Below are 129418 nucleotides of genomic sequence, written 5' to 3' on the forward strand. Positions count from 1 at the left end.
CCATCGGATTGCAAGGAAGTTATTTAAAACACTCACTGTCTGAAAGTGAGTTTTGAGCTAATTTTTTTTTTAAATGTCTCAAATTTTAAAGTAGCCTGATATAATAATATAAGAATTGAGCAGGGGTGTGGTCCCTCTGCCGACTCAGATAAACGCCACCTTTGTTCATGATTCAACATGACTCAAGCCCCAGTTGGCCCGCTTTGGACCAAGGTATTCGGCGGGCTGAAAACCACTGGCCGTTGACCCAAAGGAAGGCCCCATTAAGCCCCGGAAGTGACAGTGGAAAAGCGGCTGGCCCTGTCACGCACTAGCACACTCGCTTTTTGCCCAACAGTGGAAACATGACTATTGAGAGGTCAATGTGATCTTCCATGAGACAAGCATGTTGGGAGATTTCTCCCGTTTGTTTTCTGAAGAGTTTGTTAAATATAGAAACTAATGGTTATTTGAGTGTTATGTGGAGAACAGAACATATTTTTAGATAAAGATTATTTATGGTGATAGTAAAGCTGTACCGATGTTTAGAGTGCTATGGCAATAATTAAAATTAATATAACAGTAATGATAATATGTAGTAATCTGCATGTGTATTAGTTCAGAATGGCAGTATTCTACCCAAGATTATGCACTGTACTGACGAGCAGCAGATGTATGCATATTTACATAACATATTTACATATTGTACTGTATGCATAACCCTTTTTACCTACTTTGTTAAGTTGAATATCTTTTTAAACTTTAGTAGCCTAGATATGTTTGGTAATTTTTTTGTTGCATAATTTTATTTGTAACTGTTATTGTGAATATATATTTTTCAATTTAGCAAAAGAAAAGACCTTCACAATGCTTATTATGGTGTAAACAGAGCCTGTTTATGATTTTATATTAAAATGGTTTGGCAAGCATTTCATAGCAGTGTCTTATCCCATCAAACTTAGCATAGTGTATAATATACCTAAAACTTTTAAATAATATTACTCACATTAATGAAATAATGATGTGACATTTAAATATACATCATGGATTATTTTGGGGGTTTACATTTCTGGTACATTTGTAGATCTCAAACGAATGTTATTTGCAAATTCTGTATAATGAAAAACAGATCTTCATCAAACTGAGTTTAGATAATTTAAGCTTCAAAATGCTTAGCATGATCTCAGAACGGGGCTGTGCACAGCCGCTGGAGGCCCTATAACCAACAGATAAATATAAAGAAATGCACATTTTAAAAGCAATCCTTCTCTATTATTCATACCGTCATTAAGACTGCTAATAGATTCCCTGTGGATCTCAGATTTGATCTTGCTATATCACCCTGCAGGAGTTCTGTGCGGTTATTAGCGCATTTTTGCTACATGGTTGTTAGTTTTATCCTGGACCAAGTCAAAACAGATGACACCCAGATCTCTGTGATCGTCTCGTCTCTAGATATGACTATAGGGTCTTTCCTTCAATGTTGGTCTATGCTGTTTTTTTCACCTGTTTTATCATCTTCCAAGTGAAAATCTTAAAGGGATAGTTCACCCAAAAATTAAAATGTTGTTCCAACCCCGTAAGACCTTCGTTCATCTTCGGAACACAAATTAAGATATTTTTGATTAATTCTGAGAGCTGGATCACTCCTCCATAGGCTTCTTCAGGGATTGAACTTGTCAGCCCCGAAAATTTATTAAAGACATTGTTAAAATAGTCCAAGTGACTACAGTGGCTCAATCTTAAGTTTAGCAAATGACGAGAAAACTTTTTGCGCGCAAAAAAAACAAAAATAACGACTTAAATATTTTCATTATTCAACCATTCATTTCCTTCTCTGTGGGCCTCGACTCGACTAGTGTAATAGCGTAAAAGCTTCTGTTGTTGTACATCATACGCATCACACACATCGTCGGCCAATAGGGAGCCTACGTGTGACGTAGCTCTACGCTATCACACTAGTTAACTGACTCGAGGCCCACAGAGAAGGAAATGAATAGTTGAAATAAAGTGGTTATTTTTGTTTGTTTTTGCAAACAAAAAGTATTCTCGTTGCTTGATAAACTTAAGATTGAGCCACTGTAGTCACTTGGACTATTTTAACGATGTCTTTAATAACTTTTCGGGGCTTGCAAGTTTAGATCCCTTAGAAGCCTATGGAGGAGTGATCCAGCTCTCAGATTTCATCAAAAATATCTTAATTCGTGTTCCGAAGATGAACGAAGGTCTTACGGGGTTGAAACAAAACGGGGGGGATTAAACAGAATTTTGATAGAAAAGCCACATCTTCTGAAGTATAACTCATGTAAAAATGGTGTGAGTTATGCCCTGAAGTTTCATAATTAATATATAACCCTAAGTATGAGAAATAGTAATGGTTAAGTGCTCTTTTTAAGAGGTACAGTAAAATGGCAATTAGATTTGTAATGGGTTAAAGCAGTTACTGTATGTTGTCACTAAGGTCTTATGAGTGATTTTGGTCACACTTTAGATTAGGGTCCAATTCTCACTATGAACTATGAATTTTGCCTCGATAAACTCCTATTTATTGCTTATTAATAGTAAGTTAGGTAGTTGTTTAGGTAGGGTATGGGTTAAGGGATGTGGAATATGGTCATGCAGAATAAGGAATTAATATGTGCTTTATAAGTACTAATAAACAGCAAATATCCTAATATGCATGCTAATAAGCAATTAGTTAATAGTGAGAATTTGACCCTAAACTAAAGTGTTACTGTGAATTTTTTTTTTTAATAATAATTTGTCTTGTGAATGAGTGAATGCTTATATTTATTTGATATGCATACCAAAAATATGTGTATGGAATCATTAATTTACCTTGGTCATAAACTGGCAGTGATGCCATTGATAGAAGAACCATTTTTGGTTTCCCAAAGAACCTTTCAGTGAACAGTTTTTTTTTTCTTATATAAAGTATAAAGATAAAAAAATATATAAAGAACCTTTTCCACTATAAAGAACCTTTTGTGGAATGGAAAGATTCCATGGATGTTAAAGATTCTTAATGGAACCATCTATGCCAATAAAGAGTGTAGTTTTAAGTGTCCACGGCATCAACATAGTTTTAGGTCAGACAATTACAATTGAATCCTTAATCATAAAAGGAACGAAATTCCATGTCCAGGTACTCGCATAGTAATAATGTAACCAAACGCAATGCTTCAGTTACTGCAGGGAATTCTGCAGTTCTTAACTGCAAACCCAGCAAGTTATCATGCATTTTTACAGTACATTTCGTAGTCTATTCCCCTGCATCACTGTATGAAGCTCTCTATGGGGCCAGAAGCATCAGGAGATTACATCAGAACTTCTCCTCGGTTGTCTGATCAGTTTTGCATCAGCTGTCGTCTCCATCACACTTCCCTTTTGTTTACTTGCTGCTGCTGCATTAAATAATTGGAAGAGCTCCAGCGCTTCCTCTCATGGCGCCGCTCCCTGTGGAATATTTGCCCTACATATGTTTATACGACACACACACACACACACACACACACACACACACACACACACACACACACACACACACACACACACACACACACACACACACACACACACACACACACACACACACACACACACACACACACACACACACACACACACACACACACACACACACACACACACACACACACACACACACACACACCTTGATTTACTCTCTCTGTCCTTCTAATGTACCTCTCTCACGTTTTGTCTTTGTACATGGCACGTTACACCTTTATGTCCCCTAAAAAGCATTAAGAGACACAAATTGGCTACCGTGTTTTATTGTACTGATATCTATTAGATAAACTATTATCTAGTTAATTATTTAATTAACCATGGAAAATGGATAAATATGTAAATGTCTGAATCCCTTTGAGCTTATTTTCATTAAAAAAATAACAGTATTGAGCATTCTGTAAGCGTTATTATTTATAATGCCTTATAAATTAAGGGTGTAAAAATAAATATATAATTTTTTCCCCTTTATATTGTGGTGTTAAAAAGTCTAAGACTTAAAAAAACCGAGTGCATGGATGATTTCAAAAGTGATCCAAAAAAAAAAATAGATCCATTAAATGTCTGCGATTTGACTTTCAATTTCAATTTCACTGAACTTTATAGCATTCTTAATTAACTCTTAACATCCAATGATTCTGCTTATTATGTCTAATCTACAAGATTAAAAATCGTCTGCATTGAAAATATTATTAAAATATTGAAGGCTGGATAAAGACATTGCACTCTTTATACAAGATACATGGGCATTCTGGTTATGCGGTGACAGCACTGTCACTTCCTATTAGCCACAATTTGTGAGCGGTGCTTGAGAATATTCAGTCTCTTCATAGGCTCTTATTAAATGTTAAATGAAAAAAAAATCTGCAAATAGCTGCAGGGTGACAGACCATCATCCTCTCCGTGCACCTGATCTCACACTGAGACGCCGCCTGCCCTTCACTCTCCTCCTCGTCTTAATTAAATCCTGACAATATGGCGCTCTTCACTCACAGCTGACCGTGACAGTCCAAATAAGGTGTCAGTAACTGTACATTGTACCCCACACATGACTCTATGGCAGGTGATATTGATATAATATTACATGAGATCTTGAAAAAACCTTTTGTCCCCATGTGCCTTGATTGTCTGTATATGGACAAAAAAGCAGCCTCTCTCTAAAGAGAAAAAGGTTCTATAGAAACTTAGGCTACGTCTATACATTTGAAGACATGTTTCCGTTTCAAAGCGCTCTCCATCAACACCAGTTTCTCCTCCACACTGAAACCTCGAAAAACACTACATTCACCTTTACTGCACATGTGAAAAAAGCTCACTGAGATGATACAGATGGAACAGACATAATAAAGTTCTTATGCTATTGTTCTGACAGGATTTTATTTAGCAAAATATCTCACTATTTACTGATGCGTTGCACTCACTCACCATTATTGGTCTAAAAACACAACTGCTCTCATGTTTTGGCTGCAGGGCAGCAAATGCGAGTACATTTTCTTTCATCTTTGCAGAACTGCGATATGAAGAGTGTACAAAGTAAAATATTTTAGCAACAGTGAGAAAGTGAATAGCACATAACATGCACAATATGTTATAAACAAGAATATTTATCTATCGGTACAATATGCATCACATGACTAAACATGCGTCATCGCTTTCAAATACCTCAGTTTTCACAGTCCACACTTCGACGTGAAAACGCCGTTTTCAAATTGATCTACTTGGGAAAGTGCTTTTAAAACGCTCAGTTTTCACAGGACAAAAACACAGTCTCAGTGTGGACAGAAGGCCAAAACGGAGAGAAAAAGATGCGTTTTCAAACAAAAACGTATTAGTGTGGACAAGGCCTTAAAGGGTTCTTTCAGGCGTTTCATATAGAACCTTATAGGGGTTTCCATCATGGCATCATATGGATTTAGTTTTAGGGGCCGTTTACACAACACCGTTCCAAATAAAAACGCATAAAAATGTTATGCTTTATGCGACAATGATGCTTTGGGGGCCTGAAAAAGCAAACTTTTAAAAACGGGTTTCAAAGTGCATGTTTTTGTAAAGGATACCATTGTTTTCTCTGTGTAAACTACAAAAACATGAATTTGTGAAAACAGTGACATAATGCACATGTGTATTACTTGTTCAAACTATAGGTACGTAGTTTTTCTTTACAAAGTGACATCGCCCTACCGGCCTGGTAGCAGAATACAGCATTTTTAATCATTTTTGCGGATCCGTGTGAACGGGTATCGTTTTGATAACATTGTCATCTGTACACAAAAAACCACAAAGGAAACACTTTTCTGCTTTTAGTACATCGTTGTCGTGTAAACATACCCTTAATTCATTTTGTTTTCATTGTATTTGAATTACATTTTATGAATTAAGCAGCTCATCAACATACTTTATCACTAGAAAACTAGTATCATGCAATCATTTAAGACGTTTCTCCTTATATAGAACCTTTTTTGGTATAAGGAGTTCTTAAAAACTTAAAAACTAAGTCAAGAACCCTAGGATTCTTTATAGAACCTTTTTCTTTTCTAAGAGTGGTATAGATGCATTTAAAATGATAACCTTATTTACATGAGTAAAACTCAAAATGAATAACAAAGTAAACTCAGAATGTACTGAAAAGTATCTATCAAAATTGTTCTTGAGAGATAAAACCTCTCCTATGACATGAAAGTGACATTGTAATCCTATTGATAGCAGGTAATTCCTGGTAATTCCAAGTGAGCAACACACAGTTTCTCATTATCTTTATGAGATAATGAAGTGCCGCTCGGTGCAGAACTATATATGCAAACTTATTTTCTCTCCAGAATACCAGGAAGAACCTCAATGACACTCTTTAAAGAGCAAGCCAGATAGTGACACTGCTTTCCAAAGGCTCCTTCAGAACAAACCTCTGGTGGAGCGACTGAGCATATATGGGCCACTTCAATGAAAGCAGCTCTTTAAAAATATCCTCTTTTATTCTACCAGTTCAATGCCGGAGCAAACAGGCCTTGACAGTATGTGTGGCACAGCAAGCAGTACTTTCTCTTCACTGTTGATTTTTTCTTCCTAAATACAAAGTATTCAGTCAATTGCCGGCCCTTAGGGTGTTTATTTTTAGACACAACAGATCCAGGTATTTGTATGAACTAAGAAGTATTGTGTCCAGACATGCAGGAATGTCTTAAAGGGATAATTTTAGCCAAAAAATAAAAATGTCTTTTCTTGCAATGACAGACATCGGCGTCCAATACAACAGTGAACGCAATGAATTTCCCATTAAATGACTAAAAAGCAAAGAGAGTACCATACCCATAAGATACTTTTTGCATCGCAAATGATGAATGCAGAGCAATATCATATAGGCTAGGCCTATAGGTATTTATTTGGTACATACACACACATTATCATTTCTTTTCAAATTCAGTAACCAGCCTCAGTTCCACGAGGCTGAATCCATGAAATAGCTTCACCTGCGGGGTGCTGCTGAGGAAATGCAATCAATCTGTTTACACAGGCGATGTCAAATTCTATTCCTCGCTCTGTCTCTGTCCGCAGAGGACGAGATCGATACGGGATGTGGGAGTCAGGAGCTGACGGCTTCCTCAGGGGAATTTTCCAGTGGGAATTACCCCAGCAGTTACGACAATAGCATGAGCTGCAGTTGGCACATCACTGTAGAAGCCAATAAGGTACCGGGTGACACTTAGCTCAGCTTATTAGCCGTTAGCTGCTCATTAGGACACTGCCAGGCTTTCTGTACGATGACATACATGCTCTTTGATTTTTCTGAAAGCACTTTGCACATGTACAGTATAAGGCTTCAAATAGGGACTAACAATGTTTAAAAAAACAATGTATTTTTCTGTTTTTTAAGTGACAGTGAATGTCACGAACTGATCACTGAAAGGTTCTTTGGGCAACCAAATACAGCATTGATGGCATAGCTGTGAAAACACCCTTTTGGAACCTTTATTTTTAAGTGTAGCAATTACGGAGTTGTTTCTACACCAAATTATTTTCAGTGTAATATGGGACATAAATGTGTACCATATTCATGGAAAATGAGTTCTCATGGATTGTTTTCTTCCAGGTGATCCATCTGTGGTTTGAAAACTTCTCTATAGAAGACTCCAATATATGAGGCCGACTTCGTCACTCTCAAGGATGAACTCGGCACCATTGGTGAGTCTTCCCCTGAGGTTGGTCAAAACCATTTTCTCTTCCCTTCAGAGAGTAAAAAAAAAAAAAAAATTCACCATGAGCGCCTGCATTTAGAGGGCATGAGGCAATTAACTTCTTACAGATTGACTGAATGTTATCGGTCACCATTTTTTGACTGTTGAGTTATTATGCTGAGGATGTCCTGCCAAATTTTCAGTTTGAATGAGAGGACACTCACCAAGACAAAAACTGGCCACTCTACCTAAAGCAAAAGCGCTGTATTTTCCAGTTTTTTTTGTTGATGTCAAAGGCTGTGTAGTGTGTTCAATAAAAACTCTACGATTTCTTTTTCTTGCAGGGAAGTACTGTGGCTATTCAACGCCGAAACCAATAGTTTCCTTAGGAAACAGCATTTTTGTGTACTTTGACACCAACGACAGATACACAGAGAAGGGATTCAAAGCCCTGTACCGCGCTGTGGCCCCTGAGACAGCATCAGGTAATGACAATGAGAGATACATAATGACTTAATTACATAACAGTATTATTAACAAGATGGAAGAACAATTAGAGATTTAAAAATGCCCATCTGCTGCACTTTTCATAACATCATTTAGTGACTATATCTTACTCTGCTAGATACTGAGAGGCAGTTATAAGTGTCTCGCTGCAGCTGACCTAGAAAGAGACGCAGCGCGTTAATGTGTGTGTGTGTGTGTGTGTGTGCGCGCTTAACTGGGGTGTATTGGGAGGGGAGGGGAGGGGGGCTGTCAGAATACCCTTTTGGTGTTTCTATGCAGCTAAATCTCTCTCGTTCCCATGCTTCTAGAAATAGTTGGGGCTGGTGGTGTTCTTCAAGGTGACCGTGGGGAGCTGTTGACCCCTGGCTTTCCTGAACAAAACTATGAGAATGGCGCGCTCTACCAGGTGCTTCCAATGATCGATATGACCTCTACACCTGCTCTTGATTTATCACAAACTGTCTTTTTCCTGTTTGTTCACTGGAGTCTATATCTTTGTCCTTTTCCACCCACTATTCTATTGCTGTTCAATATCTGCTGCCTTAAAGGGATAGTTCACCCCAAAACATAAAATTCTGTCATTATTTACTCACCCTCATGTCGTTCCAAACCTGTAAGACTCTCGTTCAGTTTTGGAACACAAATGAAGGTGTTTTTTTATAAAAGAACAGAGCTTTCTGTTCATAACTTCCATAAACAGCTATGTAACTACCACATTGCCACTTCAAAAAGTTCATAAAGAGATCGTAAAACTAATCCAAATTTTCTAAAGAGACTAGATCGCTTTATATGATGAACGGATTGAATTAAGGCTTTTATTCACATATAAACATTCATCTACTCACACATCAGTTGTGGCAAGCATCGTTGCTTGACGTGCGAGAACCAATGAGGTTCATTCTCGTGTCACGCATCATGTTTGAGCCTCTTTAAGAGCCATTGAGGTTCATTCTCATGTCACGCATCATGTTAGAGCCTCTTTAAGAACCATTGAGGTTCATTCTCATGTCACGCATCATGTTTGAGCCTCTTTAAGAACCAATGAGGTTCCTTCTCGTGTCGCACTGCACTTTTGAGCCTCTGCAAGAACCAATGAGGTTCATTCTCGTGTCGCACAGCACGTTTGAGCTTCCGCAAGAACCAATGAGGTTTGTTCTCTCTCGTCAAGCAGGTTTGGTTGAGCTTCTGTTTATGTTCGCTGATCAATGTTTAAATGCGAATAAATTAGATCTGTTCATCATTTAAAGTGATCGTGTCTCTTTCAGAAAATGTAGACTAAGCTGTTCAATTTATTTGGATAAGTTTTACGAATATCTTTATGAATTTTTTGAAGCGTCAAAATGGTTTTTGCGTCAACTGTCAATGGATGGACAGAAACCTCTCAGATTTCATCAAACAGATCTTTATTTGTGTTCCAAAGATGAACGTAAGTCCTACGGGTTTGGAACGACATGAGGGTGAGTAAATAATGACAGAATTTTAATTTATGGGTGAACTATCCCATTAAGGAGTGGGGACAGTTTTGTGGGCAAAAAAGGTCTCTTATCTTTTGTCTATGGTCAATACTGTAGAAATCTATGAACAGCTTAAACAAAAGTCACTTTCAAACCAAGCAGCCTTCTTTTGGTCAACACAGTGAATTCGAGTGACCAAAATCAAGTAACCCGATGCTAAATCTCTTTGGGGAAATTTTTCGTACTCAAGCGATATTCTCGATTGTGTGAATTCCTATTGAAATTACTAAATTTTCGCACGCATAAATTCGCTTTCCCAATTGATATGTAATGATTTCTCTTTGGACTCCTTGAGTGAATCTCATTAATAAAATTTATTTTTTAAACATAATGAATCCAGATTTTATTTTTTACTTTGAGGTTGTTAAACGGTCAATCAATCACTGGCCAATAACCTAGCAACCATTCAGAACCACTTAGCAACTCCATAGCAATGTCCATATCCACGACACGGCGGAGTGTTTTACAAACACATTTTTTCATAACTTCTAAAAAATATAGTTCCATCATGTTTTTTTGACAAAATTTTGTGAATAATGAATCCAGTGACAATCAGATTGCACATACAGGGGGAATTGTGGAGTTTGTGAGGAGTATTTGAAGATTGGTTATGACATGAGGGGCTTTGATTGTGGAAGTCAGATTGCTGGAAGCTTCCTCACAGTGCGGCTCCATCTGGCAGGATATTTACCCACATTAGCTAATCTACCGCCAGCCTTCAAGCCTTGACTCGAAACTAACTCAAGATGCATGAGAAAGCACAATTTCAATCACCATTCCTGTCAGGATACCCAAATTGCTTTTGGATCAGTCTATGTATTGTGCATTTGCTAAAGTCTGCAAATGCAAAAACAAAATGCCAGATCAGTTTAAATGCACCTTAATCTAGTTATTCTTAGGTTAAGATTAATGTTAAATTAACTATTTTTGTCATTATGTTGCCCAGTGGATGATACGCGTGCCTGATTGGGAAAAGGTCCGGCTAACATTCAGAGCATTTGACCTTGTCCCAGAATCATGTGGTGATTTTGTGGATGTTTATGATGACGCTTCAGATGGTGCCGCTCAACTGGGTGAGAACTGACATTTACTGAATTGGAAAAGCTTGCATTTGCTCCACGGTGAACATCTGTGCTTTCCTTTTTATCTGCCCAAAAACATAAATCTCAATTACTGTAGGTCGTTTCTGTGTAAACAAGGTCCCGGCTCCAGTGTTGTCTAGTGGCAGTAGTATGGTGATTCGTTTCAAGTCTGATTCGAGCGGGACTGCTAAAGGCTTCAGTGCAACCTACACCATAGCAAGTGCCCCACTAATTACAACCACACCAACAACCATCACCAAAACCTCAACCACTGGACCAACAACCACCACACCTGTTCCCACACCCACACCTGCCCCAGAAGGTATAAGTAAAGTCACGGTATTTTCAAAGATACTACATCAATGCATCACTTACCTGATCATATTACATATTACAGGGCGGATGATCATTGAACCTCCTGCAGTGTAATGACTTTACTTTCAAATGACTTTACTGTTTTATGACAGATAAAAATGCTTTTCCTCACCTAAAGATGCATCTTACATCACACAAAAAAACTTAATTTAACGAAGCACCCATAATCAGGGAACTATGTTAAATGGGTAAATTAATAAGGCTTGTTGTGACATTGAAGGAGATTAAACTAAACAAATAATAGATGTATTTAAATATGGCATTAAAGGTTGACCCAGTTTATAAGTTGCTTTAAATGTGTTGTATGTAACTTTGTCTTAGATAATATTATTATAATATCATATTTTTATATTTAGTAATATTTATATCGTGTATATATATATATATATATATATATATATATATATTTTACATTTGAACATGAAATATATGCAATTGTCTAGATTTTTCTTGCTTTAATTAAAATGTTTTTATTATTTCTTTATATATAATTATTTATATATATATATATATATATATATATAATCTTTAATTACTAATATTAAGTTCTTCAAAATCATTAAAATCTCTGACTTTAGATTGAAGACTTATATAGATATAAGATATATTGGAAAATCTGAGCACAGTTTGAGACATTGTTGAGGATCTTTTCTAAGAAGCAAAAGCCTTTATAACAAAATGAGCTTGTTATAAAGATATAACAAGCACATTTTGCAGTGCCATCATCAAGCATGACATGCTTTCTACCCTACATGAAGCCAGATGATATTTAAAGATTGCAGGTCCTGATGAATTTCTTTTGAGCATTATTGTTCAGACAATAACACTCGCTCTCTGTTCAGACTCTGGCTGTGGGTCCCTTGGGAAGCTGTTCGGACGTAAAGGTCAGATATACTCCAAGAACTATCCTCAAGCTTATCCTGCAAACTTGAGCTGCTCTTGGGACATCACAGTGGACGAGGGCTTTCTTGTCAAACTACACATCACTGATCTGGCCACCGTGGGTGAAGCAGGCCAATGCGGCAAAGATAAACTCACCGTCATTGATAGTCAGCAATCACTGGGTAAGACACGACTCTAAAAAAACATACAAAGGACACTTTAGATCTTTGTTTAATTAATGATGCTTGCAAACTCGGGAACACCTTAGCAACACCCTGGAAACCACCCACAAGTCCCAAGCATCATGACGGCGAGTTTTGCAAGGGCATTTCTTACAGAAAACTTAAAAATCTAGTCTGTAATCTATAGTGCGCTCAAAACAATGTTTTGTTTAAAACCAAAAATCTTGTAGTTTTCCAATTGCCCGAATATGCATTATTAAAACTGAGCTTAAAGAGGACCTATTATGCTTCTTTCTTTTTTTTTAAATATATTTTCAACTTTGTTTAGTGTATAATGTTTGAGCATGAAAGAGGTCTGCAAAGTTACAAAGCACAAAGTCACTCCAAAAGGAGTTATTCCCTATATCGTTGTGCACTGTTTCTGAACTCCATGAAGTCCCTCCATTGTAGTCTTGAATTTTCTTCCGGGAACAAACAAGTCACAGTATTCCTCATTTAAATGATGATTCCCTTTTATGATTGTATGAGTTGTATGAGGTTGTGTACCTGTATGAGGCCTGGTTGAGTTAGTTAGTAGTGTTAGTGGCGTGAAATCTCCCAAACATGCTCAAAGTGGTTGACTAATTACAACACACTGATCTAGTCGACCAATCAGAGCACATTGTGTTTTTCAGAAGGAGGTGCTTCATAGAGACAGGAACTAAACAGAGCGTTACTGACACACTGGGAAGAGAGGTGCTGCAACAATGCTAAATATATGAAAAATAATGTGTTTTTTAAACATTTAAGCTTAAAAACCTATTCTAGTAGAACCCCAAAACAAAATCATGACTATGTAAAAGGGCATAATAGGTCCTCTTAAATATGTGAACAGACTTGTCCTATTCATGTGACACATCCTCCAGTAATTTAAAGGTGCAGTGTGTGATTTTTAGCGACATCTAGCGGTTCGGCTGCAAGTTGCACTGAGGGCTCAGCCCACTGCTCACCCCTCCCTTTCGAAGAACCTACGGTGTCTAACATGGGACAAACATATCGTCGTCTGAGACAGGAGAGAATAGCCTAGCCAGAGTAAGCCAAGAGTGTGTAACATTGTCACTGTTTCTGTACCACAGTCCATTATAAACCACACCATGGATAAAGTTTACAAAGCCATAGTCAGGTGAGGATCAAGGGTCTTAATATATAATATAATAATAGTAATCAGCTGATTGTCTCACAAACGTAACCAGCACATTTCCCCCCACATAGCAAACCCATAATACAGCGAGGGAGAAGAACCACATGAAACTATGCAACTATATATTTTTTCTAACAGGAAAGTAAAAGTTTAGCTGTCTAAATATGAGCTGTTACTGTGGCTGAGCTGGTTAAAGTGTAAAGCCTTGTTTAAACTCGGAGCGTCCGCATGAGCCTAAAGGTGCGCGCGGCAAAAATGGCATGATTGTAACAGTGCGCGCGCCTCCGCATCCCCTAGACACCATTTACTACACACAATAGGATTTTTTTCTCTGATTTTGAAAACTCTTTGCGATCGACTTAAAATGCTTCCAAGATCGACTTGTCGACCGCGATCGACGGGTTGGTGTTTCCTGTAACGTTGTTTTACGGTCAATGACAAGAGTACTAATCAGCTGTCTCACGAATGTTACAAGCACATTTATCCCCACATAGCAAAGCCATAACACAGCGAGGGAGAAGAACTAAGTTACATGAAACAATACAACTACATATTTTACACCACTGACAAGGGAAAGTCACTACTCACAGTGTTTATGGCTAGCTTCTAGCTTTCTGCTGCTTCTCTTTCAAGGTAGTGATGAAACGCGCTCTGTAGCGCTGTTTGTTCGCGTTCGGCTACGGTAGAAACATGACGTCACAATATGTCGACCTTCATAGAAGGGGGTGCCCGCGGTTATGTAGATATAAATGTCTCATTCTATGGTAATAAAAACATTACGGTTTATTAAGTAAGTTCTTTATACACCACTGAAAACATAGTTATGGATGTCATATTGCATTTCTGTAAATAGATACTCAACATTTTTACACATTGCACCTTTAATTAGATAAAACGTGTCAAGCCAACATAGCACTGTGCCAAAACGTGGCCTATCAGGGATGAGCTTCGTCTCTGTTTTGGGGCTCATATCTAACACTAAATGGCACTGCTGGCGCAAGAGGAGCTGGCGTTCTCATCGCTCTCTCTTATCCCTTGCACAAAGGGACTGTAAAAACTGATTATCATCAGTCTCAGCGAGGCATGAGCCAGCAGGCGAGTGCACTATAAATTACGGCTCCTTATTACTGAACATCAAACAGAGCTGTGAGCAGCTGATACGCTTATCTGCAGCAGCTTTTCAAGGACCGCACGCCAGATACTGTCAATAAGTCCTGGTGCAGGTTGAGAAAGAATGGAAGAGAAAGTGTGAGGGGAAAAGACCAAAAGTTTGGGATGTTTGAACTACAGTACAAGAAAGTGTTTTACTGGCTATTTGCAGAGAAGTGAAAGTGTAGAGGAACAGTACATCCCCTAAAATGTCACTTCATGTCTGTCCAAACCTGTATGACTTACTTTCTTCCGTGGGACAAAAAAACTTAATTGCTCTTGTTCCTGCAAATAATTTTTTTGTCTTAAAACAAGCAAAATTATCTGCCAATCGCGTAAGGAAAAATGATCTTGTTTCCGTTTGAATTAAGATTAATTCTCTTACCAAATTGGCAGATAATTTTGCTTGTTTTAAGTAAAAACTCAACAAATTATTATTATAATTTTTTTCTTTTCTAAGAAAACAACATAATATTTTATGCCATTTTACTTATCAAGTAAAATAAATCTTGATTTAAGAATTTTTTGATATTTGGACTTGAAACAAGACAAAGTACTAAGTAAGAAAAGAAGTTTTTTTTGGTGTGTGTATATATATATATATATATATACACACACACAACATATATATGGTTCATTAAACTATATTCCAAGAGATGAGGTCATAAACAGACTTGTTTAAAAAAAGATGGAGAGTTAAGTTCCAATCACTTTTTATTGTAAATGCATGGAAAAGAGTGACCAATGCATTTTAAAAAAAAAAAACCATCCATGCAAAGAACATTAATGGAACAAAAGTCAAAAGCAGAAATAATTGCTTATTGTTTTAGGTCAACTATCAAACATCTGAAACATCACAAGGGCTTTGAAATTCATTAAATGAATGAAATAAAGTACAGCTTTGGTCGACCAGCAGTCATGGACTGCATGGCTCATTTGTCTTGACATTGTGTCCTTACTTGCCTGTTGCAATTGTGTATACTGTATGTGTGTTTTCTTCACATCACTTCTTCATCCTGGCTGTCAGAACGAATCGGTGTGTGAGTGTTAGTTCTGCTGACAGTCTGTATTACCCTGAAGATAGGAGTAGTACAAACAGTTTTAGTAGAAATGCAAAACAAACCATGTTAACCTGAACTACACAGTATATTAAATTCTTAATATTAATAATGAATTTGACTTGTATTGCAGGAATACTGATTAGCACACATGGCATGAGTTAATTTCTCTCACATAATTAGATGCCATTCAACAAATGAAATAATCATTAACTTCGAATGAAATAATCATTATCTTCAAATGAAATGGAGATGATGACTTCCTAAAATGCCTTTTTGTACTATTAAAGCTGAAGTGAGTATTTTTTAAATGCATAACAACTTGTAAACACAAAAAATTGCCATTGTTTATTACTGACGAATCAAATCTACATTAACAACAAAGCTTTCACAGGCCCATCGTTGAGTAAAAAAAGTATAGCTACCATTATTTTCTATGTACCAATCATAAACTGAACACAACTTCCCTTAAGTATGTATGTACAGTCACAGAAACTTGTATTTCTTGCCGAGTATTTCGTTTTAAGGTTTAAGGAAAATTTAAATATCAAACGGAAAACACGTTAAAAACAGACCGTTCTATTCATACATATATGGTCTGAAAAGTCAATTCAAGGCAAATGGGAATCAGAATAGTACAGTCAGGAATGAGCTGTTATTTAAACAATATTATTATTATTATAAAGGTCCAGTACCCAAAAATAGCCTGTTTATTTCTAAGAGCCAGGAGGGGGTGAGTCGTCTTGTGAAACGAAATGACAACTGTTGATGTCTTGTTGATACAAGAAATTTTGACTAACATTGTAAGCAGACTTAAGAGCAATTGATGCAAAACCAGTAATTTCAATGTTCTGACTTTGGGCAATAAGATGCATAGTGATGCAGAAACTCTCTCTCTCTCTCTCTCTCTCTCTCTCTCTCTCTCTCTCTCTCTCAGGCACACACTGCGGGTTTGTTCTTCCCCCAGTTCTAATGAGTGTCAGTAACAACATGTCGCTGAGTTTCCAGTCAGATGCTCGGCTAGCCGACCGTGGCTTCTCTGCCACATGGGAAGCTGTGTATCCAGAGGACCTTTCTGGTAAAACCCCTTAAACTCATAAAGACATCTATCTCCTCACACCTACGCTCACACACCTCGGATGAATCCTGCTGATGCTGCTGCGAGCGTTAAGAGCCATCAGCAACCCTGTGTGTCTTGTGAGATTTTGTATGTGTGTGTGTGTGTGTGTGTGTCCCGTGGAGATTTTGAAATCCAGGTAATGAGGGTAGAATAACAATGCAGAATAACCATGGGAAAAGAGTGTGGTAGACACAGTCACGTTCATTTAAACATCCAATTTTAGCAGTAACTTAATAATATTTTAGAAATCTAATTATATGTTGGAAATCTAATTTTAGAGATCTGTTGCACATCTCCAAACTGGAATAGTGCCAAATCGCTCAAATAAATACTCTGGCTGACACATTGGCAATTGAAAGAGCTATATTTCACAGTAAATATACACATTCGTGGATTTATGAAAAACATTTCCCCCTTCACCAGATGCTACACCCCTAAAAAAGGAGAGGAAACCATCTGTAGTCATGCAGATTGACGCCTGCATTAACATGCATTGCAAGTGTTCACAGTTAAAGCTCGTCTCTATGACATATTCTACTTAGACTCACAGTAAATTCTGCCTGTAGTTTCCCTCTGCCTGTGCAGCAAACCAGAAATGTTCAGAACAAAAAGATGGCCTTATATACAGTATACATTTTATACATGATTATGTATACTTATATTTTCTAAAATACAAAAATTGCTGTTCAAGGGGATCTTTTATGAAAGTCTTGATTTTCAAAGTCTTGATTTTGTTTTTGGGCTCTACTAGAATAGGTTTTCATACTTAAATGTTCATAAACACATTATTTTTCACATATTTCACATTGTTGCAGCACCTCTCTTCCCAGTCTGTCGGTTTTCTGCATGCAGATATCGCATCGGGTTCAAGTTTTTCATGCGAAATCACTGATTGATTAACCGAAATCTGATTGGTGCCAAAGCGACTTCTGTACAAAAAAATTCACGCATCACTATTGACAGTGTGCGATGGACCTTTTCTACTGGCAACATTTTGCTTATGCGGCTTCACCTTAATACGGTTTACAAAGAGTTTAAAAAAATGCAGCCCTGTATTGAGGAAAAACAGCTAAATTTCCCCATTGTCATTGGGACAAAATATATGTTTGTATAAAGTTAAATAATAATAAAATGTTCTCAATTCACCTGCCACTGGCAGGTCTGGCAAAAAGTTAATTTTGGACTATGGTGATATGGACCTGGGGCTAAATCTTGAGATTCCATGTACAAGCTGACTTCTGCTATAACAAGACACAATTTCGTGACATTTTGCTTGGTGGGAACAATTCTACCTTTAACTGTCACATTTTATAGCCGTGAGTCTGTCCGAAGGAACAAAACCACACTTATGATGTCCTGCAGATATCCAGGGATGTGGCGGTTTCTCACAGGAGGAGACAGGCATCATCAAATCTCAAAACTGGCCCATGAACTATCCGGCTAACAGCATGTGTCTATGGACCGTACGCCACCCCAAGGGGAAGACCATTAAATTGACGTTCACTGATTTTGACGTGGAAGAGGCTGGCATCCTTTTCGGCCAGTGCAATGACAACGTGGTTGTCTACGACGGAACACGACCCGGAGCAAGAAAATACGGTGAGCAAGGACAAGGAATGCTTTGCAAGGACGCCTGTTTATGAGACCCTTTAAATCCGTTAAAACTGTGACATATTTATAACCTCCATTCATTCAAACCAGACATATGTTTATAATTTACCGTCCACTAAAAGGATAGGACTTGCATGCTTTTAAGGGCTATAGAAGGCAATACATTCAAATAAATTGACTTTCTTACAGGCCCCTTCTGTGGCTACAAAACGCCTGCCGTCATCGAAAGCACAACAAATGAACTTGTGATACGTTTCCATGCCGACCTTTTCATTGAGGGAAAAGGTTTCCGTGCTCACTGGACTACCGATTCTACCTTACCTACCCCTACCGAACCTCCGGTGCCACCCAACCGATGGGATGACATCACGATAGGTATGAGCAAAATCATTTCAGAATGAGATTTATTGGCAAGTGAACATCATTTCCAGCTAATATAAATCATTACATAATATAAATCAAGATCTGATCTTTCTAACCAGATATTGCATGTCTGTATTGTGACATTGTAGTTGAACATTCTACCTGGGCTAGCAATAACCAAGAACAGCTTAGCAAACACCTACCAATGCCTTTGCAACCACCAAAACTGCATAGAAAATGAAGGTCATTCCTACAGATTGGAAGATTTTATGTTTCCATGAGACAATACTGCATATTTTATATAAAATGTTAATCAATTTGCATGCCACATGCATGATGGGGCTAAAAGATCCCATGTACAAGCTAACTCCTACTGTAACATCAAGACACAATTTTGTGACATTTTGCTTGGCTGGAACAAATCCACCTTCAACGGTCACATTTTATAGCTGTTACTCTGTCCGAAGGCACCAAACCGCTGTTTTGATGTCCTGCAGATATCCAGGGACGTGGGTATAAATGTTTTTTTTAATGAGTAAAACCATTTATTTTATGTCCCAATTCCAGTTCACCTTGTTACATTGGTGCTACTTGCCCTTTAAAATCGTAAGCATATGCCCAAAATCACATGACTTGCTAGAAGTGACAATTTTTTTGGAGGGAAATTTCTAAGGTTGTGTCAAAAATCACCCCCTATACCCTTAAAGGAACTGGAAGCCTCAATGCCAAAACAAATCCCTTGTGTGTGCAAGCACACTTGGCAATAAAGCTCTTTCTGATTCTGATTCTGATTCTGAAGTTGTTCCAAATCTGTATGAGTTTCTTTCTTCTGCTGAACACAAAATAAGATATTTTGAAGAATATTGGTAACCAGACAGTTGATGGGCCCCATTGACTTCGATAGTATTTTTTTTCCTACTTTGAAAGTCAATGGGGTCAATCAACTGTCTGGTTTCCCTGGAAACATGGTCAAAATTTTACAAGCACCACTCACATTTTCAATATATTCCTGTGCACTACCAAAATATCCTTTGAAAACTCTGGTCTATTTTTCTGGGTAACTTAGAGCGAAGGTAATTGACAGCCGAAATCATTCAGCATGATAGAAATCTCCTCAGATAAAGCCTTCATCTGAATGCAGAGACTGGCCTGAGAGCTGTGGGAAGCCCGCGATCCCCCCAGCTGTCAACACTCGCATAGTCAACGGAGAACCTGCCAACCCTCACTCCTGGCCATGGCAAGTGTCCATGCAGGTACGGTTAAGCCTTCGTCCAATCTCACATCCGTCCCAGAAGAGATTTCAGATGTCTTATAGGACAGGAAAGTTAATGTTTCTCGATTTATCTCATTAAAGATAAAATGATGTTTATTCAGAGCTAATGATATGTAAAATGAAATAAGATATTACCAGGGTTAGTGTGCTTGAGGTCAGTTATTAGTTCAGCTTGTTACTGTTATCATCATGATTGTTAGTTATGTTTGCTAAAGGAAGCATCAATATTAATAATGGTCTTACTAAGGGCAAGGGATTTGAACAAACCTCTAACCCTATTAAACATACTGCATAACTCATCCTGCAGTGTTTGTATAAAAGAAAGAACAAATATAATTTTTATTCCCATGCATGTTTATTGAAGGTTTGGCGTGACTCAGAGCCTTCACCTAAGTTTGGTCATACATGTGGTGGAACGCTCATCCATAAGAACTGGGTCCTGATGGCTGCTCACTGCTTCATCAGGTTACAAAAAAGATTTCCATTCTCTGATATCTATCTATCTATCTATCTATCCATCTATCTATCTTTCTTTCTTTCTTTGAAAGACACTCTTCTGCTCACCAAGGCTGCATTTATTTGATCAAAAATACAGTAAAAACAGTAAGATTGTGAAATATTATTAAAATTTTAAATAACTGTTTTTTATTTGTATATATATGAAAATGTGATTAATTCATGTGATGGCAAAGCTGAATTGAGCATCATTACAGCATCCAGTCTTCAGTATCACATGATCTTTCAGAAATCATTCTGACAGGCCGATTTGATGCTTGAAGGGATAACTGATTTGATGTGTGTGTGTGTCGATTTTTATCAGGTATGCCGATGAGCTGCAGCGCTGGAAAATGTGTTTAGGGAAACACAACCTGACCTTCTCTGAGCCAACCGAGCAGTGCTTTAACGTGCTTGGCATCTATCGCCACGAGGGCTTCCAGTACCCAACTGTACCAACAGTGGAGTTTGATATTGCCCTGGTGCGACTGGATGGAGAGGTCACACCCACCGACAACATTCATTTCGCCTGTCTGCCTTCAGTTGAGGAGGTCCTGCCCGGGGGCAAAAGATGCTACGCCACCGGCTGGGGAGATGAAACGGGTTTGTTTGCTCAGTTTAATCGCATGACATTGTTCTGTGTTGTCCAGTGAATTATAGTAATTCCACTGAATTATAAAGTTTTGTGGTGGTTTTGCTCATTTAAAGCTGCTGTAAGTGGTTTTATTTACAGCACATAAAATGTATCCTACTTGGCAGCACTTGTTAGTCAATCAAAAAACTTGGAGGGGCTTGGAGTTGTTTTGAGTATTGCGTTTTGGGGAGGACTTCCTGTTTGTGTGTAGTTCACGTCAGGAGGTAAAAGGTTGTTAGTTTCAGCAGCTCAGCAGCTGGTTGATGTTTTCAATTTAGTTAACATTATTTAGGGGAAACAATCTTTATCCTCTGATAGTCATTAAAAGCAGCTGTGTTTTAAAGTCGTTATAATAAATAAAATAAATACAATTTTATTGTATTTAAAATTGAAATTAATTAATTAATTTAAAATTAATTGCCATTGTTAAATAAAGCTAAAACTATAGATAAAAAAGAGATTATTCATATTTTTAATACAGTTTATTTTATATTTTCTGTTTTTATTTTAATTGTAAAGTTTTAGTAATTTTTCTTATGTGCTTTTTATGTAATTTTTATTCGTTTTTTTTTATTTCATTGATTTCATTTTATCATAGTTTCATTTGGATTAAAGAATTTTATTTTTAACAGTTTTAGTTTTAGTTAACAATGACAACACTGGCTGAAATAAAATAAAATATAAATATTAGATTAACTTAAAAAAAATTAAATGAAAAATAGAAATGGTGCCTTGGACAACTGGTTCCATTTTATTATATTATAGTAGATGTTTTGTAAGTGATGGATGTTTGGTGAGGTCTTATTTTTCTGTCTGCTACAAGAAGCTACTATTATAGAGTGATCTGTCTCAAGGTGTTTTACGCTCAGGCGATTGGATACTTTTTCAACATCCCCATCTGAATTTAATTTATAAACATATTTGCCCTGATGTATAAAAACAGGCACTAAAAATATACAGATCCTACATATCTAATATACTGTATAGCCTACTCACTTGCCCACATATCTGACAGTCCCGACTCCTGATAGTCCCCAAAGACTCTGGGGTGATTGCTCCCTCTGCTGTGCAGTTTTGATAATGCATCCTAGAATGCACAATCATATTTAGGTTAGATTAGAATCCTTATTTATCTTCCAGTCACCAGCTACCTCTGCAGTGTGATACAATAGGTAAAATAACTACTAATACATAATGCCATCTTGCCCACAGGTAACTCCACTGCTCCTAAAGTCGCTGAGGCATTGAACCAGGTGGCCCTGCCAGTAGTGCCGTACGACACCTGTAAACGCATGGACTACTGGTGGTTCCAGGTCAAGACCTCCATGATCTGCTGCGGCTACACTTTACCTGATGAGCTCAAGTCTGTATGCCAGGTATGGAACGTTTCTGAGATGAAGTACAGTTAACATCTGTTGTATTTTTATTCACTGGCCATTTCCAACTCTAATTTGTCTTACATTTCCAATATATACTAAACACTCCAAATATACTCCAAATGAAAGAGCAGAACAAACAACAAACCAACCAAAAACAATCTACAAAAATGTTTGTTGCTTATGTAACCGGTCCTGAGAGAGGCTGGTGCGCTAACAAATATGCTAAAGACCGCAGTCTCTTGCGTCAGTTGCTAGTGCGCCTCTTGAGGCCAGGGGAGTGAGGTTTACACTCACAGTTCTTACTAGCTTGCCTCTATTACACTCATAACATTCATTTAATTGTTATAGGGTGACTCGGGTGGACCCCTGGTATGCCAAGACAGCCCCTTGGCCCCTTGGGAGGTGCATGGCATCACTAGTTTTGGTCCAATCGGCTGTGTCTTTGATAAGAAGCCCAGCATCTTCACTCGTTCCTCTGCCTACCTCCCCTGGATTGAGAACATTATTCGCAAAGACATCTATGAGCACATCGGTATGTACGTTAGCATCGCTGGTCGGGAGAATCTTGATTCTTTTGGAATCAGTTGAAGATTTTAGAGTGGAATTTAAAAAGCATTCTCTTTTTCTTAAGGTTCTGGTTGTGGCGGACTGAAGGATCTGATTGGCTCGGAAGGCATGCTCGCATCAATGGATCATCCATATAGTTACAGTAACAGAGCTTCCTGCCAATGGATTATCCGTGTGCCCACAGGGAAAAACGTCTACCTTCACTTTAGCAACTTCTCCCTAGAGGAGACCACACTTTGCCTCAATGACAAAGTCACTCTCAGTGATAACATCAGCACTCTAGGTAGCCATATCCCATGTGGCATATTCAAATATACCAGTTTGCTCTTAGGTGGGCCGCTGCAGTGTTTAGGGAATGTGGATGAGATATACCATAATATACTGTGTATCCTGCCTTTTTTTCTCAGGTACCCACTGCAGCACATCTCCTCCGAGAGATCTAGTGACGGCTGGTGACACACTGACTATCAGTTTCTCCTCCAATGACAAAATTGTGGACTCAGGGTTCAGTGCCGCATGGAAAGCAATGGATCCTACTGACATAGAGAGTGAGTGAAAAAACAAAACACTTCTTTACTCTCTGAGAGAATATCGTCATTCCATTGAATAGATTTGGGTTATGGTCAGTGGTGTTTACTAAGACAAGCGTCATTATTATACTTGAGCAAATTTCATTTGAGCAAACATGCACTAACAACATAGCAACTGTATTGCAACCACTCAGAACACCCATGTAAAAGAATATATTCAAAATAACATCACTTCTCATTTCCAAACTTTGGACCAACTTTTTCTGTACATCTCCAGCTGCTGTTGGTTGCGGTGGGCTCTTCACCAGTCAAAACGGGGAGCTCCAATCACCCAACTGGCCCAATGAGTACCCAAGCCAAGCAGTGTGCACCTGGACTATCCACATCCCCTCGGCCACTGGAATCCATATTGTCTTCAATCACTTTGAACTGCAGGCTGTTAGTTTGTTGGGGCAGTGTGTGGATTATGTGGAGGTCTTTGATGCTGCTGGGTCATCACAAGGTTTGATTATTACCATAGCATAGTTAATACATATGTTGTTGATTTTATAATCAGCTTCATTTTCCCACTGTCATATTGCATCTTGATTTTCTCGTTCAGGCAAATTTTGTGGCTCTATCCCACCATCTTTAATTGTCAATGGGGCCAAGGCCACCATCCGCTTCCTCAGTAATGATGCTAACCAGAAAAAGGGTTTCCAAGGACACTGGACCACCAATCCTGCTGTTTTTTTTTCTAAAAAAACACATCTAAAGTGGGAAAGAGCTGTTGTGCGATTGACTGTACAAAAAGATTCAACAAGAAATCTGAGCTGTTTCTTTACAGACTACCGAAAGCTACAGAAAATAGAAGTAAGAAACAACTAGAGACCAGGCACCAAAATGTGGATTTTCAGTTGCCATTTTTGTCAGATATGTTGTAGTTTTGGGTAAAATCATACCCTAGGCTATCTTTGACAAGTCTTGAATTAAATATTTACCATATTATATTCTGTGTAACTGTTTTATTTTGTGTCAGTGTTTATTAAAAACTTCCATTATGATAAGCCTTATTATGTTCAAGAGGGTGGTTAGATAATGTTGGCCCTCCAATCATTTTTACTTCTGGAACCCGACTGTTGGACTCTATGAAGACCTCACCAATGACATCGCCCTGATGTAGAGCCCGAAGCCATTTGTTTTGAGAATAATGGCTGGCTGATGAAGTTATTGGCTGGCTAGCCGGCTCAGCCAAAACCTAAATGGCTGCTGCAGCCGCCAAACTTTTCATAGCTGCAAATGGCTGAAGCTGCCACTTCATGTCTACAGATGTCTATGTTATACTGATTTACTAGATCTCAATATTTCCAAGCAATGCATGGCTTACACTATATTTCTACAAAATGCAATACAATGTAATAAAGAAAACACCAGATTTTACTTTCACAACGTATGTACATATTTATTTTGTAGTCTGATCGCGGAGAAGTAACGTTATGTTGATTAAGAACGCAAACTTTTGTTGAATTTATGAGAAATCTACAGACGCAAACAGACGAAGTGTAGTAAAATAAAGACCTAAATGTGTATTTCGGACTTTTTTTCACCACAAGTCTGTAAGAAGACATGGAAGACAAATATCCAAAAATCTCAAAATTGACCAGTAAAAAAAAAACGATGTTTTTGCCTGCCGTGTCTCGCCTTAATATAAACACACACTGTTATCAGTATTATTTTGGACAAAGTTTTGCACATTTCACTTCAATGTACACTGAAGCATGCGTCGTGAATTAGCAATGTGGAAACGGTGGTTTGTTACTGCAGTAATATCACGTTCAGTGCTATAAATCTCTCCGTTCCAGAATATTTGGTTCATAACATCATATCTTTGATTCAGGTGTTTGTGCAACCGTGCCCTGAATATTTAACAAAAGTCTGGCTAGGCCTAAGTTAAAAAAAAAGTAAGTAGGAATTAGCAAAGTATGTGAGAAGTGAGATCAAAATTACCTTGCTTGCTTCTTTCCGCCATTTCACCTCAGTGCGAGAAAAAAATGCATCGCTTCTTCTGTACGGAAAACGAGCAATTTTAATTGGTCGTCAATTCACTGTGAGTCTGTGTATCGTAGCAACGAGCACAAGACTGTGCCGTTATGAATCCAGTGGGAAAATAGATCTCGTGTATTGTTTATATATTCGTGTCGTGTGTGTATGTCTCTATGTGATAGAATTATTATTTGATGCAAATAATTCTAGCCAGCTCAGCCAAACTTTATCAGATGGCGGCTCAATTTGGCTTACGAAATTATTGGCTGGCGGCGGCTGAAATTCTAAATGGCGCAAATGGCGGCGCCTGGCGGCGGCTTCGGGGTCTACCCTGATGCGATTGGGCAAAATGGTTACCCAAGATCAGACCCAAACCCGAGCCTGCCAGAGATGTTGGTTACGTGACAGGCATGGGGAATGAGAGAGGTCAGAGGAACAATGCCCTGTTCATCTGAGTTGATTGATTTAGTTGAGCATCTGTTGTCATTTGTTAGTTGCTATTCAGTGATTAGTGAGCATCAGAGAATATTAATGATGCATTTGTTGTGAAGGTGATTAAGATGCAAATGCTGGGTTATACGGTGCCCTTTGACCTTGTAGAAAACCCTTCTGAAATTTTAAGCAGTACTTGGACTAATAACTATTAATCATGTGTATTTATTTCACTTATGTATTTGAATTGAATATAACATTTCCATCCATTTGTATTACACAGTTTTAACAAAAGCAATTAAGCTTTATGTGATGCATAATTGTCAGTCACACATAAATAAAACAAGCAAGATTTCTGCACTATAAAAAAAATCATGGTATAGTTTATTACCATCTATTTGGTTTAATTTAAATAATCATATTTTCAAAATGCATTTATTCAGATTTCTGAGAATCGGCATAAATCTGTTAAAAAGTATGAACATGGTTAAAATATGGTTAGCATATTTAAGTTCATTGATTGTAAGAATTTGGATTTATTGATGATAATCCTGGTTATTGAGTATTTCAAACACATTCAGTTTATTAGTGCTATTACAGAAATCTTAACTGTTTGATTCATGTAAAAATATTACATCATATATTTTATTATCTAGTTTATTAGTTGGTTTATGTTAGTATAATCCAAATGGATGGACATTTTTTTATGCAATTCAATTACATAAATCTTAAATTTAGGTCTAAATATTTTCCGAGTGTAGTAATGTATATTATTTTCTGTCAGGACCTCCTCGAATCAACCTGCAGGGAATGACGCTTGAGCACAAGCATGAAAAGCTATTGTACGAACAAACTTTGTAATGTCCTTCAGGTGTGCTAATGCTTAACTGGACATGTACTTCCTTCTAGTGGTTCCTGCTCCTGATTTCACACTCTAAACAATCTCTTCTTTTACCTATGGGGCAGTCGTGGCCTAATGGTTGAGTCAGGCTTGTAACATGAAATTAACAGGTTCGATACTCAATATCGGCAGGAAATGACTGATGTGTCAGAATTCACAGTACTCTAAAAAGAGTAAGCAAAAAGACCAACTACTTCCGGTGAGATTCTGAAGTGTGCATGTGATGCACTCTTTACTATCCCATGATGCCACGGGAGAGGATTTGTGAATGGCAGTGAACCTGAAAATGACAACATGGTGAATTACGTTCATACTACACACACTCATAATATATAACAAACTTTTTTTTATCAGTCACAAAGTAATTATTTATTCAAAATAAGTACTCAAGAGTAAGCTATGCGATTCCAGACGCAGACTATGGTGTAGACAAGGACAAAAAGTAAACTCAGAAACTCACCTGTAGTTCATTGTCAAGATTTATTCTTTAGACATTATATACTCGAGTAACTATTGTAACAAGTATCCAGCATGTGAATGATTAAAACATCCCAGGATGCACCTCATGAAGTTGGTTGAGAGAAAAAACAAGGTTCTAAACTGGAATCTAGATAAAGGGTAGTGACCTTGAAGAAGCACAAATATTAGATTTGTTTTAATGCATCCCAAAAATATACATTTAACATGTTTTGGCCTCTTAATAATTCCCACACATCCATTAGTGAAGCTTTTGAAGACTAGCACTCTTTGTACTTGTTCCATACAAACTCTTTTTTTTTTATTCAGCCCAAAACCCTGTGCATACAAATGTACTTGCCAAATGTACTTGCCACTTGTACATCTTGAATTTCTCAATTAAATGAATGACAAAATTCTAAAATATCAAAACATAAACATGCAAAGAAAGACCAGTTTAAGTTAAATTAAGTTATTCTTTAAAATGTGTATAACAGACAACAAAGACCCCCTCATACCAACACAGAAAAGTTGTGAATTGGTCTTTGATGCAGCTTCCCTTCCTTTGCCCCATGTGGAGAGAATTTCAAAGGTTTGGGCCAACTGGTCATGTGACTCACAACACCAGCCAATTGGAGCGCAAGGCTCAGATTTCATCTGGTGTGGAGAGGAGTCACTAAACTCCACAGAGCTTTTAGGAAAGGGAGGCTGACTCCTCTGCTTAGCCTTTGAAGTTTTCCGATACATTTAGTCTGTCCAAAGATGGACTAAACAACACATTATGAGCTGTGGACTTTGTTATGGGATGTTAAGGAGGCCACTGTAAGAAAGCAGAAGGATTTTGGGGAATTAATACTGTTTCACCACAGGTTCTTCCTGGAAGAAGAGGGAGATGGGGGCTGGAGCAATAACCATCTGTGTAAGTACAAAAAAAAAACATGCTGGTCAACTCCATATAAGGCAGCCAGTTTGAAAGAGTGTGTTTGTGTTTACACGTTGAGGAGTTGCTGCATACATACTGGCTGTGATTCTGGACTTAAACTGGGTGAAAGCCGCTAGACTGATGTCATTTCTTCCCATCTGCCATCAATGTCTCCTGGAAATGAAAACATCTTCTGTCAGCTTCAGTGAAACTTTATATATAAATCAACATTACTTTGGTGCATTGAGAACAACATCCAACATTTATACATTTCGGGGTACAACAGCTTGTTACTGGGAACTGGGTACAACTTTTTACCTTGTTTACAACTAAAAGCTCCACAGTTGTGACTATAAAGGGTACATATTACTTCTCTGAAGTACTCATATGTACCTTGGGGTAGATAAGGCACAAAGTTGTCATTTTAAAGGTACTGCCTCGTTGGCAAGCTGTTGAACTTCTGAAGGAACAGTTTTGCACATTTGTTCTGGCGGTGTTGTAAACTATATGCTACAGCTGTTGTTAGCGTTCATTGCTACATCCAGTTGCTCTCAGGACCACACACAGCATATGTGCACGCATGCGTGTGAGATATGAATGAACATGCTGAGACTCGCTTCTCACCTAACAGAGTTTGTGATATTGAACCAGTTTAGTTTTTGAGCTAGCTTAACTATTCAGTTAGACGTAGACAAGGTTAGACATGTTATGTTGAAGTAACTCATGTGATATGAGGAGCTTACTGAGGTGTATTTGTCAGACTGTGGGGGAGGGTTTGAAGAGCCATTGGCCCCCCCAAAGAGTCAAAGCAGGGGGCGTCATTAAGTAATAAGGACATTGTCTAAACCTATAATGGAAACTTGCAGCACAGACTTCTTTATTTCTCTCATTGACTGTGAATAGCATGACTGTATGTTAACACATGTGTGGCCCTTTCACATACAGTATGAAGTGTTGTGAGGGTTAGGTGTGACTTCATGGACATCTGTTCCTATAGGTCTCTCATGAGTAGCTCAGACGAGCTTATGTTCTTAACGCCAAAATCAGGAACTTTAGGAAGCATACTGAGATATAGGGCTTCCATGCTAACTAGATTAAATAGCCTATGTACTGTTCAATATATATATATATATATATATATATATATTTATATATTTATATATATATATATATATATATATATATTCACATAAATAATATCATGCATATACACACACAAGTTGTTTTCATATTTTATGGCGATTTTCCATAGACACAATGATTTTTATACTGTACTGTATATTTTACTATATATCTATTTTGCAGTTTTATACTATATTATAGTCCCCCCTGATTCTGCTCCTGAAAGATAAATGCACTTATACTCTATATGGTCCTTCTACTGTTGAAACAGAAATATTATTAGTATTTGAGCATAAGATAAACACACGTGTTCACAATTGAGCCTGCCGCTTTGCTGAAAAAGCCATTTGGTACAGAACACCCAATTAGAAGATGCTCACGATATCTGAAGAGCACAGAATGAACAGCAATCTTCTCCTTTATTGAAGGACTGCTAATAACCTCTGAATACAATCAATTATGTTGCTCTTTTATTCATCAAGAAGGGTGCATTGTATGTTTGTGACACAAATAATGAATTTTGATGAATGTTACTTTAAGATCTTTGACGAAAAAAAAGTTTTTGGTTAAGTCAGTGTCCGTAAACTCTCTTCCATGATGAACTGGATACTTCATAATTGCATTTTAAAAGTTGCTGCAGAAGGATTATATTTACATAATAGCCCTGCTGAAAAATATCTTAGCTTAAAATGGTTTGCTGGTTTTAAGATTATCTAGCTGGTCTCCTGTCTTAGGCGTAAGAGTGCTTTTTTCACAGCAATATAAGCAACCCTTGAAGAATTTACCATGGTAACAATACTTTCTGCTTCATAACTTGCTATTAGCTACCATATCACTTCTCAATAGATGTGGTAACCATCAAAATATGTGAATGTCTTTTAAATGATTAAGAAATTAGATATTAAGTTGATTATATATTATATATGAATTATAATATTATAGATATTTATTATATATCAAAAAACACACACACACGTAATATAAATATATGAATCTAAATTATATAGATGCATATAAATAAATAAATGATATAGTATAGAAATAAACAAGTAACAAGTCTCTCTCTCTCTCTCTCTCTCTCTCTCTATATATATATATATATACATATACTTATAATTATTAATTAACTTATATTTATTTATACAATTTTTATTAATGTACTTTGTTATACATAATATATCTGTATAATTTAAATGTTTATATAAATATTGTATATATAATTTATCGATCATATAAATAAGTTAAAACTCTCTCTCTATATATATAACATTTTAAAATAAACATCTATAATATAAATACATTTAAATTTATTATATATATATATGTGTGTGTTTTATATTTATTTATACAATTTTGATTAATAGTATTATTTTAAATATGTATGTGTATGTATATATATATTTATATATATATATATATATATATAGTGTGTGTGTGTGTCATTTAAATATATATATATATATATAATATATATATATATATATATAAACAAGTTAAAATTTTAATTGAATATAAATATTTAGAATTTACATAAATTAAATTAAAATGATTTATTTGTTTTCTATATGCATACTATATATACACAGGTTTATTACTGTACCTAATAAACACGTTTACAGTTACTTTTTATAGACTCACCAAACTTTTCATTGAAAGAAAATAATTACTTTTTTTTATTATTGTAAACATTTGTTCACCATTTTAGTGTAACTTCCTGAATGCATAACATTCAAAGTGTTCCTCCTCTATAGACCATAACAACCCCTGTTCTCTGGCCACAGCTGAGTTTGATATATTGTCAGCCGTCAACTTGAGTCTGTGTATTTCCTCTCACCTGGTAACAGGTGCATGGCAACCCCTGCTGACGTAGACACACACACACACACACACACTAACCTCCCTCCCTCCTGTTTCCTGCCAGTGACAGATCCAGTACACTGGCAGTGGGAAAGTCTTGGGTATAAAGGCTGATATATGGGCTATAGGGGTCTTAATGATGCAGACAGTCAGAACGGTGGATGTGGTTGACTGCTCCTCTCTCTTCTGCTTTTCAAAGCACAACAAGGCAGCGGTTCAGATTAAGGAGGATGTAAAGAGGATGGTGCAGTTGCCCACGCTTAAACCCTCTCCAGCCACCGGCGCTGGGGGAAAGAAGATCTTCGGCGTATCCCTGGTGAAGTTGAGCGACCTGGGACTTGTCAAGGACGGAGTTCCTGTGGTGGTCCGGTGTATGGTGGAGTATCTGGAAAAGCATGGTAAGTGTCATGGTTTCTATAAGGTGTTGGTGTAAAGAAATCTGATCTGGGGACAATGATAAAGAATTAAAAGTAACATGAGTTTTTCTTTGGTGAGCAATTATAATGCTTTAATCAACTAATAACATGTCATAATCTAGCCTGCATTCTTACAAAGAAATAATCAGGTGTCTGATTTATATTGGATATATACATTATAATTGTTTTCAGAGGTGCCACGGGTTCTAAAGTAACAAATAGGAGAATACTTTATTTTGCCCTCTTAAATTTAATGGGAATGATTCCAGCATTGCATTATAGACAAGTTTTTTTAAAAACAGCATGTTTTCTTTTATATTAGACCTTTTATATTTTTCTCTTTCAACATTAAATGGGTTGTTAACATAAAATATATATTTTTTATCATCAATTCATATTACATGATCAAAGGTTAATTTAAATGTCTACATTTTAGGCCAACAAAGGGTCTTTTTCAAGACTTTTGTGTTTGTTTTATATCAATTGCCTTATCTACTGTGGTGGCATGCATTTTTAAAGGCACACATATTTTACATGGTCATGAAATCTCAATTCATTTGAGGTCATAGAAAATGGTTACGTTTTTTTAAATTAGGAAAATGTTATTTAAAATAATTTAGATAAAGTTCAAAGTGTGAGACATCAGACTACAGTATATTCCTTTTTTTTGCTAAAAATTAACAAAATATTGAGTAAATACATCATCAGTACTTCTTCTACAACGTGTTTTGGAATTACCTTTATTCACTATGGTAAGCCCGTTTACATTTTAGATCCGACGGGATGGTTTTCGTGGGAAATTGCGTACGTCACTCTCTCTCGCCCTTGCATGTCTCCTCAAATCCGTAAATAGAGAAAAATTGCTCCGGCTCCTTTTACATGAGTGGTTGGTTAGTTAGTTGTCACAACCAGCTAGAAAGGTTGAGATAGAACAGCTAAATCTATAAACTCCGTGGAATCAGCCGTAAAAAACCCCCGCCAAACAGAGGAGAGTCTGCTGGCAAAAAAAATATCATAATAAAACAGATTCAACATTGGCTTGGCTTTTCGGAGATGGCGAGAACTGTTGGATTTGAAATGTTGTAAAAGCGACACGGAGATGAATGCGGTATTATTACTGCGGTAGTGGTATTTTATTGAACAAATAAATTGCCATATGTAGCCCTGACAGACTTCTTTGTAAAGCGTTATCTATTGTGAAGGGTCATTTTCATCCGCAGTCACGCAGAGACGAATTTCTTTAACCGCTAGAGGGCCACAAGTTAGTGTAGGCCTACCTTGAAAAAAAAAATTTAAAAAAATGTTTTGCTATTTTTTTTTTTACAAGAATACTGTGTGGATATAATTAGTGCACTTTTGACAATATGGGCTGCAGTGAATGTGAACTGGCAAGGAGTCTCTTTTTTCAGTAGGCCTACTACATATTGTCTAAGAAAGTCACAGCTTTTACTGCTTTAGTGAACAGCTCCAATCCTTTAGCCAACAAGACCAAGCTGTGACAATTAGGTAATTGGGTACCGGATCAAGGTCAACCCAAATGAAAAAGGAATGACTTGTAAATTCAAAGTAACAACATCTGATTTTTACCATATTATATAATCACTTTTGGAAAACTAATAACATGTATTATTATAAATAATATTTTTTTGATATTTCAAAGTGCATTTTGTATTATTTATTTTAAAACAAAAGTTACCGAGCAGATTTTTTAAAGGTGCAAAACGCAAGTCTCTGAGTTTTTGCAGAACTACGCCCCCTCTGGCGACAAGCGAAACTGCAACCGAAGTTGTGCACGCTCATGTACCACACGCACGCATGCACGAGCACTTCATAACTAAAGGAGCATCTGCCGCACAGATCTTTGGTGTACAGCCAAAATGTCTTCAGTGGTAATAAAGTTATAAATCTGCAAGTCATTTCACATATATGGAAGGAAAGACATTTGAGTAAATTACTATTTTTAAGGAAAAATACAATATAGCCAATGCAACGGCGTTCTTCCTTGTTGGTCAATGACATGAACACCTTAGCATGTTAGCAATGGACACACGGCTAACGTTACCGGTAGGCCATACACAAAAACATAGTTAGCATCTTTTATTGGGTATGTTTTATGTTTCATTCTTCCGAACACAATTCCTAGTTTATGAAACTGTTCACTAACAATGGTAGTAAAACCAATTCTGATTGTACATGTATCTAGCTTACGCTAAAGCATTACACATTTTACGCATCGTCATTTGTTGTCATACATAGATTGGCCGTATCAAACATTAGAGACTGGGCTATATCTTACCGCTGTATCAAGAAAAAAGCCAACTGAGGATCCCAGACCAAGAGCAGACCGGAGATCTCTCCATTTGTTGAATGCCTTCCCGAGGTTGACTCTCGTCTTACTCCGACGCCTGTCTGACTCCAATTTGGACCTTTTGGTGGCACTAGACAAAAAAATTATTTTCTTTACTTTACGTGGAGTTTGTGTTGGGGTTTGGAACGGACTACAAGCCGGTCTCTTTGAATCCATCTTCTACCTTTGACGCACGAGTTGTCTTCGCTGATGCGGAGAATGGCGGCGCCGGCGAATACACAAACCTGCGAGACATAGCCTGGTGAGCGTGAATGCGCATGACGTCACGCCCAGTCTCTTATTTATTTTACTGTACAGGATTATAGAGGCAATTGCAGTGATCAGAGAAGGGCTCATTCAGCCCATCAGGCATTGTTTATGCATGTATGGGTTAGAAAACGTGTATTTTTAACATGAATTGTTGCGCAATGCACCTTTAAGTTACAAACGTAAATGCATATGTATGATGCAAATGCAATATGATTTATGACATCATACATGACAAATCAAAAACATGACAAAACTGCAAAGTTGAAATAGAGAACAGTACTATTATATTTAATAACACTGTTCAAACAATTACTATATAAATCTGTATGATAAAAATGTATCATGTTATTTGATTAAAATCAAATGGGTAACTGAGTGGGCAACATAAACTAGAGCCAGATCTGCATATTTTCTCACTTCTTATTAACACTCCATTGTTTGAATTAAAATTTTATCCATCAACTGAATACATTTTTATTACTAAAAGATTAGAATTTGTTAGTATTATAGTTGTGTCAAACTGTACAAACATAAATCTGAAGCCTAGAAGCTGCAGTTGTGCTGGTTCTCCACCTGGTGGCGCTGTTCCCTTTCAGATAAACTAATCACTGCACTGGGCCTTTGAGAAAACATGGCAGTGTGTTACTGTGCCTACATGTGAACAAGTGTTTTACTTAACCTGGCAGTCTTTTGTTTATTATTTGCTGTTGAAACCCTAAAATGTTAGTTTTAACTAAAAATAACTGCGTCTCTCTAATAATGCCACAATCTGTCAGGTCTTCGTCAGGAGGGTCTGTTCAGAGTGAACGGCAGCGTTCGGACAGTGGATATCCTGCGGCAGAGGTTTGATGGTGGAGAAGAGGTGGATCTTCATCAGGAAGCAGACGCTTTTGCTGTCGCCAGTTTACTGAAGCAGTTTTTGAGGGATCTACCTGAAGGTCTCATCCATCCCTCCATCCACAATCCTCTCATTCAGCTGCATCAGGGTGAGTCACCATTCATGGGTGGTGTAGTGCTTGAACATCTGTGCTGGTAACCAAAATATTGTAGGTTTAGAAAAAAAGCGGTGTAGAAACAACTTTCACTCAAAAACTGCTGGCAAACAATTACAAACAAATGGCAAGTAGGAAGTATTAAATTTTGAAGTAATTTTTTTAAACGGCGTAGCTAATTCAATAATCTATTATTTAAACAAATATAGGAGGAAAATTATATTTCATTGATTTTGGTTTCGCTCGCATAACTTTCGCGTTCTATCTCAAAACGTTGGAAATAGTGCTGTCAAATCAATTAATTGCGATTAATCGCATCTAACATAAAAGCTTGTAAATATATTCACTGTATATATATTCGGTATTATATATATATATATATATATATATATATATATATATATATATATATATATATATATATATATATATATATATATATATAATAGATGGATGTGATTAATCGCAATTAAGCGACTTGGGAAATGATTGAATTCTCACCATTGTACATCCTCATCCCATGTATATGTTTTTGATATGTTTATATATTATACAATATTATTTACATACAAAATGTATTTAATTCATAATAGCAAAGTAGGTCATCGGTTTAGTGCCAGTCATAACTGTCAGCTGTTTATCAACTGAAATTATTTGGGTGAAGGTTGTGCTTCTGTCTTAAGCACATGAGTCATCTTCAGGCCCGTGACTGAGCAGAGCGGTGTAAGGTTTTCTTCTGTAGTAGAAGTTTAATCTAAACTGTATAATAGTAAGTGCTCTAAATCTTATTTTATGTCCTTTCACACTGTTTGAAGAGCTCTAGGAGGGATTTTGGCTTCTGACTGGTGTAAAAGATTAGACAGAGCTTTAATAAACTGCATTGTTTTACTGGCTCACATCCAGTGGATTCATTAAAATCAGAAAAAAAGATTGAATTTGAAACTGTATCATCCTTCAGCGACCTCTACGACATACAGAGAGGAGACTTTGCTTAATTAATGTGGTCTTGTGTCAGAGATCAGCAGTGCACTGATACTGTAAACGCAACAGTTTCATATTAAAGATGTCAAAAAAATAATTCCTGAAGGAATTATGTGAACTGTTTTTTTACAGACTTTTTTGCTGTAGTTTTTTTCTCTCTCTCCCTCTCTGTTGGTGTCGCAATCTCCCTCTTTTTTGGCATGTGTGAGACGCTATATATCCTGTGCAGATGGTGCATTTTGGGTGCCAGAAAACAAGGATTAATAAAGACATATTTGTTTTGGAAATGTTATGTATTCACGCAGAGACAGTAGAGTTACACACATGAAATCTTGGATTTGATTTCAAAACCGAGAACATTGTTATTAATATTCATTTATTAATGGCTTTATTTTACCCCGCAAAATCCAACATTTTAACAGCTTTTAATATATTTAGATATTTGTGCAAATGAAATTATTGTTTAAAATTATTGCTAAAAGAATTGCAGCTTACCTTTTGCCCCTTGTTCTAAATCACTCCCATACCCTCATTCACTATTCCCTACATTACTCCACTAATATAGTTCACTTGAAGGAGTAATATAGTTCACTGAGTGCCGGAAGGAAAAAATTATTAAACTTTAAGCAGAAACTTAACTAAAAAAATTTAAAGATTCATCTTGAACTCTGTCATGGAAACTAGCATGTATAAACTTTAATTAAACACTTTAATATAATAATCAAGTAAAAAGGAATTATTTATACCTGTATGATATTACGCTGTACCCACATTGGACCAGCGGTTTGGAAGATGGCTGGATGGATGGATGAATGATTCAGCTGCGGGCGGGCGCCATCTTCACACTCGTTATTGCGGTGCATTGTGGGATTGAATGTGTGCACTCGATAACGTCCACTATGTTTTCGGACACCACTACAAATAGCTGTTCCCTCAAATAGTGCCCTATTTAAGCGTATGAGGGTGATTTCGGACACAGACATGCTCATAGTGAGGATCTCTTTAGTGGTTATAAAGCAAACACACTTCAGCAATTTTGTCCAACTGTCTCCTTAGGCTGACTAGAGACTTTAGCATGACGTGGTCCATTCTCTTCCTGTCACCCTTCCCCTACTTCTTACAGAGCAGTTTTGAGTCCGCTTTTTCACTTCCACATTTACTATTCACCTTAAAAGCGCCAAAAATTATACTTGTCGTCACTTCCTGTTTTCCAGCTTTTTCCCAACCACTGTTCTGGAGCTCTGTTTCTGTTTGAAAATCAGCTCAAATAGAACATGCATAACATTTGCAATATTATTATTTACAATATATGCTCAGAAGATTCAGATTTTAGCTTTACTGGACACGTCTCTTTTATTTGAATTATATTAATATCTTCCTTTTTAAAATATGAAACCCTTCGTTATATTTCTGTTGTTCTGTCAGAATCTGATGAGGATTACTTCTGTAAGGGCCTGTGTGAGCTCCTACATCAGCTGCCAGATATCCACTACAGTCTCCTGCATTACCTATGTCACTTCCTGTCCCAGGTGGAACAGGAACACGCTCATAACCGCATGACTGCGACCAACCTGGCCACAGTGTTTGGGCCCAACGTCTTCCAGTAAGTCACAGTCACACAGTTCAACACAAGCAAACCAATGAAATATTTGTCACTTTCATCACATATATCAACTGACCAAGTCGAATTTTTAACTTTACATTTAAGTTCACTTTTACTGCAATTTATTTTTGTAGCACAGGTTCATTTCTGAAAGCTGTAAATGCGTTTCCCTGACATAATCAGAATAATTTTAGCTCTTTGTGTATGTATCCGCCAGCTATGTGAATCATGTCTCGACTGCCCAATGTCATTAGTTGCATGTTATGCAATATGGGTGTCATGTTCTCAGTCTTGCTTCTCATTGGCTGTATTGTGGAGTGATCAGCACTTACACTTCACACAAACCTTGACCAACTCCACATACCAGTGCATAGTTTAAATGCTCTGCTGTGATGAATGATTATGTTTACATATATATATATTAGGGCTGTCAAAATGGATGTGTTAACGCATGCAATTAAAATATTTAATGCAATTAGCACAGCATCCGTTTTTTCCTGGCATCCTTTGGCTAATGTTTCATTATATGATGACAATAACATTCATTTAAGTGCTATTAAACTATTCAAGCACGATTAGACACAAAAAAGAACTGGCATGCGTTCAGTCAAGTGGCTCTCTGTGAACAAACACCCAAAACGCGCAAAGAAAGCCGCTTCTAACAGCGCGCCAGTGCCGCATTTAGTTATCTTTCGTGCATGGGTCAAAAACAAGGAAAACAACTTTTTTTTGTTCATTTTAGCTGGGCAGATAAAAATCTAAACCAGTCTGACTGGGCCAGTAGAAAAAAACAACTCTTAGTGTTGAGCCCTGACTGGTTTATATGAAGATTGTTTTAAGTTCACTTAAATTAAAAGTCGTTATGTTGTTTAAGCCTATTAAATGTTAAGAATTATAGCTTTCAATTATACTGAAATGGCTGAATGGCTGAAATGAATGGCTAATTAATAATTAATGGGTAAAAATCCATGTAATAGAGACATCAGGATCATTGATACAGGCCTTCATTCATAGTGCTTAGTAAAAAGATGCCATTAAACAAATATTTTAAATATTTGTATAAATGTATGCGTGTGTGTGTATAAAGAAATAGTGTAAAAAGAAATATAGCAGCCCATTTTTGCAAAATAATATTATGATTTACGTTGAATTTACTGTCGAATTTGAACCACTGAATTTGTGGAAGTGAATTTGCAAAGCGAAATAAAATGGACCGAAAACCGCCTGCTGAATATTATAGGTTGTATTTATAATCAGTTTGAATATTTTGGAAGTGAAATATGAAAGGTGAATATGGATTATTGAAATTTTTTACTAATGAAAATGTGTTTGAAATGTTTTGAATTTAAATATTCACAGCTTAAATATTCAACCATGCTAAATTTCAGCCCATAAAAATGCAAGCCCTAAAAATACAATGCATTAAAATACAAGCAGGGTTAATGCAATGCATATTTTTTTCAAGTAGTACAATTAAACAGGCTTTTTGTTTCAAAAACATTTGGCATTATTTTACTTCCATACACTTACCAAACCATGATGATTTTTTTCCAAATATGATGGGAACATTCCTATACATGTTAACCTAAAATCTTGATGTACTTATCATTGTATGCGTAATAAAGCATGTTTTATGCAAATCGTATGTCTAGCTCTATCCTGGCTTTTGACTCCAACAGAGGGGGCCAAAGTCCAGGTGGAATTCTTTATTCAATGTCAGCGCTTACACAAATAGCACTTACATACTTTCTATGGTCATAAATTCTTTGGTTGTTATTTTCAACCACGGAAACATTTAGGCTGATTATTCACAAGTGAATTGCTCTGACAAATAACAGCCCAAGATTATTTGAGATACCATCTGTTCCCTACAACACAAAGCATCCAGATATTTTAGGCAAACACTGTTCAATATTTTCAATGTAGTTTTCTTAAGTAAGCTGGACATAAAGTAATGTGATTTTGAAGAAATTAAATGAAATAATTGATAAATTGATTAAATATGTTTTTTTATGGTACCTGTTACAGTAGAGTGACTAACTCCAAGTTTGTTCCCAGCTGATGCAATATGAGCAGAACCCCTAATAATATATCAGCCATTCAGTTTCAGGGAATCCCTGTCACCATAGCATGTGTGTTTGACACCTCAGCGTTTGTGGATATGTGATGTGTGTTACCAAGGCTCAATGAGATGGAAGTGACAAAACTGTTGCCTGTTTTAGCCACACACCTCTCCTGCTTGTACCCTTGTACGACATGTTCTTTTTGTCAAGAATAATTAAAGCACAAATACAGCTGTCAGTCGAGCACTCGGCGACCCCATTCAGAAAGGAGCAGCTTTTACTTGATTTATGATTCCCTATCAAGGCATAGTATCTCAATGTGACTCCACACACTGAGGGGAATAATATTATTTATTTATTTATTTGAATCTACTCTCTTAAATCTACTACTTAAATCTAATCTTAATGTTTACTATGAATTTACCAATTTACTACTAGCTTTTACCTAAATAACAATAAATTGAATTTGACTCTGAAATTTAACCTTTTTTTTAAAATATGAATATATAATCATATTTTATTTTATTGCAATTTTTGCTTGATTTTAATACATATTTTTAAAATAATGTATATTGCTATATATATATATATATATATATATATATATATATATATATTGTACATATATATATATATATATATTGTACATATATATAATTGTAGAATTTACATTGCTTGATTGACTGTGCTATATTCATTATTTATGATTTATTTCTGACAAGGGAAAAAGGGATAATGTTGTTCCTGGTTGTTCCAGCATTTATTCACACATGCACTGTAGTTTTCACAGCATGTTTGTGTATGTGCTTTTTATTCTGCAGTGTGTCCGCTGGTTTTGATGGTATAAGGGAACAGAATATCTGTAATAGCATTATGGCCAAGCTGATCCAGAAGTACAGCGCCATCTTTGAGTCTGTGGTGGAGAGAAGACAGATTGAAAAGGGACCTTTAAACATCCTCATGGTCAAAGTGAGTGTTGACATACCGCATTAACTCCCAGTAAACTGACACTTCACTTGCCTTTGCTTGGCAATCATCTAATATGTGTTTTTGTAATGTAATTCATCATGTAATATGTTTTTTTTAAGAGTAATAATTATAAATGTGCAAGGGAACAGACTACTCTTTAATGCATATAATTTCAACTAAAATTGGGGTCGAAAACAGTGTTATTGTTGTATCATAACTATATACTCTTAATATTTATTAATATTTTGTATTTTCCTTTTGAATTTCAATTTTAGTTTTTTTTTAGTAATTTAGTTGTTTTTTAGTCCTTTTTAATAGTTTTTTTGTCTGTATAATTCATTAATTATTAATCGGTTTCAGTTTTAGTACTTGAGGTACTTCAATTTCAAACGAAAGTTAGAAATGTTGCCTTTTGTTGTTTTTTTTGTTTGTCAAGTCAAGTCATCCTCATTTATGTAGCGCTTTTAACAATGTAGATTGTTTCAAAGCAGCTTTACAGAGATAAACATATAATTTAAGGTAACAGAGATTGGTTTAGTTTTATAGTGGTTCTTGAAAAATGTTTTTTCCAGCTAAAGTTAGTTTGTCTATAATTTTATTTCAGTTTTGTAGTACTTACATTAGAAAGTTCGAAATTTTGCCTTCGTAAATAACTGATAATTATTTTATATTCTATTTTATTTCTGTTAACATTTAATTGATTTAATTAAACTTTTTTTGTGTGGCATTTTTAGTTTTAGTTAAGAATAATAACACTATTTCTAAACATTAAGGCATAATACTCATGTAAGTGATACAAGTTTGAATTTGGCTTGTAACATTTCCCCATCCCATTCTCCCGTCTTCATTTAGGTAATCGATAAACGAACATCTGAATTTTGTTAAGACATGGCTCAGTATGTCAAATGCCTTCAGTAGTGCAAACCAACTGAGATCACCATACTCGCACACCCCTAAACATGCCACTCTCTCCTGCTTTATCCTGGTTGTCACATGCATGCATAGCACGTGTGTCTCCCTGACCTTGTTTTTTTGCTGGCTGCACTGACTCGCCAAAACTTCAAGACGTCATCGCACTCTCTTATCTCTCTTATGCCACCATCAACAATGTTTGCTTTTCTGCATTTGCACTTCAGTTTCAATTGTCACATGAAAGCAATTTCTTCTGAAGTGCAGAGCGGTCATGTGCACTGATGCTTCATTGCTGTGGTCAGTGGGTACATGTGGACTCATGTGAATCCCTGTCTATTGTTTTCTTCCCAGGAGGCCAACGCAAACACCGAAAACACAGAGATGCCACCTTACAATCCTGCTCCGAAGGCACACACTCCACGTGTCAAGAAGATGATGGTACGCCTGATATTGTGTGTGTATGCCTGTATAGTGTGGGTATAGTCAGTGTGGGTATGTTTCCATAGTCATATGCACTTATAGTGTCAAACCCTGTTAAATTCCAGTGACGTAGCAACTCAGACACACCAGCAATCCAATAACACTACTCACCCTGAGGTGAAAGGTACAATCACAAGACTCAGCTTTCAGTTTAATCCAAATGATGCAGATCCTAAGTCAGTCAAAGGCTATTTTTTTAAGCCCAGTAATGCAGTCATTTGGGTTACTTTTTCTTTAACAGCACATCAAGATGATTGCCATAGAAGGGGATGGGACATAAAATTGGGGGCTCGTCCGGGATACTAAAACTCTTGATATTCATATCATGTTGACTTTGGATCGAATTCTTGTGACCTTTATTCCCGTTAAAGGCCCCGACGTTACATGTATTTTTCTTTCCGATTGGTATTAAAGTTACACCCCTGAGTATAACACAAAAGGTGTTTTTGTGGACTACAGGATGTTTGCTTTGCCCTGAGGAACAACATTGAATGAAAGATGAGGAATAGATCTACAGTAGCTTGTGCCAAGTTCACATCTTAAACACTAAATCAATAAATATATAAAGTCATTTAGTCAGATGTGTATTTGCTCTCTTTATAAAACTGCACAAACAGGCATCTTGTAATTGATGCTAGGTTTTCACAATATGCACACAGAATGAGAGTTCTGTTTTCTGTTAATTTAATTTCCCTCTCTATTGAATTATGTCAGTTGCATATGACTGCGGCCATGAGTACGTGCACTGTGTAGTGTTTTTGTGTCTGCTGGAGACGGGCTGGATCTCATGTTTGTGTGTGTTCTCTCTATGAAGTAGTGTGAACCCTGACCTTCTTAAATGACTGGCATGATGTTTTGAAAACAATAATATTGTTTCTGTATATTGAAAAAGCTTATATTGAGGTGGTTCTTGTAAAAAAAAAAAAAACTACTTGCCCTCTGGCTTTTCAAAGTACACTATCATTTAAAAATCTCTTTTGCTCACCAAGGCTGCATTTTTTTTTAAATACAGTAAAAAGTGTAATTTGTGAATTATTATTATTATTATTATTATTACAATTTTTTTTTTTATTATCATATTTTAAAATGTAATTTATCCCTGCGATCAAAACGAGTGAAATTTCAGTTTTCATGATCCTTGAGAAATCTTTCTAATATTCTGATTTGCTGCTCATTAAACATTTCTTTATTATCAATTTTGAAAACAGTTTAATTTGACAGTTTAAACTGCTTAATATTTTTGTGAAAAACCGAAATTCATTATTTGAATAGAGAGTAAAAAAAACAGCTTTTATTTGAAATATAATTTTTTTGTTACATTATAAATGTCACTTTTGATCAATTTAATGCATCCTTGCAGAATAAAAGTATTAATTTCTTCCCAAAAAAACCCAAAAAGTTTCTGACCCCAAACTTTTGAGCGATAATGTAGTTCTTAAACTGCCTCGTATTTTATGCAGTTTTACTGATTTTGAAATGCCTGTTTTTATTAACTTTAATGGCTTTTCGCACTGGAAAATGTAAAATGCTGACCGAAAACACGACAATTTGAGTGTTAAAGAGACCGCTTCATTCTTACCTTTATAGTCTGGAATGTCCATTCAGGATTAACTCGATAGTACAGTCGGCAATGCGAGGATGCGCAGAGCTTTTACGTAAAAACGTTACGTGCTGCGTCCATCCAATCAATGATACTGACACAACAAATAAGAACGTTAACCCAGGGTTGAGTAATGTACAGTGTGAAACGTCATCTTATGAATACCCAGGATTGATTGTTAACCCCAGGTAAATTACGAGCAGTGTGAAACATGAAGCAAGATGACCCAGGGTGTGAAAAGCCCTTTAGATGTAATAGATTATATCTCCTGGAGGGCCACTGTCGGGCAGAGTTTAGCTCTTACCTCAACACCACGGGCTGGAAGCTTCTGGTAAGAACTTGATTCGCTGGTTCAGTTTAATTTGGGTTGGAGCAGGACACTGGCCCTCCAGGAGCACCCCTGCTCTACTGTATGTTGAGATCATTTGACAAATCACTGTCTTTTTGTCAGGTCACTCAGTGCACTCCAGTTGAAATGGCAGATTCTTCAAATGAAAAGGAATCAAGTTCAGACAACCCTATTCCGACACCAAGAAAAAAGAGGGTAAGAGTCACCAACAATAGCTATACATTATATATATATATATTTTTAGTGCTGGGCAACGATTAATCTCATCCAAAATAAAAGTTTGTGTTTACCTAATATGTGTGTGTGTACTGTGTGTATATATGTAATAAAAATGTGTTATTTATGTATAAAATATTTATATTTATGTATAATATAAAATATGTATAAATATATATACGGTATATACATGCAAATATTTCTTAAATATATACATGCATGTGTGTGTATTTATATACATAATTATACACCATATACATAATTATACACCGTACACACACACATATTATGTAAACACAAACTTTTATTTTGGATACCCAGCACAATTTCTTTTTTTTAGGTGTCTTCCTGCTTCTAGAACTGTAGTAAATTACAACCTCCATTCACAAGTTACACATCAATAAAATAATATACAATTACTTCCACAGAAGAAGTAAGCGCTTGTCATATTTACTTAAGTGTATTTTCTTTGCCCTTTATGTATTTATTATCAAACTTTCTTCTGTAAAGCAGAAGATCTTCAGATACTCATTGTGGCTTCCTGGCAGGAAGAGTCTTCCACCTTCCTGAAATATCTCAGCCGAGGAAGGTCTTAACATGTTCCGGCTTATGCTGTGTTTTTGTGTTATCTTTGAAATCCAAAGCTATTGAAAGTCCTCTGTTTACATAGACATGTGGTGCTGATCAAACCGAGTTTGACCAGATAAGGCCCGTGGGAGAACCGTGTAATCGGCAAAATGATGTTGTAAACAGACTCAGAATTGCTGATGGAAAAAAATACATGATGTGACTTTCATGAAAAGTAAGACCACTTCCTACAGCGGAGACGTTTCCATTTACATAAGGGGTCAATGAAATCATTCAGCTTAACACGTAGCACTAGACGGACTGGCTTGCTCGGATTACCTCATTTTTGTTTTGGGAAAACCAGCATAAACAAACAGAACTTTATACACCGAACATTTCTTGGCTGATTATTTTCAAGTGATAGTTTAACGAGTTTGTTTACCAAGTGCTAAGTGGATGAAGGAGATGCATATTTCTTTTATTTATTGACTTATTTTATAGCATTATGACTTTCTTTGAGTAGAACTTATCTCTCAAAACGTGAACATTTCCTTGTTTTGGAGAATTTCATTGTACCTGTCATTACGTTTTATGATTTGATTTTTCTGTTGTTCTGATCAGAAGCTGACACAGAGTCACAGAAACATGAAGGAAATGTTTTTTTTATCATTACAGTTCACTAAACAAGGGTCAAAGGTTACAGAGACTTTATTTGTCCTTTACTTGAACTTTTTTTTTATTGGGATGGCCTTGGGTATCTAGAATCTAAATTTACAGCATATTTGAGTGCACAGGTAATGTAGGGCTGTCAAAATGGCTGAAAAACTAAATTTAAATTTTTTACCTAAAGCTCCAGTCCGTAACTTTTTTGTGTTAAAAATTATCCAAAATAATTTTTTGAGCAAGTACATAACCAGCCAGTGTTCAAACCTATTTGCTTGCCTTAGCCTGATTTAAAACGGTAAGCTTGTAATAATGTTTTTAATTCCAGTGGTACTGGTGGATTTCCGCGTGAAATTCGAGCATGTCTTTGCGTCATTACGTCACATCTGTACACATAAAGAAGGTGTCTCGGCTAATAGGCTTTATTGCGTGTGAGGTGGAGATTTATAGCCTTTTCTCACAGCACTTTAAATAATTAAACTTATTAATTTGATGGCGGGTCCAAAAAGGTTCAAGCGACTGGAGGTTCACCCGTTGTAAAATGCAAAAGACTTTGGCTACAGAAAAAAAGAGACTTCCAAAAAGTAGAATCTGTGATCTTGAATGACAGTATTCACACCGGCACGGCGACTGACAGCCGCACATTCTCCTCAAAACATTGGATTCATCCGCGCTGTGTCGTGTCGAGGCACAACCCACATAAAGTTGATAATTACGCGAAGAAAATGATCACCCTTTTCAACAAAACAAATTTTATTCTAAATAAATGAACTTTTATTCAGCAAGGACACATTAAATTTATCTAAAGTGACAGTAAAGACATTTATAATATTACATCAAGTTTATATTTCAAATAAATGCTGTTCAGTTGAACTTTTTACTCCTCAAAGAAACCTAAATATTGATAATAAGAAATGTTTCTTGTGCAGAAAATCAGGTTTCTGAAGGATTTCATGGTACGAAGATATGCGAAGCACACTGACCTGTTGAAGTTGAGAACGGTAGTGTAATTGGGTGACCTTTTCATTTACGTCTACTATCTTAAAAGATCACACCACAACTCAATGCCTTTGTATGACCTTAGTGCTTCGACCCTTCTATAAACAGTCAGTCGTTTAATGCAGAATTCAATAAAACAATGATTTTCCAGTGCTGTTTGCATCATCAACACATTAGCATATCGATGTCCAGATCTCACTCAGTGACTGTGCCTTAAATGGGTCCCACGTGAGGTGGATCAATAGTGTCCTCTTTACCGTAGTCAAAGCCATTTCCTACTGACCGCCTGTGCCTTCGGGACTAAGTGGGCTGAAGATCAATCTAATCCTATTGTAGTCTTTGTGTTCTCATTGTATCTCATTTGCTTTGTGAGCTACATTTGGTCATCTCTTCTGCTTTGCTGTGAGAGATTGGTTTGTTATTCAAAAATCAATGTTTAAAAGTTTAGATTTCAGAGTCTCTTCTGGCCAAACACAGTTTTGCAGCTGCTGTCCCAGGATGATGGTGCCATTATTTTCTGCGGTCCTGCTAATACAAGTGGTTTAGTATAGTTCTAGGTCCGTTTACCAATAATACATGGGTATTATTCTTTTGAAGGTCAATTTGCTGTTCAGCATCATTAAGTGACAATGAATCGATCTGAATTTGACATGGCTCTTGTGCGGGTCCGTTTTTTTACCTCTTACACTTATTCAACTGGTTTTCAGCGTGTACAGCCTTTATCGTTTAGCAAGGTAAGATATGTGAGCTAAGCTTATTTATGAATACCTTATACTTGTTATTGTGCTTTATATTAGTATCTTTATGTCAGTCAAAGGATGTTTCCTTCAGTAATCAAACCAAACCACAGCTTCACCCTCAGTTCCTCTATCTTTATCTTTCTTTTGATTTGTATCCTAAAGGTGAAGAAGATAAAGACGGAGGAAATGCCTCAACCGACCCCCTCTGGTGATCCCGAGTCCAGGCTTTTCTCCCATCGTCCAGACCAAAGCTTGGGGACTAGAGATCAGTTTCCTCTGCACAGTCCAGACCGGAGCATAAGCTTCAGCGCTGACGGCATGAATCTGACCCCTCAGACCGTAAGATCCGTCACATCCACTGAGCCCTTCAACAGGTCAGTTTACTTTCAAAAGTTTGGTGTCAGTACAATTTTATTTTCCTGTTTTTGAAAGAAGTCACAAACAGGTTGCTCACACCTTATGCTCACAAAGGCTGCATTTATTTTATAAAAAATAGAGTGAAAAGAGTAATTTTGTAAATATTAACAATTTAAAACAACTGTTTCTATTTGTATACAAGTATTATAAAATGTCGTTTATTTCTGTGATTCAAAGCTGAAATTTCTGCACATTTACTCAAGTCTTCAGTGTCACATGATCCTTCAGAAATCATTCTAGGCTGATCTGCTGAATAAACATTTCTGATTATTATCAATATTGAAAACAGTTGTGTTACTTATTGTTTTACGGTGTGTGCTTTAACCTTACACCTTTAACCTTATTATTTATTATCCTCAGGTTAGGTAGAGCAAGTCAAATCTGACCTAAATCATAAGCGTTCAAATGGTACTTACAACTTGTTCAGAAGACTTCTCTGTGGTTTAGTTCTTGCTCAAGGTTTATTAACAACAATACTGGTAGACAATTTCTTGCAATTAGTATAATAGTTATTTATTAATATTCCAAAAATAAAAGTTAAACCAAAACTAATAGCAAAGTTACAGTATACAGCAAGGTCTAAATCAAAGGTACAATCAGCTGGGTTTCTGGCGTCGAGAGATACCGCTAAATCAGTATCTGCTTGTTCAGTCTTCTCATCAGTCTTTTATACTCAAACAGTTCACTGCCGAAGTCAAACTCTCTTCTGTGGACATCAACTGGAGAGCTGCCAAGTCTTCCATGACCCTTTTAAGGTGTTTCCGATGTAGTCTGCCAACTATCTTCTTGGCTCTTTTTCATATTTGTTCTCCGTTTCTTCGTCTGTAAAATATACCTTATCTACAGCATTACATTTTTCTTAAAAGCAATTCATATCTAATACATACATGCTCTCTACTCTAAGTTACTTAATATAAACATCTATTACTTTTATAAGGTTAAGTATACATGCATAGTAATTGATATTATTTTTTGTATATAGTTTCCAATACATTTTCATGCAGCATTACTACTTGGGTTACATAAAAGTACTACTAAACAAAACAGACATTAATCAAGACAGAGTAATTGCAAACAATCATCTTCATTAACATTATTTTTTGGTTCGAAACCCTGATACATTTTTTCCCAAAGATTTTTGTAACAATTTCACTTTTGATCAATTTAATGTGTGCAGCAAAACAGCACATACTAATGAAAATATAACAAAATATGATCTTGTCATTAAGTTAAACTATACCAGTGTATGCAGGTTAATTACCTGCTTTGTGTTTCATTCTTTATCTTTACTACAGGCTTTAGAAATTCCAACGAAAGATTCAAACCAGATAATAATCCCAGTGAAATTTTTTATTTTATTACCTTACCCCTTTTCCCTTTCACCCTTGTACTTTCCAAAAATAGATTTTTGTTTACAAACACCACAATAGATACATGGGTATGTCGATAAGTACAATTGATTTGAGAGTTTCTGTACCTGACACGCTTATGTAACACTGTCTGGGGTGAATGTCTTCTCAGACAGGCTAACTAATATTCAATTGGTGTTATGGTCTTCATAATATTTCAACAAAATATAATAACATGCTCCACCTCTGAAACAACTTTACTTTTTAGCTGATGTTATCAAGTCCAACACCTGGTTCTATCCTACCATTTAGGAACAACATTAAAGTCACCATGAAATCAAAATTGACAATTAAAAAAAAAGAATATTGCAGTATTTATTTTTAATGATTTATCCGTGCACATCATTATTTTTTTTAAACTCACATCCCCTCGTAGTCTTTAGTCGAAATAACTCCCCCTCTTGCAGTGACATCTCTTTTCATTCTCTTCACTGATGACGTGTTTACTGGCGTGAGGGCGGAGCAACCTGTCACTCACAGGAGATCCACCAATAGCAAACCGCAACCATCCAATCAATTCCCCATGGACAAGATCAAGTCCCGTCCTACATTTATTCTTATTCATGAAGTCGTTTCACTCGGATAAACGTCTCAATAGGAAAGAAAAGACTGTATTAACTTGCTTCATGCTGACTTTAACTTGACTTTATGTGAATGTAAATTGTCCAATTTTGGCTGCATCTTCTGGATGTAAATTGTAGCATGAAACGATGATGAGATTTTTATCGTTTATAGAAAACTTTAATTGTAATATTTCATGCAACAAGTCAGCCTTCCAATAATTAACCCTTGAATTCAGAAAACAGTACAGTTTTTCAGTTGATCCAGCGGTCTTGTCAGCTTGCTGTCACTTTCAGTACGTATATGTGGACCTTGCATCTTCCTGTGGGTCTTTGAAGGGGATAGTAACCCCGCAATCTCGCCTTTGTGCCAAATATTAGACAACAGCATACTTTTGTGACTGCTGTAGAATTATCAGCATATACTCCTCAAGAATGCATTTAGTAAAAAGTTATTTTGGTTCTTGTGCAATAAGGAATCTGTAGATTAATGCATTGATTTAACTGTGGTCAATAATGATCATTGACATTGCCTTTGATGTAGTCAAGTAGTTTTCCATAATTTCTCACAGAACAAAAGCTCAGTAAAAGGGCCTTGTTGTTCACTCAGGGAGGTGGTGGCTTAGCAGGATTTCCGTTTTGTAATTCATGACGACAGTCATTATTTTAATACCCTTGTCAGACTGTGTAACACCCCGTAAGAGCTCCAGTGAAGTGGAAAAATATTTCCCTTTTATTCAAATTCTCCAAAAAATCTTGCGAAATGTCTTTTCATGTACGTGCGGTACCCTGATTCTTAGTAGGCTTTACGGTGAGATGGCAAGGGTCCTTACACATTTTACAATAAAAGGGAAGCACCCCATAAACACACAAATGCTCACTTTTTTTGAAGAACTTTGTTTGGTAATCATGTGATTCATGAGCTGTTTGGAGCCAAATTTCCTTGGTTTTATTTTTTTTTACAATTCCTGTGTAAACAGGACCTAAATCCTTTTGTATTGGATGGTTGTGATTTAGTGTGGCCAACTCTGATTATTTACTTCCCTTTTGACACGCACACACTTAGAACAGCATTCATGGTAATGTCGCACGTACTCATGAACAGTGCGTGCCATCTCGCTCAATGAATGGACCTTTCAATGATCCCAACATTTCTAGTACTGTTTTTTTTTAACACAATCCAAACGTAGTAATTATATGGATTATAACAAGAATTTGGGCCCAAAAAAAGTTACACAGATTTCTACAAAATTTGAATATGTACATCATTGTCAAGTCATTAAAATTCCATGCTCCTTTCATGTTTGTTTATGAATATTATGGATTATTTGATTATGTTTTCTGCTATACTAAAAAGACATGTCTAGTAGGGGACCTATTATGCCCCTTTTTTACAAGATGTAATATAAGTCTCAGGTCTCCCCAGAATGTGTCTGTGATGTTTCAGCTCAAAATACCACCCAGATCATTGAATATACCATACCCAAAATTCCCCTTTTTGGGTGGAAGCAAAAACACGCTGTTTTGTTTGTTTATCTTGAAATGGTTAGTTTACCCAAAAATGACAATTCTGTCATCAACTACTCGCCCTCATGTCGATCCAGTGGTTTAACCTCAATTTTATAAAGTGACGCTTTGTTTGCGCAAAAAAACCCATAATTTACCACTTTGTTTTTCAAAGCGTTAATCTACGACATGCATTCATACAACAACGTTTAGTTTCACGTCAACACAACACGTGTCGTGGTGCTCTCGTGAATGCGCTTTTGTAAATAAAGTAGTAAAGTTATGTGTTGTTGTTTTTACGCAAACAAAGCCCTTGAGTCACATAGATTACTTTTATGATGTCTTTTCTGGGGCTTAAAAAGTTGCAGGTGCGTATTTATGCTTAAACGTTCATTTGCATAATATGTCCTCTTTAATTTACAATGAAATATCTAAACATCCAAGACATAAGATAATTTATTTGAGAAATAAAACTGAAAAACTTGGCAATTCCAATAGGGTCCTCACACCATCGGTGCTCGGGCCCTAATAAGATGAGACGTTTTTAAAGAAAAGTTTTTCCTCACTTATTTGTGCTTAAAACAAGTTTTCCAAAGTTATTAGCCACAATTTTGACATCAATACCACGGGGAAAAGCTGCCATATATATTTTTTTTAATATTATCTCATAATTTGGCTGCAGGTAAATTAGGCTGCTGTCACTTTAAGATCTGACACATGCATCCATTATACTGTTACATATGCGTTTTCTTTCTCAACTGGTTACATTCACTTCATAAGTGACAGTGTTTACATGAATACTCGCCAAGACCGGCATGTTGACATTGTTTTGTGTGTATTTGACTGTTTAAGCGCAATGAGCAGCGAAAAATAACTAAATTCAGTGCTGAGAGGCATCTTTATGTGTATTTACTTTGGGTGGGAGCACAAAATCTGCGGAAATTCAAGTCCTGTAACACCAACAACATTCATCTGGAGCAAATGAATGGAGTGAGTGAGTGGAGGCGGGTTTGTGTGTACCTCGCTGTCGGAGAGATGAGAGAGCGAGAAAGAGCAGCTTGTATCCTGTATCTATTCTGTGGAAAATGAGTATTAAAAGCGTTTCTAATATTTCATTATCGATTCATCGAAAAATCTATATTTTTTACATTTTAACACTACATTGCACTTTAAAAGACTACAATTGAAAAATGTATATATTATATATGAAATTCAGGCATAGGAGTGACTGTGTTACACACCGCCGCTGAAATCCACCCGCATTTGGCGTGTTGGCAGGTGTTATATATATATATATATATAATATATTTGATATTTGATGATTGTTTATCAATGTTTTGTAAAAATCTGATAAATGTTTTACAAAAATAGTTTAATGTATTTTTTTTGTGTGTATTACTCTGCTCCTTTCAACACGTTTTACAGTTTTTAATCCATTTCCACAGATATTCCTCTCAAAAAGAAAAGCGTTGTTTTCTTTTCTTTCTTTTTTTTATTTTATGGGCCAGTCCGCTACTATATCATGACTATATTAGCCATTGTTTATTGATTCTAATGCAGTACCACTGGTTTCTTGGAGATGTCGATTGTTTTGTTCTCCATTACAATATTGTTTCCCAACAAATCTGAATCTGTGGAACATCCACTCCTGAGCTCATCATGTTTTGTTGGCCAGACTCCAGCATGTGGAGTGGATACGCTTCTTTCCAGCTGTAGTAATTACTGGAGACAAGTCAAACAAAAGCCCTGAACTGTGGCACTACGTGTTCATTGTTCACCAGACAATAGGCACTCTTAGACACTCAGACCAGGTGCTCCAAAAAAACGGTTTTGTTTACTCTGGCAAATGCCAGAAATGTGTAGATTGTGCTGTTCAGTGATTCTGACCGGTTTCTTCTCCATTCCAGCTTCCAAGAAGATGAAAGACCAATATCTCCTTTTTATATTAGGTAGGACCAGTCACAGTTTCTCTCACTCTCTCGTTCCTTCTGTTCTCCCTGCTGCTGAAAAACATGTTATTTTGGTGGTGTGAATGAACTTTTTATAATCTCTCAAAATGGAAATGATCTAGATACGGGTTGTTTTATTGTGCAAACCAGGGAACAAGGTCTCAATTTACGCCCTCAGATTTGACACAACAACTTCGTATTAATTTTGTACATGGTGAATTGTGGTAGGAAAGTAAATGTCACAAATCTTTTACATAACACAACATGAACAAATGAAACAACCGAAATCCTCTTAGCGTCATGTCAGGGACAGCTGCTAATGGTTTCCGGTTGAGTACGGTCTGAGCGGGATGAATCTGGGAGCGAACAGGTCAAAACAAACCTCTCCTGTGGTTGTTTTCTCAGTTCCTTCATGTGTTGAATCATTGCATCAGCTCAGGTCCCCTCTCGTACCATAGCAACTGACCCTTCACACATTTCCCATCACATAGTTTACCCAACCCAGCCCTCGCGGTGCAGACGCTCACACTCTCTCTGTCACTAGTGCTGTGAACAGGAGCAGAAAGTCTTAAGGAATAGTTCACACAAAAATGAAAATGAAAAACGTATCCTCATATCATTACCAACGCTTACGACTTTGACACAAAAGGAGAAATCTTAATTGAACTTGGGTTTTTTACACAGTGTTGAGGTTTCAGCCAACCACTTTGCTAATGTCATTAAGGAATGCAAGCGAGTAAATATAATATACTAGTGTGTTTTCTGTAACCTTTAACCTCTTGTTCGGGTGTGTACTGTACATGGTTGAGGTGTGTTTTGAAAAGATGTCAGTCATTGAATAAATCATTTTTGTCTGCCAAATAAAGGTCTTATTAGCTTTGGTGTTTTATAGTTATTGGGTTTTCTACTGCAACAAAAAGTTATATCTATTGAGAGAGATGTATACAATTATGTTGATTGGCAAGATTTATTTTTATGTTTTTGAAAGCCGCTCAGCAAGACTCCATTTATTTGATCAAAAAATACAGTAAGACATTTTTAAAATCAAAATGGCAAAAGGCACTTTCCATACCCCATACCCATCGACATTAAGCTTATATTGATGACATAATACTTGCATTATGATCCTTAAAGGGATAGTTCAGCCAAAAATTCTGTCATCATTTACTTACCCTAAGGTTGTTCTAAACCTGTGTTGATTTTTTTCTTCTGCTGAACATAAACTAAGATATTTTGAAGAATATGGATGACGAAACAATTGACTTTCCCATTGACTTCCATAGTTTGGACGTGTTTTCGGTTAGCATCGCTAGTTTGGTTCCCTCCTGTTTAGACCACAGCTGTTAACTAGATTTGGGAGATGACTGTATGGAAGAAATGACTAGGGTATCAGACTAGTTTTCGTGCCAGCTTCTACTCAGTCCTCGCCCTTGGAGTGCACCCTATGACCGCTGTGTTATGCAAGACCGACAGACCTCATCAAATCATCTTTAGTCCTCTGTCTCAACGCTTATCTGTTCTCACTGCCATATTCTTGCCAGTCTTTTATAGCTTCTACGTTTGCGTCTATGGTCATTCCTTTTGATACTGCTCAATACTGAGAAAATAGTTTACTCACTCATGGTGTTTAAATAGCGAGTTGTCAGGTGTGAGTGGTTTACTGGCTCTGACCATGAGAGCGTTGCTGGTAAAGACATAACTGTTGTGTCTGCAGTATTTCCGGAAACAAAAGATAATGCTGCTATTTTTACCATGGAACTTTCTTTTCAATGTAAGAGTATTTAAATCGTTTTTTTTGTTTGTTGTAAATCCTATTTGTTTTTTTTATTTGGATGGTCGGACGAGGTTAGTAAACCAATAGGAGATTTCCTGGCTTCAAAACAATGTGTACAATGCAGTGTTCTATTCAATGCTTATACTACGGGGCTGTTGAATGCTTGAATCTGATTGGTTGATGAACGTTCTAAGGTGTGCGATTATTTTCAGGGAAAATCACGGCTAAAGTAGTTCCAGGTCTTGACCGCATTACAGTTCCATATCAACAACACGCCAAATGATTTCAGTTGTTTCAAAGGTTCTTACAGACTACAACAGCAAAAGAACAAAAACCCACAACGGCACTGACCTAAAAAAAAAAAATAGGTAAACAATTGGATAAAAATGACAAATTAAAATATTTTGTTATGATTGTTTGTGATACTGTAGGTTGTATCTCTGATATCAGTTTACAACTGTTTAAACCTGATTAACGGGGAAGCTCACTGAGTTGACAAGAGTAACTATATATAAATGTATATTACCGTTCAAAAGTTTGGATCAGTAAGAATTAAAACAAAACAAGTAAATTAGTTTTATTAGGCAAGAATCCATTAAAATTATCAGAAGTGAAAGTAAAGATTTTTACATTGTTGCAAAAAAAAATTCTATTTAAAATAAATTCTGTCGGTTTCCTGAAGAAAATATGTAGCATGATGTGCACAAAAATATTAAGCAGCACACCACCCAGAACACCCTAGCAATGCCTCCAAAACTACTCAGAACACCTTAGCAACCCCATAGTAACACCCTTTCAACCACCCACAACATCATAAAGATGAATTGTATAAAACTGATGCAAAACAGAAAGTTTTTACTCACCATCAAGTCGTTCCTAAAATGTATAACTTTCCTTCTGTGGAATACAAATTATATTGAAATATTTGGAAAACTGCATTGATATATATATATATATATATATATATATATATATATATAAGTCAATGGGTCCAATGTTGTTTTGGGCCTCATTGACTTTTATTAAAGCTTAATAATTCAGTATTTTTTCCCTTCTTTCACATGTTCTTCTCTTCAGCTCACAAATCTCTCCTGGACACTGCAGACCTGACTTAACAGAGTAAGTGATTATGCATTGCCAAAATATAACAATTCAATTATTTGAATCAATGATTAGTCGGTCTTCTAGATAGACAGAAGAGTTCCATTGTTCATGTAATTAAAGCAATCATCATTTGACCATTAACATCCCCCTCTCTCTCTCTCTACCCAGTTTTCTGGAGAAGACTATTCGCTCAGCGGTCGAGCAGCACCTCTTCAACACACGCATGCACACAGGTCAGAGTTCAGAGGGCTTGGATACAACTGCCTGCTTTTCATCTCCTGTGACAACGGCCCGAGAGAGGAGGAGACATCTACGAGAACAGGAGCAGAACTTCAGGTAGGAACAGGTTACTCCTGAAATACAGCTTTTCTTGGGATCTGTTGACTCTGGTGCGACTGCAGCCAAACGGCATGGTAGCTTGTCTGTGTACTGAGCAACCAGTTGTCCAGTCACAACGTTACATGGTTCTTAGTTGCCCAAGATGTATTTCAACTCATCAAAACTGCTAAATTAACTTACCTTGGTAGTTTCGCTGCAATTCACATCTGTGATTTCAATCTTTACAGCCACTCCACAACAATTAGCAAGTTGTTTGGTGTGATTGCAATCTAGGTTATATCTCTGATATAAATGCACAACTGAAAGAAACTGATTAACATAGAAATGCATTGAGTTATATATTAGAGAATATATTATACTACCGTTCAAAAGTTTTAAAGTAAAAAAAAAAAAAAATTACTTATACTCAGCAAGGATGCATTAAATTAATAGAAAATTACAGAAAATACATTTATAATGTTACAAAGTATTTCTGTTTCAAATGCTGTTCTTTTGAACTTTCTATTCATCAATAATCCTGAAAAAAAAATATCACAGTTTTTTCACAAAAATATTAAGCAGCACAACTGTTTTCAATATTGATAATTAATAAGAAATCAGCCTATTGAAATGATTTCTGTAGGATCATGTGACACTGAAGACTGGAGCAATGATGCTGAAAATTCAGCTTCGCTTATTTTTACTGTATTTTTGATTAAAAATTATTTTATTTATTTATTTATTTTGGAAACCTGGAAATAATGCCAAATTCAGAAATTTGATACCAAATGGTCTCAGACTTTTGGCATCTACTACGCAACAGTATATACAGTTATATATATATATATATATATATATATATATATATATATATATATATATATATATATATATATATATATATATAATTTATATTGTATATATAACTTATATGCAATGATATGCACTTAAGATGCACAGAAAACTTGCATTTAACACTTTAACAAAATATTTTAATATTAAAACTAATATTTTAAACAAATTTTAACAAATAAATAATAAATAAAACATTTTTTTTAAATGTGCTTTATCCATTTACAAGGATGTTCAGCTTTCTGCAGCCGACACTGAATATGAATATCAGATGATTGTAGATACTTGGCTATTTTAAGATTATCAGCAAACCAATCAGCCTATGGCTAATTTTAACTTCACAAAAGTGTTTAGTTAATCCCATATAATCACAGTGATTTAAACATGTTAGATGCAAATTTTTAAATAATCTAATTTCCATTCCATCTTGGGTTGTTGATGCCTATGAATCTAATTTCCGTTCCAGCTTGGGTTGTTGATGCCTGGATCTCAGAGCGATCAAACTAATCCTGTTGACACAAACTCTAAGCAAACTATCTACAGAGACACTGAAAACATTAGATTAGTGGCTCAACAGTTGTGCTGTTACATAGATGTAAATAAACAGTCACGTCTGCTTTAAGTAGTCGAGGTATCACAGCTACGGGTTCATTTCTGCTGTGGTCTTAGAATTTGATCCCTTGAGTAAATGACAAGCACAGGAAGTCCTAGTCTCATCTCTCATAATTCTGTGGTGTCTGAAAGTGAACGGTGTCTTTCTCAGGGTCGAGGGTGATAAAGAGAACATCCCGTCTCCGGGTGTGAGGGTCACAGAGGAGTGTGACAGGCGTCTGACTCTGGCACACGAGGCTCAGAGAAACAGGAAGCCCAAACACAGTCCCACACTGACTGAGCTCTCTGACAACCAGGACGCCCCCACTGTAAGTCTGATTTTTGGTCTTATCTCCATGGCCTTCTCTATCTCTTTCTGCACACAAGGCAAGCATCACTATTACAATTGCTCTTACTTAGGGTTAGTGATTTCAACAAACCACTAACCAAAAGTATTCAATTTAGGAATGTAACTTATCCCATAGTGTTCATGCAATAAGACTTACAATTTTCACTTGCCGGACAATGAAATCGCTTTTATTTTATTTTATTTTATTTTTTTACTTGGGCCAGGTAAGCAACCAATTGGCAACAGCTGTGCAACCACTTAAATAGATAGTTCACCCCAAAAAATGTTTTGTCATCAGCTGTTCCAAACCTGTATGAGTTTCTTTCTTCTGTTGAACACAAAAGACGATGCTTTGAAGAATGTTGGTAACCAGACAGTTGACAGTAGCCATTGGCTTCATTAGTATTTTTGTTCCTACTATGGAAGATGGTAGTCAATGGGTGCCGATAATAGTAAAATTAACTTTTATTGACATCAGTAACATGCAAAAAACGAATTTTTATAGGAAATTTTTTTTGGTAAATGCACTATTGTTCTATAGTATCATCCTGAACAGACTGGCAGCTTCAGTGATTATAATAGCACTCTTTACTTGCTTTCTATGTAATTCAGTCACAATTTGAAGAAAATCTTTAGTTTTTCATAACTTGTGACTTCCTACTTTTTCCATAAGGTAGGGAATGACTAATAAGCCATTAAGTACTCCTCTGCCGCCATTCACCGGTTGTAGTGGTAATTTTATATCTTTTTTAAAATAAAAGTGCTTGTTTGCCAGAAAGTGTTAGTTTTCCTATACCTTTAAACTTTTAGTTTTACAAATCATCACATTAAAAGCATTCTTAAAATTGGATCATATTTAGAGGTTGGAAGTGCATGAAAAAATGTGAAGCACTTGCTTGAATTTCACTCTCAAAAGGTTGTATATGAGATGAATAATGTAAAAATAAAAAATAAAATCAACTATTTCTGCCACAATACCGTGGTTACTGTCAGGATTGAATATTGGTGATTTGTGGACTGAAAAGCCTTCTATAACTTGTTTGTTCATGGTACAATGTTTCTCCTGTTTTCCACGTCAGCGCTGTTTGATCTGGTTTTATAACATAGAATTCTTTGCCCTCGGCGAATTCAAACGCTTTCTCACTGGATCTCCCAGCTCTGTGTAGTAACAATGTCGCGTGCTCGAGATCTGCTTGTGAGTAAACCTGTTCTGAGCTTGCGTTGCACTGTCTATCATTGCTCTCTGAGCTGATAAACGGTCCGGCAAACGAGAGCCATTTCTCATGAAGCAACAGAAATGGCAGCTCTTATCAGTTGGGCAACGTGGTGGACGCGACCTCTATCAAAATTTAGTCGCACTGGAAGGAAAAAAGGTTGCAGTCGGGAGACCTGAAATGACATCAGTTTTTCTTGAATTAAAAAAAAACACAGTGGTACGAAACAGTGACAGGAACAGCTAATTATCTTAAAATCTTTCTTGTCCTTGTTCATGGGAGACCGACAACACACAATGTATCTCAATTTACCTCTCTAGAAAATGAGAGGTAAATTGCAGGGCTCGCTTTTGTCTTAATAGTGTTTTGACGAAGACACTGACTCATGTTTATGCTAGGTGTGTGATTTGCATTTACCTCAGCAGATCAGACCACAGTGTTCAAAGCATTTGTCGGTACACCACAGTGACGTGCATTAGACACTATTAAAGATGTTTTAGTAATGTGTTGGTTATACAAAAACATCTCTTGGGCAACTTGTGGTTGACCAAGATGGGCATTTTATTGGCAGATAACCAATATAATTAGATGTTCGGTTTGTAATGTAGACAAAAGTCTGACACCACATACAAATCAAAACGTAACTTATAGTAAACCTAGAATTAAAGCAAATGCGTTAAATATGACTTATTACAGAAATTACAAAGTTCATGTTTGTTTTTTAGTTCATCTTTTCAAGCAAATTGTTGTACACAGAATTTATAAAAAAACATTTTTTTTGGACTTTATATGTTTGAAGTTACACTAGGTGGATACTGTCCAGTGTGTATCACTTTTACAACTGTTAAATAATAATAAATAATAATAACCCTGAATTTGACTGCTGCAAAACTTGTATATGCATCCTAGGTAATAGCATTGGATATTAGCACACTTTTAGCACACCTTACACGTCACATTATTTATTTATTTAGATTTTTATTAAATGTTGGTTTATGTTTTCTTTGTTGTCTTACTCTTAACATATTAAAATACATGTGTTGGTTTTCTTTTAAATCTAGCCAATGGAATGCCAAGAGCCACCTGGGGCTTACGATAGAAATGCTACGGATAACATGACATCAGCTGATAACAGGTAATTTAAACACCTCTGAATGCATTATGTGCAGTTCTATGCATGTTGGGCAGTAGAATTAATTTAAATGGGTCACATCACGAGAAATCTTCTGTTCCCAAAACCCCATCTATTGAAACTAATCTTGGATAACTGATCCCCGTGGGTTTTTGAGATCGGGAACCTGAAAATAATACCATGTAGCCCACATTTACAGTGCAATGTTGCTTATTTAGTGGTCATAAATGATGAAACACTCTGATTTAACAATACGAGTAAAATCACTGAAGGTCAAATCTTGTGCCGTTTCTGACCTTGTGTAGCACCTACCACTCTGCACACTGGATCCCAGCATGTGAAACAATACATTTTTTTAAAACCATATCCCTGATCATTTCAGTCTGCTCTTTACAGATTGATCAGTTAATCGATAATTTTAGAAAATAGCAATGTTATGCTGTTACAATATCACTAATGAAATATATTTTTTAGGGGGAACCATCAAAAGGAACATGGGTTAAATTTTATTCAGGTGAGTGTAGTTATTTTTTTTCCTGTATCATATTTCCTGCCATTATCTATTTTTCTTTCCTGCTTTGTATGTCCTTTTAAAATTATTTTTTTAGTTTGAGCACCCTACACAGTTCACTTTTTTTTTTATTGCGACTAGATCCTGTAATCACAGCCTTGTTTTTTTTAAAAGAAAAATGTAGACGAACAACATACTTGAGTGAGTGGATTATTCTCGTAGGTGAGAAGACACCGGCAGAAAGGACGCCAAATAGACAGCTGTACTAAATCTTTAGGCTTTCACAATGTCTTCTGATTGTCTGTTACAGGGGGTGTTAAAGGGATAGTTCACCCAAAAATTAAAATTCTGTCAGAAATTACTCGCCCTCATGTTGTTCCAACCCCGTAAGACCTTCGTTCATCTTCGAAACACAAATTAAGATATTTTTGATTAAATCTGAGAGCTGGATCACTCCTCCATAGGCTTCTTCAGGGATTGACACTTGCCGGCCCCGAAAAGTTATTAAAGACATCGTTAAAATAGTCCAAGTGACTACAGTGGCTCAATCTGAAGTTTATCAAGCGACGAGAATACTTTTTGTGCGCAAAAACAAACAAAAATAACGACTTTATTTCAACTATTCATTTCCTTCTCTGTGGGCCTCTACTCAGTTCACTAGTATAATAGCGTAAGCTTCTGTTGTTGTACGTCACACGCATCACACACATGACCAGCGTCAGCCAATAGTGAGCCTACGTGTGACGTAGCTCTACGCTATCACACTACGCTAACTGACTCGAGGCCCACAGAGAAGGAAATGAATAGTTGAAATAAAGTCGTTATTTTTGTTTGTTTTTGCGCACAAAAAGTATTCTCGTCGTTTGATAGACTTAAGATTGAGCCACTGTAGTCACTTGGACTATTTTAACGATGTCTTTAATAACTTTTCAGGGCTGGCAAGTGTCAATCCCTGAAGAAGCCTATGGAGGAATGATCCAGCTCTCAGATTTCATCAAAAATATCTTCGTGTTCCGAAGATGAACGAAGGTCTTAGGTAATTTCTGACAGAATTTTCATTTTTGGGTGAACTATCACTTTAAGACTGTTTGGTACATGTCAACATTGATATACATTATCAGATCTTTGGATAAAGGCAATAGGAAAGCATCTGAATTGCATCGAAAACAATTCGATATCAGTATCTGTTGGTGTTACTGTGAAAGCATTCTGGATTTGTTGAACCAGCACCCACCTTTACCCTGCTGTCATGCCATCTGGGCTCTGGCACTGTTTAATTTCAATGTGCCAATTGACCAAAACCCTCGGCTTTAGTTGACTTCCTGCATGTTCAGACCACTCGGTTTATAAAGCTGTGACAATTGTTGCACGTCGTTGGTTGTCCTCCAAGTACTGATACACAGTTGTCCCATAGTATTTGAACACTCTTAAAAATAAAGGTTCTTTTTTGGCACCTATGTTCTATGAATAACCTTTAAACATCCATGGAATCTTTTCATTCCACAAAAGGTTCTTTATAGTTGAAAAAGGTTATTTAGACACTTTACAATAAGGTTCATTAGTTAACATTAATTAATGTACTAACTATCATGAACTAACCATGAGCAATACTTTTGTTACTGTACTATGTACTGTACGTTACTTTGTTAACGTTAGTTAATTTATTGTTTGTTCATGTTAGTTTACAGTGCATTAATGTTAACAAGATTTTAATAATGTATTAGTAAATGTTGAAATTAACAAAGATATTAATAAATGCTGTAGAAGTGCAGTTCATTATTAGTTCATGGTAATTAATGTTGTTATCCAGTGAACCTTATTGTAAACTGTTAACCTTGAGATGATTAAAATTCTTCAAACGAAGAAAAAATGGTTCTTTCAGGAACCCGATCTGGTTCTTCTCTTTCATTCCTTTTTAGAACCTTTATTTTTAAGTGTATTAAAACTAACAAACTCCTTGAAATTAGATGTAGTGCTTGTGCTATTATTCTTTCAAATGAATGACACTTGGTTTGTTTATTTTAGTGATGCAATGACATTCATACATTTTAAGAGTGATTCAAGTGTCAAATACTTTGAGGGTCAGTGAAAGAGTTGATATAGTCACAAACATCCTGTGTTGAAATATTTCTGTATCGACAGTTCAGTCTGTAAAATAGTCTAGTCTAAATAAGACTATATAATAAGACTAAATATAGAAATCAAGCAATTCAGTTTCCTTTCACTTTGTCCTTCAAAGATGTTTGTAATGTTCCCTTTTAAAATGAAAGACTACTTTGATTATTTTTTAACAAGGAATTGTGGTTTTAAGCCCAAACATAATTTGCTGTCATTGTGATGTCACATTCGTGTTGAATCAGTGTCATTGCATGTGATGCGTGAGATCTTACTCATTCATGCACTCTAACATTTAGAACATGTTGTAAATGAGCTGTGACACGTATGCAATGCATTGTGGTATAAGAGTTTCCCATTTCGTTGATTCTGGCAGCTGATTAGAGAACTTTTTCTTTGAATGTGTTGAAAGGCACAATCCTTTACACGTATGCAGAGCTTTATCCGTTCACCAGTAATTAAAGCTAACTTTGACTGTTTGGTTTCTACATTGAGCATGTCAATTCAGTAATGAATCTTTTTTTATTTATTTATGGTAAATTCGTTATTTTATCTTAGTTTCACATTTAATGACTTTTAAATGTGCACTCTGTAATTTTGCCCTTATTAAAAGTTTAATCAGTACATAAAGATATTAATAGTATTTTTAGACAAAAAAAGTTATTGAAGTCATGCCAGATGAAGACTGACACATCAAGAGCTTTGCCCTATGGGGTCTGTAATGTTGAGATCACATGACCAGCCGAATACTACTTAATCTCGGTAACACTCTGTAATCGTTATTGGACTCTTATGGAATGAATTAATCTGGGCTGAATATAGCATTTATGTAGTGGTATGAGTATCTGCGAACCAACATTACAAACAAAACATTACTTTATGAGTACACCTTTAACTTTTTCATCTTCAGTAAGTTCAGTTAAGGATTACACTGTTTGAAATGCATGCATTATGAACAAAAGATCTCCATACTAATTTTTTTTTTAATGCAGGGCATTTTCAAATAAAATGTTCATCATGCATGGAATTATTATTATTTTTTTATTTCTTATTATTTATTTTAGTTTTTTTAATTATTATTTAATTTAAGTTTATTCCTCTTATTTTAAACGCTGAATTTCCCCCCTAACTTTTCAACAACACAGTTTGAGTTTCTAGATTACTAGTGTTTTGGCATCTCTGGATATGATGAGATGTGTAGATTGAAATATTTCTATCCATAACAACTCCAATCTCATCAGCCATATAATCTCATTATACATGTCACCTCTTTAATCATGACGTGAACAGGTGATGACAAGATTATCTAAAGAATTGTTTAGTGTTGATTGCCCTTGATTGGAGAGATTTTTCTGGTACAAACATCATGTAAAGACTCCAAATCTGATGGAGATTTGGATCAGCCGCTCAGGTCTTTAAGTCGCTTTCGTCATGGTTTAAACAAAAGCATGTAGATGTTGTATATACATTTACGTTCATACTGTTAACACATTCTTGTTATAAATGAGCAGTTGGCCTGCAAATGAAACTGCTGTTTATTTTATTATCAGTTTTAATGAGTGTTGTATTTGTGCAATGAGGCGCATTTCAGGTTAAATGTTTACTTTTTGTCTCCTTCCATTTGAAGTGCCAGAGTTTTCACATTCAGGATGTCTGGACAGTCTGTTTCCCATTCTGTTCCTTATCTCCTCTGGTGGTAATAAACATCACGTCTCTTGGCATGTTGGCATTTTACAGAGTCATGTGCACAACTTTAAACGGCACAAAGTCCTCATTCAAAGTTTGGATTGACACATAATCAGGAGTGTTGGAATTATGGACCATTATGGGCACGTAATGAAAATCACATCGACAAAAATAGCACGTCTGCAATGGCACAAGTGCGTTTCAAATCCAGTTGCATTAGCATGAGTAAGCCCTGTGTGCCGTAATAACAGAAAACAAGACTGTGTGTCATGCTGTCGGTAATGCAGGGCATGTACACTCTTTTTTTGGTTGAAGTTGTTAGTAAATTTAACAATATGGCAATTAAGACACTGAATTAAATGTGAAATTTTAAAGTAGAAAATCTGAAATGGAATTTCCAATAATCTTTTTTTATTTGCAACTTTGCAAAATCCTTAATACAGTGCAGTGAGGGAAAAGTCCCCCTGTGCTCCAGAAATAGACCCCATCCCACGCCCCAGTGGCGGAAGTGTGTGTTTGTGCGAGTGACCGAGTAGGATGAATTGTCTGCACCCTTTGTGACCCCTCCTGCGTGATTTGATCATTGCCGAAACAGGGGGAAGAGTCCCGGCAATGATAAAGTGAAAAGATTGGGAAGGCATTTCTGCCTGCGTGCTTTGCGTGCTCTCTCTCTCTCTCTCTCTCTCTCTCTCTCTCTCTCTCTCTCTCTCTCTCTCTCTCTCTCTCTCTCTCTCTCTCTCTCTCTCTCTCTCTCTCTCTCTCTCTCTCTCTCTCTCTCTCTCTCTCTCTCTCTCTCTCTCTCTCTCTCTCTCTCTCTGGGACACACAGCTGCTCAGAGAGAAAGGGAGAGGTAGAGAGAGTGAAAATAACATAAAATTAGCCACACCTACCCTGCAAGGAACATGGGTGGGGTTTGAGAATGAAGACAGCCAATCAGCAGGCAGGGGTTTGTCCTGCAGTGCCGCCCCCTGCCTCCTCCCAGCCTGTAAGTAGACGAGGGCAGACGCAGGCAGGGTATTGCTCAACTTAAGAAGCGCACTACCCCCACTCTGCTGTAGTTGGTGTTTATCCTTCACTCTTTTCTCTGCTAGACGCCTGCCATGAAGATTCTGGAGGCTCTTAGTGGCACAGAGCCGTGTGATGATGTCCCTCGACTGGACCTTTCTACTCTGACAAACGACAGCAACTGGGCAGGTCAGTGTTTTTTTATTTTTATTTGTGTCCCTCGCTTTGTTGCTGTCTCTCTCTCTGCACATGGGCGGCAGCTGCAAGTCTGCCTTGCCCACATTGTGTCCTCATGCAGTGGGTATTATTAAGTCACTTAATTGAGGAAGAAGATTACAAGTAGTCTGCAATCTGTTTTCCTCCTCATGCATACGGTGTTGCTGTTAGCGTAGAGAGGCTTATTTTGCATTGCAACAGCGTGCTAGCTATGCTTTTTTTGTGCATTGTTGTTGCAAGTACTGAGGTTCTAGCCACAGCTACTTCAAAGCCCTGCGATGTCCCTTGACAATTTTGACTCGGATGCCTCTGGGATTTATTGAGTTTGCACTGGATTCAGATGCGGTTCTTGCAGTTGCATGTTTTTTTCTCTCTTCCCACACTTCCCCTTTGGCCATAATTCTCTGTTTGTAAACAGTCGAAAGGCTGTTGATTGCATATTTGTGCTGCTTTGTTTACATATCATATTTGTTAAGATATATATATATATATATATATTGATTATATAGGTTTTTATTTAATTTTATTTAATTTTAATGTGTATTAATGAATATGGACAATAGCACTTTCTTGTTTATTCATCATATTATTTGAGATAAAATTAAATATTCTTTTGTTTTTATTTTTTTCATATCATTTTAATGTATAGATTAATTTATAAATATAGATTATAGACTATATAAATACTATATATTAAATATAAATGTAATATGTATAGACTATATAAATACTATATATTAAATATATATGTAATATGTATAATGTATGTATAAGTGTTTTTATTTATATTTTGTTAATTTTAATGTATAGATTGATTTATAAATATGACCATAGCACTTTTTTATTCATCAAATCATAGATAGATAGATAGATAGATAGATAGATAGATAGATAGATAGATAGATAGATAGATAGATAGATAGATAGATAGAAAGATTATTTCAATTTTTATGTTTTTGTTTTAGTTATTTTTTTCAAAATAATATTTTACTTTGTATAAGGCCATGTTTTATACAAGCAGTCTATGAAATCAAAATGAACTTCACTGATCAGATGCATCGCACTAAAATGAGTTTTATCAGCCACGGTGGTTTGGTGCATTTTCACAGCTGCTGCGTTTCAGTCAAGTTTACGACGATGAACCGCATTTGTCATCTTCAGTGTTTAAATTTGTTTGGGGTGTAGGAGGGTGAGCCTAGCAACAAGCAGACATTCGGCTCTACAAGTGGAGGACCGTATAGTCATAGCAACTGAGAAGTGAAACAGGAGGAGCTTAAAATCCTGGAGTCTGAGAGCTGTTGCTATGTGCACGTCACTTCTCAGCCTTTTAAACTTGTCATGGCTATTCACAACAGTCTCCCTTCCTGTTTCCTCTTCTGTTCGTGCAGCACGTGCCAGTTGTAAACTTGTACAAACATGCGCAAACACACCCCTTTTCGCATTGACCTTGAAAATGTTGTAGTGTACGATTTCTAGAATTCTCCGTTCGAGGCCTGGCACAGATGTGCCCTAGGCAGTGAAGTGCACATATATGGAGCTGCCCTGCTGACAGGTTTGCCATGTTGATTCACAGTTACCCTTTACTTTAATATAGTGCTTAATATTGTGGTCACAGCCTTGGCAGGATCTCTATACTGTATAATGTACTTGTTCTGTGGCACCCTCTAGTGAGAGCTTCAAAGGCTGCTTACATAATGACACATCTCGGTTGACTGTTAGACTAAGATGGTCACAAAAAAAAAATCGCCCTGTGGTTTTGCAAAGTAGAGACATTCCTGGGAGTGCAACATGATATATTTCCTCCATATGCTGTCTTAATGTTTTCAAAGGTTTTCTGTTTTTTTGGTAGTTATAAAATATGTATTGAGAAAAGCGTTATTACTAGTAAATAAGTCGAACTTGGAATTAAATTACATAATTTTAAGGCCATTTATTTGGCATTTGATTGACATCTTATGCACAGATCCTTGCAAATAATTTTACCAATAAAAATTGCAGAAAACATAATGAAAAAGATTAGTTTTGGGACAATTTTATTGTAAATAAACTAATATTTACTGTAAATAAACTCACTATTTTTGGGGTGCATATTTCCTTGTTTTATTCTGCAAATCCTAGCTGTTTATGCTAAATGGAGCAACTCAATATAAAAAAAACATGAAAAGAGCTATACAAATCAATAATTTGAATAGTTTTGTGTACTTTACCTAGATATATTCTACAAATCCTTGCAATCATGTTTGTTGTGCTGAGCAGAACAACTTAGTCACACATAACATGGTAATAGTTTTGGGACCAGATTTATTGTAAAATTCAAATAAATACTTTTTTGGGTAGTCAATGTCCGGTTTTGCATTATTACTGTACTTATTTATGCATTACAAATCAGTTATGCCACGGATAACATGATTCTTTTAGAACAAAACTTGAACAATGAACAACTATTTTGAGTAATACATAGTGCTTTTTACCTAGTTTGTTATGATGAGTGGAACAACATGACCACTGATAACATCAGTTTTATGTGTGGTAAAATACTTTGTTCAAATATAACAAATCAAATGGAATGCTTTGTGCATTTTGTTTTGCATACATGGTAATATTCTATAAATTGTAGCAATTATGCTAAGTGGAACAAAACCGCAGATGAAAATGGTAAATGATTATACTTGCTTAAAGTGTTTTGTTTACATCTTTGGTAGCATACGGTTGCTGGAATCGAGTTTACGTGACTGTAAATATACAGTGGCACTAAAAACAAGCTGTTGCTCTAGCTCATGGGAGTGGTCAAATGAGTGTTCAGGTCTGTATGTAACATTGAGCTGCCAGACCTTTGTCCCACTGCAGCCGGTGCCAAAGCACATTGCGGTGACTCACTGCAGGGCCAAGAGGCAGCGGTTTGCCCAAACGTTTGTCAGCTGTGATGTTCACAATCTTATACATCTCTGCCTGCTTTTCTGCCTGTCTCATCATTTCCTTGGGTCGGAATAACAGTTGCGTCATTGGTTACCTTTCTTTCCTTTTGTCTTTCAGATTCTCATTTCTTTAGTGCTTCTTTCCTTGATTTCAAAAGCCTTTTAAAATCAAGTCACAATGAGGGTAAGGGCTGCGATCTGCTTTTGTTAACAACTTGATATCCCTGAGCCCCATCTTTCCCCAGTGACCTTTAAAAGCTGCATGGAAATCCCATAAAACAGCCCAAACTGGCATGTAGCTACCTAGCATCTAACATACTGCAGCCTTTGAGGACAGGCACAATAATATGTGGCTTTATTTATGTTCGCAATAGCCTACTGAGACTTTGTGAGCCTTTCAGTGAAAGGCCATCTTGTAGCGCATGCTTGGATGTATTATGCCGGCTCAACAAAATGGCTCCAAATGCGCTGCCATGAGGGAGAGATCCACCTGACCCATTAGCTCCTCAAGCATGACTTGTAAGCACATGACACAAAAAAAGTGCAAAGGACCTGTAGGAATTTAAGCTGTACCAGATTGGTTGCACAGCATTTTGAAAAGCATGTTGAGCTGTTTGTTCGTGTGTATGAGTGTATGTGCATGTATTGAAATGATGCAATAGCATCCCTGCTAAGGCACCGCTATTACTGCTAATATTGTGAATGTTAAACATTGATAACGATTAGCCAAGTGCGTAGCTGTGTGCCGTAAAAAACACTCTTTTAAAACCGCATAGCAACAGCTAAGCAATCACCCACAACACATGAAACCACTTTAATAGCCCCATAAACTATTGATGTGTATTTTAATGTTCTTTTAGAGTTTACTAGGTACATCATTTAAAAAAATGCACAGTCCCAAACGTGGACACAAAACACATTGTTTTATTGTTTTTCCTAATGAACGTTGCCTTATGCAAGTGGTTTTACCTTCACTTCAACTCTGTAAATATGCTCAAGATCAACTTTATAACAGCAGATAAGATCAAGTTTGATCCATCATGCATGCGAGTTCCACAGGTCACATTGCAGTCGGCGTTTATCGCCACATTCTTCGTTAAATTGCTCTTCTGACCTTACTTTACAATCCCAGCATCTGCATAGTAAATAAACAAAACATTCCGATATCACAGCATGTGCTCACTTTGTTTGATTTATAATCTGTAGTGCATGATACTCTTCAGAACACTTTGTCACGATTACATTTAATAGTCTGCAATGAAAAAGCACACGTGTATTGTGTATTTAACAAAGGGGATAGTGTACTTATCTTTCTCAAAGTTAAAAACAATAATAGCTGAATAGCTCACATTCTAGTGGGTTTGACCATAACAATATTGTCCTCAGAATGCCCGAAATAGCAACAAGGTCAATAGAATATCAGCCTAGTTAAAATGTAATATGTACTCAAACGTTTGTTTGGCCCTGACTGTATATCAACACAGACAAAATCTACCACTTGTTCCCGGTTTGGCTTGCTTTTTAGTCAGTGACTTGTGCAATCTAGCCACGCTGTTTTGTCATTTCCCTCAATTTTAACACTTGTGTGTTGACAGAACCAGTGCCAGCCTACTCGTCGTGGCAAAGGGAGAGTATGGACCGCGAGGAAGCTCGTCTGTCTCCCCATGCCGGTGGCAAGCCGATTCGCCAGCTCCTGGAGGAGGACAGCGACCCAATGGTCTCGCCACGGTTCTACGCTTATGGAGACGGTCGGCAGTATCTGGACGACACAGAGGTTCCTCCATCACCACCTAATGCCCACTCCTTTGTCAGGTAAAACAACAAACCCTTGTACGGTCTGAAAGAGGAAATCGTATGCTTTTCGGAGGGTGAAATGAATGCTGTTCTCCATTTAGTAGGCGAAGGAGTTCGTCGTTAGGCTCCTGCGACGATGACCGGGAAGAGTTGACCTCTGCTCAGCTTTCAAAGCGGATCCACGTACTCAAGAAGAAGATCCGGAGGTTTGAGGAGAAGTTCGAGGATGAGCGCAAATACAGGGTGAGCGAAAGTGATGTCTAAATAGTAAAACATTATATCTGATTGGATGAGTCCCTTTTAAAAGTTGCGACAACTAAAAATCCTACGACTTCTACACTGAGAAATCGATCCCATTCTAATCAATGAAGCAGTCTATTCTGGAAAACAATGTCAATGTACCATTTTCATGATGAAAATGGCCGGTGCAAAATGTATTTAGCTCTATTTGCTACAAATGTTGAGTCTAGTGTTTTCTCTACAGCCTTCACACGGCGACAAAGCTGCCAACCCAGAGGTTCTGCGCTGGATGAATGAACTGGCCAAGATGCGCAAAGACTTAAAAGGTATGAATGAAAGTGGTTTGTATCATGTAAGCTAGAGCTGCATGATTAATCGTTAAAAGATCGCCATCTCGATTCAAACACCCAGGCAATTTTATTCCTAATTGCAACGATTTGGCTATTAAACATGTCTATTAAACCTTTGACAAAATCACAGCGAAACATTCAAATCTGCATTGATGCTGCTGCTGACCCAGAGAGAGTATTTTCAACCACACAGTATCATCATTTCTGTGTTACAAATATTCTATCACAGAGGTACAGGGATAAAAGTTTATAGTTCGAATATAAACAATGTCTCCGGTAGCTATCAAAATAGATCAGATCACTTTTTTAAATGTAACATGGTGCTACAAATAATGATTACATCATTACGCCATGAGGTTGATGACAAGTGACTGTTAAAAAATGTATTTGGCATTGAATCATTCAGTCAAGAGATTTGTTCAAAAAGCGTTGATTTATCAAGTAATGAAACAAGTGAAGTATTTATGAATGAGTCATTGAATTATTCATTCAAATTTAATGATTTAAAAAAAAAATTCTTTCAGATTAAACATTTTAAATAAACTGCAGCAATTAACATTTTGTTAGAACCTCTAGTAAATTACATGTTATTTTGTTTAGTTGTCTGTTCAGAATAGTGGGAGAATTGTGATGTTTGAAAAAAACAAAAACGTGATTCTCAATTTATCCAGAATCGTGCAGCTCAAATGTAAGCCATGATAATCCCACCTTCATGATGTTTTGTTCAAGCAAAATGTTGTTTCGGGTGTAATTTCTCACTAACCTTTGTGGGTTGGGCCAACCAGGAAAACAACATCTGATCTAATCTGCTCTGCTCATGGCTTTGCAAAGTTCTTATAAACAAGTGGCTCCATGTTCTGGCTCTACATCACAGATCACAAGTTGCTAAAGTCAGAAGAGGATTTGACGCCCATCCCCCGCCAGCGTAGCAACACACTTCCCAGGAGCTTTGGGTCTCAGCTGGAGAAGAAAGCTCCTGAGACCAAAGCCCCCAAACCCCCTGTGGAAAGCACACTGGATGCAGTCATGAACAAACTGCAGGAGAAACGCAATGAGGCTGGCCGACCTGAAGACATTAAGGTGCGGTTTTTAAGGGTTTCTTTTTCCGCTTTTGCCCTTTTTTATTATTAACAATTGCATGCATCTTTAAAATGTCATTCTCTGTTCTTCATTAGGACATGACCCGTGAACAGATTGGAGCAGAAAAAGTGTCCCTTCAGAAAGCTCTTCTATATTATGAGAACATCCATGGGAGACCAGTGAGTGTGCAGTTCTTAACCTTCAGAACATTTGAAGAACTTCTCTACATTGGCTGAGGTTGTTTTTAATGTCTGTGTTTTTGTCACTCATTCTAGATCACCAAGAATGAGAGGCAGGTCATGAAGCCTCTATACGACCGATACCGACTTGTCAAACAAATCCTCTGTAGAGCTTCTGCCATTCCAGTCATTGTAAGTTCTGTTTTTCCACCATTTTTCACTTTTCCCTCACCATTGCATGCTTCTGTCCCAACTCTGTTTCTCCATTCACTGGAGAAATCTCTCATCTTGGGAGTTCATGTGCAGCAAGAGTGTCCAATCCTGCTCCTGGAGGGCCACTATCCTTCAGAGTTTAGCTACAATCTAAACTGTTGCAACTTCATTATTCTGCCTCCTAAGATGCCTCACTAAGGGCATCTTAGTTATCTTAGTTGACCCTGTTAGAGCCACCCAATTGCAAAATTTCAATTATTGATCTAGAGAGTCCAGAGAATAGGCCTAGACTGGTTTGGTTTCGATCGGGCGAAAAACCAGGGACTAGTTCGCAAAAGTAGGTTTTGGACAAAATCCGACATAACATTTTTTTTTTTTGCTAAAATCGAAATCGGAGATATACATCTTGTCCGTCTTGAGCCAGGGATCACAGTGGTGTAAAAACCTTATGCACAATTTAGTACTTTTGGTTGCTCCTTCGCAGGCCTTGTTTACACCTAGTATTAAGATGCGTTTTGGTCGATCGGATCAAAAGTGGAAGACACTAAATACAGGTGTAAACGGGGTTTACCACTTTCGACCACTTCCAGAGGTAGTTGAAAACACATTGGACCGGATATGTTCACATCACTACTTTCATAGTGTAAACGTTCATGTGGTCAAATGTGTTCAAACAGCCACAAAAGACCACCTACTCTCCGCCCACTGACCTAATGTGGAAACCTTACGAGAAGCGCGCTTGCCAGACAGGATTTTACGAGACCCAAGTTTCGTAGTTTGAAGACGAAAAACGTTACTGCTCTCCGTGTGTTTTTCCCTCCCAATGCTCCGGGAGCATTTTTATGTAAACAGCACAAGCTTATTTTGTCCATTAGATCGAAAGATCTGAAAAAACACATACATTTACCCACCTATAGACCCTCGCCATGAAGAAATCAGGACAGAAGTGGTTGAAAGTGGATAAAAGAGAAGGAAAACACCAGGTGAAAACGGGAATGTGTCTACTTGTGATCCGAATGACCAAATTGCCAGATCTTAATACCAGGTGTAAACAGGGCCTCAGTTGCCATGAAGCAAGATGGCTAACTAAGCAAGAGAAATTTAATTCAGTAGTAAAACATAGTAATAAAAATAAATTGGTGATTTTTCCAAATTTTTCTGTATACTGTACTGTATTGAAACCATTACGAGTCGAGTGCCCCACATTGGGCGCCATATTTGAGCTGTGCAAAGTTGCTGCCTATGTAGACTGTTCCAAATCGGCCACTTGTGAGAGTCATTAGAGTTCGGTTGCTGACCATGTAGGCAGTTGGCAGCAAGGCTAGGTTTGGGAATAAAGCTAATACTTATCTGAGCCACGCTAGAAGATATGCATAAGCTACTATGGTTGTATTAAAGGCTAGCTAGCTGCTATTTCTACTTTATTCATGAACTAAACTGTATGGATAAATCTCCATGGTATTAGTAGAGAAAATAGCATTAGCAGTAGCACAATATAAGCATTTAGATTTTCTATTGATGCAATGGCAGTGCCGGGGCTTTTTAGCGCCTATAAGCCCGTCTTTAGCAAGAGCTCAAGAGTTGCTCACTGAGGTCATATCGTGTAGCTGGATATTTGCAACAGTATTCCTTATAATTCCCAATTTTTCTTACATACATACTCTAAAAACATTAAGCAGAAACCCTGGGCATATTCCTACAACACAGGAAGTGTTTTCCCCCACTTAATACAGAATAATGAGCATGTGAAATACAACAACAACAAAACATCTTAAGGGCATGCAAATATTATATTAGTATGTTCCGAAAACATCTGGCTTATGCAACACAAAATGGATGTTACCATTATATAATACTCTAAAGTCTGATTATACATGTTTAAACTTATGGGCACATTTGAATTGTCTTTTAGCTTTAGCTTTTTTTTGTCAATGATATGGTTCTCTAGTTACATTTTCTCTTAGCATCAGTTAAACCGTGGGTTCCCAAATTGGTGAATATGCTTCATATGCCCTAAAACAGTTACTTGAAGTGCCACCTTCAGATGTCAAGGTTTATTTTATGTGAATCTTCTAGTCCATTAGTGGAGTGAGACCTGCCCTGAAGTGGGCTTATGTGAAGGTAGTTTACCGGGTTGTAATGTCACTATTAACACCCACCACAGGGCTCGCCTTCCAGCAAGCGCAGAGGCCCCCTGCTGCAGCCCATTATCGAGGGTGTACCAGCTCTGTTCTTCAGCGACACAAAGGTGAAGAGCTGTGACTGCTCAATCAACCAGTGATTCGGCTGACCCACCTCCTTCCCCCCACTAGTTTCCTCATTAACCTAATCATGAATCAGTAACTTGCATGGGCACATACTTGGGAGTGCTGTGAGATTCGACTCCTGCTGATTCCAAAGCCGTTTGATCACATCCCTGTTGGGTTTTGGCACCAGGGATGTGAAAACTTGAATGTAATGACTCAAATGTAAGGCAGTGCACTAAATACTCCAACTGAAATGAAAATAATTGATTGCACTGTTAAAGCACTGATGCTTTTCATTTGCACTAACACTTGTCACAACAGAGGCTTGATGCACAATGATTCCTAAATGATTCTTATCGAGATTCGCCTTCCAAATCAATGCTAGGCTTGATGCTGCTCAGTTATGGTAGTGTAAACTTTTGGAGATAACTCACCAGCGCCATCTGCTCTTTTCCAGGAGGAGGAGGATGGCTCGGATGATGACGACACGAGGACACAGTTCACGGTCACGGTTAAGCCGGAGCTAAGCATGCTGGGACTACTCGAGCAGCTGGATGAGGACACAGACGGTTTCATTTCACCTGTTGATGAACTATCACCCTCCAAGAACACCATGGATATGAGATTGTCCAATTTGCATGCTGCTACCATGTGAGTATTAGGTATAGAGTAGAAACGTATATATCTTAGGGCGCTGACACACAAGATAATGCTTGGACAGAGTGTTTTGAGATCCATTTTGATGTGGAAAGAGTCGTACCAGACCTCAAATGGCCAGGTCTCTCTCTCTCTCTCTCTCTCTCTCTCACAAGAAAGGGACTAACCAGGGCTGCTTTTCTCAAAAGCATTGTGAGCTAAGTTGATCGTAGAGACCATTGGTGATGACAATGGTTCTACAATATACTTAGGCTTATGATGCTTCTGGGAAACACAGCCCTGGACTGTGTGAACCCACGTATATCTTAGAGACCATTAGTGCCAATGGTTTTAACAGCCTACTTACACTTATGATGCTTTTGGAAAATGCAGCCCTGGTAAACTAAAGGTATAATAAATAAAATAAGGAAGATTTCCAAAATCACAACTTGAAAAGTTGTCATTGGTCAATGCATCGTGGTTAAAATGTCGTCAACTACAGGTTGTGCGATGTAGCGCAAGCCTAGTGATTTTCCTCTATGCATCATCCCTATTGACGTCAATGAATTTGCATGTTTTCTGATGTAAACTCTAGTGTGTAGGAGCCCTTACAGACCTTTTACATTTCTTGTATTCATAATTAATCTTGTGGAGCTCCACGGACAAATATATACAAATGGCTAAAAGTAATTTGCACATTTAAAAAAAGCAAATTGTTTGGTAATATTTACTAACTATTGAAACAGCAAATTATTAAATTGTTGCTGCAGTGGTTCGAAAGAATGTTAAAACTTTCCACTCCCTCTTAACCAAACACACAGGCAGGAACTTGTGGAGCAACTCCAGGAAGCCCGTGAGGAAAAGAAAAGAATCCGCCAAAACCTCCGTGAATTTGAGGATGAGTTCTTCAAACAGAATGGCAGGTAAACAAAACTTTCACAATAGAAATACAAAGGTGACATGTTTCCTCTTAAAATTGTAAACATTTATATGGTGGAATGCATGTCTCTACAGAGAGAAAAAAAAATCTTATTGAATGTTCTACTTGTGCTTTTCCCATAGAAACGTGCAAAAGGAAGATCGCTCACCCTTGGCAGGGGAATACAATGAATACAAGCATATTAAAGCCAAGCTAAGGCTGTTGGAAGTGCTCATCAGTAAAAGAGACTCCTCCAAGTTCATTTAGTGCTCAGCTTACTCAAGACTTGCTCTACTAGCCAAGCGAGGACCAGCCACTGCTATCCAAAGCAATACAGTGGACACAAAGACATGTTTTACAGGCACATTTGGCTTTGAAGGACACAGAGACATGCGTGGTTCACCAATATACGATGTACAGTGCAGTTTGTTCCACTGTACAGCGAGAAGGACCCGTGTTCTGCTTTTGACTTCTGATAATTTTGCAGTCTGCTATGAGACCGTGGATTCAGAATACAATCGCATACTTGCGAATCTCTGATCCCGATTCCCTTTGAAGCCCAGAAGAATGTTTCTGTTATATTTTGTGTTCGTATTGGTATTTAGATAATTTTTTTTCTATATTAATATCACTATGATATAGAAACAACTGTGTTTTCACAATCGGGCACAAGCTTTGAAGAACATTGAGATATTGCGTCTAAAATTGTCTTATGTATATAGAGATGAGGGGAGTTTATCATTCTAGGAACTTTTAGTATTTGATGAATTGAAGAAAGTAACCAATTAATGGAAGGAAGGCTCTCTGTATATAATTTTTTTTTATTATTATTTACTGGTGCCATAATTCATGCAAATGGCTTTAATTTGAATATTAATGCTTCTGAGGAAATGCATAATTTGCATTGTTCATCGTTAATCTAATTTCCCTCCAACTTTAAAGCTGTAATCTTTAAGACCACTGACTAAGCTAGAATTGACTCAATTTTCTTTACAAAAAAAAAAAAGTGCAAAAAACAACCAAAAGAAAAAACAAAGGAAAAAAATCTCTCGCTATGCTGTAATGGTGTACAAATGCACAAACCAAGGTACTATAAACCAGCTTTCATTGTTGATTTTTTGTGTGTATATTTTTATACTAAATAGTCTCAAGTGTCGAACTGGTCATCACATGAAACTCACTGTTTTACAGTGATGTGGGTGGATCAAATCCCCTCAAACACATCTCTATTGTTAGCGAGCAATAGAAACCGAACCTGTGGGGCCTCACTGAGCGTTTGCGCCTGGTTTAACGCAGATACAAACCGAGTGAGCACATCACCCCTTTCTCTTATTCTCCAGATTGGAAAATTGTAGCGTGAATTTTGTTTTTACTGAACGTGACAAGAATGATGGATACAGATGAATACTGTGTGTACATTTTAGTACATTATTGTATTTGTATTTTGTACATATGATATACAACCAAAATATTTTTTCTGACTACACTGGTGTTGGGTGTTTATTTCAGTGTCATTAAATACAAGAAAATGCTTGATAATCAGAGGTGAAAGAATTTTATTGTTCTGGAAAAAAATAGATAAAACAATATATTCCATTTGAAAGCTATAAAAGTAAATATACTTTACTAAAATAACAATGAATCAGTAGCCACTAAGAAGCCCTTGTTTGCATACATTGACAGAAAGGAATACGTTGGATAGAAACACTTCTTTCTATGACCTTCCATCATGTTCAAACAAACACATCTCATGCAGCTAGATGCAAAACATCACAGGCCACAGCAAACACATCACCGTGTTCCCCATATCATTTTTAATAGCAACCCGATGACATCAGAAAGAAAATGTGAGTAAAAAACAAAGTTTTACAGCATGTGACCTTCCTGTGAATCAAAAAGAGGGATTCAATTGAAAGCGACAATGGACTCAACGGAAGAACACAGCTGTAAGAATATTCACATTTGCTGGATTTAAACAATTAGAATCCCATAACTAGTACACGTCATACATCACCCAGTAGTTATTGCTGGATCACATCCTCAATGAAACCCCATGTCATTCTAAGAGAAATCTGCCCCAACCCCCCCAATGTTAATTAAATTTTTGCTGAAAAGCAGCTGGGCATGGCATGCTCATGCATGCCTATTATTAATAAGAGAAATTTTTATGCCAAACTTGCTACTGTACATAAAAGGAAAACCGTTGAAATGGATTCAGGAGGTGCGAAAATGCGTAACGTCCGATTTGAGCGTGGGCTGAAAGGGTGAAGAAACAAAAGGGGTTAATCAAGTTAAAACCTTTTAATGTATTGGGCTTGTAATTGTCGGTCTGGTGTTATCTCTACCATCTTGAACCCGGACGAGCCCCCAATTCACAGGCTTGTGGTGGCTCTTTCTGAATTGAGCTCTGTTCTATAGTGAGCTGTTGGTGGGCATTTCATATGCTTAAACTAGTGAATTTGATCCTAATTTGTTTACTTCCTTCAAGTCAAAATGGCAAAATAACATGGTCTAGACACGAGCAATTATACTTAAAAAATATATAAAGAAAGTCAAGTCTTTCATTTATTTAGCCAACTACTCAATCCCAATCTTATAATTTACTTTTGTCATTTAAAAAATATAAATTTTTGAAGAAAAACAAAACTTGTGCACATCTGGAGAAGCAAACCAAATAAGCAAGTCTGTAAAAATAGGACAATAATAGATTTACTCGTATGAGATTCAGGATGTGCTCTTCTGTGGTTAAATAAATGCGAGAGCAGCGTTGGTTTCCAGTTCTCCACAGGTTTAAAGTGCAGTGTCAGCATACAGAAAGCCTGTAGCCTCTGTAGTTCCCGCTCAGACCAGACTGAAGCCCTCGTACTGCTCCACGGCTCGTGTGAGCCGGTGCCGCAGGGTCTCTTTGGTCTGGTAGCAGGGCATGTCCAGCATGTTATAGCAGGTGTGAGCCACAGGAAGGTAGTACTCTTCCGTAGCAGTGGACTGGAGGACGATGCGTAGACTGGCCATGCCGTGGATTGGGATGCGGTCACTGCCGGTCAAGAACACTGTTGGGAGGACAAAAACAACACTTATTTGGTCTGCGTTCTAAAGGCGCAGTCACTTCAGCACAAAGAAGATCCATTGTGCATGAAGCAGCGCCCACACAGGAGTTACTTTCAAGTCAAGAAGTGTTTATGGAGAGGAGGTGCACAAGATATAGTTCTGGAGTACATTTCAGGCTGTTTCATATCATATATAGTCAATAGCACAAACCATTATGCAGTTGTCTCTCACTTACATAAGAACTGCTTTTTTTTCTCCAAGGGAAACTCATGAAACACTTCCCAAAACATCTGAACTGTTGGGTGAGATGCAGAGAACTCGCCCTTGTAGGAGGCATTCTGGTAGAAAAAAAAAAAAAAACGCAAGTTTAATATGAACACTAATAGGGCGTTGACTGTGCTCAAGTGCTGCAAAATCGGTCCCACCTTCTCCATCTCTTCCCAGTTGTAGTTGTTGTTGCCCACCACCATGGCCATGAGCTCAGAGGGCTGGAAGAGAGAGAGGATCTCCCCACCACAGACCTTCAGGAAACCGCTGGAGAAAGCCGAATACAGCTCCTGTACGGCATCGCTGAAAACATACTGCAGATACGCCTGGACAAACTCCTTCCTGAGAGAGGGACAAACAAAAAAATAAACATAAATCTTCTAAACACAATTTTATTAATAATTTTTTTCATTAACGTTGCAAAATTTTCATTGCATTAACTTTTCAAGAAATTCTAAAATAATGAATATTATTATGTAGTTGGATCATTTGTTGTATTGTCTTTGTGCTGGTTTAAAAAAAAATTATATTAGTCATTTTTTACTAAAGATGATGCTTGTTATTTAATGATGATGCTTGTATTAATAACAAATCTGTACTAACTAATGAGAATCTAATCACAGGAAATAATGAGGAAAAAAATAAAATTAAAATAAAGCATATCTGCTGAATGTAATCCAATGCACATATTTACAAGCACTCACGTACCAGACCGAGTGAATTTAGATTGATAATCTGAATAAAGGCCTGTAATATCTTCAGGTCATATAGCAGCATCAGGTTTGCTGAAGATTGTGATCTGAGCTTGTGTGTGTGTGTGTGTGTGTGGGAACGGGCCTTGATTTGAGCTCAAGATGATTGGCCCTCCGCCTAATCTCACCGTCAGACAGCCGGATGCATGCACATATGCAAACAAAACACAGATGCATGATCCAAACACTTTCGCCATTTTCTTAGACCCCTTTTCTATTCTTACAATCTCAACTTAATGTTTTACCTGAAATACACACGGCAACAATTCTTCATACATCACAAATGTGTGTGCATTTACATGTTTTTTTTTTTTTGGAGGGTTTGGACGGGATTGGATTTGTGTTGATGCAGTCCCATCTGTTCCTGCAGCTCCCGCTGACAACACACCTACACACACACACACACACACACACACACACACACACACACACACACACACACACACACACACACACACACACACACACACACACACACACACACACACACACACACACACACACACACACACACACACACACACACACACACACACACACACACACACACACACACTCTCTCCCTCTCTCTCTTTCTCTGACAGACACTGAAAGATGGAGCACAGGCAGGAACAACATGACCTTTTTCAGAGACTCTATATTCCTAACAATCGCACCTGTTGGTCTTGTCCACAGCGACGTTCTTCCCACCCTGAACCAGCTCCTTGACCTCTGTGATCCCATAATACTCTCTTGTAATCTGTGGACACAGTTGTTACCATTATTTAAAGTCAATTTCAGGCCTAATATTGTCAAAAGCTTGAAACATACTGAGATTGTTTCATCTCTACTTCCGCCCATCCCTAATTCTAAATCATAAATCACAAAAACATCTGTCGAACATCGTTCTATCATCCGACGGGAAACGTTGATGGGACATATGGCAAGGTAGCAAACTCTCCTCATCTTCCACATGTAAAAGCGCACACATCCGAATAACCGTCTCGGCAGCATGTGTGTGATATCAAGGATAGGTTCAGTTGAATTTGTTGATTTGCCAAAACAGTGAGTTGTAAATTGCTCTATAATATGAATCAGTTATCAGTCACATACATCGAATCAGAAAAATGCTCTTGACTTGATGTGGCTCATTTGAGGGGGTCACGTTTAATTTGGTGTCCAGTAACTTACAGCAAAGTTCAAACAGAAGGTCTCCTCCACATCACCCTCGTAGTCCAGCAGCTGCTGAAGACTCCTGCAGAAAGATGAACACATGACAAAACATTTACTGAAATATCCATTTTTCATTATGACAGATGCGTAAGCCGAACTATTCATATTATCAATGTCTCCTTTTATCTCTAGAGTCATGGACAGGCCTTTAATTGTCTTTCTCTCCTGTAATCGCAGCTAAGAGCTCACCATCTGCAGGGTATAAGAGCAAACCCCTGGCTTACCCGAGCAGGCACAGGGCCGCACATCATCTCCTACTTTTAACAAATACCACTCTTCTGCCTATGACATTATACACCACTTATAAATCATGATGTTTGCTTTTATATAAGCAGGCAGTCGAACTCAGAAAAAAGATTCAACTGAGGTCTCAAAACAAGGACTAGCACAGGTTTATAGCTAGCTATATGAATACATCAACTTTACGTTTAGAATTAGTAACATTTAAAGGTTTAAACTTAAAATTGAAACTTTATTGCCCTTTTGAGTACTGAGGTTTGTTTCCACCAGTCTGTTGTGATTGGTCTACTCTGCTCTGATTGGTCAGATTACCCGGTCTGTTGTGATTGGTCCACTCTGCTCTAATTGGTCAGATGACCCAGTCAGTTGTGATTGGTCTACTCTGCTCTGATTGGTCAGATGATCTGGTCTGTTGTGATTGGTCTACTCTGCTCTGATTGGTCAGATGACCCGGTCTGTTGTGATTGGTCTACTCTGCTCTGATTGGTCAGATGACCCGGTCTGTTGTGATTGGTCCACTCTGCTCTGATTGGTCAGATGACCCGGTCAGTTGTGATTGGTCTACTCTGCTCTGATTGATCAGATGACCCGGTCTGTTGTGATTGGTCTACTCTGCTCTGATTGGTCAGATGGCCCAGTCTGTTGTGATTGGTCTACTCTGCTCTGATTGGTCAGATGACCCGGTCTGTTGTGATTTGTCTACTCTGCTCTGATTGGTCAGATGACCCGGTCTGTTGTGATTGGCCTACTCTGCTCTGATTGGTCAGATGACCCGGTCTGTTGTGAATGGTCTACTCTGCTCTGATTGGTCAGATGACCCGGTCTGTTGTGATTGGTCTACAGTGCATGATACAGCCCGGAATTACTGATGGCTCGTTTCAGGCAGTTCAGAATGGGATATTTCTTTTGGGAGACAATAACTCAATTTATCCTACACTTTGATCTTTAAAACTTTGCAGACCTTTTACATTCACAAACAGCTATATTACACACTATATGAAATGGAATATATGAAAAACCATAATAGGGGCACTTTAATGCTGCTATCAGTTAACAAATTAGCTTTAAATTAAACAGCAAATTAATTTGTGAAAGTGATAAACAACACAAATACATTAAATAAAACCTAAATTCAAAATTCAAAACTCACTAACAACACTGGCCTATATTTGCCTACTTGCTATTTTGAATCAAATAAGTTGAGTATTCTCCTCAGTTTCATGTTGCTGTAAATCTTGTTCCTTAGCTGCTGATCAGATTAAAACTGTCCACGGATATATCCAACAATTTGGCAGGAGTGTCAAACACATCTAGCTAAGAGAAAGCCAATTAATCCTAGATCCTTTTAAACGCATTAGCACACAACAAAATCGTCTGCCATGGAGTTGTAATTGCCAGGTCGAGGTCTGCTGATAGCTGTTTTCATAAGGTGATATGACTCATGAAATGTGGGAAACTGCCTTGAAGACGCAAACCACAAACACGATTACAGGCTTGAACCGGCCATCAACTCTGAGCCGGCTGGTCTCTCCTTCTGCAACCATTTAGTGGTCTGATGGTGACTCACAAACTTGAGCAGTTCAAAAAGCTTTTTGGGTGGCTTTTAATTAATGTTACATAAAAAACAACCTGTTTATGTAACCAAGTGGCAAAGGACACAGAGCGTAGGGCAAAAAACAAGACAAAACAGTTCCTCTTCACTGGTCTGTGCAGTCGGTTTAGGACTTCGATTTCTCAGTAAAGCCTCGGGGGTCACAGGAACTCCATTGATTTGGTCTAACGAGGGCAGTGATACAGTGTTCAGTGGGAGGCCGAGTTGATTTGATCAGCGAGGGATGACTTTTAGTGGAAAAATAACAACATGTTGCCTACAAGAGCTAAGTGGTACAAGTTTAGATACAGGCAGGCTTAATTTGAACAAACTGGATCCGGCACCTCTGGAATACCTATTTTAAAGAATTTCCTACCTCATATAGAGAGCTACAGTGAATTATGGCTTTAATTATGGTCTTTATGGACTACGTTTATGTCATTTTTGAACATTCGTATTCATGACAGAATTTTTCATTTCTGAACAAACAATCCCTAAAAGTAACCCCCGAATCTTATTTTTTTCATGGAATTTTTTGGAGTTTTATTATATTGACTATCAAAGATTTATATGTGCACATAATTATTATTTTTGTTTTTTAATTCATTTATCAATATCTCTAGTCTGATGACAGGTTTACTGGCTCGCCCGAGGGAGGGACAACTTGTCACTCACATGAGATCAACAAATAGCATTCCAACACCATCCAATCAATTCCCGATTAATAAAATCATTGTTCAAGAAGCCGTTTAACTTGGATATATGTCACTGTATGGAAGAAAAGAATATCACATCTTCTATTTCATGCCGACTTTAAAGACAAAGACAAAAAAAGCATCATGTTTTATACCTTCCCTCTGTAGGCGAAAGCTCTTTCAGGTCATCCAGAGTGGGCGAAACATCCAGAAGCTTCTTGTAGAGCACCAGGGGAAAGTGCAGATCCACCACAGTAGAGTTATAGATGGCCAAACCGCAAATGATCCCAATCAAGTGGAACCAATTGTGCTCCACAAAACACTGCAATGCAAACGCACGCACATGAGTTATACATAAAAATACTTCTGCATACCAATGCCACCAAGACTCCTTTATCTAAAAGCCATCTTTCCTTTACAACCCTTTAATTATCCAAGAATGTTTGTCAACAAAATAAGATCTCGCCAGCAGTGAAAGTAAATTAAACTCATTAAACTCTGTACAATCACGTGTACTCCTCATCTTAGTCTTGTTTTGTACACAGAAGTGCCCTTGAAGTCATCCTGCCATAGAGAAATCCAGCAGGATCATCATGTTTGCATGAAAACAGCTGAGCTGTCCCAGATTTTTAAAAATCACCAGGCCGATAAGATTCTCTGTTGATGATCTCAATCACGCAGCACTTTGACAAACACCTACTGTATAGAGAGCATTAGTCCCTGCTCTTTTTTTCAGCTTTTTCCCCAATGTTTTTTAAAACAAAAAAGTCTTTGTCAACGCATTATAAACTATGAACCAAACCAACCAGCTACGAGGTGAATCACAACATTACAAACTGTGATGTGAAGCAAGTATTTAAAAAACGTAAAAAAACAAACAAAGGTACTTTATGGCTTAAAGGAATAGATCACCCAAAAATGTCTTTCTTCTGCTGAACACAAATGAATATATTTTAAAGAATATCAGTAACCAGACATTTGATGGAACCCATTGACTTCCATAGTAGGAGAAACAAATACTATGGATGTCAATGCGGTACATCAACTGTTTGGTTACTGACATTCTTCAAAATATCTTTTGTGTTCAGCAGAAGAAAGAAATTCATACACGGTTGGAACAACTTGAGGGTGAGTAAAAAGTGAACTATTCCTTAAAGTGAGGAAAAGAACTACAATAAAAAACGATGAAGAAATATAAAAGTATTAATTTAAAGGTGCTGTATGTAACTTTTTCACTCTACTAAAGCATAAAAATACCAAAATATGTTTGCATATATTGAGGAAACATGCAGAGTTCAGATACTCGTTTCTCTGAAAAACACTTCTACAGCCAGTTATTTTACTTTGAAATGTGGTTTCCAGTCTGGAATGTTTGTTTTTGTTTTTGGTCTGATACTGCACGTTGCCAATTTGCCAATTTTCTTTGTCCATTGCACTCGTTCCTGTTACGTGTCCTTAAACTGGCAACCCGTGTGTGCGCCGGCGTCGAGTCTGAGGAGGAGGGGACAGGAGCAGCGACGATTTCCGATATTTTGAATTGGACTGCAGTACCTATTTTAACCACTAGTTGTCATTCTTACAGACTAAGCTGTTGATTATCTCTATAGAAACAATGTATTTTAAGTGTTTTGTAACATATTTTGACAGTATAGCAAGTTACATTTATGTAATTTGTAATTACATCATTCACGGTGCTCCATGGGAATGGGTGTTCCCTGCAGAGAGCTTTTTGATTGGTGGAATCTTCTGTAGTTTTTCACCACAAATTCAGCTTTTGAACAACTATTTCAAAAATAAATACAAATAAATCTGATAGATGGCTTCAGTAAACTCAAAACAAACCTCTGAACTCACAGTAGGTCTGTCTTAAAAATCAATTTCCAATCAATCAAAAATTAATTTTTACTTCTCAATCCTGAATGTTGCACTCTATGAAGGGCATAAGCAGTTCGTCCTTCAGGCTCAAATATTTCAACTGATATTAAGATTTTTGGAGTACCCTGCATATGCAATTAAATTCTGTTTTGAATTCACGTTATATCTGGGGCATTTTATCACGATAACTCCAAAAAAAAGTTGCAACCCCTTTTCATTATCTTAGTTTAATGTTGAAATCTTTGGTAATAACTAAGACTGAACTCACTTTATCAGAGAACCACAGCAGATTGGACTCTGAATACTGGGTGAACATGCCGTAGATCGGATCCATCAGCTCTTTCAGCAGGAGCAGGAAGAACTCCTTGGTGACTCCTCCAGCATCTACAGCTTCCTCTCCATCAAAGATAACCTGCAACGATTAATATGTTAGTCAAACTTATGTCTAAGTAGGCGGTTCTTGGCCAAAATATGCTACAATGTGGACTAGAAAAAATTAACTCTGCGCATTGTGCAATGGGATGACAAAGACAAACCTTGAGTGGCTTCTTCAAGTCTACGTCATTGTAGACTGTGAGCTCCCGCAGAGCATCACTGACTAAGTGGTTCCTGCGTACGTGAAGAACCAGGAAAGGGTTCCTTGCCAGCAAAGGTTCCATCGTCAACAGCATGAAGACATTGTGCAAGTTAGCACCGCTTACGGCCATCTGTACAGTAATGAAGCAGGCAAAACAAGTCAAAGAGACTGAATAATAAAAGTCAGATTCATAAACCCTGTGTATTTTTAAGAGATGGTAATAGTAATATTCATGCAAAAACATCCTCTGTATCTGCTCTGAAACCAATGGCAAATCATGTTTTTGCCAGGCTGTAACTGTAACATGTACTAATGTAATATGTCAGCTTTAACTTCTTAGTTTAATAGGAAACATTTTGTTTGTCAAAACATAACATTTTTTGAAGATAAAATGTATAATGCTCTGAAATGAAAAAATAGTAGGAATAAAATACTATTTGTAAAAGCTAACTATATTAAAGCTAACAAACAAAAGTTTGCTGTCAGTAAGATTTCTTTTTAAAATAAATGACTACTTTTATTTAGCAAGGACGAACTAAATTGATCAAAACTGACAGTAAAGATATTTATAATGTTACAAAAGATTTCGATTTTAAACTTTTTATTCATCAAAGAATCAACCGTTTTCAACATTGATATTTAAAATGTTTCTTGAGAACCAAATCAAACCAAGTAAAGGCTGCTGAAAATGACTTCGTTTTTTGTATTTTGTATTTTTGATCAAATAAATGCAGCCTTGGTGAGCAGAAGAGACTTCTTTCAAAGCATTGAAAAATCTTACCGGCCCAAAAACTTTTAAACGGTAGTGCCAGTCAAAAACTTGAGCAGTACAACAACAATCCTAAAAGTTGGGTGTTGAGTTGTGTTATTTCTTTTACCTGCATTTGCAGCTCAGCATCTGTTTGCAGCACGGTTGTCTTGGCTTGCGCGTTCAATATGAACGGATAGGCACATAACGTGACAGAACCCTGGGAAATAAGACTCAGATGATCAAGCTGAGACCATCACAACTGTCTAAAAACAAACTGATATTGAGTTATTAAATCAACAAACCTGCACTGGAGGGTATCGCATTTTCTACAATAAGACAAAACAAGAACATATGTTAGATTCTGAGGTACTTTTATTTTTCAGCTTGGAATGATCAAGATTTGAGGTGTCTGTGTGAAACTATAACGTTTTGTGTACATAGTGGGGTCTAGTTCATGTTCACATTAACTTAAGCTATGCTTCCATCCACCTATTTATATGCACATTTTGGGTTATCGCATAAAAAAAAACACAGGATGGAAATGCCAAGATGCAAATAAATTCTAAAAATATGACTAAAAAACGTAAGCGCTAAATTGAGGTGGATCATTTTTTTGTTCAATAAGTAGACGTGTATAAACTATTGTGGGAACACAATTTGCAACTTTGGATGGAAGCAAATATATAAATTCATAAATGTTAATCTACTATAGGCCTATATGCAGCAATATACGCACAATATCAGCTTTGCGCAGAAACCATTTGAGGTAGTCTTCCTGGATGTCCACCAGGGTGGTGATATCAGGGATGTAGAAGTTGTTGTATTCCACATGATGGGCTTTCAGATTTACCTGCAGCAAAATACTTGGATCCATCACTAACAGTAGTTTATCATTCAACAACGCAAGCTAAATTACGCAAGCATGTCTGAAAAAACATGAAAAACAGCAATTCAGCTGGGGAATATTCAATCAAATAGCTTATTAATAAGTAGTTTATCATTTAATCATTAAAAGCGAGATCTGTTGTGTGGATTTTGGTCGTACCTTGTGTAGTTTCTCCAGCAGTCGAAGGGCGGCACTGGTGTAGCTCTCCATGAACACAGGCACCAGAAGCGCCTTCCCGCCAGTCAACAGAAACACAACGATGCTTTTGTACATCTCCACTAGTCTGGAGAAAACCTCGCAATCCATCAGAGACCACCAGTTATCTGAGAAACAGCATACAGATTCATTTCAAAAGCCTTTTTGATCTTGGACTTTGATAAACTTTGTAATGAAGCAACAGTTAACGGTGTTTCTAGGCAGTGAAACATTTTGGTGACGTCATACCGAGCACTTTGCTAGGGTTGGCGTCCAATCTGAGGATGGCCATGGCTAGAGGGATGGTGAGAGAGATGTAGTTTTTGGAGTCCTGGAGAGCGGGACATTGAGACAGGATCAAGTAGATCCGCATGGCTTCCACGTCAGGAGGAGAGCAGGGCAGCTGGGGGATCAGGAGACTCTCAAAGCTCTTTGTGGCCTAGAAGAACACATTTGAGAGAGGTTTCTAGTTATAATATATATATATATATATATATATATATATATATATATATATATATATATATATATATATATATATATATATTGATCAAAAGTGACAGTAAAGACATTTACAAAAGATTTCTATTTCAAATAAATGATGTTCTTTTGAACTTTCCATTCATTAAAGAATCATGAAAAAAAGGATTTACACAAAAATATTAAGCAGCACAACGGTTTACAACATTGATAATAATAAATAATGTTTCTTGAGCATCAAATCAGCATATTAGAATGATTTCTGAAGGACAATGTGGAACTGAAGATAGTAATGATGCTGAAAATTCAGCTTTGAAACAGGAATAAATTACATTTTACATAATAATAAAATAATAATAAATATTTCATAATAATTCTGTTTATTATGAGATTCCTCAAATAAGACAAGTGTACCAAATTTCACCCAGTTAAAAAACAAACAAGGCTTTAAATGTTTTAGAAACTTGATAATGTTCGCAGCAGAGTAATTGCCTTCCAAATACCCAGTGTATTAAAGACCTAAATAAATGATGAGACAATGGTGACATATCAAATCACACACACCTGCTCCAAAAGTCTTGCGAATGCTGGTTTCATCAGCACTTCAAAAAGCAGCCGTACAGCATTCAAATCGATGCCAGGGACTTTGGGGTTTGTCTTGAAATGTCCGTCATCACTGTGAAAACAGCAGGTGAAAATTAGTTTCCAAATGCTGGTTTGCAAAAGGATATGAAATCTAATACTGTACAAATCTAATTTACTTATTTAGGATAACAAAAATGGTGTGCATTGTCTGAATTAGTTACTATATTATTTCAAACTATTTGAAAACGTATAACATTGAGATTTAGTATATCCAAGCAAGGGTGGGTCAACAGATGAGCAAATATATGGATCTGAGGTGAGGAGATTTAAGGCCTTTCCTCTGTCGCTCTGGTGGGATGAAAGCAGGATCACATGCTGGGTGTAAATACAGCCTGATGCTGATCCTTGCACTACAGACCAGTGTATTTTAAGCATGTCAGGGTAAGATGGTTGATCTATGATAAACGACTCTTCACACACCAAGAAAGGTTTTTAAAACCAGTCCTGTTTGAATGAGATGGCAAGATGTGTTTAGCCATAATACAGTTCAGTTCAGTTCATCAATCTGACTCATTTAAATCCGATTCAACTAGATCTGAATAATCTGTTTCATTATAATTCAATTCAACTGCATTTGACCAATCTGATAAATTTCAATAATATATTGTATTTCTTCAATCTGAGTTTTTTTAATTCAATTCAACTGGATTTGATTATTCTGATTCATTATAATTCAATTCAGTTAAATTTAATCAGACTCATTTAAATTAGATTCAACTAGATCTGAATAATCTGATTCATTCTAATTAAATTCCATTGCATTTGGCCAATCTGATTCATTATACACTGAACGAAATTATAAACACAGCACTTTTGTTTTTGCCCCCATTTTTCATAAGCTGAACTCAAAGATCTAAGTCTTTTTCTATGTACACAAAAGGCCTATTTCTCTCAAATATTGTTCAGAAATCTGTCTGTCATCTGCCCTGTACAGTGAAAATTGGGATTCATCACAATTCAAGTGGCAGACGCCATTGAATGTGAGCATTTGCCCACTCAAGTCGGTTACGACGACGAACTCGTCAGGTCGAGACCCCGATGAGGACGACGAGCATGCAGATGAGCTTCTCTGAGACGGTTTCTGACAGTTTGTGCAAAAATTCTTTGGTTTTGCAAACCAATTGTTGCATCTGCTGTACGGGTGGCAGGTCTCAGACGATCTTGGAGGTGAAGATGCTGGATGTGGAGATCCTGGGCTGGTCTGGTTACACGTGGTCTGCGGTTGTGAGGCCGGTTGGATGTACTGCCAAATTCTCTGAAATGCCATTGGAGACAGCTTATGGTAGAGAAATGAACATTCAATTCACGGGCAACAGCTCTGGTGGACATTCCTGTAGTCAGCATGACAATTGCACACTCCCTCAAAACCTGCGACATCTGTGGCATTGTGCTGTGTGATAAAACTTTTAGAGTAGCCTTTTTAGAGTAGCCTTTTACTGTGGCCAGCATAAGGCACACCTGTGCAATAATCATGCTGTCTAATCAGCATCTTGATATGCCACACCTGTGAGGTGGATGGATTATCTCGGCAAAGTGCTCACTAACACAGATTTAGACAGATTTGTGAACAATATTTGAGAGAAATAGGCCTTTTGTGTACATAGATAAAGACTTAGATCTTTGAGTTCAGCTCATGAAAAATGGGGGCAAAAACAAAAGTGTAATTCAATTAAGTTGAATTGAATCAGACTAAATTAAAACCAATTAAATTCAACTGCATTTGACCAATCATATTAATTTTGAGTAATCTGATTTATTTCAATATGATTTAACTAGATTTGGTCTATCTGATTCATTTCAATTTAGGTGGATATTTTTAATTCAAATTAAATAGATCTAATGCAATGAGTTTGATCCCATTCAATTTGTAGAAATAACCCAGTCAGCAGTGCAAATTTCTACAGAAACCTCAACTCTTCAGCTCTTGATTTAGACTTCATTGTGTGCAATGAAGTCCATGGCACCATGTGTCGCTCCAAATGCCCGCCAACTCTGAGTTGGGACATGTGCATAGCAGAGTTTTAATCAAATATCCAAAACCGCATTATAAAATGAAGACTTGACCTCACAACCCATAATACCCCGTCTGAACGCCAGCGACACCAGTTGTTCCTTATGTAACCAGATAATCTCTTGAAATGCAGTGCAGATTATGAACATCAAGGACTGCATCCGTCAGAATGAGGTTTCTAGAGTCTCTTGTCAGAAAAAGATACCCATCGAGTCATGTTTTCTCTGAAAGAGGGACTGCTTTTTTAAAGACAGAGCTGTAACCGGGAGCCCTTCGGGTGCCTGTGAAGAATTTGCCTGCTGACATTAAGCAGAAGTCACCTATGGAAAAATCACAAGCGCTCTACTCTCCATGGTGTCACCCCGTGAACATTTGCTTATTGACATGGCATTTACATTTAATTAGATTGGGAATGCATGGGAGGAATATTTTAACTGCTCACCTTTGGTCCAAAAAGCTGGCATTCCAACATGCAGTTGAGGACATCAGGAGTATGATGTCACTAGAAGGGGAGGGAAGAGGTTTAAGATCAGCATCGAAATCATAACAGATACATTATATACAGTGTAAAAAAAAGTTGATTTTTTTTTTCAATTTAATATCTTCTATCACCTCTGAAATTATTTATTTTCTGCTGACGTAAAGCCTGCATGGCTGGGGGGGATAACTAACCAATATTATCCAAAAAAAATCGGCCCAACATGTTTTATGTGACCTGATCAAAACTGTTCCAAAAGTCTGTTTTTTGGGGGGTTTTTTAAGAAATTGACACTTTTACTCTGCAAGGATGCATGAAATTTATCAAAAGTGACAGTAAAACATTTATTATGTTACAAAAGATTTCAGATTTCTGATGAAGTCATACACTTACTTAGTGATGCTTGAATCGCTGTTGTCATGCAGCTTCATCCTCCAGCTGTCCAGACTCTCAGAATTAATCAGAGCGATGCTTTTGGTGGTATTCATGATACGGAAATCCTCAGGAAAAAATGAACCCTGTTCTCAAACACACAACGCACACACTTAGAAACGTGTATTTCTAGAATATTATGACCTCAGGGCAAAATTACCTCTGTGTAAAGAAGTGTTTCAGTGTTAATTGGGCAAATTCCTAAATTGTCCTACACAGTAACTAAAGTAATAAAATAATACAAATCACATCAGTGGCAAAGCAGGCAACATCATTCTTTCTGTTGATCCTGAAAAACCATTACAATGATGTATCGGCGCCACCATGTGGATAAAAGTAAGTACTGACCAATCAACCTTGCAGTTAAGATTGATCAAATAAACATCAAATACATTACATAAAAGCCTACAGTATGAGCAGGTACAAACTATTCTCAATTCATGAGAAGATATTGAGGAATACACTGATTTATTAATCATTCTAGTAAAGTAATTGCATCCAAAAAACAGTACAATATCAGTTGTGGTGTTTCAAAGCAGCAACGTTACCTCCTTAGCAGACAACAACAGGAAACTGTGATCACCTCCACTGTGAATTGTACTGACGGTGTAGCGCTCGGGTTCTGTAGAAAAAGAACGTAAAAAATGGGTCACAAACCAAACTACAGATCCTGTAAAATGGCGCCTATTAATATCTGACTATCCCTGTCAATCCAGGTAGTTCATTAACATTTAGCTTATCATCACTTGGTTAGAGGATTTATGTAATCCATACAGAATGTGACACGATGGCAAGGTGATCATATGTACGTACTTGTGTATGTGTTTCCATAACACAGGGGTTGGATGTTTCTGACAGGAAGTGGGCTCTTAGCATTTCCTCTGAGACCTGTGCCCAGCTGACCATGAGTGTTGCAGCCGAAAGCGTAAATCAGGCCTGTGGAGGGCACGAATGCCAGGGTGTGGTGCCTGTGACACACACACAGAGGTATAGTGTGAAATATCCCATCTCATTCTTACCTGATGACTGCATGCATAATGGTATACAAAAGTCAAGTCGAGAGTATTTTAATGTTTAATATTACAGCCTGGTATGGTGACTTAGGAGCGAGGCATAAAAATAAGTTGCAGAAGATAGTGAGAACGACAGGAAAAATAATAGGAAGCCAGCAAACACAGCTTGATAAACTGTATTTGCTGGCAATACACAAGCGCAACAAGGGTTGTATCTGACTCCACACACCCACTTAACGCAGAACTTGTTCTGCTTCCATCTGGAAGAAGGTCCCAAAATATCTTACAAACGTGTTTAAACATTCCTTTATACCAGTGGCAATTAGAATATTAAATCAAGGGTAAGCAACTATTACCTTATAAAAAAATGTATATTTATATATTGTGTCTGTGTATAACTTCAGCATGGTATAAATATATGATATAATCAAATGAATGTACATTCATTTATTTTTAAACTGTATTTTTTTTTATTGATTACTGTTTAAAAGTTTGGAGTCGGTAAGATTTCTTATGGTTTCTTATACTCAAGGCAGCATTTATTTGATCAAAAATAAAGTAAAAACAGAAATATTTTGAAATATTTATTACAATTTAAAATACCTGTTTTCTATTTGTATACATTTTAAAATGTAATTTATTCCTGTGATGCAAAGCTGAACTCTCTGCATCATTACTCCAGTCTTCAGTGTCACACGATCTTTCAGAAATCATTCTAATATGCTGATTTGATGCTCAAAACACATTTCTTATCATTGTCAATGTTGAAACAGTTTTGCCGCTTAATATTTTTGTGGAAACCATGATATATTGTTTTTCATGATTATTTGCTGAATAGAAAGTTCAAAAGAACAGCATTTATTTGCAATAAAAATCTTTTATAACATTATAAAAGTACTGACAGTCACTTTAGGTCAATTTAATGCATCCTTGCTTAATAAAAGTATGACCCCAAACTTTTGAACGACCCTGTAATTAATACACAAAAGCTACACAAAAATACAAAAACAAAAAATGATGTGCATTACCCATACAGTGTCAGTATATTTTTGGACATGACAAAAATGAAAGCTCACACTTTTAACCAAAAACAGCACATCAATCTGAAACAGATGGACACAGAATTGTACATTTACTTACCGCCCACAAGCGATCTGAGACACCTCAGTGCCCATGAGCTCCATAACTCTGCGTGGAAGAGGCTCGTTGTTGGTGGAATCGTGGCCCAGCTGTCCTCTTGAACCGTTTCCAAATGTGAACAGACCCCCTTCCTGAATCAAACACGCCACAAACAGCAATGCTTCAATGCTCAAGATTGAAAATGAAAAAGAAAATTCCATAGAAAGCTAGTTCAACAGAAATTCTTATCAACAGTCACTAAAAAAGATTAAAGATTAAATTAATGGATTGTTCAAATAACTAGCAATTTGTCTCTTTCTTCAAAATTGTACATATTTTAAAAAAAGATTGGAGAATGTGTTTTTCAGCATACTGCTATAATTTGGCTGTATGATCAATACCTTTGTCAAGGCAGCGGTGTGTTCATCTCCACAGCTGATGTACACCACCTTCTGTGACCGCAGGAACTTGATGTGGCAGGGAACAGCCCGGTCTATGAGATATCAGACAAAAATATGAGGCAACGTTAGGCCAGTCTTTTAAAGAGGACCTTTTATATCCTTTTACAAAGTCCTAGTTTTGTTTTTAGGGGCTTACTAGAATATATTTTCATGCTTGAATGTTCAAAAAACACATTTGACATTGTTGCAGCACCTCTCTTCCCACTCTGTCAGTAACACTCTGTTTAGTTCCTGTCTCTATGAAGCTCCTCATTCTGAAAAGAGCAATGTGCTCTTTGGTACAATGGTGCTCTCTGGCGGGAATTATTTAAATGAGGAATATTGTGTCGTGTTCGTTCCCGGAAGAAAACTCAAGACAAGAATGGAGGTGTTTCAGAAACAGTGCGCACTGATATAGGGTATAACTCCCTTTGGAGTGACTTTATGGTTTGTAACTTTGCAGACCTTTTTCATGCTCAGCAACATTACACACTAAAGAAAGTAAAAAAGCATAATAGGTCCTGTTTAATCATATTCAATAACAAACAAATCCTGAAGCAACCCAAGGTTTGGCGCCTTGCTTCAAGTTTCAAGAATCGTCAGTTTCAGCATTCAAACCGACAACCTTTTGGTTCACAGACGCGTGTGTGCTTTACCTTGCTCGTCATTGAGGCCTAGTTGTCCAGCGCCGTTCTTCCCCCATCCGAACACAGCTCCAGAGAGGGACAAAGCAAAGCTGTGGTCTCCTCCAGCGCTGATGTGAGCCAGTGGGATCCCACACAGAGATTTGAGCGGTTGAGGAGACAGAGTGCTCGGCTCTCCCTTCCCTAAACCCAGCTGCCCACTGGAGTTCTCTCCCCATACGAACAACTGACCATCTGAGAAGAGGAGGACAGCGGCAATCTTCTTTTACTGACACAGCAGAAGTACAACAGAAAACAAAACGACTCAATCAACAATGGAATTCATCTGCTCTTACCTTTTGAAAGTGCTATGCAGTGTTGGTTGCCACACATTACTTGTGAGATTCGATGCTCGCACAACTTTTTAATCAACCTAAATAAATAATAATAAAAAGGTATACAGAAAAAATACAGAAACTTATTTAAGAAGTCAAGATCTGGACTACATCTATCAACATTCACCAGGTTAATGCAACTCCATTTTAACTATAATGATGATGATGATGGAGAAGTAATAACCATTCAACATATGTAATTGATGATTAGGTTCACGTGGAATGTAATTTTTTCTTCTTCAGTTTCTCTACCAATTGTGGGGGGAAATCTGTGAAATTCTATGGAACGGATTTAACACTTTGATTATTAATTATTAAATTGTAACTCAATTCAATTAAAATCAAGGATTTTTTAAAACTTCATCATTCCCAATGATATTATATAATTTTTGTATAATAATGAAAAAGATGTATTTTGAGAGAGTTATACATCTGTGCAAAATCCACTGCAGAAGGTATTATATAAATAAATATTCATATTCTAGAGGTACTTTGGGCATTACCACATTTTTTTCCCATACCTTATACACGGATTGTGGAGGGAAATGGTAGTATTCTCTGTAATGGATTAACATTTTTTTTATGCATTAATTATTTAAATCAATAGAATATTAAATCATAAAAAGAAAAGAAAATCTCAATGTTTTTTTCCATCAAAACAAAAACAATCACTCTCGATTACTTTGATTAATTTTAGAATAATTAAATACATATTTTTCAAATATAATAATAATTTTATATTATTATGTGTTTGAAGAGTTACACATCTGTGCAAATAAGATAGATGGTACATCAACACTTTCTCAGCCACTTTTGTTGTCATAAATTTAAAAAAAGGCATATTATCAGGACAGACATACAGAATTATGGAAAAGGGTCAAAGGTTCAAGCAGGTTGACCAGTGAATGTTATGCAGCAAAGGGCTACATATGGTTCAATTGCCCTGAGAGTACGGCACTATTATTGGCAGCTGAAAGCATTATCAAAGCATCCAAATATTTAATAAAGAAATTCCTGATTTACTGACTGGCCAGGAATCTCACAGTCAAATCCCAGTGGTCTTCATCACATCATAAGATGTGAAACCAAATAAACAACCCTCAATTATTAACTCGCTCTGTTTGTATTGTGCTTGTGAAGTTATTGAAAAAACTGAGCTGACAAGTGACGGATGTCAGGAAATGCTGTTTCATCTGTTGTGGTTTATGCAGCAATACTAGAGCAAACATCCAATCCACAATAAAACAGAAGAGGTTTCAGTAATAGCACATTACAACTATCATTAAGTCTAAACCCCTGCGGTGAGGAAGGTCCCATGCAGAGACCCCCTCACGAGGTTAGGAGCCAATTAAATCCTCATTAGATTACCCTATCTAGAGCAGCCTTTACAATGCAAAGGAAGTCAAATATGAAAAAGCATATCTACCACAAAAAGGATATATTTGTTGATGTGGTTTAAAATGCTTTTACACTAGAATAAAAAAACAGGTTCTCATGCAGAGCCGACAAAAACAAGATGTGCATTAAAGCAGGGTTCCTAGAGATTTTCCATTTCAAAATTCAATACTTTTCCAGACTCAAATTTCCAAACCTCTCTGTAGATTTTCAGACCATATTCAAAGTGCCCCTATAACGCTTTTCTGAATATTCCCTTTCATGCAATGTGTAATGCAGCTAATCTGCAAAGTTATGAAGACGAAAGAGCACACGATAAATAAAGTTATTGTTTCTCAAAAGAAAGATTCGACCCTGAACAGCGGAAACGAGTCCTCAGGAATTCGAATCCCGCTTCCCTGACGGCTACACGACACTGGTTAACACATTTGCCTAATGGCCACCTATGTTCTACGTTGTACGCCGGCGAACAACTTGACCCGCCCTCAAACACTATAGCTGGTTCTTGTTGTGTATGTCGAGAAGACGCTGTTTTCTGCTCTGCAAAAGCAAATTCTCATTGTAAAAACTTCCAAAGGATGAGGATGTGAAGAGCCTGGTTAAAATTACCACTGCGATACAACAGCAGTACAACCTTTTGTCGAATGCTTCTCAAATCTCCATGAAGTATAAATTAGGTTTACAAAACGCTTATCCATTAAAGATGGGACAGTACCCACTTTATCAGGAAGTATGATTATTTATTGATATATTTTCTACTAGGTGTTCTACTAGCGCATCACTGAGAAACGTCCTGCTCAAGTCGTGCTTGCGATGGAGGTTCGGGTTGAATAACTAGTTCTTCCAATGTTTCATCATCGGACTCGAGCTCAGATTGATATGGTAAAATCGATAACATCATTACTAGGCGCACTTCCATTACAGATTTGCGCAAATCTTTACATTTTTTGCGATTTTTTCTAAATGTCGACAAAATACGAATGCAAAATGATGGCGTTTCCATTAACCGATGTTATGCGACTAAAACTTCATTTTTTCCTCTCACGATAAGTCATTCCAAAAATCATGGCAACGGATGTTGGTAGGTTTATGTATCTCCCATCCACCGCACTGGCCATTATTATTAAAAGGAGACGTATGTGTGTTATATTTGAGAGCGGCACATGAGGTGTTTCTGGGTGTTTCTCCCTCATTTCTGCTTGAAGGTCTTGATTGTGGCATTTCTTTGAGGTTTAGAATCCAGTATTCCTGTAATTCTTTTGTCTTTTATGAATTTAATAAAGAACTCTGTCTCGTGTTCTGTCCAAACATACAAAACATCTAGGTCAGCTGACCTGTAAATGCGCAAAAACTGTTTCCATTGCAGTTTTGCTAAATATTTCTTTTTCGAATTTCCTGAAAAGCCACCTCATGCGAGCGTAAAAACCTTTTTGCGATAAATGGGAGTTTTTGGGAAATTGACATGTTTCCAATCGGCGTATTTTCAATTCGCAATTACAATTTGCGCAATTTGAAGGGTAATGGAAACGCAGCTACTGTCTTTACAGTGTGTACAATCGCTATAGGGCGTTTAGCTTCCGACAAGCACTCTAAGTGGTAGACCAATCACAGCAGACTGGTCCGTCTGGCCAATCAGAGAGCAGAGTGGACTCGCGACAAGGAGGGATTTAAAGAGACTGAATCATGGGACCTGCGTTTGAGAATCATTGAAAAATGTGGTCATGTGCAAAGTATATTATGAGAAAATGAAAGCGTTTTTTTTGTAGGAGACCCCCAAAGCAAAAATAGTATTTTCAGCCCCCCAAAAAATGGTTTTAAGCCAGTTATTTATATCTTTTGCTGTAGTGACAGTAGACATAGGTTATAGTATATATTAAACTAGAAATTGTAATGCGCAAGCATTCAAAAAAATTCCCGTGCCCATGTGAATAGTTTCTCGAGGGCACAAAAAAGTTTCTTGTGTGCATGCGATGCAAAAGAAAGTCTAAGGGGGGATAAATTACTATATCGCATAAAATACTATATCTGATTTCATGTACATGTGAATTCGTGAACGCACAGAATTCTTTTGCATGCTTACGCATTACAATTTCTAGGTTTACATATACTATAATAACCTACGTCCTTTGTGTGTCCCTGTCATCTTAATATGAAGAAAAAGAGAGCATTGATGCACATGAATTAATAGAAATCTAGGCCTATTTGCTCAAGATTTGGCTTTCCTCTCATACCTCTAATATCAAGGCCCAATGTCCAATTTAATGCATCCTCTGTGGCGGTGGAGAAACCATGACATGAAATGGGTTTTATGGTTTCTCGTGCGCACACGAAAGTCTGTATATTTTTTTTATTTTTGCAAAGGTCCTTTTAGAGGCTATGTAATACGATGCTAAGAATATCATGAGAAGAAACTCAAAACGCTTATAACCTGCCAGCCACAATCATTCAGTTGTGTTTGGCAATCACTAAAGAATCACTAAACGGCTGCCATGAAAACACACTTCTTGTATGATACATTTATTTTCATTAAATTCTTTTGAATTCATTAGATTTTCTATTCTAGAAAACTAAATAGGGGCAATAGTCTGGAAATGCAAATATTTTTCCATACTCAGCTTTCTTTTTTCCATACTTTTCCAGACCTGGAAATTACTCAAATCTAATTCCAAACTGCGTACGAACCCTGATTAAAGGGATAGTTCAAACTAAAATTGTAATTCTTTTATCTTTCAGTCACCCTCATGCCATCCTCGGTGTATACATGGATGACGGAGATAAAAATCTTTGTTTGTGAAAAATTTCAAGAAAACTCTGATTTCGACATAACGAATGTGGTTCACACTCACAGTGGACTTTGTATTAGGTGTTTTAATCGGACCGCTGTCATTTATAATTTTATCAAACATTTGTATTTATTTCTGAAAACTTTGCATTAAAAAAGTGCTGTTTTACCTGGGCACACGGACCGCCTCTTCAGCCGTCCCCAGACCGAGCTGCCCTCCTTCTCCGGCCCCCCAGGCGAACACCTGCCCCTGCTCATTCACCGCCAGAGAGTGAGACTGACCACATGACACGCCGGATATCTTCTGAGCATCCAGAGCTCCAACCAGCTCTATGAGTACACACACATTCAAAGCCATCAGATGAAAATATCACACTCCCCGCCTTGATGCTTGCGTAGACATCACTCATTTCCTGTCTATAGATTGGTGGCGGGTACTGCTAGATTCGTTTTGTGCAGCAGAAAGTTTGTGATGGCTATATTGTTTTTGACAGATTAAAATAGTAAATCTCCCTGTACACTATACCCTTCAAAAGTAAAAAAAAAAGAAGAAATAATGTATAATTTTATTCAGCAAGGACGCATTAAATTGATCAAAAGTGACATTTATGATGTAACAAAAGTTTTCTATTTCAAATAAATGCTGTTCTTCAGAACTTTCTATTCATCAAAGAATCCTGAAATGAAGGATTTCCACAAAAATATTAAGCAGCAATACTGCTTTCAACATTGATAATAATCAGAAATGTTTCTTGAGCAACAAATCATCATATTAGACTGATTTCTGAAGGATCATGTGACACTGAAGACTGGAGTAATGATGCAGAAAATTCAGCTTCGATCACAGGAATAAATTACATTTTAATATACATTAAAACAGAAATTTTAAATTGCAGGGAGAAAAAAAATCACAATATTACTGTATTTTTGACCAAATAAATGCAGCCTTGGTGAGTAGAAAAGACTTATTTTAAAAAAACTTTCTGACTCCAAACTTTCAAACAGTGGTGCATATTCAGAGTGAAACCAGAAGAAGGCACCTACTGAAAGTGACCAATCACACTGTTGGTTTGTGTGGCATCAAAACAATGTGACATGTAGTCTTTCATCATCTCATCAAGATGAACAATACAACACTGGCTTAAAGGAAACCGAAAAAAAAAAAGAAGAAAAAAAAATCCCCTTTGGCATGTGAATGTGTTAAGATGAAACTGAATGCTGACTAAACCAAAACAGCATCAGAAAAAACAAACAAAACTAATTCTCCAAAACAGAAAGTATGGTGACATTTTGAAGTGAAGCTGCAGTTCTGATGGAGGGGGGGGGGGGGGGGGGGGGTTAATTTTATGCTTTACACAGTAAATATTAGCAAACAATAAAGAAGAAAACGTCAGCAGAATGCATTTCTACAATCCAACCCTTTTATAAACACAATACTGTTTGGTTATTTTCTGATTGATAATTTTGGTCACTAGTTTTTTTACTTCTTTTATACGTCCCTCATACCAACTCACATTACAGGGCCTTGTACTGAACTATCCAGGCCACATCATTAGGTTGTTGCCTCATTTCTGAGAATAATGTCAATTTCGATTTTAGGTGTGTGCCAAAATGTAATGTGGTCACATTGTCACAAGACATGGGACATAAAACTTCAGGAGGAACATGAGAAATGAATGATATTTAAACGCAAAGTGCTACATTCATTAAAAAAGGCAAAGATGTGCAAAGACCATAAAACCTTTATTGCATCAATTATTATATTTATTTTTATGTTGTAACTATTGTTATTTCTTTTTGTACTATGGACCTTCCATTTTGAGTACTGAATTAAGTCATTATCATTATTATGGCATTGCATGAAAAGAAACCTTACATAATGCAAATATAGGCGTGTCCTGAAAAAAATGTGAGAATCATCAACAAAATCTGACTGTTCATATCTAATGCTTGGGGCATAAGCACGTCCCGAAATATCATATTATTTTTTATGGTATTGAAGCATAATAAATAGGTTTTAAATTTTCAAATAAAATATCTGTGGAATAACAGATGTGGTATGAATATTATAATCTAAGCATCATCATCAAATTCTGAACGTTCAAATCTAATTGTTGGTGTATCATACGCACACCTGGAGCGTCAGTGCCATGTTCAATACTGTATGTTCAAATTGAATGTATGAATTGTTTTGGGGCATAATAAATGCGTCCTGAAAAATCATATTACATTTTTTAAAACATACTGTATTATAATTCCGAACATTCGACTTTTTTAAAAATTTGAATGGAATTCTGGAGCATGACTGCCATGTTCCATGCCATATGTTCGAAATGAATTCATGGCAAAGGTACAGTAGCTTCTGAATATTAGAATTACATTTTGTAATATTCAAATATTCAAATCTAATTTTTGAGCATCGTCAACAAATTCCGAATGCCCAAATCTAATTGTTGGGCATCATAAGCATGTTATATAATATAAATCTTTTGGAGAGACATGAGCATTCTGAACATTCGACTTTTTTGCGCAATACTGGCGCGTTCTGAAAGTTTGATTCAAATTCTGGAGCATCACTTTCATGATCCACGCAGTAAAGTATGTTCAAATTCCGGTTATGTCAGTTACCTGGCCTGCATCCTCGCTTGTCATGGCCCAGCTGACCGCTGCTGTTGGAACCACAGGTGTATACGCTCCCATCATGCAACAGGAAGAGCGAGTGTTGGCTGCCGCATGCCACTTCTTTAAGACCCCTCCCATCAAACATGCAACAGCTCCTCGGCTCAAAGAAAGAAGCCTCTGACGCACCGATGCCCAGCTGACCCGAAACACTGCTTCCCCAGCACAGCATCATGATTCACACATAAAGAGAGAGACAGATGGAAGGATCCGGAATAAGGGAGAGCTCCTAGGCTGTACCGCCTTGCCGCCTCCGCCTGTAAATGACGGATCTGGAACAGAAGAAAAAGTCTGGCATTAGAGACTGGGAAGCAAATAGGTGAGAACTCAGTAGAAGGGAAGGGAAGAGGTCACACACTATTCCTGTAAATGACAGCTAGTGTGGAGGGCCAGATACTTGAGACTAGAATCATAAGATCAGCAGATCATAAACAACCTGGTGTAGTTAAATAAAACATTGATTTACAAATCCAATTGTCTACCGAATTATCACAATTGACTTTGTGACTATGTGGAATGTACTAATATGTACTAATAAAAGTGTGCATTTATTGACATAAATAGGGGACAGTTATTATTTGACTAAACCCACCTACACGCATTAAGTACATACTGGGAAAAGTGATGAATATAAACATTACTAGAGATATAAAATCAATAATGAATGTCAAAATTATTTTATTGCACGTTCCAAAAGTTTGAATCAAATTCTGGAGTCTGTGTCATGTTCCATGTGTTCCATTTTCGTTCAAATTATAGAAAAATTCTAATTGAGAGTTCAAATTAATGGGCATTATAAATAGGCTCTGGGTCAGACTGAACGTAATTTCTGCTGAATCATGGGCATGTTCTGAATATTCAAATTTAAATTTTGAGTATCATCAACAAATTTCGCACGTTCAAGTCTTACTGGGGGCATCATAAACCTGTCTCGAAATATCATATTAAATTTGATCTGATATTAAATTTAAAGTGGTATACTCGTTCTGAACATTCGATGTTATGTGCATTTAGTGGCACGTTCTGAAAGTTTGAAACGAATTCTAGAACAGCACTCTCATGATCCAAGGTATAAGTTTAAAATGATTTTATGGAAAAAGTAGGTTGTGAAACATTAGAATACATTTTTGGAGCATTATAAATGGGTTCAATCTAATGTACGGGGATTAAGGCACAATTTGAGAAACACTTTGTGAGCATCATCCACAAATCACGCACCTTCGAATTGAAATGTTAGGGCATCTAGGCGCGTTCCTAAATATGTTATTAAATTGTTAGGCGTTCCGAACGTTCGACTTTTTACGTATTACTGGTGCGATTTATGGGCGTCAACAGTGCATTTCAAACGCTTTATTCCAAAGTGCCTATAATGTCTAGAACTGCTCTAGGTTGGTAGCTCACTCACTACTAGGTTTAGAAACACAGCTGATATCTTCCATATGTGGGTCCAATCTGTCCAATATGAGTTCGGCCTGTAAGAACAATCCTGACATAATTCACTTTCATGTAACTCAAAACAAGCTGTAGTTCATTTACTGCAGACATTAATGCTTAAACATCCGACCAGACTGTCAATGTGTTAAATACAGTAGCAGCTACCTCAATACTAATATTCAGGATAATGCCAGAACAAACTGACAACGCAGCGCACTGCCACTCAATAAACTCATTTTCTATCACGCAAATGCAATTCTCTATCTGACACAAGTCAAAAACAAACATGTTCTTATGTAGCAGATAGTGTTACCTGGTAAAATCCATTTCGTCTCCTGTTTATTTGACGTATATTACTGAAATAGTTTCAGTTTAATGGTTCCGACAAAAACAAGGAAGTTACGACTCAGATTACGGAGTCACTGGTGATCACGTGACTCTTGTCAACCAGCTGTAATTGCGCTGGAGTCAATAGAGGGCGACACTGAGTATAGTTTTGCCATTTTGTACATGTGTTCCTGATGTGTCCATTTTTATAGTTTATAAACAAACATGCAGTGTAGAAGATTGACTTGATGTAAGTGCTGCCTTTAGTCAACGTATACGAAATAGAAAAACAACAAATAAGATCGAAAAAGAGACAAGATATGCCATTGATATTATACATATAATGATATAGCCTACTACAATACATTTATTATTAGATTTTTGCAGGGTATTTATTATTTTGTTGATATGCTTCTGTTAGCTTTACTTTTTATTTAGATTTTATTTAGAAAAAAGATTTTATATTTATAGACTTATAGTTTACTATACTATTTTTTCAATTAGTCCAACATTAAGCTTGGTCTTATGTTATTATTTAAGCCCGACTCGGCAAGAAAAAATCTGTTGCAGAAATGTAAATATTTCCTTGCTATAATATTGGTTTGTAAAAATGTAAAAATAAATAAACAAACAAACATTTTATTATTAAGAAATGTTTATTTGAATTAAGTTCATAAATGTTACTTGGAAAAGAAACCTCTCCAATCCGGTGTTAAAGTACTGTAAACAGAAACGTCTTGCCAACAGAAATCTTTATCTGTCTGCAGATATAAATGTAAACTTTGTCCCCCCCCCCCCCCCCCCTTCACACACACACACACACACACACACACACACACACACACACACACACACACACACACACACACCAGCAGGAACTGATTGTTCAACATGGGCTGTTACAAAGTGATTCCACCATCTCATGTCTCCCAATTTACATAATTTATGTGATTCATTTCATTCATAACTGAATGTGACAAGACAAGAAACATTAACATATTTTCCCCCACATAAAATTAAGGCATACAATTAAGAGTGAGTGCATGTGTGCATATTTTGAAATAAAAATATTATTTGCAAATAGTTTCTTTCTAACTTCTAGTTCTTTAAGAGTTATTCTTATTTTTCTTTATTCCCTTATATCCCTTTAAATAATTAAATACCCCTCTGAAAATGGTTTGGCCCCCCAGTGTTCAAGACATGGTAAAAGCCTTGATCAAGGATCAAGTATAAAGTTATCAGATCTGACTTGTGTCCACGGATGATCTCAGAAAACCAGCATCTGTCTCACTCTTCCCAGAACCCCCTCTTGTGGTTGATGGCTTCAATGACTTTAGCCCTGAGTGTTTCCTTGTTCTGATAAACAGGAAGATCTAACAGAGTATGGCAGGTAAGGGCTTCTGGTAGATGATCCTGAGTAAAGTGGGACAGAGTTCTCACTCTCATCTTCACCGCACTCATTCCCAGAATGGGCACTTTCTCAAACCCTGTTATGAACACTTCAGAGAGGAAAACAGAGGAGAGATTTATTTGAAAGCACTCTGAATGTGTTCTGGCAAACAAGACAAAGTCACAACCTGAAAATCAAAGGAGCAGCCAGAGTAGATGCAAAAAAAATGTGATTTCTTAAATTAGATATCTTTACGACAAATGACATTTTCAGTTATTGCTAGACATAACTACAGCACCATATAATCATTAGTGAACTTACATAGAAAGCACTTCTTCTGATTTGGTGTCAGTTCATCAAACACCTCCCAGAATGAGATGATGGTTGGATGCGCAGCATAAAATGATCCTTCATATGTTGTGTTCTAATGATCAAAATATATATGTAGTAAGCATTTACTTGTTCGCAATTTTAAGAGTATAGAAGTTATGACATTTCTGTTCGACATATGTGTTATCGTGGACCTTTTTGAGGATGTCCCAGTCATATTCCTCATTGCCCACCAGAACTCCTCTCAGCTCCTCTGGCTCAAACATCTCCACCAAGCATCGGTCGCACGCCTTGAAGAAGCCTCTCTTGAATTCTTCAAACACTTCCTCTACTGATTTATTCAGGATATAATCCACATACTTGTCCACAAATTCTGTTCTGTTGCAGAAATTATATTTATTAAAAAAAAGTTTTGCATCTTACTAAGATTATCAAATATTATCCTACGTCCAAGATTAAGGTTAAGCAAAAGGAATACAATGTTTTAGTGACAGGGTATTTCAGTAAAATTTGAACCCTGAAATAAAAAATAAAAACCCTGACCTGTTATTATTTGTGACAACTTTTCCTGGCTCAGCTGGATCCAGTTCGACTTCTGTACCACCCCATACGATCTTATGTATAACAATTAAAAACAATGTTATTTTTGAGTAATAATGGGTCTCTTTTACTAACCTTGTGTGCAGACAAATTTGTGTATGAATTCTGCATACAATCTACATTTTAATTTTTAAAGTAGGCTATATCTAAATTTTATGAAAAAATTTAGACAAAAATAAAACCATACGTACACAAAAATCACATTCTCTGGGTGGCCTTATAAACATGTTAAGATGAAATTTTATACATAGATATTTCATTTTAAATATATTTCATCATAAAAGAGAAAGAAATTGGCTAGTTATAGCTCAAGCTGCGAAGTTTCTCTGCATAAAAATTCAGATACGTTTATGTACAACTGTTTATTGATAGATCTGTAATCTGGGTCTGTATTAAATGTTTTTTTTGCGTTTGAACTGTTTTTTGTGGATCTTAATGCAGAGTGAGAGAGCATCTTTAAAAATCATCAGCCTTTAGAGTGCGGAAAGTCCTTATATGGAGATGGTTTGGGTGTGTCTTATGCAAATTACTAACCTTGGACACGAAGTTGCTCATTTAGAATATTCCAAATTCATTAATATTAGAATGAGGTTAAGAACAAATTCATGTGCATATGCACGTGTTGTGAATTAGGCGAAAATCTTTCATGAGAAGTTCTCCTGTGCGTATAAATTTGAATAATCCACGCAATTATGAGTGAATGAGACCCGATGTCTTTAAAAACGACATTACTGCACATGACAACACAAACTAACCGTGAAGTTCATGTCCATTTCCTTAACATCATCGCTGTAATCCAGGACGTACTGCAAACTCCTGAGAATTTCATGTTTCAGATTCATTAAACAATGTTACTCAATGATAGATAGCAGCACATACATAGAACATGGAAGTACATTTTAGCAGTCATTATACAAAAATATACCAAGAGAATCAAGACAACATTGATTGTAAAAACACTCACTTGCCAAGAACCGGACTGAACTCAATCAAGTCTTCAAGACACGGTATGACATTGAGAAGCTTCTTGAACAAAGCTAAAGGAAAAGGCAGATTCACTACAGAGTTGTTGTTGAAGGCCAAGCCACACAGAATCCCAAACAGGAAGTACTTCTCCTTCTCCACGCGGAGCTGGTGTGGGGTAATAAGTGGTTAAAGCCAAAAAGAACAATAATAAAAAATGTACATAAATGGGAAAACACAAAAGAGACATTAGGTATCTTAGGGCTACTTTCCATTGTTTTCTATGTAAACAATCTAGATGTACATGTTTGACCCTTGCGCTAATGTCTTTTGTAGAGTCTAGCACATGACAGCATTTTAAAACACTGTGCTCAAGTGAAAAGAAATTCAACTTTAAAAAAAAAAGTCTTGAGGCCTTGTGCTCCTAGGGACAAATACCACCCAATGGACAAATATATAATTGCATTAAAATGGCTCCTACTGTGTCTATTTTAACACGTCTTTCTTGACTGCTGTACAGTCTGACATTAAAGGTACAATATGCAGGATTTTTGCAGTAAAATATCCAAAAATCAGTAGGCCAATGATATATATTTTGTTTTGTTGATTACTTACAATATCCCAAATGATTCCAACTATTTCTAAATCGTGAGAAAATTGCGATTTTAACCAAGGAAACGGGGCGTGTGAGCAGGGGTGAGGAGTCGCCAGTCAATGGCGTCATATCCGTGTTAGCTTCGGTTTCCACCAGGTTTGCGCTCGCACTGTGATAGTAACCATGGCGACAGACGTGGACAACCGGGTTATTGCCGTTATGCCTAGAAAGACGCTCACGCTGTTGTTGTTTTGTTTAAACATTATGGACCATGGCAAGCAGACTTTGAGACAAAAAGAGGACTAAAACGAAGATCAACATCTTTCGAGATGCCGAGAGCTCCACGTCCGCGACTAATTTCGACTTGACAGAGACGCGAGTGTTGCACTTGTTGTACTTTATTAGACAGGTGAGCAAATGTACATTAAACTAATCAATGTTATTTAGTTCAACATGATGAAATGTTAGAATGTGATCTGTATGTTATTCTAATGTTGATCTAGCTTAACGTACTTAGTCTCATACAGCCAACAAACAACCTAACTAACAACATTCAACACACTCAAATGCCGTTTAGTGTGATCGTGTAACTGTTAGAGCAAGTGAAACAGCGCTGCGTTACCTCAAGTTTAATTCGTCTAATAAACTGACCTGTGTGAGTGTAGTTCAGTAGAATGAAATGTCCTTATTCCTTTATATCCGCGGGACTCGCGTTGCGTGTGGTGCTGGTATACGTCTAGCAATCGCGCCCTGCTTCATACCACAGCTATGTTAAAAACATTAATGTATTCACTCATCCATAAAAGATCAATCAGCTTGACGACAAGATCCATACTTACGCTTAATGCGGAATACACGTCATCATTATACGCCTTTGTAAGAGGTTAGCGACCCCTGGTGGTGAAAATTCTTGCATATTGTACCTTTAATGATAACTGAGATCCCTGTGTGAAACAGCGGGGACCATGTTCGTACAGTCTGACCAGCAAGCAGCAACAGTCGTAAAGGACTATCATAAATCGTACAGTGTGCACCCAGCTTTAGGTACTTGACTCAACTAAACTTTGTTACCACTACTTACATCTTTAGCATGACCTCATGAAAAGTCTTTGCCTCACCTTTGTGGGGAACCAGCTCAAAGTTTTGTTGTCATTGTCCATGAGCAGCTGAGACTTTGGCGCACAAAGCTCTTTAAAGACGTTGAGAAAAAGGTCTCTCTTGTTCACATCTGTTTTTCTCATATCCTCTGTGTAAAACACCTGTTAGATAACCAAAATAATTCATTCATACTGCAGCTCGTAACAGTTTGTATAATAAAACTGCACACAAAAACAACCTATTGTAACCTATGTTACTGAATCAAAACCTATAGTTTCGTTTTGTTTTACCGTCAGAAAATATCCTCTGAGATGTTGCTTGCTGATTGTTCTCAGCTGAGAGAAACAATCCTCCAGCAGAGCTGTGCGTCTCAGAATCAGCTGAAGACAACCCTGCAATTAAAGCATTCTGTGATGAAGCATTCTGTGATTAAAAAGTATATGGACACAAAAGTAATTCCAGAGACAATTTGACTTTGGTAATTCCCAGGATTTTTGTTTAGGTCAAGACAAAATTACCTTCCATACTCTGTTCTTCATATAGCTACATTTGGCCTCCAGGTTAAAGATGCATGGAAGTGATATCAGATTTTTTAAGATTGTCTGCAATGAAAGAAATAGGAACATCATGCTTACTTGATCTGAAATGTGCATACAAGATATGGCCAAAATTCTTTGGTGCTCACATTATAGTAGTTTTGCTGTGCCACCAATGCCTGGTATTGTCCAGTAAAGATAAACCACTGCATGTTATTCACATCTTCATTGATGGTTTGCAGCTGTTGATTTGGGGGGGAAAAAATTACCTGGTTTTTTTTTCTATTGTGGGAATTAATGGTTGATCAATACATCATTTCCAATACAGAAATTCTCAGCAGATAACCATGAGTAAGAGTAGTATTAGTGCCCTCCTGTGTCACTTCTAAAATCTAACAACAGTCCTGTCAATTGATAGTTTTTCTTCCAAATATAAATTGAGTAATTACAGTCAATTTTGTAAAATAAATACAGTGATTGCTACCATATTTATTGTTACCTATATATTAAAAAGATATACCATAACTCAGGGGTGTTCAATCGTGCTTTTGGAGGGCCACTGTCTTCCAGAGTTTAGATCCAATCCCAATTTAACACAACTGAAACAAGGTGTTCAAGGTCTTCAGGATGACTAGAATCTTCTAGCAGGAATGTTGGGACAAGCTGGAACTCTGCAGGACACTGGCCCTCCAGGAGTGGGATTGGACACCCCTGCAGTAGATGATACAGTAACAGTTGACCAGTACATTTCCAAGATGTTTTTGTTCTCACCACATCTAGGAGACCATTGACCTCATGAATGATGAAATCACTCTTTGTGATGTCTCTTTTGGCACTGCGGCAGACCTTTCAAATAGAAACACTGTTATTGAAACTACTACCACAATAATATGGTTAAATGTTTACTTTTGATCTAATTTTGATCTAATGTTTAATAAAACCACCTGATAGACCATCTGAAGGATCCGCACAAATTTCGGCAGGTGTGTTGCTATGTCGAAGTCCAACTTGCGAACAGAAATCCTGCCAATTAACATAGTAGACTCTTTTTGAAATAAGTCGACCAAGTTTTTGAGCATATCATCAGGGAGTTTGGACCAGTACATCTCTGAGAATACAACATGCATATAACATAAAAATACAACAACAACAACAACACAAAGGATATAAATGTCCTCCAGCTTTACCTAACACCTTGCGAGCAGCAGGATTCAGATCCAGGATTTTGGAGGCCATTTCTTTAGTGAGTTCAGTTCTTTTTTGTTCCTGGAGTCCTCTGATGAGCTCAGGGAGGAGAAGGTAAAGTCTCAGAGCTTCCACACCAGCTGGATTTGGATTCAGAGACTCCAGCAGTGTCTGTTGAACCACCCTCACTACCTGAGGTATGAAAAAACATCAACTGCATCTCATTGTTTAAAATGTAATGAACATTTTTGTAAATGCTGGATTTACCATTACCTCTGAGATCAACTTTTCATTGTTTGATAACTTTTCAAAGGACGTTTTAACCAGATCAAAATCCAACCCACAATGCTCCTCAGACATCTGATAATTTTCATCACAACTACAAAGACAGACACTTACATTAAGTCATTTTAGGCACAAAAAGGAGGAACTAACTAGATAAGACTACCTAATTCAGATTAGGATATTTACCTTGTTTTGAGGAAACTTCCATTCAAAGAGGCAGTCGAGGAGAACACATTGTTTATGTCCCTGTAAACAACAAAGCTAAACTTTAAATAATGTTTTTATAGTCTATTAATTTTAATTCCTCGTTCACCTCGTTGGCACATATTTCTTGATTTAATTATGTTAAAGGGGTGGTAAAACACGATTTCAAACTTTTCTAACTTTAGCTAGTGTGTAATGTTGCTGTTTGAGCATAAACAACATCTGGAAAGTTACAACGCTCAAAGTTCAAAGCAAAAGGGAGATATTTGCTTGTAAAGAAATCAATTTCTAAGGACTACAGCAAACGGCCGGTAGGGACTACACGACATTCCTCCAGGGTTGCTGACGTCAGTAACCCCACTAAACCCCTCCTCCGGGAATACTAAATAAGGGGGGCGAGGCCATTTTATATTGCGTTGGAGAAGAGTTGTTATGTTATAGTAGGCTGTTGTTGCCGCAATGCCGTCGAAACGCTGTTATTTTCATCCGGATTGCAGGTCCACTTTGTTCAGCCTTCCTAGGGTCGTGGGAGTTAGGGATCAATGGTTAATTATTACCCAAATCTCGCTCTCTGTGCTGCACATTTTACGGAGGAAAGCTTCCACAATCTTTGCGAGTTTAATGCAGGATTCGCACAACGGCTTGTCCTGAAAGATGGAGCAGTTCCAACTTTAAGAACAGAAGCTGTTGTTTACGGGCCACAACCTGTAAGTATGATTTATTTTTCGTCTATGTGTTTTCCTGCAATAGTTCGTATTGTTAATTGTACATTCTAGCAAGGAAGTAAACAAATGACAAGTTGTTTGGCTCTGCAAACCAGATTGTTAAATGCTCATTCATACTTAACGTTTTCCGACAAACACCTAACGTAACAAACATTTTTTTTTTCTCAATAGCGAACTTGGAATTAGTGTTAATTATTCTTTGATTCGATTTTTTATGTATTGTTTATCGCTTGTTTATCTACAGGCATGCTAATCATGGTTCTGTGTTTGATTTGGCTACTGTAGTAAAGCTAATGTTTAGTGTTCGTTTTGGGTTAATAGTTCTGGTGACAGATATTTGGCTACAATCGTTCTAAAAATTCAAAAGTAACGGTGCCATACAGTCAGTAACGATCACTATAGATCCGCAGTCTTTACTCAAAAAAAAAAATCCCTTTGAGGACTGTAGTATAATTGTTAGACCAATTATATGAAATTCCTTTATATAATTTTTTTTGTAATACAATAATAATTAGTACAATTAAATAACAGAGTATCTAAAAAGTAATGAGAGAACAACAAAAAACAAACCTTTCTGAAACGTCGTTTCCCAGCCGTTCTTGAACAGGTTCTGCTCGATCATCTTCACTAACATTCTCTGGGTCTGATTCGGGCTCAAATTGGTATGGTTTTATTGACGCCATTGTTTATAATACACCAAAGCACAAACTACCGGTAAAGGTATGGGGCGTGACGTTTCCGGAAAACGTGCACTAGTCGGTTAGCGAATCACAACACACAGGGCCAGCTAACCAATCTGAGCCCATTGCGTATTTTTGAGGGACTGGCTTCATAGAACCCGGAAACCATCAGACCGTTTTTACAAGGAGGGACAGAGCAGTGTAGAATAAAGGTAAAATATATGAAAAATAATGAAATTTTTTAAAAACGAAGCATGAACACAATGTTACAGTGCACCCCACAAACACAATCAAGCCTTTGAAAAAATTTGTTTTACCACCCCTTTAAGAAAGAGGTTTAGAAAGACTATTTCTTGGACCTACTGTAACTCAGGTGCCTTAAGCATTAGTATCTCAATGGAAGCACTGTTGTTAAAACTGAGTTAAACACTCACTTCTTTATCACTTTCCATGAATCACTTCCAGACACCCATCGGTCAATCATTCGGTCATCTAATGTCGAAATCCCTCTGCTTGGATTTGGTTTAGACTCATTCCCAAGTTTCTACAATATAAATAAAAAAACATAAATAACCACAGTGGCGCAATAATTGAATTGTTAAAAAAAAAATTGTGTGCTGTACCTTGATAAACAAGGCAAAGGAATGATTCTCCCCAGCAATCAGTTTTTCTATCATATATGCATGATCACATTCTGTGTGCAACAAAATGTTTGTTTAGTTAGCTTAGTTTAGCAACATCATGAGAAAAAAAGTATTCCTAAGAAAAAAGCCTATTGCTAAAAGATTATTTAATCACCAGTTGAGAGATCCACAGGGAAAGGCACAGACTGCTTGATCATTTCTCCATTTCCCAGCTTCCCTTGCATCCCACATCCAAATGAATAGATCAGCTTTGACGATTCGACTGATACAAGTGTGTGACGTCTTTATACAAGAAAGAATAAAAAACCTAATCATTGAGCTGATCTCAAACATTTGACATGTTAATCATGTGAGGAAATATAAAGAAATCTGCATTACTGCATTGAAACACTGATTGCTTATGAAAAGTCTAGTTTACCTCCCACATGTGACCTGTGACACTTTAGATCCCCAAAGTTCAGCAACGACCCGCGGATGATGTTCGTCTTTAAATGAGTTGTGCCCAAGCTGGCCAAAACCTCCTGACCCAAATGTGAACACGGTGCCGCCCTGAAACATGAACAATTCATTACATGTTCTGTACAGTTTGTTGTATGCTAAATATGGTATTATAATATAGTTATATAAATATTACAAAATAATACCTTTGATAAAGTGGCAGTGTGTTCCCCTCCACATGAGATGGACACAGTTTTCTTTCGGTTCAGACTATTTACAACCGTTGGGACGCGTCTGTCTGTGGTGGAAAAACAGTAAATCCAGCATTCTTAAATACAGGTTTGACACAGTATTGCACAAATGTAGTGAATTTATATGTTCTTTTATATGACTAATTTAGTTAGATGATGAAATATTCAGACCTGTAGTGTCTCCGAGGCCCAGCTGTCCAGCCGAGTTCTTTCCCCATCCGAACACGACTCCAGAGAGAGACAACACAAAGCTGTGGTCTCCTCCAGCGCTGATCTGAGCCAGTGGGATCCCACGCAGACTCTCCACACGTTGAGCTGACAGAGACTTGGGCTGTTCTTTCTCCAAACCCAGCTGACCGTGAGAGTTATCACCCCATACGAACAGCTGACCATCTGAAAGACCAACAACAGCTCTGCATATCTACACTCAAATGCCAATCAATTCATGTCAATCATAAGATGTCAAAAGACTAAAACAGATGTTAGATGAAACTGCTGTGAATACCCTTGGTTAGTGCCATTGAATGCTGGTCTCCACACGCAATCTGAATCACCTGCTTGTTTTCCAGACCTTTAAGAGGACTGCAGAGAAAAGACAATCTGTCTGTCAGACATATGTTATTATAATTCATGGTAATTTATACCGTAATGCCTACATAAACATACCTGCACACAATAGATTTGTCCATAATGAAAACTCTTCCTCCATAAGCAAGAAGAACCGCACCATCTCTTCCACAGACAATCGATCTGATTCTGTCATTCTTCAGCTGTAGTTGCTCTAGAGTAAATAAAATATTTTTATCAGTTCAACTTCTGTTCAGACAGTATAGCATACAAACAGAGACTTAATTATAATTAATTCCATTACTAAGTCACAAATATTATACAGTATAAGTAACTCATGTAGGCTAATATCAAATATAAATAGGCAATATATGAAAATTAAAGATTCAAGACTTTTATCTGATAAGTATTATATAATGATCTCAACTTTGTGAATGAAAAAGGTGTTATATACTTAGTTTTCCATCGTGTTCACAGTTTTTACCACGCAATTTTAGGACAGAGACTTGCCCATCCCGGATAAATCCAACAAAACTCTTTCCAGCTGACATGTCCTGGACCGCTGATTTCGGACACACGGATCGTATTCCACATTTGCCATGTTTGACTTTGTCAGGCTGTGAGAGACCGAAGCCCTCTCTGACCTGCGCTCCCCAGTAGCACAACATGTTCAGCTGATGAATGGAACCTTCAGAGTCCAGCAGCGTCTTATGCATCCGTGGACAGAAGATCACACTCTCGTTAACTATATGCCAATAAATCGAAATCGAGAGTGAAACTGATGGACTGTTAACAACTATTTAGCGAGTTCCCAGGAAACGAAAGTAATTTTTGTTGTTATTCTTCCGCGTTTATAGCCTGTCAGTGACGAATTATTTGATGATGAACGGAAAACGAAAGCAAAATCAAATGTTAGAATCCTCCACTCTACACTAGTCTATATGCCAGTTATTCACCGCGGTCAAGCCAGCCGCAGTTTGAAAACAAGCCAGCCGCCAAAAATATCGTGTGCGCCTATTACTATGAATACAGTAATTTCAGGAACAGCAGAGAGAGAACGCACTTTCATATCTATCTATCTATCTATCTATCTATCTATCTATCTATCTATCTATCTATCTATCTATCTATCTTTCTTTTTTCATTCTTTTTCTATCAATCTTTCTTTTTCTTTCTTTTCTTTCTTTTTTCTATCTATCTTTCTTTTTTCTTTCTCTTCTATTTATTTTTTCTTTCTATCTATCTTTCTATCTATCTTTCTTTTTTCTTTCTATCTATCTTTCTTTTTTCTTTCTTTCTATCTTTCGTTTTTCTTTCTTTTTTCTTTCTATCTATCTTTCTTTTTTCTTTTCTTTAATCTTTCTATCTATCTTTTTTCTATTTCTTTTTTCTTTCTATCGATCTATCTTTCTTTTTCTTTCTTTTTTCTTTCTATCTATCTTTCCTTTTTCTTTCTATCTTTCTTTTTTCTTTCAATCTATCTTTCTTTTTTCTTTCTATCTTTCTTTTTTCTGTCTTTTTTCTTTCTTTTTTCTTTCTATCTATCTTTCTTTTTCTTTCTATCTATCTTTCTTTTTTCTTTCTATCTTTCTTTTTTCTTTCTATCTTTCATTTTTCTTTCTTTTTTCTTTCCATCTATCTTTCCTTTTTCTTTCTTTTTTCTTTCTATCTATCTTTCTTTCTTTTTTAAGAAAGATAGAGATCTTTTTTCTATCTCCAAAACATGCAGTAAAATGGTTAGTTATGAGGTGTGCACACTATATGGGACGTCCCCTATATAAACTGACTATTCATTTCTTCTACTTATTAGAAATGAGGTTTTTATAGTTGTTTAAAGTAAAATAATGGCCTATATCTCTAAAACGCTGAAGTAAATTAGTTGAGGTGTGCACACCATATGGGACGTCCCCTATAGAAACTGACCATTCATTTCTTCTACTTATTAGAAATGAGGTTTTTATAGGTGTTTAAAGTAGAATAATGGCATATATCTCCAAAATGCTGCAGTAAAACATTGAATTCAAGAAAAACTGTCTTTTTAATACTGCAAAAAATGAAAAAAGAGGCATTTAGAAAAAGTGTATACTTTATTTGATCTGCTTTTTAAAAATAATTATGCTGTAAACCTCTACATAAAAAATGTCTTGAGGTGTTACCTCTGAAGAAAACAAAACAAAACAGATAGATAGATAGATAGATCTATAAAAGAAAGAAAGGAAGAAAGAAGAAAAAAGAAAGACAGAAGATAGAAAGAAAGATAGAAAGAAAAAAGAAAGAAAAAAGAAGATAAATAGAAAGAAAGAAAAAAGAAAGAAAGAAAAAAGAAATAGAAAAAAGAAAGATAGATAGAAAAAATTAAGATAGAAAGAAAAAAGAAATAGAAAAGAAAAAAGAAAGATAGATAAAAAAAGAAAGAGAAAAGAAAGAAAAAAGAAATATAGATAGAAAAAGAATAAAGATAGATAGATAGATAGATAGATAGATAGATAGATAGATAGATAGATAGATAGATAGATAGATAGATAGATAGATAGATAGAGGCAACTCAAGCGCCATGAAAGTGCGTTCTCTCTCTGCTGTTACTGAAATTACCGTATTCATAGTAATAGGCGCACACACATTTTTTTGGCGGCTGGCTTGACCGTGTATTTTTAAACTGCGGCTGGCTTGACCCTACAGTGTAACCGCAGCATTTAGTTGATGTCATTAATGAAAAGGTTGTGCGAAATTAAGTTCTCGAATACATAATGTCTTCAAAACAGACTGGATTCGACGAGAGCCTAGTATTTAAGTGTAAATGGTTGTACACTTCTCTTCAACTATAAAAATGGAAAGCGCTCGAGCATATGTGTCGATATATTTTTTTATTTTATTCTTTTACAGTCTATGATGGCGACCAGTAAAAAAATACTCAACGCGAGAAGCCATGAAAGCAGTATTCCACTACCTTTTTATTCCAGTAGCACCTCAATGCAGTACATGAGATCCACGGGGAGGAGTCGGATCAAGATCCAAGGGGTGGAGATGGGTAGGATTAGGGTTGGGTTTAGGGTTGAGGGGTGTGTTTAGGGATCAGGGGGCGGAGTTGGCTAGGTTTAGGTGTATGTTAGGTGGGAGGAGTTGGATCTGGATCCGACTCCTCCCCACGGATTTCATGTGCCGCAGTGAGAACCATCTCTTTTATTTAGCCCCAGTAGATGTTCTTATTACAATAAATATATAAATTGAATGACTAGACATACTATTTGTAAGGAGCCCCTAAAGGGACCTTTGCAAAAAAAAAAAAAAAAAAAAAGAGTATAAGCGTGCGCACGAGAAGATATGTTTCTCTTGCGCAAGCGAAAGTTTCTCGTGCGCACGCTTATACTCTTTATTTTTTTTTATTTTTGCAAAGGTCCCTTTAAGGGCTCCTTACAAATAGTATGTCTAGTGATTCAATTTAAATATTATATTTATAATAGTATATATACTATCGCGTGCGCACGCAATACGTTTCTCGTGCGCAGCGCACGCGATACGTTTCTCGTGCACGCGCATTACAATTTCCGGTTTGCGTACAATTTGAGTCACTGTCATCACTATGTCGCCGGTGGACACAGGAAACCTACAGCTGTGCAAGACAGAATGCTCCAGCTGTACATTTCGATCGTCTATACCATGTGACAGTGATGTCTGAGATTTGCAATACTGTTATGATAGAAGCTCACTTTGAGCTGCTAAAGGACTCTACCAAGTAATAGACTTATACTTCAAGTTCAAATTCAAAGTACTTGCATCTAAGTACTTGCATCTAAGGAATGAGTTATTGGCCTTATTGTAACCTGTGCTCAGGGTGTAGATAAATAGTAGATAATAGTACGTCTGTGTTCATGAAGTCGTTTGAAAGACTGGTGTTGGCCCACCTGAAGGACATCACTGGACCCCTGCTGGATCCCTTTCAGTTTGCTTACAGAACAAACAGGTCTGTGGATGATGCAGTCAAAATGGGACTGCATTATATCCTGCAACATCTCGACAGACTTGGGACTTATGCAAGGATCTTATTTGTGGACTTCAGTTCGATCTTCAATACCATCATGCCTGGTCTTCTCACAGCCAAACTGACCCAGCTCTCCATACCATCCTCGATCTGTCAGTGGATCACCAGCTTCCTGACGGACCGGCAGCAGCGAGTGAGACTGGGGAAACACACATCCAAGACTCTCACAATCAGCACTGGCGCCCCCCAAGGGTGCGTTCTCTCCCCACTGCTCTTCTCCCTGTACACTAATGACTGCACTTCTAAAGACCCCACTGTCAAGCTCCTGAAATTTGCAGACGACACCACTGTCATCGGTCTCATCCGAAACGGTGACGAGTCTGCTTACAGACTGGAGGTTGAACAGCTGGCTGTCTGGTGCAGTTATAACAACCTTGAGCTGAACCCGCTCAAAACAGTGGATGTGATCTTGGACCACAGGAGGAACAGCCCAGCACTCCCCCCACTCACCATCATGAACAGCACTGTGGAAGCAGTGGAGTCATTCAGGTTCCTGGGCACTACCATCTCTCAGGACCTGAAGTGGGATAATCACATTGACTCTGTTGTGAAAAAAGCCCAGCAGAGACTGTACTTCCTTCGCCAGCTGAGGAAGTTCAACCTGCCACAGGAGCTGCTGATTCAGTTCTACTCGGCCGTCATTGAGTCCGTCTTATGCACATCCATCACTGTCTGGTTTGGTTCAGCTACCAAATCAGTCATCAGGAGACTACAACGGACAGTCCGGACTGCGGAGAGGATCATTGGTGGCCCCCTGCCAAACCTCCAGGACCTGTATTCTTCCAGAGTGAGGAAGAGAGCAGGTAAAATCATCACAGACTCCACTCACCCTGGACACCACCTGTTTGAACTGTTACCGTCAAGATGGAGACTCAGATCACTGGCCACAAGAACATCTCGGCACAGGAACAGTTTCTTCCCACAGGTCATTTCCCTCCTGAACAGTTAACACTCCTCCCAAGGCATATGCCTGTAAGTGCAATACTCCCACTGTTTAGTGCAATATCCTACAACTCAGAAGATACTTATATTTAGATTTATTTATTTATAATATTCAAAACACTGTAAATATGTTCATAATCTGTAAATTTGAAAATGTCGACTATTCTTTCTAACCAAACCCAACTGTGATACTTTTATTCTCATATATTTTTATTTTTTATTCTTATAATTTGTAAGATTAGCCTATGATTCTTGTTGTATTTGTATTTGTATATGTCTGGCAGCCTCAGTACCAAAACAAAATCCTTGTGTGTGCAAGCACACTTGGCAATAAAGCTCTTTCTGATTCTGATTCTGATGTAGCCCCGCCCCTTTTCAGCTCTGCGCTCGTTGTCTTTTGTCTTCCGGTCTGTATTTTAAGAGCGATCTTGCGTATTTATGAATGAACAGCTAGTTTTAAAATCTTCCCAGTCTACTGATATTTGTTAAGACATCTGCTTTAAACATTACAATTCTCATGATAAATTTCGTTAACTTTAAATTAAGTAAATCCACTTCAAAATAATTACTATTGATAAATACTCCTGGACAGCAATGCCATAGAAATAGCCTACACAGCAACCGTAAAAACGGAAGTTCAAAGACAATATTCTAAAGATGCCTAAAGATGGTCTTCTATTGAGAGTGAGGAGTTGTCGTCATTGTACAGAGCCCCTCCCCTCTCCGCCATGTTGGCAGGATTACCGCGGCAAAACAATGAAAACATGATTGTTTACGTGTGTTGTTAACTCGGTAGTAGAGGAGATTCTCGCAATTCCGCACTGTTTTACCATGCCTGGACGTCACTGCTGCGTTAAAAACTGCTCCAGTACCTCACACGATACATACGGAAAACATAGGAACAATGGAATACAGTTTTTTAGGTTACCGAAATGGACACAGCATCAGGGAAAGCAAGTCTCTGACCTGACGAGACGCTGGATTGCTTGGTTGGCTGATGCCTTTGATAAGATTGTCTGCTGTGCCTTAACGAACATGTGCAAAAGTGTTGTTTGAGTGCCTTGTTCATTACTTTTTTATTTCTTTGAAATAAATGCTTGAAACAACTTGATATGGCTTAACAATATTTATTGAGAACTGAATATATATTTTTTGGACAACATAAGTAATAATAATAATAGGCCTACTGTTATTAGTGCAAAAGATCAAATATCTTGATGCTACTTCTCCAAATACCGCTGTTTTGCGCTTGGTGTGAGCTTGTTCCTGTAAGGTCCCTTTTCTTTCGCCATATCTTTTTGCATTGCTTTACTTTCTTCCTTTTTTCCCCTCATATTCGTAGATCCGTCTCTGTCCCGCCAGAATAATAAATGCGTGAAAATAATAAATGCGCGAAAATTAAAGAGCTCTGGAATGTTTAGTAGCGCCTCTGTGAAGTTCTGAAGGCGTTGCCCCTGGCAACCGATAGCATCTCCTACCATCATGGCCGACAGGCTCAGACCCCGCCCAAATCGGCACGTGACTCCTCACTCTCAATACTCTTTGCTTTCTCTGGCGCATAAGGTCTATAACGCAAACCGGAAATTGTAATGTGTGCGATAGTTTCTTCGTGCGGACGCGATAGTTTCCTCGTGCGCAGGCGTAGTTTCTCGTGCGCAGGCGATAGTATCTCGTGCGCACACGAAAGTTTCTCGTGAGCACGCTATACGTTTCTCGTGCACACAATAGTCTTTATTTTTATTTTTTTGCAAAGGTCCCCTCAGGGGCTCCGTATTTTCAGACATCACAGTCGCTTTATACTTATCACGATTTTTGATCGTGGATGATTTAATGTCTCAATCTGCTTTTGAAGAAATTTGGTAGTATCATGCTACAGCGCACATTCTATCAGCTGCAGTTCTGGCAGCTCAAACTTGGTTTATACCATAGACTGTAAAAAATATATACTCGCCGCGTGCGCACGAGCGCGAAGGTGCGCAGGGGCCCATTTCTCAGCGTGTGCACAGCAGATTTTGTAACTTCGTGCGCGGCTCCGCATCTGAAGATGCACGACTTCGAGCCGAACCTGGTCAAGCATGTACGTCTCATCACACCGGCACCCAGTTTGTGCGTCTAGTAGTTGCTTAAATTTACAAAATGAGCCTACAATTGCAGACATAAGCCCTTTTAATTATGGTCCATGTTTTATAAAAAAATGTTCTCGAAACTAAATGAAAATGTTTAGTGAAATTATAGAAGATGTAAGTTATCGTTAATTTAGTTGTATAGGCTATGCTCTCAAATTCATTTATTTTGTTCTAATGTAACAAGTAATAATCTCAAGGTATAGGCCCTACTGCTTTACACGATTCTTTTGTAGTGTGGTTTTGGTGAAGTGTACTAAAATAAACATTCACCTGTGTACCTTAATTCTTCTCACCGCTGATTCCTGGATGGGCTAGAGGGCAATTACTCAGTCGCCTCCAGTCATTTCAAAGAATAATACAACGGCGAGCGCGTCAAGTATTGGCTAAACGCCACGTCCATTTGGAGAGGTGCGCACGCAGGCAGTGAGTGGAGGCTCGCGCTGCGGAGCCAGGCGAAGTATAAACAAGGCTAAAGTCCCAATACTGTAAAACTCGACGTACATTCACATCGCATGTAAATGCAGCGGTAGAGTTACACTCACAGGACACTGCACTTATTCGCAGTCACAAAAGTTCATTATTTGCTCACTTTTAAAGCTTTGCCGGGTAAACAGTTCTGACATGATGCACTTTTCCCACATGATGGGCAAAGGTAATACACTCAGGTGAAAATTGCATTTTTAAGTTCACTTAACCTTTTCTAAAAATCCGTTCAAAAATGTGATTCGACATTCGACTTTTGGACTATAATCTATATTGAACTTGCGGAATCAACAATAAAATCTACGTTGTTTCAGTGACAAGCAGGAGAAAGGGATACATTTAGACGTCTAGCCCCATAGACTCCCATTCATTCTGCACTCGCCCGCGATCACCTCCAGTGGAATTCTAATGGAACTGCAACCAAGATGATATACAATGGGGCTAATAGGAAGTGCCAAGGCTCTCCATTAGACGGGCTCTGACTTTATCTTTCGGTCTGATTTTTGTTGGGTCAGACCCATCTGCTAGCGTTGGGGGGCCGAGACTGAGAGAGCTACGTGGAGCTACATGGAAAAATATGCACCAAGCAAGCCACTTTGAAATGTTGATGTTTTCATGAATACAAAAGTTGGGTGACCCTCCCCTAGACTAAAAAAAGTTGGATGACCCTCCCCTCAACAAAGAATAAAAAGACATGACCCTCCCCTATTTTCATCCGGTGGTCCATTCCATAAATACCGAAATTATTATAGCGTGACCAGGCAAGAAAAAAAAACAACAACAACAACAAATATAAACTATAAATTTTAAGACGTTTATTTTAAACAAATCAAAGAAATTATAGCATTTGGAAAAGAAAACTCTCTTATCTGGGGTCAAGTAGGCTACTGGAAACAGAAACTACCACAAAACTTGATGTTCTTTATAAATGTCAACTTTGTTCCCAAATGATTGCTGAAGTAGAGTTTTTACAACAAATGAGCCCAGAACTCTAGTCTTATTCTTCCCAGAACCCCCTCCTGTGGTTGATGGCTTCAAACAATGGCTTCAGCCCTGAGTGTTTCCTTGTTCTGCAGGAAGATCTAACAGGTTCTCACTCTCATCTTCATACTCATACCCACAATGGCCACTTTTTCAAACCCTGTAAATAACACTTAAGAGAGGAGGAAATATTTAAGCACTCTATGTGTTTTGACATACAAAGTCACAACCTGAAAATCATATGAGCAACTGGAGTGGATGCAAAAAGTTGTGTGATTTTTTAAAGAAATAATGTCTATAAAATGTATTTTAGTGCAGTAACCTTGTTATCCATGGAACATGAGACGCTTAATTTCAGCAAAGCTGAATGTTTTCCCAGATTACAGTTAACTCTTGTACAGACATCTTAATAATAAAATAAAATAATGGTTTGAGATTGAACAAAGCACCAAATAAATGGAACTTAAAAGTATACAAGAAAAAAATATGAAAAATTCAGACAAACTAATTCATATTAAAGATGAAATCTTGTTAAACATGCCTAGTTTACTTTATTTCACCTGTAAATGTAGCCCAGTGACCACTGGTACATTAAAAAAAAAAAACAGCTCAATTCATCTGACTACAGCCAACACAACCTGCTGTGAAGCCAGTGTGATTAAATAATGAAGTATCTATGCAATGTTTGAGTGTGTACATGTTTTTATATCCTTGTGGAGACTTAAACCTGAATGCACACAGACTCATGGGGACTTGTGTCACTGTGGAGACCTAAATTGAGTTACACAAGGTTATAAATCACACATAATTAGTTTTTTTGTAAATGTAAAAATGCAGAAAGTTGTGTGATGGGTAGGTTTAGGGGTCGGGTTAGTGTAAGAAGACAGAATATTTGTACAGTATAAAAACCATTACGTCTATGAAGAGTCCCCACAAAGATAGTGCACCAGTCTGTGTGTGTGTCTATTTTGGTATTCCATACATTGCGGGGAAATGTCTCCACGTGGATATTATTAGCAGTAAATGTTTTACAAAAACAATGATAATAACAGCACCTTTCAGCCTGTCAATCTTCATGAAAACATGACATCTCAATAGTAGCCTAGTAGGCTACATTAAAGTTTTTTGTGCTTGACGAACTTGTTTTGGTGTCGCACCCGCGTCTCGCAAATGAAACGACATTCTAAAAATGCTGCGCTCAAGTTAAAAGAAGTCCAACATGCATTACCTTGTGTTGTTTCCCATTCCACTGCAACAGATGCATCCTTTATGAACAGCCGCTGAGCACTAGCCATGTATTCTACTACTTTATGGTCCTTCATTGAGCGCGTCACAGGACAGCGGTTAATCGCCTCAGCAACTTCACGCGTATGAAGTGACATATCAGGCATTTCCTTAAACAGCCACAGGTCAGATTTTCCTCCAAAGTAAAGAGCTTAATAACGAAAACTATAATTTATTTTTGCTAATTATTATTTTATTTCAGTTAGTCTTTCAGTAACTGTTGTTAGTTCGTTTAGTTTTAGTTTTTCATTTATTATGAATTTTTAATTTTATTTCAGTTTACGAAAATGTTTTTTGACCAATAGTTTTAGTCTTAGTTTCAGTTTTCGTTTACGAAAATAACCTTGATTCTAAATTGAGTTGGTATTAAAAGAAAGATAAGCCTACTGCAAAATTATAGATGGTAGCACATGAAAGTAGCACTGGTAGGCCTACTGTATATTACAGTTTAGGGGTCATCTTCATACACAAATTCAAAATGTATTAGAGACGAGTGTAATGAAGCTAGAGATACTTAAAAGAGAGAGAATCAAGATAAAATTGATTGTAAAAACACTCACCAGAATCTGTTCCTCCATCCACATGAGGAGAGATGTTGATGTAGTGGTTTAATAGATGCTGATTCTATCCTGTGTGGAAGAAGCTTTGAAGGCGTTTTTGCCTTTTATATAAATAGGACAATATGTAGACAGGAAGTGAAGTGGAAGAGATAGAGGGGGACGGGATCAGGAAAAGTACATAAGCTGCAATGGCGCTACAGCCAACTAGCCAGCATCAGTTTTGTAAATATTAGAAGCTCATTGTGTAAGAAACATGGGGGGATCAGAATCCGACGACGGTAAACAATCCACTTGTCAGAATACCCATAATGAGAGATGTTGATGTAGTGGCTTAAAAGAAGCTGATTCTATTCTGTGTGTGGATGGAGCTTAACCAGAATCAGTTTGATATACATTAGTACCAACTCTATTCATAAGGGTTCGGGGAACGGATTCTGACATATCGATTGCTAGACACAGGATTTGTTCCCCTCTTTTTTCTTACAAATGTAGGTTGCAATATTTATCAAACTGATGCTGGTTAAGCTCATCCTCATACATCATAGCATCAGCATATTTTAAGACAATACATCAACATCTCTAATCAGGGGGGTGGAGCAAGTGCAACAATTTTACTCAGTGAAAACACCTGTATTTCTCGTGTCATGTCACTTGATAACTATAAGCTATAAGGTTGATTAGAGTTAATAATACTTCAGTCTGTCAGCTATGATTAATACTCCCCCTCTGTATGGCATTTACTAGCCTGTACAACTATGCAATAACCTTGTGGATCAAGCCCAGACACATATAGACCTAATATGTTTTAGGTATAGAAGCATGCATTAATGAAATGCCAAATTTTCACTTTTAAAACTTTTTATTTTTAACTTATTTTAATGCTTACGTAACTAACTGGTAACACTTTATAATAAGTATACAGTAATAAAGTATTTACAAATCAGTTGCAAACTATTAGTTTATAGTTAATTAATAGTTATATTACTATATTTTGTTATATATTACTTAATAGTTAATTAACTGTATTTAATATATTAACAGACTATATACAAACAGTGAGTTCTTTATTCATTGTCAGTGTATTTAACAAATTATTATTGTTTAATTAGCTCATATATGTAAAGAGTTAGATAATGCTTTGTTAACAGCTTATTAACTGTAAATTGTTCTCACTTTAGATTAGGTCACTGAATATTGGAAAATGTCATTAATTAAGTGCTTTAAACCAACCTTTATTGGACATGAATTACATTAGTATTAAGAGTTCCTTAAAATGTTTACAAATACATTAAGTCTATCTCCAAAGCTAAACATAACCACTTATAACAAATATAACATAATGTTGTCAATATGAAATACATACAAATACTCATTAGGACACGTTGTTAACAGTATAAAAATCATTATTTTTATGGAAAGTCTGCATAAAACATGGACACCCTATTTTGTAATTATAAACTATTAATTAACTATAAACTAATAGTTTGCAAATTATTTATAAGTGCTTTGTTGCTGTATACTTATTATAAAGTGTTGTAAAGTTCTATTTTTGTTATATTGTTTATTGAAGGTATTTGTGCATTTGTATTGTTTATTGTCTAAGTCCGTCTCAAATTGCAGCACACTGTACTTTTTTATTCTGAAAGCAATACATTTTTCATCGATCTTCACAATTGCACCATTTTGTCAGGTCATGTTTTCCACGCAGGGTAATTTTTGTTTGTTTTGTTTTATTTTATTATTAATAAAAAGCCCATTGTTTCTTGCATCTTGAGTCCTTGCCACATACTTCACCCAACCCTGACACATTTGATTTACAGAAATGTTTTTCCAAGGATGCCATTAAAAATTCCATTTAATTGCAACACTATTTAAAAGACCTAGATGAACTTATTTGCATACTGCGTTTGGCAGAAAAAACAACATGCTGATTCAGTTCTAGTCTATTCTGACTAAACCCAACTGTGATACTTTTATTCTCATATATTTATGTTTTTATTTTTTATTCTTAGAATTTGTAGTATTATGTTTCTTGTTGTATTTGTATTTGTATATGTCCACTGGAAGCCTCAGTACCAAAACAAATTCCTTGTGTGTGCAAGCACACTTGGCAATAAAGCTCTTTCTGATTCTGATTCTGATTCTGATTCTGATTAAGGCTAGTTGAAACAACCGCCAACTTTAACTTCTGGAACCACATGTGTACCTTGATTCATCAATGATGACTCTTCAGCGTCTATCTCGGTACTTCTCAAAGTCCGGACTCCGGTCCGGATCCGGACCCGGAGGGAATTCAATCCGGGCCAGCCTCCATTTCGTATTTCAAGAGCACTAATTGTGTGTAAGGGATTAAAAGTGTGGATTTCCTACTTTGATAAACGCATGTTAAAATCATTTGTTTATTTTTTGAGACGTCCGAAATTAAAACGAAGGCGATATATTTTAAAAAAACGTTCAACTGAGATACACAGTTACATGCAACATGTTTAGAAAGAAAGAAAAATTTTAGTTTTTGTATAAGAATAGAAGTTTATACCATCAGTGTAACAACTACTTACATCTACTGTATATGGCTATTTTGAGTTATGGTTGCCCATGCAAAACCACTTGATGATGTTTGCAGTGTTTGGCTGACCAAAGTCCAATGTGATATTGTTTGTTTTATGACCCTCAGAGTTGGAATGAACCAATAAACATCACCTGCACTGGCACTGATTATGTTCTGTGCTACGAAATAATAACCCCATTTTTTTCTTTTATATAATTTGAGAGATTTGCATACACTTAAAATTTGAAAATACAACTGTATAATTCCTTTGTATATTTTATAGTTTCTCCTATTTACTTATTTGCTGCTTTTCTCATATAATTTTTTCCCGGTGGGCTCGAACATTAAGTTATATGTTATATGCATACAAATATCTATGCAAGCATTATTGTGCAAACATTTTTTACATTGGGTTTTTTACATGTTAAAAAGTGTCAAGAAAAGTTCAAGTATCAGGTCACATTTAGAAATATATCGCACAGACCCTAACATGTTAAACAAGTCAAATGTGTGATGAGTCTGATGACTCTTTCATGTTTTATGTTCATCTCTGATTTCGTCCAGTTTCAGTGAAATTGCGTAGGCCTCTGGTAAGGGTCGGTGCTTTGCCTTAACTTGACTGTGTCTGTGAAGTTTTCTACCCTGTGGCTTCAAGTAAATCAAGTACTGTACAACGAGTTGGTAAAAATAAAGGTCAAATGGATGTTCAGCACTAAAAAGAAAAAAAGCAAAGGCAAAAGAAGAAAAAAAACCTTTCATTTGCTCTTTAATAAGGCACTGGTGCTTTCACAATGTTGTCTGAAGAATTTTTGATTGAAGCTTCCAATAAAGCTTGCTTACTTAGACCTCTAGGCATTGAAGAAAACTGACATTTTTATCGGTCTAA

General features: G+C 37.0%; 5 protein-coding genes across 23 annotated transcripts in view; 3 read left to right on the top strand and 2 right to left on the bottom strand.

Moving 5' to 3' along the window:
- gprin3b (GPRIN family member 3b) overlaps positions 1–908 on the top strand; it is a 10076-nt gene extending 9168 nt beyond the window's left edge. For all 3 annotated transcript variants that reach the window (XM_077246097.1, XM_077246096.1, XM_077246098.1), the window contains exon 2: positions 1–908. This exon is cut by the window's left edge and continues 2943 nt beyond it. The gene's annotated coding sequence lies outside the window, so the exon portion shown is untranslated.
- Positions 909–6989: 6081 nt separating this feature from the next.
- LOC143753979 (ovochymase) lies at positions 6990–24572 on the top strand. Its single transcript, XM_077246919.1, is given in 20 exon segments — positions 6990–7190; positions 7592–7638; positions 7640–7683; positions 8021–8161; positions 8492–8589; positions 10644–10770; positions 10877–11101; positions 11997–12218; positions 16543–16683; positions 18088–18324; positions 18526–18711; positions 19843–19952; positions 20337–20437; positions 20793–21070; positions 22314–22477; positions 22829–23012; positions 23112–23330; positions 23455–23595; positions 23855–24079; positions 24179–24572. Coding segments are annotated over 20 exon segments (3354 nt in total). The 5' UTR covers positions 6990–6992; the 3' UTR covers positions 24445–24572.
- Positions 24573–28047: 3475 nt separating this feature from the next.
- fam13a (family with sequence similarity 13 member A) lies at positions 28048–78220 on the top strand. 17 transcript variants are annotated; one of them, XM_077246105.1, is made up of 26 exons: positions 28048–28307; positions 31489–31687; positions 35099–35308; positions 37721–37898; positions 40783–40930; positions 42194–42280; positions 44374–44466; positions 47619–47830; positions 53256–53297; positions 56149–56190; positions 56344–56511; positions 58109–58265; positions 60561–60634; positions 61106–61145; positions 66035–66137; positions 69198–69263; positions 70675–70891; positions 70975–71116; positions 71358–71439; positions 72338–72543; positions 72639–72722; positions 72819–72914; positions 75100–75183; positions 75639–75832; positions 76639–76740; positions 76880–78220. In XM_077246105.1, exons 1-26 carry the CDS (start codon positions 28281–28283, stop codon positions 77001–77003), a joined length of 3177 nt encoding a protein of 1058 aa, XP_077102220.1. In that variant the 5' UTR covers positions 28048–28280; the 3' UTR covers positions 77004–78220. The 17 variants fall into 17 exon arrangements, with proteins under 17 accessions (XP_077102220.1, XP_077102227.1, XP_077102226.1 ...); XM_077246112.1 differs by lacking the exon at positions 75100–75183; XM_077246111.1 differs by lacking the exon at positions 69198–69263.
- Positions 78221–78275: 55 nt separating this feature from the next.
- On the bottom strand, positions 78276–105215 carry herc3 (HECT and RLD domain containing E3 ubiquitin protein ligase 3). Its single transcript, XM_077246121.1, has 25 exons — positions 105065–105215; positions 103267–103589; positions 100809–100968; positions 96423–96499; positions 96100–96321; positions 95405–95496; positions 95025–95155; positions 93685–93839; positions 93420–93493; positions 92833–92957; positions 92404–92463; positions 89870–89981; positions 89075–89264; positions 88790–88953; positions 88481–88594; positions 88047–88070; positions 87872–87961; positions 86953–87123; positions 86685–86828; positions 84697–84863; positions 81974–82037; positions 81460–81542; positions 80210–80393; positions 80020–80122; positions 78276–79786 (listed from the first exon to the last, which is right to left on the bottom strand). Exons 2-25 carry the CDS (start codon positions 103490–103492, stop codon positions 79578–79580), a joined length of 3141 nt encoding a protein of 1046 aa, XP_077102236.1. The 5' UTR covers positions 103493–103589; positions 105065–105215; the 3' UTR covers positions 78276–79577.
- A 500-nt stretch (positions 105216–105715) lies between these two features.
- On the bottom strand, positions 105716–116391 carry herc56.1 (HECT and RLD domain containing E3 ubiquitin protein ligase 56.1). The gene is made up of 24 exons (XM_077246122.1): positions 116024–116391; positions 115669–115783; positions 115508–115584; positions 115174–115395; positions 114958–115049; positions 114732–114862; positions 114468–114595; positions 114293–114363; positions 114104–114213; positions 112247–112306; positions 112049–112154; positions 111778–111967; positions 111535–111698; positions 111362–111436; positions 110740–110832; positions 110573–110656; positions 110345–110446; positions 110075–110215; positions 108363–108529; positions 108154–108214; positions 107342–107412; positions 106993–107176; positions 106790–106892; positions 105716–106577 (listed from the first exon to the last, which is right to left on the bottom strand). Exons 1-24 carry the CDS (start codon positions 116283–116285, stop codon positions 106366–106368), a joined length of 3021 nt encoding a protein of 1006 aa, XP_077102237.1. The 5' UTR covers positions 116286–116391; the 3' UTR covers positions 105716–106365.
- Between the last annotated feature and the right edge of the window lie 13027 nt (positions 116392–129418).

The sequence above is a fragment of the Siphateles boraxobius genome, unplaced genomic scaffold (genome assembly GCF_051911475.1).
Source record: "Siphateles boraxobius isolate OS27281-9 unplaced genomic scaffold, OSU_SipBor_1 29, whole genome shotgun sequence".
NCBI classification, from domain to species: Eukaryota; Metazoa; Chordata; class Actinopteri; order Cypriniformes; family Leuciscidae; genus Siphateles; species Siphateles boraxobius.

Bases quoted from the DNA above. Each gene is read 5' to 3' on its own strand.
- fam13a (XM_077246103.1), top strand. From the start codon at position 31,426: ATGATGCAGACAGTCAGAACGGTGGATGTGGTTGACTGCTCCTCTCTC. The intron at 42,281-44,373 runs GTACGCCTGATA...TCTTTTTGTCAG, and splicing joins CACGTGTCAAGAAGATGATG to GTCACTCAGTGCACTCCAGT. The intron at 72,723-72,818 runs GTGAGTGTGCAG...CACTCATTCTAG, and splicing joins AGAACATCCATGGGAGACCA to ATCACCAAGAATGAGAGGCA.
- herc3 (XM_077246121.1), bottom strand. From the start codon at position 103,492: ATGATGCTGTGCTGGGGAAGCAGTGTTTCGGGTCAGCTGGGCATCGGT. The intron at 93,840-95,024 runs GTAAGTAAATGT...TGTGTGTCACAG, and splicing joins TCTCAGATCGCTTGTGGGCG to GCACCACACCCTGGCATTCG. The intron at 84,864-86,684 runs GTGAGTTCAGTC...TTTGCATTGCAG, and splicing joins TGCTGTGGTTCTCTGATAAA to TGTTTTGTGGAGCACAATTG.
- herc56.1 (XM_077246122.1), bottom strand. From the start codon at position 116,285: ATGCATAAGACGCTGCTGGACTCTGAAGGTTCCATTCATCAGCTGAAC. The intron at 114,596-114,731 runs GTAAACTAGACT...TCTTGTATAAAG, and splicing joins TCACAGGTCACATGTGGGAG to ACGTCACACACTTGTATCAG. The intron at 112,155-112,246 runs GTAAATATCCTA...CTGTCTTTGTAG, and splicing joins GGAAGTTTCCTCAAAACAAG to TTGTGATGAAAATTATCAGA.